Source organism: Cololabis saira, chromosome 15 (genome assembly GCF_033807715.1).
Source record: "Cololabis saira isolate AMF1-May2022 chromosome 15, fColSai1.1, whole genome shotgun sequence".
Classification (NCBI taxonomy): Eukaryota; Metazoa; Chordata; class Actinopteri; order Beloniformes; family Belonidae; genus Cololabis; species Cololabis saira.
This window is the reverse complement of record NC_084601.1, coordinates 28,398,144-28,524,628: the sequence shown is the minus strand read 5'-3', so window position 1 is coordinate 28,524,628 and position 126,485 is coordinate 28,398,144. Positions and strand designations below refer to the sequence as shown.

General features: G+C 45.8%; 3 protein-coding genes across 4 annotated transcripts in view; 2 read left to right on the top strand and 1 right to left on the bottom strand.

The window, feature by feature from the left end:
• The first annotated feature begins 7,396 nt into the window (after positions 1-7,396).
• hivep1 (HIVEP zinc finger 1) lies at positions 7,397-55,567 on the top strand. 2 transcript variants are annotated; one of them, XM_061741217.1, is made up of 10 exons: positions 7,397-7,500; positions 10,936-11,057; positions 37,421-37,474; positions 40,926-46,141; positions 47,409-47,534; positions 47,621-47,757; positions 49,475-49,650; positions 51,227-51,328; positions 52,848-53,251; positions 54,322-55,567. In XM_061741217.1, exons 2-10 carry the CDS (start codon positions 11,018-11,020, stop codon positions 55,165-55,167), a joined length of 7,101 nt encoding a protein of 2,366 aa, XP_061597201.1. In that variant the 5' UTR covers positions 7,397-7,500; positions 10,936-11,017; the 3' UTR covers positions 55,168-55,567. The 2 variants fall into 2 exon arrangements, with proteins under 2 accessions (XP_061597201.1, XP_061597202.1); XM_061741218.1 differs by lacking the exon at positions 7,397-7,500 and adding an exon at positions 10,485-10,636.
• A 6,808-nt stretch (positions 55,568-62,375) lies between these two features.
• edn1 (endothelin 1) lies at positions 62,376-68,183 on the top strand. The gene is made up of 5 exons (XM_061741584.1): positions 62,376-62,516; positions 63,037-63,199; positions 65,515-65,649; positions 66,757-66,849; positions 67,704-68,183. Exons 1-5 carry the CDS (start codon positions 62,456-62,458, stop codon positions 67,840-67,842), a joined length of 591 nt encoding a protein of 196 aa, XP_061597568.1. The 5' UTR covers positions 62,376-62,455; the 3' UTR covers positions 67,843-68,183.
• Positions 68,184-123,321: 55,138 nt separating this feature from the next.
• paqr7a (progestin and adipoQ receptor family member VII, a) overlaps positions 123,322-126,485 on the bottom strand; it is a 3,960-nt gene continuing 796 nt past the window's right edge. The window contains exon 2 of the mRNA XM_061741583.1: positions 123,322-124,404. Within this exon, the coding sequence (XP_061597567.1) occupies positions 123,322-124,374 (1,053 nt within the window). The 5' untranslated portion in view covers positions 124,375-124,404. The remainder of the gene's footprint in view (positions 124,405-126,485) is intronic.

Sequence of the window (126,485 nt, the reverse complement as noted above, 5' to 3'; positions counted from 1 at the left end):
AAGCCATCCACTGACAAAGAACTGGCTCTGGGCCAGAAGAACCGGTTCCAAGGTAGCACCAACTCTTTGCTGGACTAAAGGAAAGAACCACTTACGTAAGCAGAGGGGAGCGGAGTTATTAAGACCGACGGCAATAGCAAGACTGGGAGACGGAGACATTTACAAATCAAGGCTGGATTATGGTTCTGTGTTAAATCCACGCCGAGCGTGCGCCGCAGGTTGCGCCGCAATGAGCGCCCACGGCGTACGCCACGCCGTGCCTGACGCACTTCCCAAAAATTGTAACTACGCGTCAAGAGGTCGCAGACCCAACGCAGACCGAGAGGGCTGTGATTGGTTTGCTTGGTAGCAACACATGTCCGGTTCCGGTTCGTGAAGCAGTCGTGAACTTTCAGCGCTCTTTTCTTCGTGTGTGTGTGATTTTTTTGGTTTTGTTTTTTTGCACAATAGTTGTCCTTATCTCTTTAATTCACAGGGACCGGAAAAGTTGAAAAGTTGAACACAAAACTCAAAATCTTATACTTTAACTTAAAACTTAACTAGAACTTAAAATGTGCTTGACACAAATGAAAGTTCAATTGAAACACGTGGGAAAAACACCTAACCTTTAAAGTTATGTGTGTTATCAGGTGTAATGGCATTTTTAGGTTAGAAATAAGAAACTTTCTTGGTAAGATCCTTAGTTTTTTGAGTGAAGGCAGTGAACTTGGTCAACTGGTGTAAGTTCAGGGTTTTTAAATGCACAGCCATGAACCTACTGTATTATATAATTTAGTCTTAGTAATGTCAATTAACATCTTTTGTATATCTATATATATGGAATTTTCAGTAGAATACTTGATTACTAAAATATTCGATAGCTGCAGCCCTAGTTACAACCCGTCATGGTGTGGCAGGGGGCCAGTGTGTGTGTGTGTGTGTGTGTGTGTGTGTGTGTGTGTGTGTGTGTGTGTGTGTGTGTGTGTGTGTGTGTGTGTGTGTGTGTGTGTGTGTGTGTGGGTAAACATATGATGCCTGGGTGTGTGTGAGTGTGAGGGATCGGCGTTGCCGCGGCAACAGCCGGAGTTATGTAACACCCCACGGTGTGGAGTAAACAAAGCCCGGCGGAGACAGACGGGGGCTCGGCGGGTGAAGTCAGAGCTCCGCCCCCCTGCAGACCGGTGACCTCAGGACCAGGTACCGGTCCAGGACCGACCCGGGACTGAGAGTAGACCAACCAGCTCCATCCTGGTTCAGCTAGTTTCCATATGAGCTTGTATTCAACTGCAGCACAATAACACAGAGAAGTGGATGATGATGTTGAACTCACTACAATGGTTTTCATCCATCAGCTGAGATCAGATATGTGTGGCGACTGCACTACCGCTATTTCTACAGTATTGGAGGGAATGTGCATGACGTCACAGATGCGACTTCACAGCGGGTTTCGCCCACTGAGTGGCAGAAAGACTGAGTGGCAGAAAGACTGAGTGGCAGCGTAGACTTTCAGTTTGAGCAACTGGGAAAGAGCTGTTGTGCGATCGACTGTACTCATACGGTGCGTCCGAAATGCCATACTAAAAAGTATATACTAAAAACTATACTTAAGTTTGGCACACTTTTGAGTAAATATCCGTAGTATGCATTAATTCGGACGTACTATTAAGAGCGCACACGATGTCACCACCGCGTCGTTTCTCCCGGACCGCCATGTTGGAAATGGGCGGAGCAAACAAACCTGGCCTGGTCCTGTTATTGAGTGCGTTTACATGGGAAGTTGAATTCCTCTTTAATTCAGAATTAAAATTAAATCCGATTTAAAATGATTAAAAATTACCATGTAAACACCTAATTCCAAATGAAAATGGTCATTCCGAATTAAACTTAATTCCGAAGTAAGTGGTTGGTTTATTCCCATTTTAAATCCGAATAGAATAATTCCGTGATCATGTATACGATTGGTGCGTCCGAAATCCCGTACTAAAAAGTATATACTAAAAAGTATACTTCAGTTCGGCACACTTTTGAGTAAATATCAGTAGTGTGCATTAATTCGGACGTACTATTAAGAGTGCACACGGCACTTCCGGCCGTAGGGAGGGGAGGAGTTGTTACCACGGTAACCTGTCACAGCAGCGGTAGCAGCACCGCTCCGCTATTTCCCGTTTATCCTGGCCGAAACAAGATGACATTATATAATATTATTATATATGAATATTATAATATTAATATTATATAATAATATTATTATACTTAATATTATACTTATGACATATACGTATCACTTAGCAACCAAACGCTGCTGCATTGCATTGTGGGAAGTTTCTGCTCAGCTAGTGTCCATCAATCCACACCAAAACATTCTCTGGAATGAGTATAGATAGAGCACACTATTGAGTACGTTCTAATGTTTCGGACGCACTAAAAAATCTCACATACTCATTTTGTATACTCGGACGCAGCTATAGATTTAGCAAGAAATCGGAGTTATCATTTTACAGACTGCCGAAAAATAAGCTTAAGAGAGACAAATGGATCGCTGCAATTCGCAGAAACAACTGGATTCCAGGCACCGAAACGTGGCTTTGCGGCTCCCATTTTGTATCAGGTAATGTTGGAGTGCAGCTGCTGCTGCACATCAACCTAGACAGAGTTGCAGGACCGGATCATAAAGACGTGGAGTTCAGTGTTTTAAGTGAGAAATTATCAACAAGGGGAAAACCTCCGAGCAAACTGGCAGCTGTGGGGCACGGCGGTGGAGGGTTGATGGTACGATCAGAGCTTGGTTTCAACAGTCTCACAGTGGTTCGAGCTGCCACAGCCTCTGCGTCTACGTGGGAGGTGAAACTTCCCCCGAGCTGGTGGATTTTCTCGTCACCAAAACATCGAGGCTTCAGTGGAAACTTCAGTGGAAAAATGGAAGCCATTGCTGAACTGAATTGTGGGTAACGTGCACGGTGGAGGAAGTGTTGCTTCTGTCAGAGATGGAAACTGTTTAATGTCAGCTGATCGTACTGCGGATAAAACGCTAGAGTGAGCCAATAAAATCATGGGGGGGGGGGGGCAAAGTGAAGATGAGGAGTGACGAATTCCTCGTTTCAGCTCCAGCGGCACTACTTCCACATCTTGTTTCCGTAGCAACACTTTAAGTGAAATCGCTTCAACAGATTTTAGTAATTATTTTATAAATTATTAATAATATAGCATCATGGGTTAGCATAAATTTAAGTAAGCCGAGCAAAAACCGCTAACTGTGTTTGGCCACGGTTACATGATGTTTTTTAATTCGGAATGAATTATTCCAAATTAAATAATTCCGAATTAAACTATTTTCCTTCAAGTTTACATGGAAATAGTAATTCTTAATTGAGGTTTACATGGAAAACACGTTTGATCGGCTTTATCCAATTCCGCTTACGGTCTGGGGGTTGGGAAGGTTCTGATTGGATAGGGGGACGGACCGGAAGTTGCGTCTACCGGAAATTACCGGAAATTACGTCTACCGCAAGAAAAACAAAATTTACAACAGCTACAACTTTGAAAAGCTCACAATTTTTATGTTTCCTGCCATCCGTTCTTTTAATTATTTCCAGGTCCTCCAAGCTATTTATTAAATAAATCGTCGCTGCTCTTGACCACCGTTAACTGCGTGCTGCTATCTTGAAACTTTGTTTGGAAAACAAAGCCAGTGCGGAATTAATTTAAAGTGGAATGAGTGTAGACATGATCGCGGAATTATTCTATTCGGATTTAAAATCGGAATAAACCAGCCACTTCGGAATTAAGTTTAATTCGGAATGACCATTTTTAATTCGGAATTAGGTGTTTACATGGTAATTTTTAATCATTTTAAATCTGATTTAATTTTAATTCTGAATTAAAGAGGAATTAAACTTCCCATGTAAATGCACTCAATAACAGAACCAGGCCAGGTTTGTTTGCTCCGCCCATTTCCAACATGGCGGTCCGGGAGAAACGACGCGGTGGTGACTTTGTCCAGTTCTTCTTATACAGTCTGTGGCCCAAAAACAGCGCGGACCACGTGCGTTTTAGTGTTTGTTGCAATAAATGTGCAAATAAAAACGTATTTATTTGGATATATTTATTGTGCTTGGTAGAACTTGCACTGTAGTTTACTGTGTTCCGTGTGATGAAAACGCTTTAATCCCCCCCTCGGTCTGGGCCCCGGGTCCGTGCAGGGGGAAGCCCGGGCGGGGGGGGCGTGGCCCGGGGGGGTCCGAGCAGCCACGTGACCAAAAACAAGGAACCTCCGGGAAAACCGTCCGTCCCGAACTCTGGCTGGGTGGGGGTCCGGCAGGGGGGACCCCGCGCAGCGACGGCTCCCGCCGCTTTCACGGCCCCGCGGCAGCAGTGCCGTCAATGCAGTCAAAGCTAAGGTATGGCCAGAGCTGGGTAGAGTAGCCAAAAATTGTACTCAAGTAAAAGTACTGTTACTTCAGAATAATATGACTCAAGTAGAAGTAAAAAGTAGTCATCCAAATAATGACTTGAGTAAAAGTAAAAGAGTACTTGGTGAAAAAACTACTCAAGTAGGCTACTGAGTAACTGTTGAGTAATGTCTGATTTATTTTTTTAACACAACCACTTAAACAGACAAAAGTACAAAATAATCATCTTCAGGCAAATTAAATCAATAAAATAATAAAATAAAATAAATAAAAAATAGCTTAAATTAAAATAATCTTAAAGTAAATTATGTAGAACTTTAACTTTATTTAAAAAACCATTGAAAAGAAGGATGATTTCCTTATATTAAATTAATGAGTGGCTTGATGTTGATTTGGGTATTTATTTAATTGGTGATTTGCTTTGATTTTTTTAAGGATGAAGGTAACATGTAGACTGCACCTTTATTTTAAAAATCTTTTTTATTTTTTGAGGAATGTTTGTTATCCCCACAGATTTGTTTTACTGGCAGTCTTTCTCTTACTTTTTGCTTTTATTTCATTAATTTAATTAATCTTTTTGAGGGTAGGCAAATAATAAGCTTTGTTTCAGCCTACCTCTTTTTCGGTCTAGATGTTATTTGTTTATTTGTATACTGGAAACTTTTTTGTTATGTTTTCTTTGAACAGTGTATTCGTTTTCTTGTCAGTTTTATTCTTGGTTTTTTATTTTTATTTTTTGTGTCATGACCGAAAATAAACTAAACTAAACTAAAAAAAAATTCAAGTACTTTAATAAATAATAAAATAAATAAAATAACAGAATAAAAAAATAAATTAAGCACAAGTAGTACAAAATTTCAAGCCTTCGTACTTTTCTTTTTTAACCAGACTCCGCAGGCAAAACTAGAACAAGCCCATGAACTCATAGAAACTCTGTGTGTATTTGAGTCTGTATATGTGACAAAACGCGTACGTGGAGGGGATAAAAGAAAAGTAACAAGCTCAACGTAGCCTAATGTAGCGGAGTAAGAGGAACAGTTTCTTCTTCACAAATCTACTCAAGTAAAAGTAAAAAGTATAGTGATTCAAAACTACTCCTAAAAGTACAACATTTCCCAAAACTTACTCAAGTAAATGTAACGGAGTAAATGTAACTCGTTACTACCCACCTCTGGTTATGGTAAGGTTACGAGTCACAGAACTTAACTAGAGTATCAATCAACACGTCCAGCAAATACTCATCACAGAAGTCTGCTATGTAGCTTATCTGCGTGGTCAAGAAAATTTGAACTTTTTCAAATGCAGTCTCACTCACATCCTGCTAACGTAACTATGAACACTACACTTGTTGATCAATTCAGTCAATGGGCCTTTACGCAACACACATCCATTTTCTGCACCACGGACAGCAAGCGGCAGTTAGAGAGCAGAAATCTCGTATCTGACAAACGCAATTTAACTCATTCTGTTCACTTCATTCTCTTTGTCAGTGCAACAATATCACGTGGACATCCCAGTTTAACTTAAAACAGTTCATGTCAAAATGCAAAAAGGAGAGAGAGGGAGCAGAAAAGAGAAAGAGTAAAAAAAAGTCAAATATTTCCCTTAAACAGATTTATATGAGGGTAGGGTGATTTGATATCTTACCTTAAGATGAACTTGCATAATTAATCAATTGGTGGCTAACAGCCCCGTTAATAGCCTGACTCCCTCCGCTGCTGGGCCAACATTGGACCATCACTTGCCTTCTTTTTTTGAAAATAAAAATTGCAGCGTTGCCTGCTTCCTGTTCACTTTTCTTATAGTAACACTGCAGAGCGCTAAGAACGAGATTGACCTAGCGACCTGTCGTCAGGGACGCTGGGACATCACATTTCAAAATATGAGGGGGGGATACAAGTGTTGGGAAATATAATACCTAGTGAAATCGATCATGTTGTTCTGACTTGCATTTGTAGTTATTTTTATAGATATTAAATAATAGAATAATCAATACAAATAGACACAGAGTAATTCCATGAATTTCTTTAAAAAACAAACATTTACATTTTCCCCTGACGTCGCCAAGGTGCGGCAGCTGCCATACCTTGCCGTTAGGGTTGCCACCTTTCAGAAATAGAAATAAGGGACACCCCAATTTCAGCAGCGCAGGCGCCAAAAAAAGGGACATCCCCAAAACTTCTAAAATGCATAGAAATGTATTTATTTTATATGAAAAAACAAAATGCTCTGATTTAAAGTTTAAAGTGCTTTAATAGCATTGAACTTGAATAACTGTACAGACAGCCATACCTAAATATCCTCCTATGCTACGTACGTCCACATCAGCCCAGATGTAGAATAGCTACAGGTGAAGAATATGGTGTAAAAGTTAATTTATTTCAATAATTCAACTTAAAAGGTGAAACTAATACATGTATATTACATAGTCTCATTACAGGCAAAGCAAGACATGTTAAGCCTTTATTTGTTACAATTTTGATGATTGAATTGTTTATTGATTTCATAATATATTCAAATTTTTTGAGATTTTTTATTTGGGGTTTTCATAAACTGCGAGCCATAATCACCAAAATTATAACAAATAAAGGCTTGGAATATCTCACTTTGCATGTAGTGGGAAATAATATATTTGTTTCACCGTAAGTTGATTTTACTACAAATGAAGTTTTGCAATATATTCAAATTTTCCGACTTTGAACTGTATATTATGACATAAATAAATGAGAGCATAATATGTGTCTGTATTGGTTCAATACAGAACGCAACTTTTAATTCCCAATTACGGAACATTTCCGTATTTCAAGGGAAGGGTGGCAACCCTACTTGCCATACCTTGCCGTACCCAATTGATGCCCCGGCCGTGCAGCGACGGCTCCCGCGGCGCCGGAGCGCGTCGCTGCGCGGCCGTCGCGGGCCCCCCTGCCCCGCCGGCTCGGGGAGGGACGCCCCATGTCTGGGGGGCGGGGACGGGACCCCCGCTGACGTCAGAGGGCCTGTCTGTTTCCTGCAACAGAAAGTGAAGCGCTGCTGCCGCCGCCGCGTCCTCGGAGCGGCTCTGCTGCGGTGCTGCTGCGGTTCTGCTGCGGGACAAGAACCCAACCGGAACCCAGTGAGTACCGCCGTCCCGCCGCCCTGCAGGCTCCCGCCCAAGGACGCCGTTTCAGTGTGTGTGTGTGTGTGTGTGTGTGTGTGTGTGTGTGTGTGTGTGTGTGTGCGCCCACTGGGCGACCTCGGGGGGGAGGTGGGGTGCAGCCGGACACGGCGCTGTTTTTCTGAGTCGTGCAGAGGTAGGGAGGGGTTGGGGGGGGACGGGAGCGCGCTTTACGTGACTCAGTCGTGTTGTGATGGACGCGCCTGCGCGCTCCCGCGGGTGTTGGACGGAGGAAGCGTCCCGGAGTCGGTGAGGGGTTTTCCCTGGCCCCGCCCCCTGGCCACGCCCCCTCGCAGGGCGGTCACGTGTTGCAACAGGCACGGAGCTATGGCGAGACGGAGGGGCAGAAAATAGCTGTTTAAAGGGGACCTATTATGGCATCTAATACCTATTTTAAACAGGCCTTGAATGTCTTAAGAACAAGCTTTTGATTGTTTTTGCTAAATAAATGCTAAATTCAGCCTCTAAAGCCTGAATTATGGTTCTGCATCAAACCAACGCAGAGCACACGCCGTCACCGTGACGCCGTCGTGAACCCTTCGGACTTCTCTGTCACTCGATTTCGTTGCGGTGCAGTACCCCCCGCGACCGCTAATTCGCGATCTTTTCCTGAATGGTTTATCCGACTTTTTCCGGTCACAGTGAATCAAAGAGATAAGGATAAGGAAGTATTGTGCAAAAAAGCGAAACAAAAAAAAATCACACACACACGAAGAAAAGAGCGCTGAAAGTTCACGACTGCTTCAAACCGGAAACCGGAAATGCGTTGATCCCAAGCAAACCAATCACAGCCTTCTCGGTCTGCGTGTGGTCTGCGTCGCCTCGACGCGTAGTTACAATTTTCGGGAGGTACACGTCAGTGACGGCGTGTGGTCTGCGTCGACGCGTACCACACGGCGTCGTTTTGACGCAGAACCATAACTCAAGCTGAAGCCATGTCTTTATCTTCCCATTCTCTAACCTCATTATCTATGCGGGATTCTGAGTGGGCGGGGCTATGATAATGAGGCACTGTGCTGATTGGCTGCCTGAATGACGCGACACACGGCTACGAAAAATATGGCGGAGGCTCCGGCCGGTGGAGTTACCGTGTCCTAACTGCATGCGATGCGAGCAAGCGTCAGCGACAAAATCAATTCCATTGCTTTATTTTCTATTGGATTGTCCTAACTGGCAGCGATGCGACGCGGCCTGCACGCTGTTTTGAGCGGAACATTTGTCGGACGCCCTGGTTCTATTTTCTTCCTGTCGTTCGCGTTGAAAGCCGGTTGAAAGCGCTGTAGGAAACGGTCACGGATGAGGAACGGCTGATCCAGTTAGTTGAAATAAGAAGTTATCTCTATGATTCCTCCTCATTTCACTACAAAAACCTCAATAAAGTGGCAGCTGCTGGAGGGAGATGGACAGAGAGCTGGAAGTTTCTGACCGTTATTTTTGTGTCTTTTGTCAGGATGCTGAGCAGACGTTAATTTACCGTTAGCTTCTGTTAATGTATTCTAGCTAGTTAGCTAGTCGGACACTCGCATGCAGTTAGGTACACAGTGTTTAGTTGCGGGCGTGGTTTGCATTTTGGTTATGTAACGACGGAAGCAGAATCTGAACAGCTGGTAGAAACCACATCACACTGGATGGATCATCCGGGGGTGAGGCGAATTGCACTGAGTAGGTACTAGTGGAAAAGCGCCAATAGACAGTGGTGGAGCTAAAGCCTGATTTAGGGTTCTGCGTTAAACCAACGCAGAGCCTACGCCATTTGCCATGAACCCTTCGGACTTCTCCGTCACTCTATTTCACCGCGGTGCAATACCCCCCCAGAGCGCTAGTTGATACTTTGTTTAGTTTCCGGCTTTTCCGGTCACAGTGAATCAAAGAGATAAGGACAACTATTGTGTAAAAACCAAAACAACCCAAAAAAAAAAAATCGCACACAAGAAAAGAGCGCTGAAAGTTCACTACTGCTTCACAAACTGGAACCGGAAATGTGTTGCTACCAAGCGAACCAATCACAGTCCTCTCGGTCTGCTTTGGGTCCGCGTCGCCTTGACGTGTAGTTACATTTTTTGGGAGGTGCATGTCAGGCTACGGCGTAGGTTTAACGCAGAACCACAATTCAGGCTTTAACCTTGGGGGGGGGGGCAGAGGGGGGCCAAGGTTATTTCAGGGGGTCCACAGACTATGACAATGGATTAACAACAAAAACAACATGGTAAGCCTAGGAGGGCGGACCGGAAGCTATGTCTACCGGAAGAAAAACAAACTTAGCCGCGTAGCCGCTACAACTTTGAAAAGCTCACAATTTTTATGTTTCCTGCCATCTGTTCTTTTAATTATTTCCAGGTCCTCTAACCTATTTATTAAATAAATCGTCTCTGGTCTTGACCACCGTTTACTGCGTGCTGCCATCTTGAAACTTTGTTTGGAAAACAAGCCCAGCGCGGAATATAAGCGTCACCGTGACAGACGGGCAAGGGAACGATTAGCGCAGAAAAACCGGAATTAATTTAAAGCGGAATAAGTGTAGACATGATCACGGAATTATTCTATTCGGATTTAAAATCGGAATAAACCAGCCACTTCGGAATTCATTTTAATTCGGAATTAGGTGTTCACATGGTCATTTTCGGATTTCATTCTGAATTAAAGAGGAATTAAACTTCCCATGTAAACACACTCAAAATTAACCGTAGAAGGCAAAATAACATGCCTGAACAAGAAACTAGTAATAGTGGAGTTTTGTGACCCTCATGGCTTGCCATATCCATGCAGTTCCCATGCCGTTTGTCACGGCACCTGCCTCCATCTCCGACACCCGCCAGTGCGCGACCGTGCAGCTTTACATAATGCTGGTGGCGCTTCCCCCCGCCTGAGCGGAGCCGGCGGGTCACGTGACCGCTGGCCGGACGCAGCCCTCTCTCCCGCGGTGATTCCTCAGGTGACGGCGCTGCAGCCAGAGCCGCCGCGCGGCTGGGTGACGTCAGCGCTCCGGCGGCGCCACATGGAGACGCGCCGTCACCCAGCTCGTAGTAAGTGTTATGCAACGGCAGCGAGGGGCGACTGGAGGAGCTGCGGCGGCTGCACACCTCCCTCTGCAGTGGTGAGTTCCTCCTCTGCGGTTGTTTGTGTGCATCAGGTAGCTCCGGGGGGTCCGAGTACCACCCACCTCAGAACCTGCATGACGCCTGAATCCGGCTGATCCGTTAGCCCGTCAGTCAGAACCGGTCCGAGAGCCCGGCTCACCTCGCCAAGGTGAGGTGAGGTGAATCACAAGAGCTGGGACCGACCGTTTCCACCGATCCAGCTTGCCGAACACCGGGCTGCACCTGAATCAGCTGCTCCGTCCGGTGGGCGGAGCCTGCCTCACCTGCCTCACCTGTGTGCTTCTGCTTCTTGCAGATGCGCCCGCACCGCGGCGCCGGCGCCGACTCTCTGCACGGCTGACGACCTCCACGATGCAGCGTTGAGTCGAGGCGGGAAGATGCCGCGGACCAAGCAGAACAACCCCAGAAACCTGAAAGGTGAGCTTTGCCGGAACGCTCGCCTATGCCGCCGCCGCTGCTAGCGCCGCGCCGCCACGGGATTGGCTGGTGCGGCCGCCGCCGCCACCGCTGCCTCTACTGCTGCTGGGAACTCCAGTTGATTAGCTGGCGGGTTTATGACGAGACTCACTGAGCATGTGCAGAAGTTGGTACCGTAAATACAACCTCATATTTGAACAACAACATATTACTTTTACGCTTTTTAACAAAAATTAAGCAAAAAATACAAAAGAAACACGTGGGCAATAGTAAGTACCCCTCCGATACAAGAACTCTGATGTCTTTCCCCTTTGGCATTGTGTTACACGCTGTTATGGTGCATCACATCCTCTGGAGGCCCCGCCCACTTCAGAGACCTGGCCCCTCCCCTTTTCAGCTGTTGGATAATACAACAGGTGTGCATAATTGGAGGCGTGGCCTTTTGAGTGGCGGCTGGCGGGTCGAACCCGGAGCAGCGGCTCCATTGATTTACGCTCCGCCCACCTGCTTCAGACCTCCAGGGTCGTCGGAGGGTCTCTGGGTTCTGGTGCGACCCGGCAGCCTGGCGCCGGCAGACGTTTGCAGCTCACAGATGGAGGAAGTGAGGCGACACGCCGGGCGTGAAGGAGCAATGCTCGCCGCTGCGCGTCCTGGAAACACGTCCTGGTGCAGGGTTGCTGCTCATGAAGTCTGGGTCTGGGTCTGGTTCTGGTTCTTCTGCTAATGAGGTTTAGTTTAGTTTATTTTCACATAAAATAGAACAGTAAAAACAATGGTCAAATGAAGCATTGTGCAGGAGAGGTGGAAGCCAAAAAGGCTTATGAAAATGCCTCCCCTTTATAAAACAAACATAAACAACATTAACAATTAGGGCTGGGGATCGATTCAAATGTCAAGAATCGATTCGATTCCGATTCTTAAGATTAAGAATCGATTATCAAGATTTGATTCGATCCCGATATTGATTTGGGTTAGTGTTATTAAAACTGTTTTTTCAGCTGTTGCATGAATTATATGACTGTAGTTATGCAAAATATTAATACTAGTATCATATTGAGATTCAACAGCAAGTATTGGCAGCTAATGATGCTGTAAGGACCAATCAGCTCCCAGAATGCTGATAGAACTGCTTTCAGAAACATCATGTGGGTCAGAATTACCAAACAGATCCAGGGCAGCAAACAGAGACGGATGAAATCGGTTTTATTTTTTCCCACATTCCATTTTTATTTGTTCAATTTTCGGTCTATTTTGGTTTTTAATTTTTGAGCATTTGATTTTTAGCATTTTTTGCAAATGTAACCCCAAGACAGTATATAAAGTAATGAAATATAGACAATGTATGCAATTATAACCTAACACTTTAATGTTTTCATACCTTTAAACATATTTAAAGGCAAAAACATGGCACCAGTTATTCTCGTGTCCAACAAAACATTCCTTTTTGGGGGATAAACAAAAAAATAACCAAAAGTTGTAATGTAATGATGAAAAAAAAAAATACATAAATAAATAAAAGAAAATTAAAAAAAAAAAAATCGATCTTTAGACATGAATCGATTTTTAGGAATTATTATGAGAATCGATTTAGAATTGGGAAATCGATTTTTTTCAACACAGGCCTATTAACAATAGCAGTAAAGGTCTGGGTCTGGTTCTTCTGCTATTCAAGTTTGGTTCTGGTTCTTTTGCTCATCAGGTCTGGTTCCTGTTCTGGTTCTGGTTCTGGCCTTCTGTAACTAGAATGACCCAGATCAGTAAGCCCCGCCCCTTGGTTACTGTTGCTATCCACGTTGTTTACAGCTTTACGTGCAGTTGATTCAGATACTGGACAGGGATTGGCTGATCTGCCACTGACTCCGCCCCCTAAACCAGCTGCTGTGAACCGAGCTGTTGTTCTGCATCTCTGCCAACGTCAGAGCGAAGCTCCTCCTTCCTGCGGCGCACGGCGCTTCCTCTCTCGGCGCGGCGTTGGTGGCGTGTCGACACTCGCAGCAGCAGTTTTGTTTCCTCTTAACGCGGCGGGAAGAACCCGGGTCACTTCCTGTTTGACTTCTCCTCTCCTCTCCTGACCCGGTTCAGCGGCGCCGCTCCGAAGGCCTTCCCCGCTGCAGACAGGAAGTGCTGACCGCACGGGTCACATGGTCCGGGTCCCCCCCCCCTCTGGCTGTCACATGACGCCAAACACTGAGCGTCAGTGTTTCCTGCGGTTAAAGTCGACACGTCGTTGGCCCGTTCTCACGCTGATGATCTATAACTACCGTCCTGAACTGGTTCTGACCCGAACGGTTATTAATAACCGCAGCTTCTTCCTCTTATCTTCAGTTTGAGTGAAAATAAAGTCGTTCTCACGGACGACAACGACACGAGGTCTGAGCCGCACCTGCCGATGCTGTCAGGTCCAAAGCTGTCGGGTCCGGCACCGGTCCGTCTCACAGCCTCGTCAGTAAAGAACCAAACCAGTCCTGGAAGTAAAACTGCACATCCTGTACAGACCTGCAGTTCCTCCACTGACCACTAGGGTCTGGATCCAAATCTGGACAGATTTGACCTGAATGAATGTAAATTATTATTAATTAGCATCACACAGCTAAAAGCGTTAACTTTGATTGACAAGAAGTGGGCGTGTCCCAGTCAGCGTCCAGGCGACTCGGTTCCGCCCCCTTTAAACCGGAAGGAAACCAGAAAGTGACACGTCGGCGTGAAATTTCATGAACGTTGTTCTTTCCACCAGACTGGAGGAAGTTTGGAGTTTTAAAGTCGAAATCTCCCGACTGATCCAGTAAATGTTGTTGCTAAGCAACAACCTCCGTGACAAGAGGTGAGGAAATGTTTTTAAAAAACCCATAAACACATGAAAAAATAGGAGGATCAGCACCAAACCGTTCGGAGAGGAAATGAGAGACGGGACCAGCTTAGCTGGTCCTAGTGAGGAGTGGACTGATGTGGACTGATGTGGACTGATGTGGACTGATGTGGTCCACTTTGTTGGTCCTAATGAGGACCGGAGCAGCAGAGTTCTGGATGAGCTGCAGTTGTCTAACTGACTTTTAAGGTGGACTGTAAAGATGCTGTTACATTAATCAAGCTACTAAAGATGAATGCTGGACTAGTTTTAACCTTGATATGTTCTTAAGGTGGTAGTAGGCTGACTCTGTTTATTCAGGTCTGAGTCCATCACTACACTTAGGTTTCTGGCCTGGTGGTTTTTAGGTGTTAGATTGAAGCTCTGTGGTGACTAGGGCTGTTCGATTAATCGATTTTAAATCGTAATCGCGATTATGTAATTAGAACGATGTTAAAACGTGAAAATCGTAAAATTGATTTTTCACTTTACCTTGTCTGCACACATATTAATGATTGATACTATATTAATGATTGATGGAAATACCTCTCAATACCTGCGACAAGTGCCCCATGGGAGAGGCTCTTTAGTGTAGGAGGGGGCGTTGTAACATGCCACCGGGCATCCCTCAAGCCAGATGCCGTAGACCGGCTCGTGTTCCTTGCAAAAAACTTGCAAATGTGAATAGCAAATGTAATGACTGACATTACACACCTCTACCTCCTTCATGGGTTGCATTATTATTTAGCATGCAAAGACCCAGTTTAGTTTAATTAGAAAATGTCTTGTTTTATTTAATTGGAAATATAACTTACTGTATGTTTGCAAGTGCTGATTTGCTGATTTTTTTTTTCAGAGATAAAACTTTATATTTTATTATATTTTTTAAAACTTTTTTTCGACTTATTTTACAGAGTTTTGCACTTTATTCATTCATTTTTGGTTTAATAAGAGCAAAGTTTGCACTTAAAGCCCAATGGGGCAAATGTTCAATAAAAAAACAGCATATTTGAAATCATTTCTTTGCCTTTTGTCAATTCACAAAATAATCGTAATCGAAAATCGGATTTTGAGAGAAAAAAATTTAGATTTTATTTTTGGGCAAAATCGAACAGCCCTAGTGGTGACCTGTGATCGTTTCTCTTTGGCACCAAAGACAATTACCTCCGTTTTGTTTTTGTTTAGCTGGAGAAAGTTGTGGCACATCCAGTCATGAATCTCCTCGATGCATTTACCAACAGCCTGTACAGGGCCTCGACCTTCTGCTGACATTAATATACATCGCCGTGTCATCTGCATAGCTGTGGTAGTTTATGTTGTTTTTCTTTATAATCGGTGCCAGTGGGAGCATGTAGATGTTAAACAGAAGAGGTCCCAGGATGGAACCTTGGGGAACTCCACATGTGATTCCCATCAGATACTTCCTGTTCTCTAAGTATGTTCTGAACCAGTTTAGTCCAGGTCCAGAAAGTCTCGCCCAGTTCTCCAGTGGTTTCAGTAAAAAATGCAGCTCTGAGATCCAGTAAAACTCAGACCGACATGTTTCCACGTCTGTATTCAGACATATGTCATTAAACACGTTGGTCAGAGCGTCTCAGAGCTGTGGTTCTGTCTAAAACCTGACTGGGAGACATCAAAGTAGTTATTTTGGGTTAAAAAGGCATTTAGCCGTTGAAAAACTGCTTCTTCAATGATCTTATTTAAAAAAGGGAGATTTGAGATCCTGTAGTTGTTGGTTTGTTTTTTAGCGGTTCTGGAAACACAACTGACATTAAAGTTCACCATCAGTACCGGGTCTGACTCCAAAACCTGTCGGCAGGACGTCCAAACCGGAAGAGTGGGAGTTCAGCTGACGTCGGATGTCCTCCAGGTCTTTGCTGTTTACGGGTTGGAACTGTGTCTTGGTGTTTGAACCGGTTTTTGGTGATCCCAGTACACATGCTGGACCTGCTGCTGGTCGGATATTTGGGATTTCGTTTGTGATGGACTTGTCAAAGTCGCTGCAGGTCAGGGTGGGATGAAGTTCAGCTGCCGCGGATACGGGAGGGTTGGTTACCTGTCAACTTAGTAAATAAGGGTAAACCCCAATCCCTAACCCCCTAACCACTAACCGAGCATCGTGACTGTTGTTTGTGACGATGTCAGAGAAGTAGGACTTCCTGCATTCCTCAGTTTTAAGTTATAAGAGTAAAGTTTCTCTTTATAGACATTAGGGCTGGGTATCGATTCAAATGTCAAGAATCGATTCGATTTCGATTCTTAAGATTCAGAATCAATTATTAGGATTTGATTCGATTCAATCCGATATTGATTTGGGTTGGTGTTATTAAAACAGTTTTTTGACCTGTTGCCTAAATGATATGACTGTAAAATAACTAGTGAAATAATAGTTTTAATACTTTTAGTGACCCCTCTTGCAGCATTTTCTCCAAAGAAAAATTAATTTAGTTCAGGGGTTTTCAAAACCAGCGCTTTGTTAGCGCTGCCGCTACTCTTCGACGCCATTGTTCATTGTTTGATAGTTTCACACCACGTGCATGTGTGAATTAAATGAAGTGACTTAAGTTGGTACCGTAAATACAACCTCATATTTGAACAACAACATATTACTTTTACGCTTTTTAACAAAAATTAAGCAAAAAATACAAAAGAAACACGTGGGCAATACTAAGTACCCCCCCGATACAAGAACTCTGATGTCTTTCCCCTTTGGCATTGTGCTTAATGAAGTGAATTAAAGTGAATTAAATGACGTGACTACTGGGATTAAAGTTCACCGGGCGAAAATCTAATTCTGAAAAAATCTTTAGACATACAAATCGATTTTTAGGAATTAATATGAGAATCGATTTAGAATCGGAAAATCTGTTTTTTCAACACAGGCCTACTACACACAGACATGTTCTCCTGCAGAAACACAAACCTGTTTCCTGTAAGTGCGATGGGGTGAAGTGACGTGCATCAGGTTGGTACCACGGAGGAATGTGGCCCGGGTCCAAACTCTGCAGCCTCTTCTGCCGGCGATGCCTTCAGGGCTCATCGCTCCCTGACCGCGTGTTTCCGACCCAGCAGCCCCAGAGTTCATGGAAACGGCTGGTCCGGCTGGTCTGGTTCACTGCTTCCGGCACCAGGCACTGCCAGAAGAACCAAACCGCCGGGACGTTTAACGAGGTGGAAAGTGATAACTCTGCAGCGCGGATGTAGGAAAGGAAGTTCCCGCTCGGAAACGAAGCCGGGCTGTTGCTCTGCTGGTCACCGCCGACCCGGCGAGGCGTTACAGCGGTCCGCGTTAGCAGGTCCAAACGGTGCTTCCAAACCAATGTTGTTGTTGATCTTCCTGGTAATGATCAGCGTGGTCTCTGATCTCGGCGCTGACTGTGGGGAAATACCCCGACCCAGAATGCACCTCCAGGTCCACAGGAACCCGTTTATGTGGCAGGTCGGAGCTGCTGCACAACGCCAACCCTTTTTCACGTATTTAAACCCTCCGGTTTGTTAACGGCGTCAGATTCAGTTTTAGAGAACAGTCCTCTCACGTTAGTCACCAATAAAACGGGACTGAAATAATCTGTGATCAATACGTGATCAATACGTTGTTGTGAGGAACCTTTCTACACACTGAACGTTCAACGTTATCAGCTGAATCTGTAGATTTCGTTTTTCACAGTGGATTAATATCAACATACGCTCACGCACGTGACCTGGAAACGTATTGCGCGCCGGCGTTGGCGAGCCCGCTAGGCGTCCTGGGCGCGAGGCGATGGCGAGCAGAGTCAACGTTTGACCTTTGACGCTTGCGGCAGCCAATCAGCTTGTGGCTCTGCAGGAAGGGCTAGCCAATGAAACGATACATGTGGGCGGGGCCTTTCTGACGTACACTGTTCATTTATGTTGACGACGCGCCGCTGTGTGGGTGTCCATGGTCTCACTTTCATCATCTCATCAACGCCTCAGTAAGCCCCGCCCCCAGCAAGCCCCGGCCCCTCATTAAACCCCGCCCCTCAACACAACAGAATCAGCCAATCAGTGTTGAGTACCAGTCCCACAGGGACCACAACTCGGACATCCGTCGTTTTCACAGAAAAACACATCTGTTTTTTGAGTTAATAAAATATAAAACAAAATAAAATAAATAATAATAAATATATAATAAATATATAATAAATAAATAATAAATATATAATAAATGAATAAATAAATACAAATAAAATATAACGACATATCTGAGGTGAAATACTGATTCCAGGTGTTCTGAGAGGACAATTAAGTTTATTTTATTCTTAAATCCAAACAAAACAAAACTGCTTTGGTGACTTAACTGCTGACTTAATGGCAAAAAAATGTAAACGAAGGATTTAACTGTCCCAACGTAACCTGAGGTGAAGCGTCTCGGAGGGGTTGAAGCCTCTTGAGGAGCGTAGCCTCGTAGTTTTATTAGTTTTAACAGCCCACCCCTCCCACCGTAAACTTGGTGCACGTTAACGAGCCCGGCCCTCTGTAATGTGGCTCCCAAGGGTGTCGCTGGCTGAAGGCGCTGCACGTGAAGAGTTAACCGCCGGCTGGATTCCTGCGTGTTGTGTCACGTTCGGCAGCCAAACCAGTGTTTCCTACCGTCCCCTCAAATTACAGCTGGGGCTGCTGGGAGACTCGCACTAAGGGAACCTCTCTCCTGGGGCGGGCCAGGCCCGGTTTTAGCAACAGTAACTACAACAGACGGGCCGGGACTCGTCCGCGGATGCGGGTTTGACTCGGGGCTAACCTCGTACTCAAGTAGTTTCTGCTTTCAGCTGCAGGATTTCACTGACGTTGGAGACTGTTGCACACCGGACTCTCAAAACGCTTAATTGTGCTGCTTTCTCACGGTAATCTAAAAGGGGGGGTGTCTTCCCGACAAGTCTGCCCTCATAGACGAGACGGACCTCCCCGACACCTGGAAACATCTGGTTTCAGGGAAGCTGATTCGTCAGTTGGCTGATTCATGAGGGTGTTGGGGGGGCAGCTTGTTGACATGATGGATTATCTCAGCTGAGCACTTGCTAGGGCCGACACACACACTGACACAAACTGCACTTATATATGTATGTATGTATATACTGTATATATATATATATATATATATATATATATATATATATATATATATATATATACATATATATATATTTGTTATCAGGTCTTCACAGAGTCCAAGGTATTTCATGCAGATAAATAACTTTAATTTAAGTTCTGAATGAAAACGTTTATGAGAAACTTTTTTTTATCGTCAGTGAGCGAAAAAAAAAAATTAAAAAAAAATAATTTTCTGATCAAATATGAACAACAGACGAGTCAAAAGAACACATACCAATGTTTGATTTATGCACAGATACAAAGAGCCTACAGTTATTAAATGAATAATAATTCGTATTCTAACATGTCGGCGTTGTGGAGAAATATCCAAATGTTTGGACATCGGGGTCCAGGCCAACATTTACTATAAATCGTTGGCTTTTGTCACAACTTTGCTGTAGATATCTGTTCAATCTGTAAAGTAGCTGGGCGATATGACCTCAAATCAATATCACGATAAATCGGGCAGTTTTGCCTCTAACAATAAATGCACAATAACGCCTACAAAAAACGAATTCCTACAAATATTTAAAATCAACACAGATCCCAAAAATATATATAGTCAGAATACCACTAATGAAACAACAGGAACAAGTATCTGGATCCCACTGAAAACTGGACGCCTTGCTTGGTACAGAATGTTATAAAAGTGTGAACATTCACTACGTTGCTTTTATTTACCATCACAGTTTTGATTTAATCTGCGGAGAAAATGTTCAGAGACGAAAGCTGTTTATTTAAATATGCTTTATTTCAGCACAGATCCAAATAATTTGAGGGAAAATACGACAAAAGGAACAAAATGGAAACAAATATTTGGACACCAATGTTGAAAACCGGATGTCAGGATGTCCTGTTAGTCCGGTCCAGCCCAACATTTTACTAAATGTCACTTTTATCAAAAGATTTGGTTGCCGTTATTTTTTTTTCTCTAGATTACCTTTTAGTCTTGAAGAAAAATAATAAGAGGATTGATTCCAAACTAAAACTAATACAAATATCAGAAAGAAAAAAACAAAACAGAAACAAAGACGTCCAACGAACATCTGGATGTCCGGTTAGTCCGGTCCAGCCCAACATACTTCTAAATATAAGGTTATCAAAAGATTTGGTTGCCGTCATGGTCTTTGCTGTAAATGATTTTTTGTAAATCAGAAGATTAATTCAGATAACAGTTGTCTGATTTGTCTACGAGAAGTAAACAAAATTCTCAGATTCTCACCGACTCCAAACTAAAACCTCCAAACTAAAACCTTTACAAATATTTGTTTTATTTAAGTATGAACAAAATAATTTAAGGTAAAATATGAAAAAAACAAACAAAAGAGAAACAAATATCCGGACACCGACACAAAAACCAGACATCCAGAAACATCCAGACATCCGGGCTCAACCGTCCAACCATCCAACCGTCCAACTTCAAGGACGTGTTTTCGGAGGAACAGCAAATGTCTTGACGTTTGGTTCATTGGTGGTGCTTCAAGATAAAAGCGTCCCGTTTGGTTACTGTTATCTGTATTTACTAGTGTTGTTTTGGTTCTGTGGACGTGAGTCGATGTGCTGATCGGACGTCGGTTCCTCGTGGCGTGCCGGCGCTGCGGCCGTCGGCGCCTAACGTTGGGCAGAAAAGGTTGTGCGTAGGTGAGCGGTTCTTGGTTCTCCATTCTGCTTCTGTAGATGAAGAATGGATGGTTCATTTCCTGCCGGTGCGAACATCGCTCCCCCCGTCTACCGGAGAGACGACCCGTCTCTGGTGTCCGTAACGGTGGCGTTATCGGACTTTAGTGACACCGTCAAGCAGGTGAGTTAAAGGAGCTTGAGGCAGGATTGAGGCAGGATTTATGAAAAAAATTCGTAAACGTTTCAAGTTTTCTAGTAATAATGTCAGATGAAGCGTTCCAAACCAAAACGAATGAGCCCTCTAGTGTATCTCTCCGTTGCCTTGAACAGGCTGTGTGCTGCAAAATGTGCTGCAGTGCTGGGGCCGAGTTTCCCACGCTGTCCTGCGGATGTGACGTCACATGACGCTGCATGCCCGTTCTCCCTGTTCTCCCGGGCCGGCTTCGCTGTTGGGTGCAGTACCCCCGACGGCCGTTGTGGTGAAGGGTGGCGCTAATGAGTCTCATTTCTTAAAAGGAGCCTCATGCTCCTTTAAGGCTGGATTATGGTTCTGCGTTAAATCGACGCCGAGCGTGCACCGCAACGCATTTCCGGTTTGTGAAGCAGTAGTGAACTTTCAGCGCTCTTTTCTTCGCGTGTGTGTGATTTTTTTTTTTTTTTTTTTACAATAGTTGTCCTTATCTTTATCTTTGATTCACTGTGACCGGAAAAATCGGATAAACCATTCAGGAAAAGGACGCACCCCCCTAGTGCTCTCGGAGGGTACTGCACCGCGGCGAAATGGAGTGACAGAGAGGTCCGAAGGGTTAACGATGGCGTCACGGCAGCGGCGTGTGCTCTGCGTTGGTGTAGCGCAGAACCATAATCCAGGCTTTAAAGTGTAGCTAACGACCGGCGGCCTTCACGTGTGCGTCCACGTGCGCGCCGTCCCTCCTCAGGTGAAAACCCGGGGAGCCCCTTCCTGGAAACCCAGCCGAGAGGCGTTGACGTTGGCAGGCTGGAAAGGTGGAGTTGGACTAACGATGGGGGGGTGCGGTGGAAGAAACGACGCCATCCAACACAACCGGCCTCTATGTGTGCAGCATGTGTGCAGCTAACGAGGTGGGGGGGGGGGGGCCCGGTTTTCCGATGGCGGGGAACCGGCACCTCGAGAGGCTGGAGACTAAAATAACAGGAGAGAGAAGCTTCTGGAAAAAGAACCGGAGCGGCTCAGCAGCGCCAGCCGGAAACCCGTACGAGGGCGGCGGTGTGGGGGCGCCGGGTTTGTGCAGCTGTGCGGAGCTGGCAGCGCCGAGCCCCATGTGCAGGTTGCCACGGAAACGGAGCGGCATGAGGCCCGGCCCGCAGGTGCTGCTCCGGTTCTGCTGCTGGAACCTCCCACGGATGCTGAGAGAGAGAGACGGTGGAGGACCTGGTTCTGGTTCTGAGACCCGAGACATCTGGATATATGTTGGTCAGGTGCAGCAGGTTCCTCAAACCTCCCACTTACCACTTTTATGTGTCATTAAACTTAAATGATACTGAATCATATTAGAGTTGAGATCTCAGAAAGGCATTGCTGGTGTAGTCGGGGTTATGTTATTGTTTTTAGTTTTATTTTTATACAAACAAGTCATCTTTTGTGGAAAAAGAAACTATAAAACATGCAGCAAACCATCATATTGAATCACCTGGAACCAGCCAACCATCAATACATCCATCATCCATCCATCCATCATCAATACATCCATCATCCATCCATCCATCATCCATACATCCATCATCAATACATCCATCATCCTTCCATCATCCATCCATCCATCCATCCATCCATCCATCTATTAGTGCATCCAACCATCAATACATCCATCATCCATCCATCCATCCATCATCCATCCATCCATCCATCCATCCATCTATTAGTGCATCCAACCATCAATACATCCATCATCCATCCATCCATCCATCATCCATCCATCCATCCATCCATCTATTAGTGCATCCAACCATCAATACATCCATCCATCCATCCATCATCCATCCATCCATCCATCCATCCATCCATCTATTAGTGCATCCAACCATCAATACATCCATCCATCCATCAATACATCCATCCATCCATCCATCCATCTATTAGTGCATCCAACCATCCATCCATCCATCCATCCATCCATCAATACATCCATCAATACATCCATCCATCCATCCATCCATCAATACATCCATCAATACATCCATCCATCCATCCATCAATACATCCATCCATCCATCCATCCATCTATTAGTGCATCCAACCATCAATACATCCATCCATCCATCAATACATCAATACATCCATCCATCCATCAATACATCAATACATCCATCCATCCATCAATACATCCATCCATCCATCCATCCATCCATCCATCCATCCATCTATTAGTGCATCCAACCATCAATACATCCATCCATCCATCAATACATCCATCCATCCATCCATCCATCTATTAGTGCATCCAACCATCCATCCATCCATCCATCCATCCATCCATCCATCCATCCATCCATCCATCCATCCATCCATCCATCCATCCATCCATCCATCCATCCATCTCAACATGTTCATTATCTAGTAGAATCAGCTGGTCACGTGACCAGGCACGTTCCAGCCTCCAGACAGCAGAACAAACTCTAGTTTCTCGTCCGTCTCGATCTGGAGGAACTTTCCAACGTTGCTTCAGGTTGTAGATGTTTCCATGACCCAGCATGCACCTGGTCCCGGTGCCAGCCCGGCTTCTGGAGCAGTGATTTAATCTGCTGCTGTGGTTCGGTCGGCGTGAGGCGGCTCTGTGACGTCGGGTGGGGGGGGTGTTTAAAGGTCACCTGCTGACCTGACCTCCTGATCAGTGGGAGGGAGAAAGTAAAGGACTGGAGGAGAGCTGGAACCGTGGGGGGGCAGACGCAGCGAGGGTTAATCAGCTGCAGTGGAAATATGTGGAGGAGGAAGCTGGCAGAGCTGCATCCTCTTGCATAACTCACCGTCTTACTTTAGCTGCTGTTGCCATGGGGAGAGATGTGGGGGGGGGGGGGGGGGGATCCTGAGAGTCTCTGGGACTCCGTCCTTGTTCCAGCTGATGAGGAAAGGTTATAGGTTGTGGTTGGATGCTGTAAGTCGTAGCCACGCCCCCTGCGTGGCTCAGGTGTGCTTCAGGTTTTCTTCCTCAGTTTCCTGTTTCCACTTTGACATATCAGCTAAACCCCCCGGTCACTACCTGATGTGAGTCGCTACCCAATTTGAGTCACACATGCGCAGTCGCGTCCAACAACAGGGAATGTTATGCTATATAAGGGTATTGATGCAAAAAATATTTATATTATTTTTAGCAAAAAATATTTATATTATTTTTAGCAAGCATAGCTAAACATGATAGCCAAATTACCTTTCAAGATGTAATTACTCATAGAACGAGTAATCTTCCATTTGTCAGCTTTTCCCAAACTGGGATGGAACTTTCCGGATTCCATGTAGGCATGGAGATGATGGAAAACATTAAAGTAGCTCATTTTAATCAATAATCGGGTAATGACAACACTACTTCTCCACTGAAATGCACATGTTGGACGCGACTGCGCATGCGTGACTCAAATCGGGTAGCGGACTCACATCAAGTAGTGACACCCCCCCCAGGTCAGCCAGATGCTAACCAGGGCTAACCGGAAGATAGCTATTATAGTGTATTAGTATAATTACAGTGTTATTAATATATTATATTATGCATATTTAACTGATGTATGTATTTATGTCTAAGATGCTATCATTTATGTAATATTTTATGTACTTTATGGACCCCAGGAAGATTAGTGGTCGCCAAGGCGGCAGCTAATGGGGATCCATCCAATAAACAAAAAAAATAGCTTGATGCTAACCAGGGCTAACTCCCTCCTCCTCTTCAGAACTAACGTTAAGACTTCGTAACAAATATAACTAACGTATATACATAAAACGACGCATGCGTAGCATTAAACTGTCAAGGCGCCTGTCAATCAGACGTGTTATTAAATTATTAACGGTTCTGTTCTGTGGGGTTCAGACCTCAGAACCACCAGACCCGTGACAGGTTGTCCAGTTCTTCTTACACCTGTACGACAACTAGTGTAAGAGGAACTAGACAACCTTTTCTTGACAAACAATCGCTGCAGCTTGTGGTGATGTCACTCAGAAAGGGGGCGGAGCTACCTCAGCAGCAGGTTAGTGGTGATGTCACTCAGAAAGGGGGCGGAGCTACCTCAGCAGCAGTTTAGTGGTGATGTCACTCAGAAAGGGGGCGGAGCTACCTCAGCAGCAGTTTAGTGGTGATGTCACTCAGAAAGGGGGCGGAGCTACCTCAGCAGCAGTTTAGTGGTGATGTCACTCAAATAAGGGGCGGAGCTACCTCAGCAGCAGTTTAGTGGTGATGTCACTCAAATAAGGGGCGGAGCTACCTCAGCAGCAGTTTAGTGGTGATGTCACTCAAATAAGGGGCGGAGCTACCTCAGCAGCAGGTTAGTGGTGATGTCACTCAAATAAGGGGCGGAGCTACCTCAGCAGCAGGTTAGTGGTGATGTCACTCAAATAAGGGGCGGAGCTACCTCAGCAGCAGGTTAGTGGTGATGTCACTCAAATAAGGGGCGGAGCTACCTCAGCAGCAGGTTAGTGGTGATGTCACTCAAATAAGGGGCGGAGCTACCTCAGCAGCAGGTTAGTGCTGTTTGTTCATCAGCTCGGATCTGATCAACACATCGAGCCGGTTGATGAATATTTTTAGCCGCTGTGGATCGAGGTTGACGCCACAAGTAGGTTGTGTGTGTGTGTGTGTGTGTGTGTGTGTGTGTGTGAGTGTGAGTGTGTGTGTGTGTGTGTGAGAGAGAAAGAGAGAGAGAGAGAGATTAAAGAGCTGCTTTCAGAGCTTCATCCTGCTTTGTTTGGCTTTTTATAGCCGCAGAGCCGCCGCTGCTCGGGGAAGTCGGTGATCAGGGGAGGGTTTCCCTGATCCAGAGAGAGAAAACAAGCCCGGGGGGGGAGAGGAGGAGGAGGAGGAGAGGAGGAGGTGAAGTCAGAGAGGGAGGGGGGGAGCGGCGCTGATCCGGCGGACGGAGCGCGTGCAGAAGTGAGAAGTGAAAGCTGCAGAACAGACGCTCGGCGCTGCTCCGCGGCGCTCTGGGAGACGGCGCTTGGGGGGGTTCGTTCCTCCGTCTGGGGCGCCAGGTGTTTCCCCTGCAGCGCGTCTGGACCGTACTGGACCGGACCGGCAGGTACTGCTCAGAACTCGTCTTTGTCTCGGCTTCCTGCTCGTTGTCTCACCGCCAGGATTCACAAGTTGGTGGTGTCGGTCCGTGGGAGAACTCAGAGTTCGGTTCCCGTCCCCCCAGAACTCTGGATCAGCTCCTGGACGTGAGCTCGGATAGGAGGTCTGTGACATCACGACTCAAAAACCCGGACCGGGCTGGCCATCGTGGTTCCTTTCTTCTCCGATACCAAGAGTAGGTTCTTTGGATTGGACCTGATTTCCAGGGAACGGTACCGACAGACGTGGAGACGTCACCTCAGAGAGGTGAGGAAGGTGAGGCAGGGGGAACAGGTACCGGGTACCAGCCAAAGACCTCTTCAAACCGCTCCAGAACGGTACCAGTACCGCTCCACTTGGCGGGTGTAGATTCGACTGTTGTTGTTTTTATGGTAAAAACCTGTTGATCTGAGATGTTGTCAGCCACCTTGGTTGTTTTGAATACATAAACCCGCCCCCGACTCATTGTGATTGGCTCGGTACGTTTTGTACCGATGTGACCAGACCCGTTTCTTGGAGTTTCAGTGGCTACGGGAGTGTTTTTAGAGGTTCGGCCCGCGCTGTTTCTTCTTTCCTGAATCTGATTATTCTGTGTTTTCCGACGGTGAAGAGAGAGAGAAGATAAATGACGAGCATGTCCCTGCCTTCAGCTGTGGCTATGAACTCTGGGTAAAGACCATGATGAGATGGTGAAAACAAACAATTGGGGGGGCTGGACTCCTGGTCTCTACTGGATGGATAGATGGACGATGGATAGATGGATGGATGGATGATTGGATGGATGATGGATGGATGGATGGATGGATGGATGGATGATAGATGGATGGATGGATGGATGGATGGATGGATGGATGGATAATGGATAGATGGATGGATGGATGGATGGATGGATGGATGGATGATGGATGGATGATGGATGGATGGATGGATGGATGGATGATAGATGGATGGATGGATGGATGGATGGATGATGGATGGATGGATGGATGGATGGATGGATGGATGATAGATGGATGGATGGACGGATGATGGATGGATTGATGGATGGATGGATGGATGGATGGATGGATGGATGGATTGATGGACGGATGATGGATGGATGGATAATGGATAGATGGATGGATGATAGATGGATGGATGGATGGATGGATGGATTGATGGACGGATGATGGATGGATGGATAATGGATAGATGGATGGATGATAGATGGATGGATGAATGGATGGACGGATTATGGATGGATGGATGATGGATGGATGGATGGATGATGGATGGATGGATGGATGATGGATGGATGGACGGATGATGGATGGATGGATGGATGATGGGTGGATGATGGATGGATGGATGGATGATGGGTGATAGATGGATGGATGATGGATGGATGATGGATGGACGGATGATGGATGGATGGATGGATGATGGATGGATGATGGATGGATGGATGGATGATGGGTGGATGATGGATGATGGATGGATTGATGGATAGATGGATGGATGATGGATGGATGATGGATGATAGATGTTGGATGGATGGATGGACGGATGATGGATGGATGATGGGTGGATGATGGATGATGGATAGATGGACGGATGATGGATGGATGATGGATGGATGATAGATGGATGGATGATGGATGGATGGATGGATGATGGATGGATGGACGGATGATGGATGGATGGATGGATGATGGGTGGATGATGGATAGATGGACGGATGATGGATGGATGGATGATGGATGGATGGACGGATGATGGATGGATGATGGATGGATGATAGATGGATGGATGATGGATGTTGGATGGATGGATGGATGATGGATGGAAGGATGATGGATGGATGGATGATGGATGGATGATAGATGGATGGATGATGGATGGATGTTGGATGGATGGATGGATGATGGATGGAAGGATGTTGGATGGATGATGGATGGATGGATGATGGATAGATGGATGATGGATGGATGTTGGATGATGGATGGATGGATGGATGATGGATGGATGTTGGATGATGGATGGATGGATGTTGGATGGATGATGGATAGATGGATGATGGATGGATGTTGGATGGATGATGGATGGATGGATGATGGATGGATTGATGGATAGATGGATGGATGATGGATGGATGATGGATGATAGATGTTGGATGGATGGATGGATGGATGGATGATGGATGGATGGATGGATGGATGGATGGATGGATGGATGGATGGATGGATGAATGGATGATGGATGGATGATGGATGATGGATGATGGATGGATGGATGGATGGATGATGGATGGATGGATGGATGGATGAAACCACACACAGAAGTGTGCAGTGTGTACATAGAATTATGCCTAACTATGTGTGTGTGTGTATGTATGTATGTATGTATATATATATATATATATATATATATATATATATATATATATATATACACATACACACGTGTATAAGTGTACATGTTGTGTATTCCAGTATCTGCACTCGTGACCCCATGTATATGCTGTGTAACGTGTATAAAGTGTGTAAAGTGCAGCAGTTCAGCTGAGGCTGTTTGTTGAGGCCGTATCTCAGGAACGGCGGTTCAGATTAGCTTCAGGGTCTCCATGAAATCTGCCGACAGGAAGTTCCCGGGTCCTCGTGACTCCGGGCGCCGTCCGGCGTGAAGGTCCGTCCCCCCCGAGCAGAAACGGTTCCTGGTCCAGACCCGTGGTCACAGGACTCGGGGGGAGTTTCCACCCGATTCGTGGCGGCGGCGGGACCGGAGGAAGTTATGTCATCTTCTCTTCTTCTTCTCTTACTCTGTACCGGAGCCGCCGGAGGTTCTGATGGCGACTCGGCGTCTGGGTCCTAGAGTCCGGGGTCTGGATCGATTAATCGGTTACGTGATGGACACGTTCCTCTGAAGGGGCAGGGCCAAACGTGTGGCGGGCGGTGAGACGGCGCTGTGTCTTGTTTGGTTGCGTAACGCTTCCTGCTGCTGACGGCAGAGCGGAGCATCGTGGAGGTGGAGGAGGAGGAAGAGGAGGAGGAGGAGGAGGAGGAGGAGGTGGAGGTGGGCGGCAGCGACATCATCAGCAGCTGCGTCTCCGTTTTCCCACAATTCTCTGGTTTCAGTTGAACCGAAACAGAAAGCAGGTGGTTGTTTTCTTGGCAGCCGATCAGATTCAGGTTCTGAGCAGCTTCTGCAGGACTTCAGGCCGGTTCTTCTGGTTTTATTACGTCTTTGGTTCTTGGAACCTTTTATCATCTTTATATTTGTAAAAAAAACTAAACTAAAACGGCTCGTTCTCTTTTTTAAACATAAATCCCTTACCAGCATCCACTGCAGCAGCTACGACGCCACCAGCACCAGCTCTCTATCTGAGACGGTAAAATGATTCACAACATGTCACAGAATTATGATTTTACGATGTTCTGGAGTAAAAACTCTATAAAGAGCAGTTAAAGATCAGAAAACCGTCTCTCTGATTTAACCGTAATTAATCCTGTTTATGTGAAAGACGCCAAAGTCAAAGAAAATAATCAGAAGTTCAGTTTTTATAAGTCTGCAAACTTGTGAAGAAAAACCCCCCACAAAAACTCAAATTCTCACTTTATAAAGAACTTAAATTTGGGAGAAAAATGTGAAAGTTTTAGTTTGTAATCTTGCAGATTTGCAAAGAAAAGAGAAGTTCTGACTTTTATAAATTTGTAAGAAAAATCCGCTAGAACGTGTGGTCGCAGAGATGAAACCCAGAGAGCAGCTGCAGAAACACTCCGGGGTCTGTAGAGGCGGTCGCTGGTGTCTGCGGGCGAGCCGGGGAACGTACACAGTAATAACACAGTAATAACACAATAAAAACATTAATAACGCATTAATAACAGTAATAACACTAATAACAGTAACACCGTAATAACAGTTATAACGCATTAATAACACTAACATAGTAATAACACAATAATAATGCATTAATAACACTGTAACACAGTAATAAGATAAGCTAGTCCTTTGTTGATCCCCAGAGGGGAAATTTGGGTGCTACAGCAGCTCAAAGTCGGACAACATGAACTCGGACTAAATAAAGGATAAAGATAAATTATAAGTATGAAAAATAAAAAAATACAGTAAAAAAGCTGTACACTGAATAAATGTACTATAAACATAGTAAGTACAGTATAATAAATAGTGTGTTATACTAATATAGAATAATGGAATAGTGTGCAGTTGCAGTCTTATTATAATAACACCGTAGCACTGTAATAACGCAGTAACAACGCAGTAATAACAGTAACAACGCAGTAATAACACGGTTATAAGCTCCTTTAGAGACACAGCAGCTGCACTTTATAAATCAAGTTTCTGATCAAGTTTCTGATCACGTTAATCAGCTGAAGTGACGACAGCCGGCTGCTAAAACAAACAGGGCTGTAACTACTTACTTGTAGACCCCTCTAGTGGTCAGCGGGGGAACTGCAGGCTCCGCCGTTTACGTCACACGACTTTAATCTCTTAGTTTGGATGAAGTGTCAGAAAACAAGCCGTGGTCCTGCAGCGCTGCGGCAGAGAGGGAGTGTAAACAGAGCCGTAATGGATCCTTAATTGGACTCACGCTGGCAGCGGACGGCGAGAGGGGGGCAGGAGGGGGCAGAGCCTGGCAGCATCCCGGCTGTTGTGTAACTGGATCGATGACCTCACGTCCCCCAGGTTTCCTGACAGAAGCTCCAGATCTAATTAAGACTAACGGCCTCCCTGGAGGCCCGGCGGCGGCGTTAGCGGCGTTAGCGGCGGCTGCTGCGGCCTGATGGTCGTGGGAGGAGCCGGAGGAGCTCGTTAGGTTCCTCTGACGGTCATAAACGAGTCTCCACCGGCGAGGACCGCTGTAAGTTCCTCTGTAAAACCAAACTAACACTAAACCGTTTAAAGGGGACCTATTATAAAAAACACGTTTTTTCTTGCTTTAACATATATAAAGTGGTCTCCCCTCAGCCTGCCAACTCAGAGAAGGAGAAAAGCAACCAAATTCTGCAGTGTCTGTACAGCCGCCCGGATGAGCCGTCCAGTGTGATGTGACTTCTACGAGCCGTTTAGATTCTGCTCCCTTTCGCTACATAACGGCGGGAACGATTTACATAGGTTGGCCTCCGATGCGTGAAACCACGCCCACAACTAACTCCGCCGGCCGGAGCTTCTGCCATTTTTTCGTAGCGGTGTATCGTCTCATTCAGGCAGCCAATCAGCACAGAGCCTCATGATCATAGCCCCGCCCACTCAGAATCCCTCATAGATAATGAGGTTAGAGAATGGGAGGATAAAGACATGGCTCAGAGGCTGAATTTCTAATTTATTTAGCAAAAAAAATCAAAAGCTTGTTTTTGAGACATTCAAGGCCTGTTTAAGATAGGTATTAGATGCCATAATAGGTCCCCTTTAACTAGAGTGTCGGCTCCGGGTTCAGGTTCAGGTTCAGGTCTGGGTTCAGGGTCGTCGTTGGTCTGGGAGGAGTCATTCTTCATGGGGAGCTTTTCTGCGCTCTGATTGGTCAACGGTGGTCTGTTGTCAGAACTCGGACAGGAAGGAGAGACACGGGTCGCCAGGCGGGCCTCGGACCAGGACCTGGTCCTGATACCTGCACCTCTGGCATCAGTTTCAGGAGCCCTGTGAGGTCTGCTGAGACCTGGTCCCGGGTCTTGAGGTTCTGGATAGGGCTGCAAATAATGACTATTTTAATAGTCGACTAGTCACCGACTAATTATCCGATTAGTCGACTAATCGGATAATTAGTCTTAATTTAGTATGAGGCTGCTTTAATTATGTGGCAAATTATAATAAACACAAGAAAGATGGCACTAGAGCCCTGCTATAGCGGGACTGTTTTCTTCATCCTGCTATAGCGGGACTGTTTTCTTCATCCTGCTCCCTCCTGCATCCGCAAAACTCTGAGAATTCATGCCCGCACGGCGCACAATAATAGAGATGCATTGATTTAGTGTCTTCTCCCGTCCCGCAAGAGAAATGTCCAGACCAATCTATCTGATTTAGTGTTAACATGACCATTGTGGAGTTTGATGGATAATTGACAGTTCATAGGCACCTGACTGAAAGTTAGATGCAAATCCATCCCTGTCATCACACAAGCTTTTTCGCCTTTTGCGCAGCATCAATTATGATTGAGGTTATAGCAACGAGAGTAGCTGTGAGTGGCTAAAATAATACTAATAAATAACATGAAATAAACAAAGTTAACGAATGAAGCGAATTAATTTACAAATGAAAATAGGCTTAATATCTTATCAAGGCGAGTCCGTTTCGTTCAACACTCCGACGTGCTTTCTCTTCTAATGCATTACCGACGTGCTCCCATGAAAAGCAAGGTCGGCTTTGCAAACCTCACAAGTCATCTTTTTATTCGCCGTATCGAGGTTAAAATGCTCCCAAACTTTTGAAGTTTTATTACCTGCAGTTGCTGAGACGCTATCTTTCATGCGCGACTCTCGGCAGAGACTGTATTGAAGTGAGACGCCTCACTCCGTTGGAAAAACACGTCTGGCGACAATTGTCGACAATGGAATTCATTGTCGACAATTTTGATTATCGATTTTTGACGACAACTTGGACGAATTGTTGCAGCCCTAGTTGTGAGTTCCTGCTCTCAGCCCGGCAGCCGCCCTGTTGGCCGCTGGAGGAACTGCAGCCACATGTCAGACGCATGCTGGGAAGCTGGGCCTGATTGACCCGGTTCTGGTGTCAGAGGGCACCTGCAGGTCGTCTGGGGGGGTAATTAGCTCGGATGTCCCCGTCCTCCTGAGACACCGCCCTAATCCTCTGGAGTCAGCGACTTATTTCAGCCCTGTCACCGTGGCGCACTGCGGCTCTGAGCGGCTTAATTACCCAGCGGTCCGGTCCGGTTCAGAGAAAACTATCAGAAACTCAGTTTTTATGAGTCTGTAAACTTGTGAGGAAAAAAACAACAAAACTGAAGAATTAAAACATTTTAAATTAAAAATTTTTTTTGCAAGTTTTGGTTTGTAATCTTGCAGATTTGTAAAGAAGAAAGAATAAATTCAGACTTTTGTAAATTTGACTTCATGAACTTCATGAAAAAATTCAAACCTTGAAATTGTGACATCACAGAATCACAAACTGCAGATGTGCAAGAAAGAAACCTGTGATTTCATAAGACTAAAAAACACAGAAATGAGACTTTATCAGCTCACATGTGAGAAATAACTTCTAGATGCTTATTTAAAAAATTACAAAATAAATCAGACTTGCTTCAAAAAGTCTGGTCAGATTGGATCCAGGTTTATAAAGTCCGATTTTTTATTTTTTTTTTGCCCCAAAACAGCAAAATTCCATTAAACTTTCTAAAACTATAAAGTTCATGAGAAACAAAACTGAACAAAGAAGTCGCTGCTCAAAATGGAAATCCCAGCTGTTGAATTATGGGCAATCACTTATTACATATTTATTATTAGTTGCAGTAAAAGTACAGAATTAGCACAGATGTTCTCTGGAAGACGACGGCGGCTCAAACACTCGTTAGTTTTGCAAACATGTTGGAAGATTCTTTAAGTGATGAAACATAATGACGTTGATGAGGAAGCAGACCTTTTTTTTTTAAGATTACTTTATTGAAAATATACAAACTCTCAGAGGATAATGGACAAATATCAATTTAAATGCAATATGAAAAGAAAGGAAAATAAATTAAAAAAAATGGGGATTCTTGTAAGGAATACAAAAAACAAAAAAATAAGGTGCTCTAAGAATTAAAAGGTGCATATGAATGAACAAAATAAATTAAGCATTTAAATTCAAATAATGGAGCATAGAAAAGGAGAGGAATTATTAAATTAGAATAACAAATAATGAGCAATGTCTAGACTTATTTTACTTGCATTTTTGTTTTGTACTCTTTTGAGACATTTGAAAAAAATCTTAAAATCGTTAATAAAACCCCGTAAGGAGGGTTTACAATTTCTCCATTTGGCACAATGAATATGGTACTTACCCAGTAATAAAATTATATTAATAATATCAGAAACAGAAAATTCCAATCATCCATGAAGAAAATTATATGGCTTAATTCAAAAGGTGGAACATTATTAATTTTAAGAGATATCCAATTGTGTCTGTCTGTCCAGAAACAATGAGACAAAGGACATTCATAAAACAAATGATCCAGAGTTTTTCATCCTTTTTGCAGAAGGAACATTGATCTACCTCAAATTTAAAACTTTCTTTTAAGAAATTCTGCCACAGGATACATCTTATTCATAATTTTTAAATGTACTTCTTTGACTTTTGGCAAAATAGGCCATTTAATAAATTTGGAATGTGCTTTGTTTATATTTTGAGGAAGCAGAACTGCTGAGGGGGAAACCTCGGGTACGAAACAGGAAGTGAAGCAGCAGCTGGAGGTCAGGACTCTCTGCTGCTGCTGCTGTGGCCCCTCCCACTCCTGCTGTGGCCCCTCCCACTCCTGCTCACCTGAGTGAAACTGGACGCCTCCGGAGGGTGGGGCCCTGGAGGTGCTGGAGCCGGTTTGGGTGATGTCAGGGGGGCGGTCCGGTCCACCCGGCCCCGCCCCCCCCACCGCGGCCTGACAGGAATTCCCCTCTTCGTCACGTTATTCTGAGGAAACCGCAGGCGACGCCTCAGCTGACGGGGCGGAAACACTCGAGTGTTTACACAGCGTGTGTGTGAGTGTGTGTGCACATGTGTGTGTGTGTGTGTGTGTGTGTGTGTGGGTGTGTGTGAGAGAGTGTGTGTGTGTTTGAGCCGCCTCGCCGAGCTCGTCGGGGAAACTTTGTCCGGGCAGATCTGAGCCGAAGGGTTTGAGGTTTCCCCTCGTAGAGGCAGGAAGCAGCTCGTGGGCGTCACGGTAACCGGCGGCGACTCGGACCTGTCGGTTCTGATCCCTGGGCCCGGCAGGGCGACACGTCGACCCGAACCGAACACGGTCGACGAGGAGCGAAGGTAAACACGGAGGTCTGTTGTTGTTGTTCTTGTCTCGGGACTTCCTGGTTCCTCTGGTTGCCCGGCAACGGCTGCCAGCCCAGATACCAGAACTATAATCAGCACCGGAGGTTTATCTTTGTTTATTTCTGCTTAAACGAGGAATGAGATGAGTTTTTAAACCCCGTCAGAGGAGACTTGGACTGCCCCCCCCGGAAAGGCCACTATGCTGCAGATCTACAGACTGTATAAGAAGAACTGGACAACCTGTTGTGATGTCATCGAGAGCTACTGCTACTAATGGGCGGGGCAAACAGGCTGCTGGGACACCTTAGTTCAATTACTGCTTCCTCTAATTTAGCTTGACTTATTTCTGGACTAGTTGGTCCGGCAGGTTCCGGGTCCATCTGGGGGGGATCTGGTCCGGCGGTTAGCGCTAACCATCGGCCGTTTGATATAGCGAGCTGTCAATCAAAGTCAGGATCGATGAAGCAGAGTTCCTGTTCTGAGCATCGGCCGCTCGGCTCGCCGCAGTGCCGCTAACGGCCCACTCAGCCCCGGTAACCAGCCTCCCCCGGTAAACAGTCGCCCCCGGTAACCAGTCGCCCCCGGTAACCAGCCTCCCCCGGTAACCAGCCTCCCCCGGTAAACAGTCGCCCCCGGTAACCAGTCGCCCCCGGTAACCAGCCGCCCCCGGTAACCTGCCTCCCCCGGTAACCAGCCTCCCCCGGTAACCAGCCTCCCCCGGTAACCAGCCGCCCCCGGTAACCAGCCGCCCCCGGTAACCAGCCGCCCCCGGTAACCAGCCTCCCCCGGCTTCCTGCCGGCGGAGGCAGCGGCGCCGCTGCAGCTCAGATCAATAAGCTTCACGCTGGATTACCGGCAGGATGGAGGACGTCTCCGTCGCCGTGGCAACGCTTCACGGAGCAGCTGTTTCATGTATACTCTCAGCTGCTGAAACGGGCCGACCAACAAAGCTGGAACTGGGACTAACGGATCTGGAACCAGGTCTAGTGGATCTGGAACCGGGACTAGTGGATCTGGAACCGGGACTGACACTTATGAGACCAGGACTAAATTATCTGGAACCAGGACTTACAGACCTGGAATCTGGAATAACGGACCTGGACCTGGACCTTTCCGTCTCAGAACTCAAGTTTCCAAACTCGAGTCTCCGTCTCAGAACACGAGTCTCCGAACTCGTTTGTGATGAAGCTTAGCTAGCGTAGCTACGAGCGTCTCGCCTGTAGTTCCCGCCGTTGCCCACCAGGGGTCACAGGGAGGGGCGGAGCCTCTGGAGGGGAGGGGCCTCGAGCTCTGCGGTTCCTCTGAGCTTCGGTTCACCAAACCAGAGACGGTCTATAAACGAGACAGCCCACTACGGCTGTGTTTCCTGTATCTGTGTCACGTGGGTTTCCCCACTGCCCCTTTAGGAGACCGGAAGTAGGTCCTGAGTCTATTGAGTCCTATGGGAAAAGTGAACGTGAGCACAGATTATTACCAATTCCTTTGCCCAATAGTAACCTAAGTAAATATGGGACCCATTTTTCAAAAGCCACAAACCTTCTGAACATTCTGACACCAAAATGGCAATTTTCAGACCGACAGATTAGGAGGAAATGAACTTTGTTTGAGACCTGTCTCTGTCTGAGCAACACACTCTTGCGAGATTTGGCTCTCATTGTTTTCCCATCGGATAAAATTAAGTTTAAAACTAAAATAAAACTTGCTTCTTTGCTTAATAATACTGTTATTGTTATTATTGAAGTCTTTTTGGAAGGGAAAAAAAATATTAGACTGATCCGATGATCTTGTACTGGGTGGGCGACCCCGCCCACTTAGGAGACAGGAAGTGGATACCATTTCATACCATTGGCAGTAACGGTAATGCGCTATCTTCTGTATAGAGTATCTTTGACCAAACAACCTGTTCAGTTCGTTGGTTCGTTGGTTGGAGTTTTCTGTCCCCGTCTGTGTTTAGCAGTTTGATCTGTTTCTTTTATCGGCATCATTTTGTCATGTTGCCGTGGTAACGGGACCAGGATGACGAAAGGGAAGCAGGACATGTGTCCGTGGAGGACGGCAGGACTCGAGCGATCTGGTGTCGGGGGGATCCTCTCTGCGTGGAGGAATCCCATCATGCCGTCTGGCTGGACGCATGTAAACAGAGCCGGGGGAGGGTGGAGGGGGGGGTTACGTAACCGCGGTTACAGAGACCAGGGTGTGCCCGTAGTAACACACACACACACACAAACACACACACTCACCATGACATAATCCACCGCTGCCCCCCCTCCCACGGTCTTCCCAGAATGCCTCTGTGGATCTTGGCGTTGGAGCTGAGGTTTGACCTTTGACCTCTGGGGCCTCGCTGCGGCACAGCCAGCTTCGTTTTAATGAGTGTTGATCTCAGACGTGGAGGCAGAGGGCTCATTAAAGTCCAGTTGTGGGTGGGGGGGGCTGGACCAGAACCAGCACCAGCACCAGCACCCCCCCCCCCTCCCCTCATGGTTTCCATGGTGATTCACATCGGTTCTGAACATGTTTCTCCTCTTTTCTTGCAGATAAAATCGAGGAGGCGCAGAAAGAACTGAAGGACCCCAAAGACCCTCAGAAAGGTGAGAACCTGCTGAACCTGGACTTTCTGGTCCACTCCGGTTCCATGTGGTTCCATGTAGTCCTGTCTGGTCCAGTCTGGTCCAGTCTAATCCAGTCTGGTCTAGGGCTGGGCGATATATCGAGATTTTAATATATATCGATATATTTTCAAACGCGATATGGTACGAGACAATATCGTTTATATCGATTAAAAAAAAATAAATAAAATTATGATTTTGATATAGCTTATTTTGTGACAAATTGACTTGAATGTTTTATTTGAGATTTGCACAAATGTTTTGTTATTTGCACAACTGTCAACCTCAGTGGAAAAGTCTGCCTGTTACTGTCTACATTGTATTAATTAGACCCTCCAGAAAAACGCGGGCAAAAATCCTTGATTCCGCAGACTAAAATCCTTGATTCCGCGGGCTAAAATCCTTGATTTTGCGGGCTAAAATCCTTGATTTTGTGGGCTAAAATCATTGATTCTACGGGCTAAAATCATTGATTATGCGATTAAATGTGCGGGTTTTTTATGTGCTTTTATGCGGTGAAATTGCGGAATATGCTGGAAGTTGCGGATTCAGCGCTGAGCTCTTCCCTCTTAAATTCAGCGGGTCGTCTGATCTGAGGTCGAAGGAGAAAAAAAAAAGGAGAGCGCAGGTGGAGAGGAGAGGGGCGGTGGCCGTCTCTCTCCCTCCAGCCCGCGGCTCGGTGCTCGGGTGATTGCCGGGCGCACCGGCGCGACGAAGGGGACGAGACAGCTCCGTCACCCCACGCGTCCGCCGCCACTATCCCCCAAGTGGATGGGAGCTCCGCCTCCGCCGGCCCTCGCAGGCGCAGTGGTACGCGGTCAGCGCGGAGACCTGAGTCCCCCGGCAGCCGCGCCCCCCGCGCAACCAGGCTCTCTTTTTCCTCTCACCCCCGCGGGTGAGAGCTGCTGTTTGGGGGGTGGCGGTTTCTGCGAGGGGTGCGGAGGTCCCCGGGCAGGTCCCGCACGTCGCGACCGGGTGTCCCGACATGTCACTGACAACACTCCCCCCTTTTTCCAAACTTTATGCGAAAATGACGGCGATGATGCGGTGAAATCAAGCGAGCCCCGCATAATTCGCATATTCAGCGCGGACATAGTAAAAGTGATTTGCACCAGACATTGAAATCCACGGAAGGTCTGTAAATCCACGGACAGCCGTGAAATCCGCGAAAAATTCCGCGATCACGGAATCGCGGATTCCTGGAGGGTCTAATTAATTGCAGAGTGTATTTTAATTTAATTGTTATGCAGGAAAGGGATATTTGTTTTTTTTTTATTCAAGAAGCATTTTTATTCTATATATGCAGGCAGTTTATTTTTATTTCATTTGTTTTATACATTTTGATATTGTGCAGACCTCTGTTAATAAAGGAACCTGTGTGACATTTGGCACGAGGCTTTGTATTAAAACTGACTGTTTTTTTAAGGGTTTGCCTCAGAAAAAAATGAAGCTAACAGAGATGCTATGCTATAATGCTTTGGGGGAAACCCCAATTATGGCACAGAAAAAATATTGATATATATTGAGAATCGCCATTCAGCTAGAAAATATCCAGATATGACTTTTGGTCCATATCGCCCAGCCCTAGTCTGGTCCCCTCTAGTCCAGTCTGGTCCAGTTTGGTCCCGTATGGTCAGGACCAAACTGACCGTATCCGGGTGGTCCAGGGGGACCTGGTGCCACCGTTATTCACCGCAGCTGTGACGGTCTGGATCCGCTGCTGCTCATGAGTCCAGGTCTTGTTTCTGGACCTCTCCTAACGGAAAAATCAGACGACGTCACGGGCCTCGTGTATTTGGTTCTACAGCTCCCAGGTCTTAAACCTCGGGTTCTGGGTTTCGAGGAGGCCCGGCCTCATCATGGGCAGCACCGGCAGCAGCCAGGAAACTGTGACAGGGTTCCGGTTCTTACGCAACGCTTCCTTAAATGTACCAGCTGGGTCATTACTGCGGGGCGGCGCTGCTGGAAACTAACCGCTCTCATGAAGGAATCCGGGCCGGTTCTGGAAACGCTTGTTTTCACTAAGACTGGGCGATATGGACCAAAAGTCATATCTCAATATTTTCTAGCTGAATGACGATACTCGATATATATCGATATTTTTTCTGTGCCATAATTGGGGTTTCCCCCAAAGCATTATAGCATAGCATCTCTGTTAGCTTCATTTTTTTCTGAGGCAAACCCTTAAAAAAACAGTCAGTTTTAATACAAAGCCTCGTGTCAAATGTCACACAGGTTCCTTTATTAACAGAGATCTGCACAATATCAAAATGTATAAAACAAATGAAATAAAAATAAACTGCCTGCATATATAGAATAAAAATGCTTCTTGAATAAAATAAAACAAATATCCCTTTCCTGCATAACAATTAAATTAAAATACACTGTGCAATTAATACAATGTAGACAGTAACAGGCAGACTTTTCCACTGAGGTTGACAGCTGTGCAAATAACAAAACATTTGTGCAAATCTAATTCAAGTCAATTTGTCACAAAATAAGCTATATCAAAATCATAAAAAAAAAAAAATAAATAAAATGTTTAAATCGATATAAACGATATTGTCTCGTACCATATCGCGTTTGAAAATATATCGATATATATTCAAATCTCGATATATCGCCCAGCCCTAGTTTTCACCGTCAGCTGGTCAACAAAAACAAGAGGAGGCCCAGAGCTGGTTCTGGTCCTGGTACTGGTCCTGGAGCTGGTTCTTGAGTTGGTCCTGGTCCCGGAGCTACTTTAACACAATAACATCACTTAATTGCATCGCCTGCTTCTGGATCGGCAGTCAGGCCCGGTTCAGTTCGGTTCAGAGCTAAAGGTGTTTCCACTAGTGAGGTCGGCTCAAATGAACTCTGGGTAGAATGCTGTTCACTTGGGTTAGTGTGGACACGTCAGAACAACCGTACAGACACCTGTTTGATGAGGCGGTCTCAGTACGGGTCTGGTATAGTGACCGCGACCTTCGACCCCACTACGGATGTACCTGCAGGTCCTCTACAGACCCTAGTGGTCAGTAGAGGACCTGCAGGTCTGGATCTGGACCCTAGTGGTCTGTAGAGGACCTGCAGGTCCGGATCTGGACCCTAGTGGTCTGTAGAGGACCTGCACATGAAAGCCCTTACAGGTCTGATGATTTTCAGTTGTTTTTTATAAAACAAAAGTAGTGATTAAGAGAATAATTTTAACGGATGCAGTTTCTGACGGGTAGAGTTGTGTATCATCTGCATAGTGAATGACACACAGCTCTAGAGCATAGGAACGAAGGAATGAGGTGTTTATGTCAAAGAAAAGGAGCCCAAGTGTTGAGCCCTGGGGCACCCCAGTGGAGAGGCAGCCACGACATCTGCTCCTTGTTTTCTTGTTGAGAAGTTGTATGAAATAAGTTTTCGGCCGAATTAAAAGTGATTATTCTTTGCGTCTCCTCAGATTTCGCGGCGGCCGGTCGGCGGGCGGCTGACGTCAAAGGCCTCAAAAGGAAGAAGGTGGTTGCAGAGAACCAGCTGAAGGAGATCCGCAAGTCCCCCGTCAAGAAGTCCCTGCAGTCCAAACCCCGTAACGCCGCTCCCCCGCGCTCCCAGGAAAACCTGCCCCGCCCCCCGTCCTCCGGAAGCCCCCCCCACGACCCGTCACCGTCGCCCAGCAGCAAGGAGGAGCCCCGGCATGAACAACCAGTTGCAGCGCCCCCCGACGAGGGGCCGCGGTGTCCCGATGCTGAGGGGGTGAAGCCGGACCGGGACTCCTCCAGGCCAGCGTCGCCCCCCAACGGCGAGGAGCCTCCCGCCGAGGAGACTCCGCCCACAGACAACGCAAGCCCGGAGGGCGGCTTTAAGGAGTCGTACTACGGCGGCGCCCCGCTGGACGTCCTCCTGAAGGCCATGGAGCCTGACTTCAGCACGCTGGCGGACAGGAAGCCCCCCCTGCAGGCCGCCGCCGGGAACCCGGCTCCTCCCCCTCAGCTCGCCGGCGTCGGGCCCCAGACCGCCCACATGCAGACCTACTACATTGACAAGCAGGGCAACGTCATCCGCATCGCCGCAGCGCCGCAGGGGAGCGTTCACACGACCGCACAGGGCGCCGCCCCCCTTGCCGCGCCACACTTCATGGCGATGGCCTCCAACCCAGACAAGCAGAGTCTGCAAGTGAACTTTAAGACTGGCCCCTCGGTGCTAAGCCACGCCCCCACGCCACCGGGCTCCAAGGCCTTGCCTCAGAGCCAGCCGCCGGTCGTTCACACGTGCCAGTCGCTTGCTGCTAGCGTCCCCAGCAGCGTCCAGGTGCCGGTCACGCCGGGCGGCAACCACGTGCAGCTGACCGCCGTGGTGAACTTCGGCGTGGAGCCAGCGTCCCGGGAGAAGCCAAAGAAGCCGGGGAAGTATGTGTGCGAGTACTGCCAGCGGGCCTGCGCCAAGCCCAGCGTGCTGCTCAAGCACATCCGCTCGCACACGGGTGAGCGGCCGTATCCCTGCGTCACCTGCGGCTTCTCCTTCAAGACCAAGAGCAACCTCTACAAGCACAAGAAGTCGCACGCGCACGCCATCAAGCTAGGGCTGATGGCGCGCGAGTCTAGCGGCGGTGGTAGCTGCTCGCTGTCGCAGGAGTCCGACAAGGGCGGCGCCGGCACGCACTCGGAGGCGGAGGACAGCGGCGACAGCGACGAGGACGCCGCCGACCTGGACCCCGACTCCTCGCAGAGCCTCACGGCGGCGTCATCCGAGAGCAGCTTGCTGAGCGCGGTCGCCGCGGCGACAACGGCGCCGGAAGTGGAGCCATCGCTCAAGTCCTCCCCGGGACGCACGGCCACAGCAGCGCTCCCCAAGGTCGTGGTCTACCCCGTCAACGTGTCCCCCTTGAGGGCAGACAGCCCGCGGGTCACGGGCGCGGCGCCTGAGCAAGCCGCCGCCGCCGCCCAGCGCCAGCGGGAGATCCAGACCGCCGCCCTCCGGTCCAACATCACGGTGCTGTCGTCCCTGAGGGAGGTGGACGCCGCCGACCCATCCCTGGAGGCGTTGGCGAGCGAGGACGAGGACCAGCGCTGCCGCTCGCCGGCGTTAGGCCACGCCCAGCTACAGCGGCAGCAGGCCACCGACTCCCAGCAGCCCAAGTGCCTGCTGAGCCCACGGAGCCTCGGCAGCACCGACTCGGGCTACTTCTCCCGCTCCGAGAGCGCCGACCAGGCCATGAGCCCGCCTAGCCCCTTCGTCAAGATAACCCCGCCCACGGAGGTCGCTCCCGTGGTCGCCGCGGTGATGCACGCAGCGACCCGGCAGATGCGGCCGCCGCTGGACGCTAGCGCACGCTCGCTGGAGGAGCACATCTCCAAGCTGATCTCGGACAACGAGGCGCTGGTGGACGACAAGCAGCTGGACAGCGTGAAGCCTCGGCGGACGTCGCTGTCGCGCCGCGGCAGCATCGACTCGCCCAAGTCCTACATCTTCAAGGACTCGTTCCAGTTCGACCTGAAGCCGATGGCGCGGCGCTCCAGCTCCAGCTCCGACATCCCCAGGTCGCCGTTCACGCCCACCGACAAGTCCAAGCCCGTCCTGCTGCTGTCGGTGCCGGGCCAGTACCCGGCCATGGACTGCCTGCCCATCACCCGCAGCAACTCCATGCCCACCACGCGGGACTCCGTCCCCCCGCTCAGCCTGGCGCACCTCCCCCACCCGCTCCGAGGCTGTCAATCATTCGACGATAAAATCAGCTCGCTAAACGACGACGTCTTTGCCTCGGCGCCGTCGACTCCCGGCGCCGCCGGGTTCCACTCCCGGACGCTGGTGCGGCAGAAGGCGGTGGACGACTTCTCGACGGCGGGGGACGGGCTCCCGACGGCCCGGTCCATGGACGAGGGCATCCGCGGGCCGGGCAGTGCTGCCGCCTCAGAGCCGGTGCAGCGGACCCGGTCCTTTGAGCATGGCCAGGACCGGCTCCGGAGGCCGCAGCAGAACAAGGGCACCATGTACGAGTGCGAGACCTGCCGGAACCGGTACCGCAAGCTGGAGAACTTCGAGACGCACAAGAAGTTCTACTGCTCCGAGCTCCACGGGCCGAAGAACAAGCCGGCGGTGGTCCGGGAGCCGGAACCGGACGTGTTCCGGGGGGCGGCTGGCCTGGGCCCGGGGACGCTGGACCACCAGACCTCCATCAGGAAGAGGAGGAAGATGAAGAGTGTCGGCGACGAGGACGACCAGTCCCCGACGGACACGGCGGCGCCCTGCTCCGTCAGCTTCGAGGCGCCGCCCAAGTCTTTCTCCCAGCATGCTCTGGGGGCAGACGCCCCGCCCAAGAGCAACCCGTCCAAGCTACCTCAGCTCCAGCTCGTGGCCCGGGGGATGAGCGCTCCAGAATCCAGACTGTCCCCCATACGGGAGACCCAGACCAACAGCCCCCCCAAGGCGGACCTGCCGAGGCCGGGCGGCGGCGGCACCTCCGTCATCAGACACACCAACTCCCTCAGCCGACCCAGCTCCTTTGAGACCGAGACCCCCGACCGGGTTCCCGCCGACCCCAAGGAGAAGGACCCCCCGAGCAAAGCCGGCGCCGACGGGCCGCCGTCCGCCGACTCGGCCTTCCACGACAAACCCGCCGGCGGGGAGAAGAAGAAGGAGCGCGGCGGTGACGGCGGCACCGGGGGGAGCACCACCCCCGTCCACCAGTCCCGGCTGGTCCGGCAGAGCAACATCCAGGTCCCGGAGATCCTGGTCACCGAGGACTCGGACCGGGAGCACGAGGCACCGGCCGCCGAGGCGGCGGACAAGCAGCCCGCCGACCCGTTCAGCTGGCCCCAGCGCAGCGAGAGCCTGTCCAAGCTGCCGACGGAGAAGCTGCCCCCCAAGAAGAAGAGGATCCGGCTGGCCGGGATGGACCAGTCCTCCGCCGAGTCCAGCTTTGAGTCCAGCGTGTCGCGGAGCCTCAGCCGGGACAGCAGCCTCTCGCGCTGCTCCAGCGTCTCTGCCTCCTTCGACCGGGACGAGCCGCTGCGGGCGGAGAGTCCGTCCAGGGGCGACGGCGCCGCCAAGGCGGCGGCGGCGGAGGTGCCGGTCAACACGCTGGGCGTCCCGGGGGCGATGCGCCGCGCCGCCTCCGAGCAGATCACCTGCACGCAGCCATCCGTGGAGATCTGCGGCGACTACCGCAGCAAGTCCTTCGACTGCGGCCACGTGTCCCCCAGCAGGTCCCTGTCCAGGCCCGGCCCGGCCCCCCAGGTCCCCCCCGCGGTGTCCCTGATCGAGAGGCGGCGCGGCCCGCTGGTCCGGCAGATGTCTCTGAAGATCGGCCCGGAGAACCAGCCGCCGGTCCGGAAACCCGGCGCCCCACCGGAAAAACCCCTCGCCGCCCTCGTCAGCTCCTTTCCGCAGAACCGGTCCCAGCAGATCCACATCGCCAGCAGGCGGCCCGCGGCCCCGCCCTTCGTGCTGGCGCCGTCAGAACCGCCGACCCGGCAGGACGAGCAGGTGGTCCAGAGCATCAACCTGGGCAGCGCCGCCCTGCAGCCTCAGGTCCACGGGCTCCCGCACCCGTGGCACCAGACCTCCCGGGTCCAGCTGCTCCCCAAGCTGCAGCCGCCGCTGACCCAGATCTCGGTTCCCCCCAGCAAACGGGCCGAACCGGAGGAGAGGAAGAGCTTCGTGCCCAAATACCAGCTGCAGTGTCCGGCTCCGCGGGCCGGCCAGAACTCCTTCTCCTTCTCCTGCACCCAGGCGGCCCGGATCGCCCTGCCCATCCTGACCATCCCCATCGCCAACCCGCTCCAACCCAGCGTCCTCCAGAACCTGTTTGTGGGTCAGCAGAACTCCGAGGTGAAGACCGTCGTCCTGCAGAGGAAGGAGTCCGTTCCCGTCCCCCAGATCCTGATCACCCACGAGCAGATGCACCCTGCGCCCTCGCTTTGCGGTAAACATGGCCCGGCCAAGCCGGACCCCCCAGCTCCCCCTGCGGGGCCGGACCCGGGTCCGGGTCCCGGCGCCGCCGGGTCGCTGGCCTCGGTGACGCTCTGCCCGCAGCAGGAGCCCGCCGCCTCCAGCAAGCGCATGCTGTCGCCGGCCAACAGCCTGGACATCTACATGGAGAAGCACCAGAAGCGGGCCAAGGACGAGCACGGCGGCGCCTGCCCCCCCGACAGCCGGCCCGTCAGCTACGTCGAGGCGGCGACCCGGCAGCGCAAGCTGACGCTGGTCCGGCAGGTCTGCACCACCGAGCCGGCGGACAGCCCCCTGGAGACCGAGGCGCCGGCGCTGCCCGACGTCCGGCCCGACGCGGCGAGGGACTCGGAGGACGACGCCAAACCCATGTCGCCCGATGGCGCCGGGCTGGAGAAGGACAGAACCGAGATCCGGGACGCCGCCCCCGTGACTCGGGCCGCCTCCCCGAAGGGCGAGGACCAGCGCTGGACCCCGGCCAGGTCCCTGATCCGGCCGTCCAGCTTCCACGGCGGGCCGGCGCGGCCGACCACGGCGGTGTCGGTGGTCAGCACCCGGGACCCGCACCGCCTGTCCTTCCCCAGCCTGAAGACGGCCACCACCTTCACCTGGTGCTTCCTGATGAAGCGGCGGCCGCTGCACCTGCCGCAGGCCGACCACAAGACGTCGGCGTACGCCGCCTGGGCGGTGGCCGCCCACAACCCCAACCCGCTGGGCCTGCCCACCAAGGTTTGATTTGATGATTTTATTTCGAACATACATGATAAAAAAGCGTACAAAAAATGTGAAAAAACAGAATACAAATATATATATATATAATGTATATGTGTGTGTGTGTACAGCACTTCATATAATAATAGTATCCACCAACATGCTCGAAACGGAATAGTAACCACTTATCGACTCCTACCCCTGAATCTACATACATTCTTGCGTCTAACATTCTTACATATAACAAGACGAGTTTCAATAACTGTTCAATATAGTGATATAATACTCAGTTATATGTACCGTATTTTCTGGACTATAAGCAGCACCTGTATATAAGCCGCATCCGCTCTATTTAAAAAAAAAGATATGCAAGCCGCAAATATTTATGTTGTTAGATTAGATATTTACTACATGTACAGAACCATCATCAAATGATGTACATGTTTTTACCTAAATAGATCCTTTCCTAACAGTGTCTTTTAACACGGCAGCAACTTTGCTGATTAAAACAGGACAGAACCAAGAGAAAATAACTGGTATTTATTTATCCATTTATCTGTTTGAAATCTGCTTCCACCTACTTCTATCTGCCAAAGAAGAAGTAGCGTATTCTTCTTTGCATTTATTTTGTCTTAGTTTTTATTCTAATTCCGGTTAGAGCGGCCCGAGCGGTGGAAGAAAAATCCACAGAATAGCTGCACCTTTGTATAAGCCGCACGGTTCAAAACCTATGAAAAAAGTAGCGGCTTATAGTCCAGAAAATACGGTGTATATATATATCAATCTAGTCAAAATCAAAGCAAATCAAGGCAAACAAAAGAAAACAAAACAAACGTCCAGCATTTAGTTGTGCTACTATGTATGTATGTATGTACTAATAAAAGTAATTATAATGCATAGTATTACATTATCATTACTTTACTATAATACTACAATATAATAGAGAACAATAGACAGCAATGATATAACAATATACTTGAATAACTATATAAGAGTAGATATGCTATATATACACTGGTTCTTATATTTACCTCCAATTATATACATAAAAATTACTATAAATGTATATATCGACATATAACTAAATCAATATATATTAATAGAGATATAGATATATAAATACTGTACGTATAATACAACTCAATATATCCATATACATACCTACATATAACATATCTACTTCTTTATCTACATGTTTATTCGCATCTTTATTTTGAATAGAATGTTTCTTTGTATCTTTTTTTTAAATCGTGATATGTTTTGACTTTGTTATGTACTTTGTAAGGTGGTCATGTCGCTGTTCCAGTCCCGGCAGAGCGCCAAGAAGGTCCACTACACCTCCGCCATCAGGACCGGCGGCGCCGCCGACATCCTTTCCTACTCCGGGAAGCTGAAGGACGTCATGCCGAAGGTGAGTCACCGTGACAACCGTCGCCGCCGCCGTGGCGCTCCGGGAGTCCGGGCGGTGAACCCATCAGGTGCGTCCTCTTCCAGCAGGTGCCGGTGACCCAGAAACCCGGGTCGGCCGGGTCGGCCGAGGCCCGGAGGAAACCACAACCAGAACCTCAGAGCAGCAACGACTCGGACAAAGACGCATCAACAGAACCGCGGCGGGTCAAGATATTTGACGGCGGGTAAGTAGGAGTTTGAATGGCCTCTAAATCCTGCACACGGGCACAAATGTGATCAAATTAGAACTTTTAAGTTTATACGATAATTATAAGGTGAAAATAACTGATAGATAAAGTGTTTGAATGTTTAACAACAGAGATATGCATATATATTTATATGTATATATATATATATATATATATATATATATATGTATATAGGTATATATATATATATATATATATATATGTGTGTATGTATGTGTATATATATTTTTATATATATATATATATATATATATATACACATCAGGTTGAAATATAGACTTTTACAGGCTGGCCGTCGGATCAATACACAAATATAAATCATACAGTCATGTTTATTGGTGATCTAAATATAAATTTGTTGAATCCAAACACAAGATGTATGTATGTGTTTATGTTTGTATGTTTGTGTATATTTATGTTTGTATCTATCTATCTATGTGTGTGTGTGTGTGTGTGTGTGTGTGTGTGTGTGTGTGTGTGTGTGTGTGTGTGTGTGTGTGTGTGTGTGTGTGTGTGTGTGTGTGTGTGTGTGTGTGTGTGTGTGTGTGTGTGTGTGTGTGTGTGTGTGTGTGTGTGTGTGTGTGTGTGTGTGTGTGTGTGTGTGTGTATGTATGTATGTATGTATGTATGTATGTATGTATGAATGTATGTATGAATGGGTGTGTGTTCTAGGCCTGTGTTGAAAAAATCGATTTTCCGATTCTAAATCGATTCTCATATTAATTCCTAAAAATCGATTCATATGTCTAAAGATCGATTTTTTTTTTCCTCATTGCAACTTTTGGTATTTTTTTGTTTTGTTGGTTTTGTTTTGTTTTGTTGGACACCAGAATAACTGGTGCCATGTTTTTGCCTTTTAAATATGTTTAAAGGTATGAAAACATTAAAGTTTTCAGTTATAATTGCATAAATTGTCTATATTTCATTAGTTTATATACTGTCTTGGGGTTACATTTGCATAAAATATCTAAAGACCAAATTCTCAAAAAAATAAAAACCGAAATAGACAGAAAATGGAAAAAATTAAAACGGAATGTGGGAAAAAATAAAAACGATTTCATACGTCTCTGTTTGCTGCCCTGGATCTGTTTGATAATTCTGACCAATGATGTTTCTGAAAGCAGTTCTATCAGCATTCTGGGAGGTGATTGGTCCTTACAGCATCATTAGCTGCCAATACTTGCTGTTGAATCTCAATATAATACTAGTAGTAATATGTTGCAGAACTATCAGTCTAACAGTCTGCAGTTTTAATAACACTAACCCAAATCAATATTAGAATCGGATTGAATCAAATCGTGATAATTGATTCTGAATCTTAAGAATCGAATCGAATCGAATCGATCCTTGACATTTGAATCGATCCCCAGCCCTGGTGTGTTCCCTCAGTGGCCTGCATTCAGTTCCACTTGGTGGTACTCGTCCACTTTGTTTACGATGGTACATTTATTTTTTAGTGATTATTATTGTTCCTTTTTTATGTTATTGATTTATTTATTTCTGCTTTTTTATTTATATATTTATTTTTTGTGCTTATGTGCCAAAATAAAAGATATCAATCAATCATAAAAACCCGTCTGATCATAGCGAGTCTAAGTACGACGGCAGAGGGAGAACAGATAATAAGACCCGCTACAATCAGACAAGCCGTCCTAGCGTTAGCTTCCCTCACGTCTGCTCTCCGATCCCGCAGGTTCAAGTCCAACGAGGATTACATTTACGTGCGCGGCCGTGGCCGGGGGAAGTACATCTGCGAGGAGTGCGGCATCCGCTGCAAGAAGCCCAGCATGCTGCGCAAACACATCCGCACCCACTCGGACGTGCGGCCGTACCACTGCGTCCACTGCAGCTTCTCCTTCAAGACCAAAGGTCAGAGGCTGTTGTTGTTGTTTATCTGTGTCGTTTCATCGCCTGTGGAATCGTGCATAGGGATGCCCCGATACTGGTATTGATATTGGGGCCGATACTGCTCTCATATACTCCCAAAAATTCTCTGATACCACGCACCGATACCACTTCATTGCTGTTGTAGTTACTGATTAGTGACTCTAGGGGGAGGTGTTGAGCCGTAGTCAGCGTGGTGATGAGAAGAGAGTGATACCCATGAGTGAGACTGGCAGCGCCGTTTCAGGCAAGATCACGACAATTAATGCAGCGGGATGTCAGCAGTGTGGACATATTTCAAAATAAGGGACGATGACAGAAGCAAAGCAGACTGCAAGCTACGTGCTGCTAAGGTGTCAAGAGGACGTAAGGAGAATACGTTGTTTAATACCAGCAACTTGATAAAACATCTCAAGACGCATCATAAAGCTGAGTATACAGAGTTTGCTAATGCTACTGCAAGACCACAACAGCCAACATTAGCTCAGGTTCTGCAAAAGCCACAGACAATGGCAAGAGACAACAGGCCGTTAAAATAACGGAGGCTCTAAAGCTTGAGTTATGGTTCTGCGTCAAAACGATTGTTTTGGTTTTTTGCACAATAGTTGTCCTTATCTCTTTGATTCACTATGACCGGAAAAAGTCGGATAAACCATTCAGAAAAGGTTTAGCGGTCACGGGGGGTACTGCACCACGACAAAATGGAGTGACGGAGAAGTCCGAAGGGTTCACGACGGCGTCACCGCGATGGCGTGTGCTCTGCGTTGGTTTGACGCAGAACCATAATTCAGGCTTAACCCGTTATACAGCGCTGGATGACCAGCCACTGTCAGCTGTAGAAGATGAAGGATTTCACCATCTTCTCGACTCACTCAACAAGCCAGTTCTCTCATCATTGGGGGGGAGGGGCATCTGCTGCAAGTCTGAAATGTGAGAAACAGGAAAACGCAACGGGCTCACAAGCATTTGGAATCTGCAAGACATAAAACAAACAAACAGAAGCAGGAACTGTCGGAGACACAAACAGCAACCAGTCCAGGTCTCTAAAACTGAATCAGGAATAGGCTACTGCCATTATCTGTCCCTGAAACTGTGGGGGGGGCGGGGGAGTAGAACCAGACGATGGAAGTACAACAACGGCACGCCGGATGGCGACCTAAGAGACAATAAAGACAATAAATCCTTCAGTCCCAGAAATAAGATGTGCAGCAGACTGTTTGGTTACCTGATGGTAGCTCCACCTCTTCCTGACCAATCTGAGCGTTTATCTTCCTCGTCCAGGCGCTGAGATTACAGACTGAGAGGCTCCAGCATCTCTAAGACGGCGTGATTCACCGCTGCTTATCGAAGCCTCCCACGCGGCGCTGCAGCTCCGTCCTCGCTGTCAGCAGCCCACGATCCTTTAAAAACGTCTCCATCGGTTACTCACTCCTTCCCGACCCGCGCTGGCGCTTACGTAAACTCCTGCGATGCCGCCGCTCCGGCCCCGCCCCCTGAGACCTCGGTCCCGCCCGCCTGCTCTGGCTCCGCCCCCTGACACCTCTGGCCTCTCTGTTTGCAGGGAATCTCACCAAGCACATGAAGTCCAAGGCCCACCGGAAGAAGTGCCTGGAGATGGGGGTCCCGGAGGGCTTTGTGGAGGACCAGGACGCCGAGGACTCAGGTACGACATGTGATCGATAACTTGGTCTCATTAGAAAATCTAAAAGCAGCTTCTTCCTCCATAACTCGGAGCGCGTGGGCGGCAGCGAAGAGAGGAAGCTGCGGCATTTAATTTTAGAAAAAACGAGCGAGAGACGCTGGAGGAAGGTGCTGCAGTCGGAGTTCGTGTTTCCTCCTCTGCAGGCGATGGCATGGGGGGGTGACGAGGGGGTAATAATAATAATAATGATGCATTCTATTTGTAAGACACTCTTTATCCAAGAATCTCAGAGGGCCACAGAGCCAGTACATAGTTAAAACTAACAATAATAAGTCATAAAACTCCTTCCTGAATAGAGGGAATGCGCGACGTCACAGATGCCACTTCACAGCGGATACACAGTGTAAACTTTCATTTTGAGCACTGGAAAACATCTAAAATGGGAAAGAGCTGTTGTGCGATTGACTGTACTCATAGTTTTAGCAAGAAATCGGAGTTATCGTTTTACAGACTGCTGAAAAATAAGCTTAAAAGGAACCCTGGCTATTAAGACATGTAGGTCTTAAAAGATAAATGTTGGTATCAATTATAACAATGTGATATAAAAAACCTTGTTGATGTCTTCGATTTTATCAAATAGGTCAAATAGGCAAGAACATCTTTATTTAATTTAATGACGGCAGATCTGGCTGGGGTTTTTATTGTAGCATCGGCTATCTGCTGATTGAAACGTGTGGTCGGTTAGTCTATCTGAGTTTTATGGTGTTTTTGTAGTTCATGCTGTATGGTGCGGCACTTTTTTTTTTTTTTTTTTTTTAATTTTTTGTAGGTGCGCCGTCACCTTAATGTTTAGCTGTGTTTTGATCTGTGTTTCTGGTGCGCCGTCACCTGTTTAGCTGTGTTTTCATCTGTTTCTGGGTGTCAAACAGTGTACGGGGGCCAGCAGGAGCCACCGTCTGACGTCACTACCCAGAATGTAAACAACAATGGCGACCTACGAGTTAAATTATATTTTCAAATTTTATAAAAACGAAGACATCAACAAGGTTTTTTATATCACATTGTTATAATTGATACCAACATTTATCTTTTAAGACCTACATGTCTTAATAGCCAGGGTTCCTTTTAAGAGAGGCAAATGGATCGCTGCAATTCACAGAAACAACTGGATTCCAGGCACCAAACGTGGATTTGCGGTTCCCATTTTGTATCAGGTAAAGTTGGATTTTTGGGTAGCTAACGATAAACGGTCAAATCATAAAGTTCAGTGTCCTCATCACTTTAATTTCGCCGACAAATCCTGCCTTGAAGTAGGACCAAGCGTCAAGACTTTTGTATGCCTTCAAGCTTTGCTTCGTGTATTTCCCCGGTGTAGAAATTAAGTACATATAAATATCAGGAAACTGGATTCGTGGACAAATATTATTGTCCATGGACCACTGGTTCTTGGGGTAACTGTACGGGTCACTGTCAAGTCCAACTGACTTTAATTTAAGCCCATAATCGACTGTTTTCCCGTCTTCTCTGCCCCCCCCCCCAGGTGACCGGTCCCAGCTCAGCGCCGACCGCCAGGACTCGGACGGAGATGAGTCGGACGGCGGCGAGGACGAGGACAACGAGGACGAAGACGAGGACGAGGAGTCGTCTCCGTCCACCAACCCGTCGGTGGCGGCGAGCCCCCAGCACCTGCCCCCCCGCGACACCGGGGTCCCGCCCAGCGCGCTGCTGGCCCAGATGTCCATCAGTGCCTACCTGCCCTCCCGGGCCCGGACCCCCGACCCGGTCCCGTTCCTGGAGTCCCGCTGCGGGGCCGACCCGTACGCCTCTGACCCGGAGTCGGTGCACATGATGAGCCCCGTGTCGCCGTGCCGACAGATGTCCATCGACTACCCGGACGTCGACGCCCCCTTCAGCCCCCCCTACAGGCTAAGCCAGGTGAGCCAGGTGAGCCCCGCCCCCTTTCTGTCCCGGTCACTGAGGCCCCGTTTACACGGGGCAAAAACGGAGGCGTTTTCATGCGTTTTGGCCGTTCGTTTACACGAAAACGGAGGTCAAAGCCCCCAAAAACCATAATTTCTGAAAACTCCGGCCAAAGTGGAGATTTTCAAAAACTCAGTTTTCACGTTTGCGTCTAAACAGAGAAAACGGAGGAAAACGGAGATTTACGTCACATTATGCGACAGAAACGTCACCAGCAGCGTCATGAGTGTCAAAAGTATTCACATTCATTACTCAGGTAGAAGTATAGATACTAGAGTTTAAAAATACTCCTGTAGAAGTTGAAGTATCAACTCAAGTTTTTTACTCAAGTAAAAGTATAAAAGTACTGGTTTCAAAACTACTTAAAGTATAAAAGTAAAAGTAATGTAAGGGGGAAAAAAGCCATTAAGGACAAAAGCCATTGAAAATGAATGCATCTTAGTATAATGCAAATATATTAAAGAACCATATATGTGTACTATTGAGCATTAACATGTGTTTCAGAGAGCAGGAGATATGATGACTAGTTGCCTATAAGTATTGTAATGGTGCAAAAAGTCAAACTTCAGAGGCATGTTATCATTTATCCTAACCTTTATTGGAATGTACATCCAAGTTTAGTTGCAGGAATCTGAGGGAACGGATGTAAGAACAAAACTGGACAAGAACATCTGAAACAACCACAACCAAATTCACTCTATCCGGATGGAGCAATTTAACTGGATAGTTTTTTTTTAAAGGCCGAAATGAAATAGAGTAACAAGGCTGTTTTTAAAATGTAAGGAGTAAAAAGTACAGATAATTGCGTGAAAATGTAAGGAGTAAAAGTAAAAAGTCGTCTGAAAAATAATTACTCCAGTGAAGTATAGATAACCAAAATTTCTACTTAAGTAAGGTAACGAAGTATTTGTACTGTACTCGAATGAAAATAGTTTAATTCTGAATTATTTAATTCGGAATAATTAATTCTGAATTAAAAAACATCATGAAACCGCGGCCACTCAGCAGTAACGACTCCTCTCTCTCTCCCGCAGGACTCTTGCACGGCCGTCGCCGTGGTGAGCAGCGACCTCAGCGCGGTGGACCGCGGCACGCAGACCTCCTCCTACACGTGTGTGGTGGCCCCGCCCCCTCTAGCCCCGCCCCCGGAGACCCGCCTCTTCAGCCACCTGCCGCTGCACTCCCAGGGGCCCCGCCCCTCCTACGGCGTACTACCCGTGGGCGGCGTCCAGCTGGTGCCGGCGGGCCTCGCCACCTTCCTCACCATCCCCGCCGTGGGCGTCATCCACCGCAACAGCAGCCCGGCCCCGGCCACGCCCCCCCGGGCCCCGGAGCCCCTGAGCAGCGTGGTGCCGTGCTTCCCGCTGGGCCCCGTGGGTCCGGTCGGGCTGGAGACCTTCAACCTCATGGGCCTGGCCAACGCGGGCCTGGCGTCGGCGCCGGGCCTCACCCTCAACGCCCTGGGGCTGCAGGTCCTGGCCGCTAGCCCCGCCCCCCAGGGCGCCGGCTCCGCCCCCACCCACGTCCCGGGCCTGCAGATACTCAACATCGCGCTGCCCGCCATCATCCCCGCCCTCAGCCCCGCCCCCGGGTCTCTGGACCGGCAGGGCAGCCCCGAGGCTCCGCCTCCACCGCAGGCTCCGCCCCCGGCGCCGCCGGTCCGGGTCGCCCCCGCCCGCGGCGCCACCCCGGAGCTGACGCCCGTCAGCCGGCCGGAGGACGCCCCGGAGAGGGAGGAGTCTCCGCCGCGGAGCCACGCCCCCCCGCCGGCGGCCCCGCCCCCGGCGCTAGCGGCGCCGGCGAGGAGCTGGCAGACGGTCATCAACGCGGATAACGAGGTTTCCAGTGACGATGAGGACCGGCTGGTCATCGCCACCTGAGACTCACAACCACCGTCACACGACCAATTGGTCCTTTTCTACCTGCGGCGGCGCCGGACCGCCGGACAGCCGGCGCCGTCAGACCACCGGCGTCTCTTTGTACATGTTGTATAGACGATGTGCCTTTGTGGAGTTTCCTGGTTCGATGCTGTAAATAATCCTGACGCCGTCGGAGGCTGTTTGAGGGTTCTGGTTCTGGTTCTGGTTCTGGAGGCCACTTCTCGGTGTCGTGCTGGTTAATGTACAGTCCGCCAGGTCCCAGGCCCGTTTCTGTGTACAGATGTTGTGTTTTATTTATTATCCATGAGTCGGCGGGTTTGTGCATCACGGTAGCGTCACATGACCGTCACATGACTGTATCGATATGAACTGTATCAGTAAACATTTGTTATGAAGCTTTCAGACGTCTCACTGTCTCTGATTGGTCGGGGGTTCCAGCTGTGTAAGAAGAGCTGGACCACCACCTGTGATGTCACAGGGGGTATCGCCTAGGGGTTTATGAGAGTAAAAGGTGAAATAGTTTTTATATATATTTTTTTTATATATATAAAAATATATTTTCATATATAAAATTAATATAGAATTATATTTTTATAGTTATTTTATATATTTTTGTTATATTTTTGTATTTATTTTATATTTTTAGATAAAATAAAATATATAAATTAAATATTAAATTATATTTTTATTTTATTTTATTTATTTTATATATTTTTATATCAAAAATATATATATTTTATATAAAATAGAAATATATTTATATACAATATAAAGATACATTTTTATATAAAATAAAACATTTAAAAATAAAATATATAAAATAAATTTTTATATAAAATAAAATATATTTATATAAAATATAAAGATACATTTTTATATAACAAAAATATAAAAAATATATCTATATAAAATATAAAAATAAATTTTTATATAAAATAAAAATGTTAAAATTTTATTATGTATAAAAATATATATTTTATATATAAAATATAAAATTATATTTTTATATTTATTTTACATATTTTTATTATATTTGTTTTATAGATTTTTATATAAAATAAAAATATATCTATATAAAAACTAAAAATAAATTTTTATATAAAATAAAAATATATCTATATAAAATATAAAAATAAATTTTTATATAAAATAAAAATATAATATAAAAATATATATAAAAAATATAAAAATATATTTTGTATAAAATAAAAATAAAGCCTCAGGGTTTTACTCACCGCGGTTCTGGCCGGGACCTGGTTCTGGTGAGGACCTGGTACTGGAGGGTCAGGGAATCGTCCCCCAGGTGACTCATCCATGGCAGCAGCCTCTCAGCTGAGCCAACAGTGACCCCTACAGGCCGACGCCTGTAACTGCAGGGGCTGCAGCTTCTAACCTGCTGTCAGGGATCAGACCAGTGACATCACAGATCTGGACCAGCAGCTTCCTGCAGGAACTCAAAAACCTGCTGGTTCATTTTTGTTCAGATGTTATCATCGTCGTCGTCGTCGTCGTCGTCATCAATGCTATCAGGCACCACTACTATGGAACCAACTTCCAATCTGGGTTAAGGAGGCTGACACCACCTCCACCTTTAAAACCAAACTGAAAACCTTTCTGTTTAGTAAAGCCTATAGTTAGTGTTTAGTAATCTTCTAGCTGGTGTTGGTAAATCTCTAGGTAGTGTAAACTCTAGTGTGTTAGAGTCGCTCCTGTAGTTTCTTGTGCTGGCCCCCCCTTCTCTTCTCTTTTTTCTCTTTTGTACATGGTGCAGCATCCTCTGCCGGTGGCGAAGAGCATCTCTGAATGCAAAACACCGGAACCTGCAGCGCGGGAGTGAGAGGGGCAGAGTAACGGCCCGGGCAGGCGGGGGAGAGATTTGTCCCTCAAGACTCCTCTCCCTGGCCCTGCCCCTTCTCAACCCTTCCCCGACCCTGCACCCCAACCTGGGACTTGCTGATTGGGCCGGAGCTTCGGGAGCTGCGTGCTGGCCTGCGGTCCCCACCCCTGGTCATCCCGTTGCTGCTTCCACCTGCCTGCTGTGCTGTTGCCGTCCCTGACCCACCAGTCTGGCCCTCGGCAGGAGGGTCCCCCCTTATGAGCCTGGTCCTGCTCAAGGTTTCTTCCCTCCTAAAGGGGAGTTTTTCTTCCCACTGTTTGGCTTAAGGTTTTTCTCCCACTATGGGAGTTTTTACCTGCCATTGTTTATGTAATAACTGCTCGGGGGTTTATGTCCATGTTTTGGGTCTCTGTAAAGCGTCTAGAGACAACTCTTGTTGTATTAGACGCTATATAAATAAAATTGAATTGAATTGAATTGAATCAACATCATCATCATCATCATCACCATTACCATCATCATCATCATTAGGTGCAGCTCCAACATGGATGTTGGATCCATGTTGGATCCCGACCGGAACATAACTGAACCCAAACAGGTCCAACTGAGCTGGATGATCAGCAGGTCAGGAAACTTCTGGAGAGGAGTTTTTACCTCCATCCATCATCCATCCCTCATCCATCCATCCATCATCCATCCATCCATCTCATCCATCCATCATCCATCCATCATCCATCCATCCATCTCATCCATCCATCATCCATCCAACAAATCATCCATGCATCAATCATCCATCATCCATCCATCCTTACCGGGTCGGTGGTTCTGCTGAAGCTTGTGGTTCCACTCAGATTCTGCCGGGTCGTTTCTGAAACAGATTTTAATCACAGAAGTCGTTGATCCAGCAGACGGAGCTGCACCTCATTGGGGATTCGATGCAGGTGGAGGTGTGTTTGTTGTCGTGACGACATGAAACCACCAACGTTCCTCCAGCAGGTAAACAAACAGGTAAACGAGTCCCGTCCCTACTTGTTCTGATCAGTTCAGACTCCTGCAGCTTGTTTACGATGGATCGGAGTTCTTTATTAATCGTGTTTGAACTCGCCTCCGCTGAACCTGCACACCTCTCCTGCAGTCGAAGGGGATTGTGGGTAAAAACACAGGTAAACATCAGTGGGGACTGGGCAGTAGTCAATAGTAATTAAACGTTTAAATATTTATTTGGTTCCAAAATGTTTTTTATTTTATTTTATTTACTTCTGGAAGTAAGGGCGATCATCATCGTGACTCGTATGTTGTTTTAATCTAATGTGATTGGACAATTCATTCCCCGTCTATTTTTAGAAAATCTAACTGAACGACCAGATTTTTTAGTTTGTTTTAAATAGGTTAAATAACACTTGCTTTTGAAATATTTGTTGATCAAATATCTGAAAGAAAGGAACGTTATCTTTTCAAATAACATAATAGAGGGTTGTATTCTACGACGGAGTATTAAAGCCAAACTAAGACAAAAAAATGGAAATTACGAGAATAAAGTAATGATAATATGAGAATAAAGTCGTAAAATTACGAGAATAAAGTCATAATGTTGCGAGAATAAAGTCGTAATATCATGGGAATAAAGTCGTTTGTTTTAAATAGGTTAAATAACACTTGCTTTTGAAATATTTGTTGATCAAATATCTGACAGAAAGGAACGTTATCTTTTCAAATAACATAAATTCCAGACAGAACAATGGAAATGTTCATGTTTTTGTTCTCTCTAATGTGTAAAATAAACTTAACCCAAACCAGGAAGAAAAAAAAACTATAAAATAACAGACTTGGACTTGTTGAAATGTTAAACCCCTACTTTATGTTCGGTTTTCTTTTTCCACTGCAGCAGAACTGAACTGCTTCACTAAAACTAAAGACCAATAAGCCATTATTGTTGGATGGTTAAATTTTTCAAAATGAAAGGACCAAAATATTATTTTCTACCTTTCTTTTTTTCCCCATTGTACCAAGCTGGTAGCTAACCGTGACTTCTGTGGACTGTTACACCCCCAAGGTACATTACACCCAAAAATATATACTGTAGCACCAGCCACTACTTCATAGCGAATTGTGGTGGGATTATGTTCCCCTCACCTAAGTCTGACTGTATGCAGATGACAGTACTTTATAGATCAGTTGCATGTTGGAAAACCCTTCCAGGTGAGATTCATGACATCGAAAGAGGCTGATTTGAAACGAAGACTAAGAACGTATTTGTTGTCATCATTATATAGAGGCAACAAATAATGATTTATTAATGATTCATTGTCAATTACCTATGGGTGGATTTGTCCTTTGTCCATATTAAGGATATAAGGAATTGAAGTTTTAACAGAAATGCGTTACATTTAAAAAGAAAAAAAGAAAAAACCTTGTACGAACTTTAAAATGTAGCCATCCTAAAACTAAGAGGCGCCTTTGTTTTTTTCTTGTTTTCTTTTTATCACTAGATATGTATGACGGCCAGCTGGCCTTATAATGCCTTATCTAGTTATAAGATGTTTGGATATCTGGAAACATGTACTTTGTATGTTATATTTTATTATAAACCAGGTGTTTTGAATATTTTTTTTTCTTTTTCTATATTTTTCTATTATAGCTGGTAGACTTAGAGCACAAGAAGCTTACCAATGCTAGATATAAATATGCAGTGCGCTTTGTTGGGAAGCATGAGCAAGCCTTAAGAGCTCATTCTATGGCTGAAAACTTGCTTGGTAACAATGTCACTGAGTTTTGGAAAGAGATAAAAGCTACAAATAGGGCCAAAGCAGTATTGCCATGCTACATTGAAGGTGTATCTGGTGCAGACAATATAGCAGAGCGGTGGAGGCAGCACTATGCAGCTCTGTTTAATTGTATCAAAAGTGAGCCCTATTGTGTGCGCAAGCTAAATGAGGAAGTGATATTTTTTCACACCCAATGAGGTTTATCATGCCATAGAGCAACTAGCTGATAACAAAGCTAGTGGCAAGGATAATATCACTGCGGAGCATCTTAAGTTAGCCAGCCCCAGAGTAGCAGCACTGCTGTCCATCTGCTTCACAGGGCTGATGACACATGGTATTCTGCCAGACACCATGCTGACCGTCACATTAGTGCCCGTTATTAAGGACAAGGCAGGTAAAATATGGAGTTTGGAGAACTATAGACCCATCGCCTTAGCTAGCATTCTTTCAAAGGTGTTAGAAAAGATGCTACTAGATAGACTGAGTTCATTTACACCACAGAAAATCAATTTGGTTTTAAGCCTAAGCACAGTACAGATCTATGTATCTATGCCTTAAAAGAAGCTGTTGAATCTTACAGAAGGCAGGGCTCTACAATGTTTTTAGGGTTTATTGATGCTTCCAAGGCATTTGACAGAGTAAATCACCATAAGCCTTTTACTAAACTCATGCTTAGGGGTGTGCCTGGATGCATCATACGTATCCTGGTTTACTGGTATGACAAGCAAAGTATGCAGGTTAAATGGGGAAACAGCCTATCCTCACCCTTCAGTGTAGGCAATGGTGTACGGCAGGGGGGGCTTCTGTCTCCAGCCCTGTTCAACCTTTACATGGACAACCTGTACAAGCAGTTGGGGAAGTGTAAGACATGTTGTCTGATAGGGAACACTCTGTTAAACCATCTGATGTACGCAGATGACTTGGCCATTATGTCCCCCATCACTGTTGGGTTCCAGCAGCTGTTGGATTTATGCTCCGAGTATGGGGTTGAGTTTGATGTACAGTACAATGCAAAGAAGAGTGTTGTATTGATATGTAGGACCAAGGAGGATCAGATGCTGCACTTTCCAATGTTTTACCTGTCAGGGCAATCCCTTTGTGTATCTAACTGTACAAAATATCTTGGGCACATAATCACAGACAAGATGGAAGATGATGCTGACATGTACAGGCAGAGACGAATGTTGTATGTCCAAGCAAACATGTTAGTCAGGAAATTCCATTACTGTTCTGAAGATGTGAAAGTGAGCTTGTTTCGTGCTTTCTGCACCCCTATGTATGCAGCCCCATTATGGGTCAGCTACAAAAAGGAGACCCTGCCCAAACTTCGGGTAGCATAATGACTGTCTGAGGATACTGCTGAAAAGGCCCAGGAGTAGCAGTGCTAGTAAACTCTTCTGTGACTCAGGGCTCAGCACTTTACAGGCTCTCTTGACTCTTGAGGAACCTGATGTTTAAGTTTATGTCTCGACTTGATGAATCACAAAACCGTATTATAATGAAGCTCACAAGCCCCAGGTGCAGTTCGGTCAGATATCAATCATATCTATGGAAACATTGGTATGGGTGCCTTTTAAGACTCTCATGAATAAGAGTATGGTTTTATGTGTTTATGTAGTTGTTGTGTATTTTTTATGTCGTATGTCTTGCTATTGGGCCTAGAGCCCGTAATAAAGTTTATATATATATACCATGTGACCCCCTGGGGAGGGCTTCAAATGGGGCGTCTATTGTATGCAAAATTAGTCTGAAGAAGAGCAAAATGCGCTCGAAACGTCACGTTTGATGTGCTAAATAAATCTGCACTATGGAGCAAAAGTGTGCGATCTCCTCTCTTGTTTTTTCCTGGATCTATGCTTTGAGACCAGCACCTGTTGAGATATTGGATGTGCGCGACCTATTTTACCCTTTGTTCCTACTGTTCTTTATCCCCTAATAAAAATAATAAAATAAATAAATAGATAGATGCCGGTGTCGTGCCAAAAAGTGATTGCCTGCCAGAATCTGATTTCTTCTGATTTCTGGCCGCGGGAGCGCGCACAGCGATAGCGCTAAAACGTCAGATTTTCAGATTATGAAACTCAAGAATGAGATCAAGTCATATTTAGGCAGAAACAACTTTTCATTAACTGTATTTGGCCTTCAATCAATTTTTGGCAAGTGAAAATGCCTATTTTGTGTTTTAATGGTCCTTTAAAAGAGTTAAACGCAATCCTGTGAGCTCTAGTGTTTATATTATGAAGCTCAAGAATGAGATCAAATCATATTTAGGTAGAAAAAACCTTTCATTAATTGTATTTGGCGTTCAATCAAATTTTGGCAGGTAAAAAATCAGGGGAGAAATCAGATTCTGGCAGGCAATCACTTTTTGGGACGACAGGTGTGAGGCCGCTCCGTCTCAGCGCGCCAACACCGCCCCCTGCTGGCCGACGGCGGGAGCGCGGCCCCGTCCCCGCGGAGCGCCGCTATAGGGAGGAGGAGAGGAGGAGGAGAGGAGAGGAGGAGAGCAGGAAGACCTGGGAGGAGGAGAGGAGGAGGAGAGGAGGAGAGGAGCTGTGCTCTGCGCCTATAAAGCCCCCTGCGCGCACATGTGCGGCCAGAGTGACAGCAGAGTCCGAAACTCCAGCAGCTTCTCACCTCAGGATTATTTCTTCCTCTCTTTTCCAGACTTTCACAGAAATAAATAATGGACTTAAACTCGTGGGTTTCCGCGCTGTGGCTGCTCCTCTCCTGTTTCTGCTGCGCAGGTAACTTCCAAACTTACTTCCCTGGCGGGGTTTATTAACCCTTTTATAACTGTAATTACATTCAGGCCGCCTGCATGGATTTATTTTGATTTTATGGCTGTAGAATTGTCAAATGTGCAAAGAATGAGTGCTCCTGCCCGTTCTTTTCCCAACATAACTTCAACTTTCAATATCTGCAACACACACTTTGTACTGTATGTCACACAACTTGGATACTCTCAGTACCATAATATTACCATCGCTGGCATTTCATTTTGTATACTATTGCATTTTTTACTATTGCTCAAGTCCCTTTAGACTCAACTCACTTTAGATACAATCCATACTGCTTTTAAATGCTGCTAAATCTATTTTTGCTACTATGTATGTTTTATGTTTGTTCCCTTGTTTGATTGTGTTGTTTGACTGAATTGTTTTTATGTTTTGCATTGTCCCGTCTAAAATAAACTTAAACAGTTATTCAATATTACTCTGTGTTTCTGACTGTAATAACTGTTTAACGTGTTGCTCTCGTTTGCAGCCCTGGCCGCCCCCCCCACGCGCGCCCCCGCCACGCGCGCCCCCGCCGCCGCCAGCGCGCACCAAGCGCGTGCCCGCACCAAGCGCTGCTCGTGCGCGACCTTCCTGGACAAAGAGTGCGTTTATTTCTGCCACCTGGACATCATCTGGGTCAACACACCTGAGTGAGTCTTAGGTCGAGATCATTTCATTACTATTATCACAGAGGGCTGTATTCTGCAACGGAGTATTGAGGCCAAACTAAGACAAAAAAATGTAAATTACGAGAATAAAGGCATGATAATATGAGAATAAAGTCGTAATTTATGAGAATAAAGTTGTAAAATTACGAGAATAAAGTCATAATGTTGCGAGAATAAAGTCGTAATATTATGAGAATAAAGTCGTAATATCACAAGAATAAAGTCGTAATATTATGAGAATAAAGTCGTAATATTACGAGAATAAAGTCGTAATGTTGCGAAAATAAAGTCGTAATATTATGAGAATAAAGTCGTAATTTATGACAATAAAGTTGTAATATTACGAGAATAAAGTCGTAATGTTACGAGAATAAAATCGTAATATTACGAGAATAAAGTCGTAATATTACGAGAATAAAGTCGTAATGTTGCGAAAATAAAGTCGTAATATTATGAGAATAAATTCGTAATTTATGACAATAAAGTTGTAATATTACGAGAATAAAGTCGTAATGTTACGAGAATAAAGTCGTAATGTTACGAGAATAAAGTCGTAATATTACGAGAATAAAGTCGTAATGTTACGAGAATAAAATCGTAATATTACGAGAATAAAGTCGTAATATTACGAGAATAAAGTCGTAATTTATGAGAACAAAGTCGTAATATTACGAGAATAAAGTCGTAATGTTACGAGAATAAAGTCGTAATATTATGAGAATAAAGTCGTAATATTACGAGAATAAAGTCATAATATTACGAGAATAAAGTCATAATATCACGAGAATAAAGTCGTAATTTATGAGAACTCTAACAGGAAGAGTGTCAGGCTGGTGTAGTTGAGGACCCAGATGCAGGAGAGCGGGAGGCAGGAGTTCCAAAAAACGTTTTATTTACAAAAAGGGCAAGAACCAAAAACGCTGTAGAGCTGGATTAACAAAAAACACTAGAGCAAAAACCGAAAACTTGGCAGGACACATGGAGGAAGGAAACAGTATTGACCGACAAGGAGCAAGGGAAAGACAAGACCAGATATACACAAGGGGGTAAGGAGACACAGGTGTGAACAATCAGGGCAGATGGAAGACAGGCGGGACAGAACAGAAAACACAAACTGGGGGAAATGTCACACATTGACAAAGAGCATACACGTCTTTTGTGGAAGAGGAGCTGTCTGGTATAGTATACTATACTATAGTATAGTAGTGGTCGACTGCAAGGCTAGCGGTGGTTCCATCTGCTGCCATTCAAAGAGGTTTTGTTGTTTCTCAGGAAACAATGAGGATGATCAGAAATATTTTCCTCTTCTACAAAAAACGCAATTTCTTCCAAGTCTGTGTGGTTCCTTCTTCGAAATAGACGCAGTCGTTTGCACAATCGTTTTAAAGTCCTTATACTGATAATAATTCCATACTGATGTGCCAAAAGATTAAGTATTTCCTTATTTGTGAAACCGATACCAAAATATAGCTTCACAAGATGCTCAATATTCCTCATTTTAACACAGGGAGAAGACTGCTCTTCCTGTTAGAGTTCTCATAAATTACGAATTTATTCTTGTAATATTACGACTTTTATTCTTGTAAATTACGACTTTATTCTCGTAATATTACGACTTTATTCTCGTAATATTACGACTTTATTCTCGTAATTTTACGACTTTATTCTCATAATATTATGACTTTATTCTCATAGTTTCCAAAAAAAAAATTTCTTAGTTTGGCCCTAAAACTCTGTCGTAATATTCTGACATTTCACAGTCTTTAAGTTTGTCTACACTGGAAAAAAGCCACTCAAACTATATCAAATGGCCCATTCCCCCCCAAAGCCAAGGAAACTCATTTTAAATTGATCAATAACATTTATCCAACCGCTGATTTTTGAGACAAAGATTTCAATTTGAAGTTGACCCTTGTAGCTTTTTGCAATGAATCTGAAGGATCACGTCATCACATGTTTCTATTGTGTCCTGTCTCACAAACCTTTTGGCGTGAAATTAGAAATTGGCTATCTTTAAAAATGAATGACATTCCAAAATTAGAAATCGCTAATGCTATTTTTTATGTAAATACAATTGACAAATCAGTGTCTCTCTTGGTTAATGTCATTCTCTTACTGTCTAAATATCATATACACTGTTGTAAGTGGAGAAAAATGATCTTTCCAATGTTTTTTAAATGATTTCAAACGTTTTTTTGTCTGTATAAAAACATTTTTTTAAGTCAAATAATCTCTTGTTCATGATACCTCATCGTTGCCTTCACGGCTCACGTGGTTTAATGCTCGTGTCTCCGCAGGCGTGTGGTCTCCTACGGGCTCGGCGATGCACCGAGGACGAAGCGCGCGCTAACGGACGCCATGACAACCGGCCGCGGGCCGCGCTGCGCCTGCGTGAGCGCCGACGACCTCAGCTGCAGCAGCTTCTGCCTCAGGTGAGTCTCAGGGAGCCGTACGGTTTATACCGGGACCTTCGGTGCCTGATCGGTCCCTGATCGGTCCCTGATCGGCAATGTTGTGCTAGTTACTGAAAAATAGTACCTAGTTACCATTACTAGTTACTTAATTAAAAAGTGTCTCAGTTACTTAGACCAAAAAGTAATGCGTTACTATGAAAAGTAACTTTTTAGTTACTTAAAAAATAAATAAAATTAAATGCTCCCATTAATGCCCCTCTAGCCTTCATTTCAGCAGGTACTGTATGGATTTGCATTGTGCATCGTGTTCTGCATTCTGATTGGCTAAACAGTCTCCCCGCTTCTTCACTTCCTGTATCAATAACGTTGGTTGCTTAGCAACAAGCTGAGAACGGCCAATGAGCTTCAGCAGCAGCTCAAGAACGGGACCCTTTGATGAATCGTTCATTACAGTTCTCAGATATAATCGATGATGGCATGTCGGTTTATAAGAATCTTTTTGCCCAGAAGAAAAAAGAGCGAAAACAACGACCCATAACTATGTTCTTCTCTCGAAAAACACTCCTGCAGCCCGGGCTTTAGGAGAAAAACACGCTACAGAGTCGGGATGCAGCGGCTCAGAAGAGCAGTGAAATACGTGCGAGGCGGTGCTGATCCAGAGACACTTACAATTTGAAGCCTTCTATAATAATTGTAAAAAAAAAAAAAAGGTTGCTACTTTGTGGATTTCACTTATCACGGGTTCTCTTTTGAACCCCCAAGAAAAACCAGGGATTACTGTAATGACAATATCTCCACGTTGCGAAACTCGCCTTCTCTTGGCTCGCCATGACCGTCATGTTTTCGAAAGCACACGCACTACGTTTCCTCTGTTCTCCGTGTTGGGGAAAAAAGGTTCACTCTATCTGGCCAGAAATAACGGAGTAACGCACCCTTTGGTAATGGTAATTGCGTTACTGAATTTAAAAAGTAATGCGTTAAGAGCATTAGTTACCGCCAAAACTAACGGCGTTACTGTAACTGTTAGTCTCAACACTGCTGACTGGTGGGTCGGTGCCTGATCAGACCTTCTGGGATGATCTGGTTCAGCTGGTTGATGTATGATGTTTGTGTTTCCTCGTTCAGACAGGAAACGGCGGCAGAGGCGGAGCTTCGCTCCACAAAGAGTCGGCGTGAGCAGCGTGAACGACGGGGGCGGGGAACATCTGTGATTGACAGGTAAATACGCCCCTCTGAGACTGTAGAAGAAGACAACCCTCCTGTGATGTCATCAGTTGCTTCGTCGGCTGCAGGGACGTCGTTCTGAGGGAACAGTTAGGACACGCCCCCTTTACGTGAACCAGCTGTTTTAGCTGGCTTAAGTTAACATGGATGCTAATTATTATGATTAAATATTATGAATTACAATACTTTAATTTCATTCTGACCAAATACGTCAGAAATAACTTCTGCAGTTAGCGCTGTTAGCATGTTCAGTTAGCATTAGCTGCTCAGATCAGAACCGACCCACAACCGCACAACCACGGCACTCTGACGTGTTCTGTCACGTTTTTATTTTTTAACATCTCATAAGTCGATCCAGCGCTAAGAACCAAGTAGCTAATGATTATTATTATTATTATTATTATTATTATTATTATTATTATTATTATTATTATTATTATTATTATTATTATTATTATATACATTCAAATTACAATTCATCTGTTGTTTTATGAACTCGACCTGAACTGGAACAAAGGTTTCGCCGACACGTCGATTGAACCGTCGTTTAATAACATTTTGAGTCTCGTCGGAGGTTAAAACCGTTGTTTCTGACGCAGAACGATTGCACCAAGTTTATTAATAAAAGTATGCTAATTAAATTATATTAAAGTTTATTAATTAAATTATATTAATTAGAGTATATCAATAAAGGTATATTGAATTATATTATTAAAATTATATTAAAGTTTATTAACTACTTGATCTGACATCGATGACATCACAGGAGGTTCCCGCTCACGTTTAACCGCTACAGACGTATGAACTTCAACCCTCGCGTGTTGCTAACGCCGTCTGTGTTTTTTAAGGGTCAGGACCGGCGGCAGGAAACAGGCGTCACCCGCGGCGCCGCGGCCGGCGCTGAGGCCCCGCCTGCTGCTGCAGATGTGGAGGGCGAGGCAGCGCCACCGGTCGAGGCCGCAGCAGGACGCCGGCGCCGCCTTCTGAAGGGGGCGGTTCCCCCTCACTGGACTGCGCGGGGAAACCTCCACGCTCCAATCAGGCTCCAGTTCTCCTCTGGACCCCAAACGCAGCATTTCAAGAACTCAATCAGGGTCTCGGAGAGTCGAGCTGCAGAGACATTGCCGCTGACGCAGGAGCCTGACTCCTCCCACCCAGGAACTGACTCCTCCCACCCAGCAGTTGTCCCTATTTATTATTATTTATTTACCCTCTCCCTCCGCCAGCGTGTCTACCGACCAGATTGGTCCATCTCATGTCTGTCATTTCTGTGAAATGGTTTGTAACCGAGGTGCCGAATTCTGGCCGAACTTTAATAAATCACAACTTATTTAACACAAACTCCTCCGTTCTTCTTGTGTCAAAGGTTTTTTCCTCAGAACCAAAAAAACATTTGTGACTAAATGGAAAACACGAACCAGAAAATGCTGGGGCCTCATTTATAAAGCTTGCTTGCGCACAAAACAGGGCTTGAAAGATGCGCAAGCCACCTTCTACGCAAAGGTTGGGATTTAAAAAGAAAAAAACTAACCGAAAAATGTGCGTATCCCTACGCCAACCCTGACCCTCGCGCAGGAACAGTCTTAAGATATGGGGAACTGGCGACGCAGGCGGTGAGGTGGTGAAATGAAGCCATATTCATGTCATACTCTTAATGTCATCACATATCAGACTTATAATATAATAGGGCTGATCATGTCCCTCTGTGTTTGAAGCACAGCGTTAGTCAGGACGCTCTGGTGCTGCTGGTGCTGCAGCCGCAGTGCCGGGAACCTCCTAGTCACCCACCGCTTCCAACTGTAGAGTGACTGAGGACAGAATAAATGAGTGCCGGGCCACTCTACGGAGCCCCTAAAGGGACTCAGATTTAGTTTTATATATATAATGAGTTTTACGCGCGCGCGAAACCTTTACGCGCGCGCGAAACCTTTACGCGCGCGCGAAACCTTTACGCGCGCGTAAGCCTAAATTATGGTTCCGCGTTAAAACGACGCAGAGCCTACGCCGTATGGTACGTGGCGACGCGCACCTATGCCGTAGGCTCTGCGTTGGTGTAACGCGGAACCATAAATCAGCCTTAAAGGTTTCACGCGGGCACGTAAAACTCATTACATATATAAAAAACATCCGTGTCCTCTTGCCCTCCACCTTCAAATCACACCACTTCTTTTTTTCTGCACCATCTGTCCGTGGCACTCACGGGGTTAAGCGCAGCAACGGCGTGCTGCCACTCACTCGCTTTATTTTATACTATTTATATACTTTTTCTACTTTTACTGTGACCACCAAATAATGTAGTTTTCCTGTCCTCCACCTCATCCACAACATCTCGGTCTCAGTCTCTGTGAAATTTAGTGGCACGGTTGCCTGGCTCGACACGTCTCATTCATCCTGACGCGCAGCAGAAACAGGCTGCAGGAAGCCGCTGCGCATGCTCAGCAGGCTCATTTATATGCAAATACAGTCATGAACTACTTTGCATTGCCCATTTATGGTATGAAGTGGACGTGTAGAGGGCGGGATATGAGGCAAATTCACCTGCGCAACCTTCCAGCTGGGCTGTGATTTATAAAGCGAACATTGCGTGCAAGTGTGCATGCACAGGGTTTTATAAATCCGGATTTTTTTTGCGCCCCGCCATTTTCGGCTTTTGGGTTTACGTGCACTTTTAGTATGAATCCTACACATTCTTTTATAAATTAGGCCCCAGGGGGGCGGGGGAGGCTATGATAATGAGGCACTGTGCTGATTGGCTGCCTGAATGACGCGTACGAAACAATGGCGGAAGCTCCAGCCGGCGGAGTTAGTTGTGGGCGTGGTTTCACGCATCGGAGGCCAACCTATGTAAATCTCTCCCGTCGTTACGTAACGAAATGGAGCAGAATCTGAACGGCTCGTAGAAGCCACATCACACTGGACGGATCATCCGGGTGGCTGTACAGACACTGCAGAATGTGGTTGCTTTCTTCCTTCTTTGAGTTGGCAGGCTGAGGGGAGACCACTTTATATATGTTAAAGCAAGAGAAAACATGTTTTTCATAATAGGTCTCCTTTAACAGTGGACATATTAAAAAAGGGGGGCAGGTCTGGACTCTGAGGGTCTGGGACGGACCACCACGGTGGAAACAGGCTCTAACCGAGGAGTGCCACACAGCTCTGCACCAGAACCTCTGATTCTTCAGGTCCACAAACTCCAACTCTGCGTTTTCCCCTTAACTGATGTAAATGTCATTTTATATGCAGACGGCGCTCTGATCTATGTTTCTGACCATTGTCTTTTCAATAGAAGCTACAGGAACTAGTGTCAGGACTTTAATACCAATATTCATCGATGCTTATCAATAATATGAAACAAAGATTATGTTTGTATTATGTTCACAAAGAAAATCTTCTCAGAATCTGACAGAACAGATTGAAAACAGAGAAAATGAAACTTCCTCTGGTGATCATGAATTAATCTCAGGAAATACTGCGACTGGATTTCTGTCGTCAAGGAGACTGAAAGTAGCTGACGTACGAGTCACGTTGTCCCCTGAGTCTGGATCTGGTCCACAGTCCAGAATCAGGTTCCACCAAAGTGGACCAAAACACTTCTTATTGGATTTGCTCGGATATTTGAGCTTTTGTTGTTTATTTGGGTTATTTGGGCTCGGAAATGAGCCGTGAGGTTTCAGAGCAACGTATACGGGACAAGGGACCTGGAGCACGTAAAACCGCATTCTGGACGCGATAGGAGGATGGACTTCTTCTCCATCACAGACTAAACTCCTGCAGAAACCTGACGAAATGTTCAAAAGCAAGTCCTGTTTTTGTGATTTTTTGCTCGTCTTTTCTTTTCATTCCTTCATAATTTTATTTTCAGTTTTTCTAAACTAACAAGATACTTTTTGTTGAAGAGAAGAACTGCAGGTCTGGATCTGGACCCTAGTGGTCAGTAGAGGACCTGCAGGTCTGGATCTGCACCGGAGCTGCCCCGGAGGCCAGAGGTCACGTGACGATAAACCAGAACCAGAACACGGGTCTGGATCAGAACTCAGTCGTCTCTCTGGATCTTTGTTTTATCCCATGATGCAACCTGTTTCAACGCCGTCATCGAGGATTAATCTGATCCCAGTTTGAATGTTCGGCATTCCGCACATTCTTGTGGTGTGTATGTGTGTAGGTGTGTGTGTGTGTGTGTGTGTGTGTGTGTGTGTGTGTGTGTGTGTGTGTGTGTGTGTGTGTGTGTGAAAGAGAGCGTGTGTGTGTGTGTGTGTGTGTGTGTGTGTGTGTATGTTTGTAGGTGTGTGTCCATGTAGGTGTGTGTGTGTGTGTGTGTGTGTGTGTGTGTGTGTGTGTGTGTGTGTGTGTGTGTGTGTGTGAGAGAGAGCGTGTGTGTGTGTGTGTGTGTGTGTGTGTGTGTGTGTGTGTGTGTATGTTTGTAGGTGTGTGTCCATGTAGGTGTGTGTAGGTGTGTGTGTGTGTGTGTGTGTGTGTGTGTGTGTGTGTGTGTGTGTGTGTGTGTGTGTGTCCTGGAGCATTTTCTGAACCTGTAATGCTTTTTAGTGCTAAGGGGGCGGGGCTAGGGGGCACCTGGGGCACCTGGGGCACCTGGGGCACCTGGGGGGCAGCAGGTGAACGGTACCTGCACAGACCCCCCTCCACCACCTGACCCGGTCCAGACCCAGACCCGGTCTGCTGGGGTTCCGTGAGATGCTCCGGCCCACCTGGAACTGCTGCTTGGAAAAGCAGGGCGTGGAGCCAGACGTCAGAGTCCCCCGGCCCCCCCGGCCCCCCCCCCCGGGCCCCCCCCCGGGTTCTGGGCCGCCGGCCCTGCCCAGACCTTCCTCACACAGTCCTATTGTTCGGGTCCCGGCTGCAGGATTCCTGGCGGGTGCCGGAGATTCCTCGCCGCGTAACGATCTATTATGTTGTCGCTCTATTCATCGGGGGCCAGAGGTTCAGGTCTCAGGAGAGCCCGGGTCCGGGTCTTTGTGTTGCTGGTACCGACCCCCCACGGGGTTCTGATGCTGCCAACCCCCCACGGGGTTCTGGACTCCCTCTGAAGCCCCTAACAGCCCATAATCCTCCACAGATCAGTCATCGACTGATCTGTGGAACAGCGATTCTGACGGAGGTCTGACCTTGATCTGCAAGACCCCCATCGGGGGTCTGAGGTCCTGCAGGTCTCTTCAGGTGCAGGTTTGAGGACCTCGGTACGGCTTCCAGGTCCTGCTCAGACAGACAGTCCTGGTCCGGTCTTCCTCTCACTCTGCTGTCGGGGACTTTGGGTCAGGGGGGTCTGCAGGTCCTGGATTCTGGACCAGGGATTTGAGTCACTCTGATGTCTTTCCCTTGTGGCATTGTGTTGCCACATCAGTACCTGGGCCTCATCTTTCTCAACATCGTGTAAAGAGTCATGATTTATAATCATGTTATCACCAGAAGTGTCAAGTAACAAAGTACAAATACTTTGTTACCTTACTTAAGTAGAAATTTTGGTTATCTATACTTCACTGGAGTAATTATTTTTCAGACGACTTTTTACTTTTACTCCTTACATTTTCACGCAATTATCTGTACTTTTTACTCCTTACATTTTAAAAACAAAATTTCATTTCGGCATTTAAAAAAAAACTATCCAGTTAAATTGCTCCATCCGGATAGAGTGAATTTGGTTGTGGTTGTTTCAGATGTTCTTGTCCAGTTTTGTTCTTACATCCGTTCCCTCAGATTCCTGCAACTAAACTTGGATGTACATTCCAATAAAGGTTAGGATAAATGATAACATGCCTCTGAAGTTTGACTTTTTGCACCATTACAATACTTATAGGCAACTAGTCATCATATCTTCTGCTCTCTGAAACACATGTTAATGCTCAATAGTACACATATATGGTTCTTTAATATATTTGCATTATACTAAGATGCATTCATTTTCAATGGCTTTTGTCCTTAATGGCTTTTTTCCTCCTTACATTACTTTTACTTTTATACTTTAAGTAGTTTTGAAACCAGTACTTTTATACTAAAAAACTTGAGTTGATACTTCAACTTCTACAGGAGTATTTTTAAACTCTAGTATCTATACTTCTACCTGAGTAATGAATGTGAATACTTTTGACACCTCTGGTTATCACTCATCAAGCGTCTGATTGGCCGAGGAGGCGCGGCTTATCCACACACCTGCGTTCCTCCTCGCCGTCGGAACACGTCCATGTGAACTTCACCCTAAACCGTCTGGATGTTTGTGATGGACTGGTACCTGTCCAGGGGGCGGGGCCACCTGAGATGGGCCCTGCCAACCTGAAAAGGGCGGGTTTGCGCTGCGGCGTGGCCGGGAGAAGCCTCGTGATTCATGGGGGGGATTAAGCCGCCGCGTGGGCTGGTTTCAGTGTTTTGATCCGCGTTTCTGGCGCCGAGCCGCCAGAGAAAACACGCCACGACCGAGTGGGATTAATCAGAACACGCCCCCTCGAAACCAGCGCTCACCTGAGCATCAGTTTGTTTTGGGCTCCTTTGTGGACGTGTTTGCCTCCATCACTAGGCAGGTGGAGCTGGTAGGTAAAGCTGGCAGGTGAAGCTGGCAGGTGGAGCTGGCAGGTGGAGCTGGCAGGTGGAGCTGGCAGGTGGAGCTGGCACTCTGGCTCCAGCTCCAGGTGAACCTGGGGGTTGCGGCAGGTATCCGGTTTCCCCGGCTGTGGGATCGATGCAGTTCAGGGGAAGTTCAGAGATGTAATCCTGTTTTCCTCGGCAGGAAAATAAGGGAGCAAAAACATAAACACGGCAGGGTCCTGCTCACGCGGGTTCCGGGTACCAGAGTTTACTTTACTCCAGTTCCTGAACCCAAACAGGCTCGTCTGCTTTCAGACGGTTCCCAGTTCCCGTCCAGACGGTTCCTAGTTCCCGTCTAGAGGGTCAACAAGGACGTCGGCATTTGTCCTGCGATGAATCGGAGCAGCAAAGATATGATTCACCGAACGTTGAGTCAACGTGTAGAATCCCAGTCCTGGTCACGGATTGGTCAGTTCACCGAGCTCAGTGCAGACAAAGTGGATGGATGACTGAATGACTGAAAAACTGGATGACTGGACAACTGAACGACTGGATGACTGGATGACTGGACAACTGGATGATTGGACAACTGGGTGACTGGGTGACTAGATGACTGGATGACTGAACGACTGGATGACTGAATGACTGGATGACTGAATGACTTGAAAAGTGGGGGGGACATGCCCCCCCTGTCCCCAGTGGAAATTGCGCCATTGCGCTTCACAGCGTTTAGCGCAGCAACGACGTGCCACTCACTCGCTTTATTTTATACTATTTATATACTATTTATACTTTTACTGTGACCACCAAATGATGTGGTTTTCCTGGCCTCCACCTCATCCACAACATCTCAATCTCAGTCTCCGTGAAATTTAGTGGCACGGTGGCTCGACACGTCTCATTCATCCTGACGCCCAAACAGGCTGCAGGAAGCCGCTGCGCATGCTCAGCAGGCTCATTTATATTGCAAATACTGTCATGGAGTAGTTTGCATTGCCCATTTATGGTATGAAGTGGGCGTGTAGAGGGCAGGATATGAGGCGAATTCCCCTGCGCACCCTTCCAGCTGGACTGTGATTTATAAAGCGAACATTGCGTGCAAGTGTGCGTGCAAGTGTGCATGCAAGCGGTTTTATAAATCTGGATTTTTTTTTGCGCCCGCCATTTTCGGCTTTTGGGTTTACGTGCACTTTTAGTATGAATCCTACACACTCTTTTATAAATGAGGCCCCAGATGACTGGATGACTGAACAACTAGATGACTGGATGACCTAAAGACCAGATGACTGGATGACAGGGAAAACATTCATTTTTAACATTTAGATGAACATCTGTTCAAGCTGAGAATGAATATAAGTGGTTCTGAGACGGACCCCTGGGGGACACCACCGTTACCTTCACTGAACTGGAGATTTCCTGCATGAAATATCTAAGTCTGATTGTGACGCAAACACTTGTCTTAAACATTTTGGGAGAACGTTTTCACGCAGGTACTGAGGCGATTTGAACCTGGAGGTCCTGCTAAAAGGCCAAGCTAGAATGGCTAACTGTGATTGACAGGTGGCGGTGGGCGTGTCCCAGCCAGTCTCCAGGTCTGTTAGTGGGGGTGTGGTCTACTGGGAGCTGCAGGAAGTCAGGACATAACGAGCTACCAAGTAACGAGGTAACAAGCTCTCCAGGGCTTTTCAAGAGTCTCTCTTTGTATCCTGAATTCATGACGTTAGCGGCTTGAATGCCCCCAGATCCAATAACAAGAAGTTAAAGACCGAACATAAGAAGGAATCTCATGATGAGCTAACTTGCGGTACTGGTCCGACTGAGGCCCAGGACTCGTTCTGGTTCTGCAGGTGAAGTCTGACATCACAACTTCAGCGCTTGACCTTCATCTGTTGATTAAAGTCTCTTTTGTCTGTTGTACATTCCAGACATGCCTGCTGCTGAACTCTGGCCCTGCTCCCCGAGTCGTCTGTCAGTGGGGGGGCCCACATGCCCCCCCAACACCTGACTGCAAGACGGCCCGGCGGCCCCGGAGGCCTCTTGAGAACCGTTGAAGACTGAACAGCCATCAGAATATGTGATAGATCTCCAGCTAGTCTCCAAGTAACCTGCTAGTCTCCAGCTAACTTGCTAGTCTCTAGTTAGCCACCAACTAGCCTCTAGCTAGTTAGTCTCTAGTTAGTCTCCAGCTAGTCTCCAAGTAGTCTTCAGTTAGTCTCTAGCTAGTCTCCAGTTAGTCTTCAGCTAGTCTCTAGCTAGTCTGTAGTTAGTCTCCAGCTAGTCTCTAGTTAGTCTCCAGCTAGTCTCCAAGTAGTCTTCAGTTAGTCTCTAGCTAGTCTCCAGTTAGTCTTCAGCTAGTCTCTAGCTAGTCTGTAGTTAGTCTCCAGCTAGTCTCCAGCTAGTCTCCAAGTAGTCTTCAGTTAGTCTCTAGCTAGTCTCCAAGTAGTCTTCAGTTAGTCTCCAGTTAGTCTCCAGCTAGTCTCCAGCTAGTCTCTAGTTAGTCTCCAGTTAGTCTCCAGTTAGTCTCCATCTAGTCTCCAGTTAGTCTCCAGTTAGTCTCCAGCTAGTCTCTAGTTAGTCTCCAGCTAGTCTCCAGTAAGTATCTAGTTAGTCTCCAGTTAGTCTCCATTGAGTCTCCAGTAAGTATCTAGTTAGTAGTCTCCATTGAGTCTCCAGCTAGTCTCCAGCTAGTCTCCAGCTAGTCTGTAGTTAGTCTCCAGCTAGTCTCCAGCTAGTCTCCAGCTAGTCTCTAGTTAGTCTCCAGCTAGTCTCTAGTTAGTCTCCAGCTAGTCTCCAGCTAGTCTCCAGCTAGTCTCTAGTTAGTCTCCAGCTGGTCTCCAGCTAGTCTGTAGTTAGTCTCCAGTTAGTCTTCAGTTAGTCTCCATTGAGTCTCCAGCTAGTCTCCAGCTAGTCTCTAGTTTGTCTCCAGCTAGTCTCTAGTTAGTCTCCAGCTAGTCTCCAGCTAGTCTCCAGCTAGTCTCTAGTTAGTCTCCAGCTGGTCTCCAGCTAGTCTGTAGTTAGTCTCCAGTTAGTCTTCAGTTAGTCTCCAGCTAGTCTCCAGTGATTCTCTAGTTAGTCTCTAGTTAGTCTCCAGTTAGTCTCCAGCTAGTCTCCAGCTAGTCTCCAGTTAGTCTCCAGTTAGTCTCCAGTTAGTCTCCAGTTAGTCTCTAGTTAGTCTCCAGTTAGTCTCCATCTAGTCTCCAAGTAGTCTCCAGTTAGTCTCCAGTTAGTCTCCAGTTAGTCTCCAGTTAGTCTCCATCTAGTCTTCAGCTAGTGTCCAGCTAGTCTCCAAGTAGTCTTCAGTTAGTCTCTAGTTAGTCTCTAGTTAGTCTCCAGTTAGTCTCCAGCTAGTCTCCAGTTAGTCTCCAGTTAGTCTCTAGTTAGTCTCTAGTTAGTCTCCAGTTAGTCTCCAGCTAGTCTCCAGTTAGTCTCCAGTTAGTCTCCAGCTAGTCTCCAGTTAGTCTCCAGTTAGTCTCCAGTTAGTCTCCAGTTAGTCTATAGTTAGTCTCTAGTTAGTCTCCAGTTAGTCTCCAGCTAGTGTCCAGCTAGTCTCCAAGTAGTCTTCAGCTAATCTCCAGTTAGTCTCTAGTTAGTCTCCTGCTAGTCTCCAGCTAGTCTCCAGCTAGTCTCTAGTTAGCCTCCAACTAGTCTCTAGTTAGTCTCTAGTTAGTTTCCAATTAGTCTCCAAGTAGTCTTCAGCTAGTCTCTAGTTAGTTTCCAATTAGTCTCCTGCTAGTCTCCAGCTAGTCTCCTGCTAGTCTCCAGTTAGTCTCCAGTTAGTCTCCAGTTAGTCTCCAGTTAGTCTCCAGTTAGTCTCCATCTAGTCTCCAAGTAGTCTCCAGCTAGTCTCCAAGTAGTCTCCAGTTAGTCTCCAGTTAGTCTCCAGTTAGTCTCCATCTAGTCTTCAGCTAGTGTCCAGCTAGTCTCCAAGTAGTCTTCAGTTAGTCTCTAGTTAGTCTCTAGTTAGTCTCCAGTTAGTCTCCAGCTAGTCTCCAGTTAGTCTCCAGTTAGTCTCTAGTTAGTCTCTAGTTAGTCTCCAGTTAGTCTCCAGCTAGTCTCCAGTTAGTCTCCAGTTAGTCTCCAAGTAGTCTCCAGCTAGTCTCCAAGTAGTCTCCAGTTAGTCTCCAGTTAGTCTCCAGTTAGTCTCCATCTAGTCTTCAGCTAGTGTCCAGCTAGTCTCCAAGTAGTCTTCAGCTAGTCTCCAGTTAGTCTCTAGTTAGTCTCCTGCTAGTCTCCAGCTAGTCTCCAGCTAGTCTCTAGTTAGCCTCCAGCTAGTCTCTAGTTAGTCTCTAGTTAGTTTCCAATTAGTCTCCAATTAGTCTCTAGTTAGTCACCAGCTAGTCTCCAGTTAGTCTCTAGTTAGTCTCCTGCTAGTCTCCAGTTAGTCTCCAGCTAGTTTCTAGTTAGTCTCCAGCTAGTTTCTAGTTAGTCTCCAGCTAGTTTCCAATTAGTCTCCAATTAGTCTCTAGTTAGTCACCAGCTAGTCTCCAGTTAGTCTCTAGTTAGTCTCCTGCTAGTCTCCAGCTAATTTCTAGTTAGTCTTTAGTTAGTCTCGATTGAGTCTCCAGCTAGTCTCCAGTTAGTCTCCAGTTAGTCTCTAGTTAGTCTCCAGTTAGTCTCCAGTTAGTCTTCATCTAGTCTCCAAGTAGTCTTCAGCTAGTGTCCAGCTAGTCTCCAAGTAGTCTTCAGTTAGTCTCTAGTTAGTCTCCAGTTAGTCTCCAGTTAGTCTCTAGTTAGTCTCTAGTTAGTCTCCAGTTAGTCTCCAGCTAGTCTCCAGCTAGTTTCCAATTAGTCTCCAATTAGTCTCTAGTTAGTCACCAGCTAGTCTCCAGTTACTCTTTAGTTAGTCTCCAGCTAGTCTCCAAGTAGTCTCCAGTTAGTCTCCAGTTAGTCTCCAGTTAGTCTCCATCTAGTCTTCAGCTAGTGTCCAGCTAGTCTCCAAGTAGTCTTCAATTAGTCTCTAGTTAGTCTCTAGTTAGTCTCCAGTTAGTCTCCAGTTAGTCTCCAGCTAGTCTCCAGTTAGTCTCCAGTTAGTCTCTAGTTAGTCTCTAGTTAGTCTCCAGTTAGTCTCCAGCTAGTCTCCAGTTAGTCTCCAGTTAGTCTCCAAGTAGTCTCCAGCTAGTCTCCAAGTAGTCTCCAGTTAGTCTCCAGTTAGTCTCCATCTAGTCTTCAGCTAGTGTCCAGCTAGTCTCCAAGTAGTCTTCAGCTAGTCTCCAGTTAGTCTCTAGTTAGTCTCCTGCTAGTCTCCAGCTAGTCTCCAGCTAGTCTCCAGCTAGTCTCTAGTTAGCCTCCAGCTAGTCTCTAGTTAGTCTCTAGTTAGTTTCCAATTAGTCTCCAATTAGTCTCTAGTTAGTCACCAGCTAGTCTCCAGTTAGTCTCTAGTTAGTCTCCTGCTAGTCTCCAGTTAGTCTCCAGCTAGTTTCTAGTTAGTCTCCAGCTAGTTTCTAGTTAGTCTCCAGCTAGTTTCCAATTAGTCTCCAATTAGTCTCTAGTTAGTCACCAGCTAGTCTCCAGTTAGTCTCTAGTTAGTCTCCTGCTAGTCTCCAGCTAATTTCTAGTTAGTCTTTAGTTAGTCTCGATTGAGTCTCCAGCTAGTCTCCAGTTAGTCTCCAGTTAGTCTCTAGTTAGTCTCCAGTTAGTCTCCAGTTAGTCTTCATCTAGTCTCCAAGTAGTCTTCAGCTAGTGTCCAGCTAGTCTCCAAGTAGTCTTCAGTTAGTCTCTAGTTAGTCTCTAGTTAGTCTCCAGTTAGTCTCCAGCTAGTCTCCAGTTAGTCTCCAGTTAGTCTCTAGTTAGTCTCTAGTTAGTCTCCAGTTAGTCTCCAGCTAGTCTCCAGCTAGTTTCCAATTAGTCTCCAATTAGTCTCTAGTTAGTCACCAGCTAGTCTCCAGTTACTCTTTAGTTAGTCTCCAGCTAGTCTCCAAGTAGTCTCCAGTTAGTCTCCAGTTAGTCTCCATCTAGTCTTCAGCTAGTGTCCAGCTAGTCTCCAAGTAGTCTTCAGTTAGTCTCTAGTTAGTCTCTAGTTAGTCTCCAGTTAGTCTCCAGCTAGTCTCCAGTTAGTCTCCAGTTAGTCTCTAGTTAGTCTCTAGTTAGTCTCCAGTTAGTCTCCAGCTAGTCTCGAGTTAGTCTCCAGTTAGTCTCCAAGTAGTCTCCAGCTAGTCTCCAAGTAGTCTCCAGTTAGTCTCCAGTTAGTCTCCAGTTAGTCTCCATCTAGTCTTCAGCTAGTGTCCAGCTAGTCTCCAAGTAGTCTTCAGCTAGTCTCCAGTTAGTCTCTAGTTAGTCTCCTGCTAGTCTCCAGCTAGTCTCCAGCTAGTCTCCAGCTAGTCTCTAGTTAGCCTCCAGCTAGTCTCTAGTTAGTCTCTAGTTAGTTTCCAATTAGTCTCCAATTAGTCTCTAGTTAGTCACCAGTTAGTCTCCAGTTAGTCTCTAGTTAGTCTCCTGCTAGTCTCCAGTTAGTCTCCAGCTAGTTTCTAGTTAGTCTCCAGCTAGTTTCTAGTTAGTCTCCAGCTAGTTTCCAATTAGTCTCCAATTAGTCTCTAGTTAGTCACAAGCTAGTCTCAAGTTAGTCTCTACTTAGTCTCCTGCTAGTCTCCAGCTAATTTCTAGTTAGTCTTTAGTTAGTCTCGATTGAGTCTCCAGCTAGTCTCCAGTTAGTCTCCAGTTAGTCTCTAGTTAGTCTCCAGTTAGTCTCCAGTTAGTCTTCATCTAGTCTCCAAGTAGTCTTCAGCTAGTGTCCAGCTAGTCTCCAAGTAGTCTTCAGTTAGTCTCTAGTTAGTCTCTAGTTAGTCTCCAGTTAGTCTCCAGCTAGTCTCCAGTTAGTCTCCAGTTAGTCTCTAGTTAGTCTCTAGTTAGTCTCCAGTTAGTCTCCAGCTAGTCTCCAGCTAGTTTCCAATTAGTCTCCAATTAGTCTCTAGTTAGTCACCAGCTAGTCTCCAGTTACTCTTTAGTTAGTCTCCAGCTAGTCTCCAGTTAGTCTCTAGTTAGTCTCTAGTTAGTCTCCTGCTAGTCTCCAGTTAGTCTCCAGCTAGTTTCTAGTTAGTCTCCAGCTAGTCTCCAGCTAGTCTCTAGTTAGTCTCCAGTTAGTCTCCAGTTAGTCTCTAGTTAGTCTCCTGCTAGTCTCCAGTTAGTCTCCAGCTAGTTTCTAGTTAGTCTCCAGCTAGTCTCCAGCTAATTTCTAGTTAGTCTCCAGCTAGTCTCCAGCTAATTTCTAGTTAGTCTTTAGTTAGTCTCCATCTCGTCTCCATCTAGTCTCCATTGAGTCTCCAGCTAGTGTCCAGCTAGCATCCAGCTAGTCTTTTACAGAGCAACCTGAAATTTGTCGGCAGCAGAGATTAGGGACGAGCAGAGGAGGCGGTTCCTCTGCAGGTTCTCCAGAACCCATGGTTGCAGTCTCGCTGCACGCCAGGTTACGTAATTTCACCCTTCATTTGGATCAGTTGTTTTTACTGCGGCCCAAGCGTGAACACGAACCATGGAGCGGCCTTTAGTGATGTCATCAGTCCTATCAGAGTCATGTTCCTAAGAGCTGCTCTGCAGCGATGAGTTTAAACCCTCAAATTAGGATTTTTTTTCTTTGTTTTGTAAAAGAAGCTTGACGGCAGCTGGAAGTTGTTTTTCTGAAACTACCAGCTTCACCTTCTTTGTTTTGTTTGCGTGCTCCTTCAGAACCCACAATACACTGCCCAGCCTTCTACGGAGAGGTTTTACGCTCAGGCATGAGGGATACACCCGCGGTCGGGTCAAACTGAGGCAGCAGAGCCCGGTGCCGTCGTGGTTCGGACCGGAGTGGGTTTGCTGTGTTCACACTGACCCAGCAGAACCACACCTCCTACCCAGAGTTCATTTGGGCCGAGGTAAATAGTGCCAGTGTGAAAACCCTCCTGGGTCATTATCTCCAGATGTCACTACGGCATCACTTCTAAGCCTCTTCCCAGGGATAAGAGTGGGTTATCTGCCCTTGTTTAGCCGGGTTCTGGGCCCTATTTTAAAAACATAATTATGTATCTTGGAAAAACACAGAAATCTTTGACAGAAGCGCCACGTTTACAGCGAACAAACATCTCTCCAACACAAACACGGAAGCTCCGCCAACATCAAGCCGTCACCACCGTGACACTGTGGAGGAGCCGCGTCCCAGCAGAGCGTGAACGTTGTTTTTATTGTTATTTATGAAAGCATCAGATTCCCCAGGAAAGCAGATCCTGGGAGATAAAGACCCAGAACTGCTGCTGTGACCCACTAACCAACACTGACCAGAGCCAACAGAGCTGCTCTGTCAGAGCAACATGCCAGTGGGCGGAAACCGCCGGACAAAAACAAGTCGTAGGTGTTCATTTGGACCTCTAAGCTGCTGTTTGTCAACTGTGAGTCGGCTGAAATCACGTAAACATCCACCACCGCCGGCTAATTTCCCTGCGCGCCGGCCCATGTTCCCTGAACAGCGTCCGGCAGAAGTCCCGACGAGTTGGACTGTTTAGACGTCTGGGGGCGAGAGGTGGCGAGAGAAACACCAGACGCAGGCCGCCACGTGTTTACGCTCCGCCGCTCTCAGTTCCCAGGAGTCGGACGGCGCGCAGCGACTTTAGCGCCGGTGTCGCTCTGACCCTGCGCTGCAAAGCACGGCCTCTTCCTCGCAGCTTGGCTGCTATCTGTGTGAAACCAAACAATGATTGCGTGCACCTGCACCGAGCCGTTCCCAAACAAAAGACCACGGCGTGACAGGGAAGCCGACACATCCTCAGACACCTCTAACCCAAATAGGTAACGAGATTACCGCCGCCAGTGAACTTCTGCCTAAAGGGAGGCTTTTGTTGTATAACAACGCTGAAACTGGGTCGATGAACTTGGAAAAAAAGGGTTTTAAATTGAAATTAAAAAAATCGTTGCTTTGGTAACCAGCTCGGACCACCGGCTGACATCAAAGGTTGGCAAACAAGTTATGTGAAAGAAGTTGGTAACAAGTGTTTATTTTGGGTAAATGGGCAATACCTGGTCTATACCTGCACCTGGTCTGCACCTGGTCTGCACCTGGTATACACCTGGTCTACACCTGGTCTGCACCTGGTCTACACCTGGTCTACACCTGCACCTGGTCTGCACCTGGTCTGCACCTGCACCTGGTCTGAACCTGGTCTGCACCTGGTCTACACCTGCACCTGGTCTGAACCTGGTCTGCACCTGGTCTGCTAGTCTTGGACAAACCAGGAAGTGAAGACCAGTAGGTCCTCCTCCGACCACCGGGGGCTCCGGGACCGTTTCAGTCCAACTGACCCGTCAAATTAAAACTTTAAACCAAAAACAAACGCACTTACACCCTGGTTCAAAAAACTGTTTTGGTCTCTATAGCTATCGGTAAGCCCCGCCCCTCAAATGCACCTGAGCCAATGGCTGTTGAGTATCCATCCCACAGGGATCAGAACTTGGACCTCTGTAGCTTTCAGCTCCACAGAAAAACATTAGAAGAGTTTTGTCTGTTTTAAGCGGTAAACCTAAACTTAACTAATTACAATCGTTATGTAGAAACAGACATCGTCTCTTACAAGTCAACAGGACTGTAGGCCCCTAATAGTTGTTAGTAAAGAATTTCAGTGTTGTTTACAAAATCTGGTTCATTATATTATTTTCTCTGAGACGTCACTTCTTCAGGTAAATTCAAGAAACGCCTACCATTCAGCTCAGCTCAGCTGGGGGTTAAAAGTTAGGCCCTCCAGGTTCTCCTGAAGCTGAGAAACACAACTTCTAGTTCTGACATTAATCCCTCACAACAACAAGAACAGATATTGTTCATAACTTATACTTGATTATCAAGTCCAGAATGAAATTATCGTTTTTAAAGGTTCATAATTAACCGTCGTGGCTCTAGTAGTTAAGGCTGCAGAGATTTAAGGCTGGGCTGGGCAGGGCTGATAGATGCAGGTGGTGCAGCACCTGTGCAGGGCTGATAGATGCAGGTGGTGCAGCACCTGTGCAGGGCTGATAGATGCAGGTGGTACAGCACCTGTGCAGGGCTGATAAATGCAGGTGGTGCAGCACCTGTGCAGGGCTGATAGATGCAGGTGGTGCAGCACCTGTGCAGGGCTGATAAATGCAGGTGGTGCAGCACCTGTGCAGGGCTGATAAATGCAGGTGGTGCAGCACCTGTGCAGGGCTGATAAACGCACCTGGGCTGCAGGTGTGACCCCACCTGGCTCGTTATCGGAGGCTGCAGCTGTTGCGAGCGGGTATCTCTGCAGGTTTGTGTTTGGCTCTGCGGCGACGGGACAATCCCCGGCGCTTGTTTGGGTGCTCAACGCCGCAGAAGCACAACCGCAGTAGTAAAATCACCTGACGTCACCTTCTGTACCAAAACATGAGCCGCTCAGATAAGAATTCAAAATAAAACTTGTTCCTTGTTGCCGGTAAACACTGAGCAGCTCGTTCCATAATAACAGGGTTGTTTCCGCGAACGTAGGATACACAGTCAACAGAGACTGTCTGCTGCAGCAGCGAAATGCAACACGTCCCAGCAGACGGATAAGAGAGTCAGGGCAGCAGCACGCGGCGGTCCGGCTGTCATAACACACCGACACGGCCGCCGTTGCACCAGCAGCCGTGAGAGATGCAGCGCGAAGGTCAAACGCTAACGCTAGCATGTCCGCCAGGGGTCTCTTCCATGCATCCATCCCCAGATTTCTTGTAAATCTGTCTTAAAATGTAATAAGCAAGGCAAGGCAAGTTTATTTGTATAGCACAATTCAACACAAGGTAATTCAAGGTGCTTTACATCAATATTAAAAGCGGCAAGACACAATTAAACAGTAAAATAATAAAAAGTACAAGTTGTCAAAAAGTAAGGGCAGTAGAGTACAGCAGGTACATCTCATTCTTACAATGGCAAGAATTAAGTTTCTATACAGTCAAAATGTACAAAGACCAGGTCAAATACAGTATTACAAAAGTAATCTGTGCCGATTCGTGCGGTGAATCAGACCAATTTGACAATTCTACGTCACGATGTAAAGTATTTAATTTAGGAGTACGCTTCAGTAAACAGGAATGTTTTTAGCCCTGATTTAGGCCCCGTCCACACGTAGCCGGGTATCTGCTAAACCGAAGATATTACACCGACGCAGAGCCTATGCCGTACCCTAAGGCGTAGGGCTGCGTCGATTTAACGCGGCAGCTCCGTGGTGGGACACCTGGGGGGAGTCGGGCTCGTTACCGAGAAGGAGACGCGGCTCCCGGGGAAGCTGCGCCGCGGAGGCGGCCCGGAGGCTGGAAGACCAGATGATCTACAGGTTTGGAATGCTTATGAATGTGGTCGAAAACGCAGATCTTCGGTTCTGTGTGGAAGGTTTTTTTTTTAAAAACGATGTAATGTGGATACAAATTATTTTATAAACGGAGGGGGGAAATATTCGGTTTTAAAAATACCCGGCTACATGTGTACATAGCATTAAAAGAGCTGACTGTTTATTTGTTTGTTTGTTTATTTCGGTCATTTCCAAAATAAGAATTCAAATACAAAAGAAATGAAAGAAAAGAAAACAACAAACAACTTTTTTAAATTGCGTAATTTGTCATTTGTTTTTGTTTTTTTATTATTACATTACGGTAATTTAAATTTGATTTCTTAGGAAAAGGGGACAGATAAAATAAACTTTTTCTGTTCCCTTTCATCAAGGAAAGAGATTTGTTGTAATTATATTGAACTGTTTTGGTTTTCTTTTAATGAATGAAATAAAGAAAAAGAAAAAAGAATACTGGACCTCGGTTGGGCTGGTGGGACGGCGGCGGAAAATTTCCCTTATTTTTAAATCCAAAACTTGACAGGTCTGAGAGAATCTGTCTCCTTTCTTTGAGAAGCAACGATGGACAGACTAAGATTTGTGCTAAATCGTTATTAAAATCGACTGTTCTGAAATGCTATCAGTCGTCTTGGACGTAGATAAACAAATGACGCTGAAAACTTCACGCAGTCTGCAAAGGAATGAGCTTAAAGTATTTGCACCGTCCATATTGTCCCAACGATGTTTGATTCAGTTGTACAACCAGACCCCCCAAGAAACAGATCTGTATATTAGGAGGTCTGGAGAGAAACAGGATTCTTCTGCACAGGAAGCCGGACGAGACGGTTCTCAGACCCGGACTATTGTGCCGGATGACTGTCGGTAAGTGACCCAGAACCGGGCCCGGTCCTGAGAGCCCGGAGGAAGCCCGGGGTCCGGGACAAAAGGCTGAAAGGACCAGAGGAATGAACAGACGAGTTCAGTCAAGAGGATCTTTCCTTCGTGTGGCGGCCTGTTCAGCTGCTGCCAGACTCCTCACGCCTCTTTGAGACGTTTTAACGAGCTTTAAATCAGTTAAAACAAGGATTTCTGGAGGATTTCTACTTTGGATTCTGCCCCTTCTATAAACTTCTGTTTAAATGACAACAGAAGGCTGTTTAAGTGGGGGATAGACTTGTAGTCAAGACCGCCTAAACCCAGACCATGACACCAAGACCAGAGAGGATCAAGACCGAGACTAGTTCAGCCCAAGACCGAGTCCAAACCTAGTAATGTCCTGATCCTGCGTGATTGTAGAACATCATCCTGGTTCAGCTAGTTTCCATATGAGCTTGTTTTCAACTGCAGCACAATAACACAGAGAAGTGGATGATGATGTTGAACTCACTATAAATGTTTTCATCCATCAGCTGAGATCAGATATGTGTGGCGACTGCACTACCACTATTTCTACACTATTGGAGGATTGACTCCAGTGCTTTTAAGGATTGACACGACTACTAACTAGTCCCAAAGTATCTACCAGAATAACCAGCTTCCAACACCCCCCTCCCCCTCAGAAAAGTCATGAATAGTAAATGTTACTGATTTAAATTGGACTGAAGTTGGAGATGAAACCTGAATTTTACATATTAAAGATTGAAATTACATTATTTACCATTATAGTAATCAGATTACACTGAAGAACTGGTAATAAAAGATTCTGTCCCCTTGGTGTGCAACGGCATCTCAATTATCCGAGTCCGAGACCTGGAGACACTAAGGTTGATACATGGATTTTAGTTGGACTAAGGCAATAATTGGACTTTCTCTTGGTGTAAACGTAAACGTACCGACTGAATCACCCCAGAGAGGGCTAAAGATCATGAATTGACAAGGCCAACAGGGCCACATCATCTGCAAAAATCATACCCCTTTTCCACCAAAAAGAACCGGTTCCAAGGTAGCACCAACTCTTTGCTGGTTTAGAGGAAAGAACCGCTTTCGTAAGCGGAGGGGGTGGAGTTATTAAGACCAACGGCAACAGCAAGACTGGGAGATGGAGACGTTTTCAAATAAGAATGAATCTGGATGCAGCAAAGCATCATGGGTCTGAGGAGGAGACAACCTGTCTTTTAGAGATGTGTCCACGGAGGAGCTACGTGGACCAAGTCCTATTAGAGCAGATACCTTGTTGTTGCTGCAACTTTCACGCAAACGCAGCGACGTAACTGACGTTTGCAGTGACGTGATGACGTGGCTCCCCTTAGCACCCGAGCTGTGGAAAAACAAACCGGTTCTCAACTGGTTCCAAGTTGAACGAGTTTTGAACCTAGGATTGCCACCTTTCAGAAATAGAAATAAGGGACGCCCCGATTTCAGCAGCGCAGGAGCCAAAAAAAAGCCCCAAAACTTCTAAACTGCATGGAAATGTGTTCATTTTATATGAAAAAACAAAATGCTTTGATTTAAAGTTTAAAGTACTTTAATAGCATTGAACTTGCATGACTGTACAGACAGACAACCATACTAGCAACTGAACTAGTCTCCTAAGCTATGTATGTCCACATCAGCCCAGATGTATAATATAACGTGAAGAATATGGTGTAAAAGTTAACTTATTTCAATAATTCAACTAGAATATTATGTAAAAGTTAATTTATTTCAATAATTCAACTTAAAAGGTGAAACTAATATACTACCTAGTCTTATTACATGCAAAGCAAGATATGTTAAACCTTTATTTGTTATAATTTTGATGATGGAATTGTTTATTGATTTCATAAAATATTCTCTAATTTATTTTTTATTTGGGGTTTTCATAAACTGTGAGCCATAATCACCAAAATCATAACAAATAAAGGCTTGAAATATTTCACTTTGAATGTAGTGGGGAAATAATATATTTGTTTTCCATCTTTAGTTAAATTTACTACGAATGAAGTTTTGCAATATATTCAAATTTTCAAACCCTCACCTGTATATTATGACATCAATAAATAAGAGCATAATATATGTCCGTATTGGTTCAATACGGAACGCAACTTTTAATTCCCAATTCCCAAGCCGTACCTGGAGGTGAAGCCCGAGTCCTCCCCGCTGCAGATGCAGCAGGTCCTGTTGTCTCGCCACAAAGATTTTGCTGGCCTTAATGTTTCCTGTGTTTTATTTTGTTCATTATTGTTAAATTTAGTGTTGATGTGTGTGTGACAGACGTGTGTATGGGGCGTTAATGAAAATACGGGACAAATCGCATCCCGTATTAGTTCAATACGGGACGCAACATTTTTTCTCAAATAACGGGACGGGTGGCAACCCTATTTGAACCAGAACCAGCACTGGAACCGGTTTGGTGGAAAAGAGGTATCAGAGAGGGTATCAGTATCCTGAGGCCTGTAAAAGCGCACCGCTCTGCTCTTTGGTGGAAAAGTACGGATCAGAATCGGTGGGAAACCTTGACTGAATCCAGGTAGAAGTGGACCTGGTCCCCGCAGGACCGTAGCCGAGAGTCCTGACTCTGAACGGAGGAAGAGGGTGTTTCTGTGGTTTCAAAACTCTTTTTAACCGCCCGGGTTTCACTTTTCAAAACGTTGATGAGATCACAGGCGGATCTGGTTTCTGCAACACACTCCGCCGCGTTGATGTTATTGCTCAGCTGACGGCTGGAATCCCCATCCATCATCGTGATCCCGGGAATAAACAAGGTAGCGATGGCGACCGTATCAGATGAGACTGTAATCCTGATTCCTGTCTCTGCACAAACAAACACACCTCTGGAAAACACGTGCAGGAGCAAACATTCCTGTCGTGCCGCGATGGCAGCGGCGACCTGAACCGACTCGGCGAGCGGCGCAGCCAATGCAGCACGCGGCCCGCGTTTGAGGCGCTGAGCTTTTCTCATCCCGGTTCACTTCATCTGCTGAATAGGAGCTGATGTGTCGTTTGTTTTGGCGTAAAGTCACCTGCCGACGGTGCGGACCGTCCTGCTGTTTACTGGATACCGCCTAGCAGCGCTGCTTTTCCACGGGGGCCCGGCCCGGCCGCGCCCGCAGGCCCCGGCGCTCTTCATTCTCCCCGTGTGGGTTGGGGATTAGGCAGGCCTGGTCCTGGTCCTGGAGTGTTTGTGGGTGTTAGCGGGGAAACTTCCACTGGCCTTTGTGATGTTTCTCAGATCAACACGGCGAGTATCGATCAGAGACCTGACCTTGACCCTTTTTTCAGGGTTATTCTTGTAAAAGAGTTTAAAATCTTACTGCTGGTCTACAAAGCACTGAATGGTCTTGGACCAAAATACATGGTTGATCTGTTAGTTCCTATGAAGCTCCCAGACCCCTGAGGTTCATCTGGATCTGGTTTGTTTTTTTGATTTAGATTTTTTGATTTTTAGTTTTTATTTCGGTCCATTTGGATACAACATAGTACAACATAAAAAAGGTCCAATATTTTAAATGGCACCGAAAAGGTACAGGCTGAAGCCAAGGCTTATTATGCCTACCCTTTTATGAAACTCAACTCAGGAGGTTTTATACAAAACAAAACTAATAATTTGGATTCAAACATTAAAAAAGAATGGATATATTGGACAAGTAACAGATGTATCTAGACAAGAAGCAAAGACAAAAAAACAAAGACAAAAAAAAAAAAAAAAAAAACATACTATAAATTGCAAGGAGTGATAAATTAAGTGGTTTTTGGCAAGAGACTGTACAGCGCGGAAAGCAGATGTTATGAGTAGGGTGTGTAAAAAGAATTTAACGTACCAAGTGGCTTACAGGCACCTGGTATGATGTGGTGCTGCTTCACCACACTCCTCGGCTAAACGGCCGCGGAGAGCGGTCATGCAAACACTTGCTTCAAATTGCTACTTTCATGGTATTATTATAATATTATCATATCAACGTTTTATATTTATTTAATATTTTATTTTTGAACTTATTTTTGAATTTGGTTACAGTAGTGCATAGTTTTAGTTCATTTTCTAAATTATTCCACAGCTGGACCCCCTTTATTGATATACAGTTGCTTTTAGTATTGGTCCGTACACCCATTTTCTTAAAGATACATGACCCCCTAAGTGGATATTTGTTGATATTTGTTTGTTGTGTGTCCCAAGAACCAGAACCAAGCAAGGTGAGGCAGCGTTCAGTTATTCTGCTCCTCACCGGTGGAACAAACTTCCTGTAGACCTGAGGTCTGCTCCAACTGTAGATCCTTTAAATCAGGCCTAAAAACATTACTGTTTAATTAAATACTTATCTGCTGGACTCTACTGCCCTCACTTTTTAACAATGTGTGCTTTTTATTATTTTACCTCTTATATTATCATTTTATTTCATTTTATTTGTTATTTAAGCGTAAATACTCACGCACTGAATGCAGGTATTGTGGCATAGAATTGTCAAATTGGTCTGATTCACCGCACGAATCGGCACAGATTACTTTTGTAATACTGAATTTGACCTGGTCTTTGTACGTTTTGACCGTATAGAAACATAATTCTTGCCATTGTAAGAATGAGATGTGTACCTGCTGTTAAAAACTTGTGCTTTTTATTATTTTACCTCTTTTCTTATCATTTTATTTCATTTTATTTGTTATTTACTGTTTAATTGTGTCTTGCCGCTTTTAATGTTGATGTAAAGCACTTTGAATTACCTTGTGTTGAATTGTGCTATACAAATAAACTTGCCTTGCCTTGCCTTGCCTTGCCACATCAATCAGTTATTTGTTATTTCTGCTCTCTGTGCAGGCAGATCTCCACAAACAGTGCTATGCTATCCACATTCTTGATCTGATGCTGGTGCGTCTGGCGGCTAAACGCCCCCCCCCCCTCGCCTCCTCGCCAGGCGTGACACGTCGAGCAAATCGCTCTCATTACCGCCTGTTTGTGTTACCAGCTTTCTCCTGATTCCTGCAGGCAAACAGGATCCCGGATCAGAGGTGGCCCCCGGGGGGTCAGAGGTCAGGCCCCTGGTGGGGTGATTAAAGCCATCAAAAGGTGCGGCGGAAACAACTCCGGCCCTGACATGATGGAGCCTCTCGCTGCAAGACGTTCATGGTGTCTCTGCAGGAGGATCAAAAGCTGCTGCTGCTGATGATGATGATGATGATGATGATGATGATGATGATGATGATGATGATGATGATGATGATGATGATGATGATGTCACCCAGGCATCTCAGATATGGGGAAGGAGCGCTTTGCTGTCACGCTAATCCCGAGGCCGTTAGCCTGCAGCCCCCCCCCCCATGACAGATACTTAAACACTCCTAACTGCTCCATTAACGTCCTACAGAGGCCTCAGGTGTCGACAGACGCCCCCCACCCCCCCCCGTTTGGGAGGGTGGATGAAGGCAGAGCTTATAGGAGGAGTCGCACAGGGAGATGATGACGGATGAACGACGTAGTGATGTTCGATACCACTGATTTCCTTTCCAATACAATATAGGCCACGGTTACATTATGTTTTTTAATTCGGAATTAATTATTCCGAATTAAATAATTCCAAATTATATTATAATTAATTATATTACACACACACATACATATACACATACACATAGCCACACAGACATATACATACACGCACACACACACACACACATAGACATACACATTGGTTTGTTCACCTGCATGCTTGCTCTGTAGTTTTTGGGGTTGGTTAGTCGCGGTAGTTTAGCTCAGATTGTGATTGGATCTCGAGATAAGGGATCGGAGTTATCGTTTTAGAGACTGCCGAAAAATAAGCTTAAGAGAGACAAATGGATCGCTGCAATTGAAGGTGAGATGAAGGTGGGATGAAAGTGAGGTGAAGGTGAGGTGAAGGTGAGATGAAGGTGAGATGAAAGTGAGGTGAAGGTGAGATGAAGGTGAGATGAAGGTGAGATGAAAGTGAGGTGAAGGTGAGATGAAGGTGAGATGAAGGTGAGATGAAGGTGAGGTGAAGGTGAGGTGAAGGTGAGGTGAAGGTGAGATGAAAGTGAGATGAAGGTGAGATGAAAGTGAGATGAAGGTGAGATGAAAGTGAGATGAAGGTGAGATGAAACTGAGATGAAGGTGAGATGAAGGTGAGATGAAGGTGAGATGAAGGTAGAATGAAGGTGAGATGAAGGTGAGATGAAGGTGAGATGAAGGTGAGATGAAGGTGAGATGAGGGTGAGATGAAGGTGAGATGAAAGTGAGATGAAGGTGAGATGAAGGTGAGATGAAGGTGAGATGATAGTGAGGTGAAGGTGAGATGAAGGTGAGATGAAGGTGAGGTGAAGGTGAGATGAAGGTGAGATGAAAGTGAGGTGAAGGTGAGATGAAGGTGAGATCAAAGGTGAGATGAAGGTGAGATGAAAGTGAGGTGAAGGTGAGATGAAGGTGAGATGAAGGTGAGGTGAAAGTGAGATGAAGGTGAGATGAAGGTGAGATGAAGGTGAGATGATAGTGAGGTGAAGGTGAGATGAAGGTGAGATGAAGGTGAGGTGAAGGTGAGATGAAGGTGAGGTGAAGGTGAGATGAAGGTGAGATGAAAGTGAGGTGAAGGTGAGATGAAGGTGAGATCAAAGGTGAGATGAAGGTGAGATGAAGGTGAGATGAAGGTGAGATGAAGGTGAGGTGAAGGTGAGATGAAGGTGAGATGATAGTGAGGTGAAGGTGAGATGAAGGTGAGATGAAGGTGAGGTGAAGGTGAGATGAAGGTGAGATGAAAGTGAGGTGAAGGTGAGATGAAGGTGAGATCAAAGGTGAGATGAAGGTGAGATGAAGGTGAGACGAAGGTGAGATGGAGGTGAGATGAATGTGAGATGAAGGTGAGACGAAGGTGAGACGAAGGTGAGATGAAGGTGAGACGAAGGTGAGACGAAGGTGAGACGAAGGTGAGGCGAAGGTGAGATGAAGGTGAGAGACGAAGGTGAGATGAAGGTGAGATGAAGGTGAGATGAATGTGAGATGAAGGTGAGACGAAGGTGAGACGAAGGTGAGATGAAGGTGAGACGAAGGTGAGACGAAGGTGAGACGAAGGTGAGGCGAAGGTGAGATGAAGGTGAGAGACGAAGGTGAGATGAAGGTGAGATGAAGGTGAGATGAAGGTGGGATGAAGGTGAGACGAAGGTGAGATGAAAGTGAGGTAATAACAAATGCACCAATTCATTGTTTGTTTGTTGTGTTTTAGCACTGACTGATGGCCCTTTTTAATTTCGTTGCTATATAACAATGACTAATTAAGGTTTAATCTAAAAAAAATAAACAAAATAAAAGACATTCAAAACAAATCTGTCCAATAAGTCCAATAACGGACCTGCCTGGACTCGTTCCACAATCATCTTTAACAAGTTTCTTTCTTCGGTCTAAAAGCTTGTCTGGAACGTTTCCCCGTTTCCCTTCAGGTCTGACGGAACGCAGCGCCACGAGTCATCGTGTCGGCCGGCGGCGGCGGTCTGATGTTTGCACGAAGACCCGCCAGGAGGGTCCAGGTGGAGCAGACCAGGAATGAAACCACTAACGAATCGCACGTGACATCAGCGGCGCCGCAGACGTACTGGAAGCCTGCTGCTGGGGATTCTGGGAAAAGGAATTCCTCCGGTCCGTGTCGTGCGGCGGTGCAGTCGCCACGGTGACCCCTTGGGTCACACGCCACATACCTGAGGAGTCTGGGAACTCTCCTAGTTCCAGGAACGCAGCCCGCCACGGCGTCCGTCCACGGCGGTTCGGGCCGCCGCCAACATCTGCAGCTCGGCCGGTGGATTAGGATCAAATCATCGTCACGCCAGGCGCTTTGATCAGCCGCCGCGTTTATTATTTTTATTTTACCAGGTTAGTCCCATTGAGATCGAGGATCTCTTTTTCAAGGGAAACCTGGCCAAAAATGGCGGCTTTAAAAGTTACAGACATTACAACAAATCAACAACAACAGAAATAGAAGGACAATGCAAAATACATAACAAAACAGTGCCAGTAAATAAGTTACAATACTTAAGGACAGTGAAATGTACCAACAGAGTCATTTAAAAATGCATTTGTAAGAGCTTTAAAATCAGACAATGACACTAATGTGTTTAGCTTCAGGTCTTTAAGGAGGCTATTCAAAGCAAGTAGGGTAGAACAGCTGAAGGCTTTCTTCCCTAGATTGGTCCTTGCATTTGATATGGACAGCAGGATAGCATCATTTGATCTCAGGCTATAACTACTGAACCCGGGTCCTTGGTGCTGGCTGTAGGGGAACCCGGGTCCTTGGTGCTGGCTGTAGGGGGGACCATGACCATGACCATGACCGGAGCAGGGGCTGATGCGTCCGGGACCACCGCCGGAACAGCGGCTAGCTGGGGCTGGCGCCAACGCCGTCATCTTCTCCCCTGAGCCTGAATGCTCCTGGGCCCACCCCGAGCCAGGCGTGTTCCCCAGAAGGGAAATTCCTCCTCCTCAGGGTCCTGCCAACCAAGAATCGAGAGTTCTGCCTCCCTGTAGACGTATTGCGAGAAGTCAAAACTTTCTCCCGCTGGGTCCATGCTGGTCGGCCCGTTCTGTCAGGGATGGTTGTTTGAGGACCCAGAAGCAGGAGAGCGGGAGGCAGGAGTTCAGCAAAAACAGGATTTATTCCACAAAAAACGAGAACAAAAAACCCTGCAGAGCAGGATCAATACAAGAACCAGGATCATGAATAACAAAACTGACGACGAGAATATGGAGGGAGCAAACAGTACGGATCGACAGGGAGCAGGGGAAGACAAGACCATATATATAGAGGGGATAACGAGACACAGGTGTGAACAATCAGGGCAGATGGAAAACAGAAACTGGGGGACACTGACAGGAGGTCCAAGTGGTTTGAGACCAGAGGACCGCCGGAGTCGGACCGCCAGGTTCTGATGGTCCCGGTGTCGCGGAGCGGTTGGTGACTAGGGGTGGGACGATACGGGTAACTCACGATTCAATACTGTGGTGATATGTGGCCCACGATAATATCACGATACATGATATGTACGATATTCGATATATTGTAAGAAATTTCATCAACGATATATCACGATATATGTGACTGAAAAAGAAAAAATACCTATAAAAAGGAAAACGTCTGTAGTTGTGCATTTATTCAATGCCAAAACTTCATAAAATGTACAAAGAAAGTGCATTTGTATAGAGCCTCACTGCCTCCTAGGCTTGTAAATGTAAACACTGTACAGCTGGTTAAAGTGCATGAACATTAATAACATGTTTTATATAAACCAGGACAGAGCACTGCTTTGTTTCTAACACTGAAAAGTCAGTAAGCAACTTAATTTTGCATAGTACCTCACTGTCTCCTAGGCTTGTAAATGTAAACACTGTACAGCTGGACAAATTAAAGTGCATGAACAATAGTGCGGTTTCAACCGCGTAAATCCATTATGTGTTGTAATAAAATATCGATATTTGCCGCCAGTTTATCGATAATTTATTGCGAAACAGAGCGCAACAATATATTTGCAATATCGATTTTTTTTCCCACCACTATTGGTGACCTCGAACATTTCTGAGCGCTGGGATCATTGTTTGTTTTGGGTCGGGATATCCGACCCGGCTCGCTGCCCCACCTGGAAGCACTTCTGCAGGGTCAAAGGTCAACGCTGTTGAACCTGAGTGACAACATGGAACCGTCTAATGAGAGAAATGTGAGCAGGAACAAAGGAAGGAGCCTCCTTTTGTCGACCCGGAGACGGAGACGCCTCCCTGGTTTTTATTTGCTCGGATGAATCGATGTTGCACTAGAACCAGAACGTCGGACCAGCGCCGATGTCCCAGAACCGTTTGACGTGTTTTACTATCAGTTAAGAGAAGTGTAGCACAAACGGTCCTTGTTCAGCAGGTTTTCAACAACTCTTAGACTCCAAGACCAGCAAAGAGTTGGTGCTACCTTGGAACCGGAGCCAGTTCTTTGTCAGTGGCAACAGAAATCCCGGTTCCAAACTCAGCACTGGCCCAGAACCAGAACCAGAACCAGCCTGGAACCGGTTTGGTGGAATATGGGTATGTGGAGTCCTTGTTCACGGCTTTAGCCGGCTCTGGTGGTCGGTGGAGGAACTGCAGACGTTGCCGGTTCAAGGAGTCTCTCGGTTTCCTGCAGACTGCTGAGGTTAAATTCAGAAGGCTCACAGAAATGCTTTGTTAAAGATGCAAGAAACCCGGCGTGTTGTTCCTGGTGACGAGCCGTGAATCCTGGAACCTTAAACCAGGAACCAAAACCAAAGTGGTTCTGCCTGGTGAGTTTAGGAAGTTCTTATATTTAATGTTTAAAAAGGTGATTATAAACATATAAATATCAATATATAACTTACATTTCTCTGGGGTTGTTTGTTTATGTCCTTGTTTAGTTTATACAATGTGTTTCTTTTACACTTTAGTTTATAGTTTCTAACTTTTAACTTATAGTTTATAACTTATGGTTTAAAGTTTATTATGGTTATGGTTATGGTTATGAGCGGTTCTTTCCTCTAGTCCAGCAAAGAGTTGGTGCTACCCTGGAACCGGTTCTTCTGGACCCGGAGCCAGTTCTTTGTCAGTGGAAACAGAAAGCAGCCCTGGAACCAGCCCCTTCATGCCCAAACCATGATACTGATTGATTCACTGTCCTTATGATATTGGTTTTTTAAAGGCTGCTGCTGATATGATTCTGGTCCCATGTGGGTCCATTCAGCAAGACCGGCTCGGAGGGGGAAAAAATAAAACATCAAATAAAATATAAATACATATTAAAATATAAATAATATCAATAAAATATAAATAATAATATAATATAAATACAATATAAACAAAATATAAATAATATAATATATATATAAATAAAATATAAATAATATAATATAAATAAAATAAATATAATTGAAATGCATATAAAATATAAATTATAAGATGAATAATAATATAAATAAATATAAATGAAATATAAATATATATATAAATAATAATATAATATAAATAAAATATGAATAATAATATAATATAAATACATATAAATAAAATATTAATAATATGAATAATGATATAAATAGGATATAAATAAATAATATAAAATAAATAAAATATACATAAATATAAATAATATAAAATAAATAAATATACATAAAAATATAATGTAAATAAATATAAATATAAATAAGACAGTTTTCTTTCCAAACCAGCTCATAACATAACAACATGTGACAACAACAACAATGACGTCTGTTTTTATTGCATCCAAACACGAAGCCCATCACACGAGACCCAGATAAAGGTGTGTTTACAGTTTACGCCGAGCTACGCCGGGAACGGTCAGGACGCTTTCTGCAGCTCGTTAGCCATAATCATCGGCACCTCTGACCCACTTGCAGGCCCGGCCCGATTGGACGAAGGCCGCTGGAGCATCTCCCCCAGTATTTAGTCTAAGCTGCCGGCGCTGCTCATAACATCCACGGGGGGCTGGCCGCTGGCGGGCCTCGGCTTATCGAGGCGTGCCAGACATTCCCGCCGCGGCTCAGAGCCGTGCACCGACAACAACAATGTGAACTCACCTTCTCCAGATTCCAAACACGGGATGGTTTCCTGTTTTGTACTCGGCCCTTTGAAAGAGGAGACCGCCCCCCCACCACCACCACACCTCCACCGCTCGGTTCTGAAGGAGGGAAAGTCTGGAGAGGAAAGCTGGAAAGCAGCAAGTACTTTTCCAACGAGCAGCTTTTGTTCCTTATCTCCCCCCCAACAACGCTACCTGTTCCACAAACACGCAGCCGCTTCCTGTTGTTGCCTCCAGCTCGCCGCGCTGCGGCAGGACACGCCGTCTGCAGCCGGCAGGCGCGTCTGCAAACACCTCCGAACCCCGAACCGACCCCCCCGTGACCTCTGACCCCAATCATGTACATTAATGTACATTAAGGACAGAATTAGTGAAAGAAGAATCAAACTAAATGAAACCAGCGTCAACAAGGGAATTAGTGACCCTAGAAAAGATGTAAAGTAAAGTTTCCATGGTTACGTGTTGAACTAAAGTGTCCTGTAATGGACTGTTTAAAGGTTAAATTTAAGAAGAAAACTCCGGCACACCTTCTTCTCACCGTACTCATGTTTATTAGCTAATAAACACAAGTTTTCTTTTTAAATTTCGCTGCAGCTTTCCTCCGACGCACCTTTCTGCAAACAGTTTTCTACTGTTTAAAGGTTTGAAGTAGAAAACTTTTGCACACTGGATTTGCAGAAAGGTGCGTCAGAGGAAAGCTGCAGCCAAATATAAAAAGAAAACTCCCGCACACCTTCTTCTCAACGTGCACTCGTTTATTAGGCCAACGTTTCGGTCATAGACCTTTTTCAAGGCATCAAAAGATGACCGAAACGTTGGCCTAATAAACGAGTGCACGGTGAGAAGAAGGTGTGCAGGAGTTTTCTTTTTATATTTGACTGGTTAAAGGTTAAAAGTCCCTCTGCTGGTTGGTATCATGGTGTCCACCAGACTGGACCTGGACCAGAGACACCAGAGGAGACCAGAACCTTCTAGACCAGGGGTGTCAAACTCATTTTGCTTGGCGGGCCGGATTTGACGGATTTTTTTTCTCGCGGGCCGCACGCTCAAAATAACAAAAACGGTGCGAAAATATTTTTTCTAATTCTTTTTTTTTTTACTATTGTTATCTAAACCAATATCAGTTTAGTTAATTTTAAAGGAAATATGCACTTTGTTTACACTCTAATTATGATAAACAGAAACAAGTATGTTTTTTTATATTTCGCTTTTTTATAGGAAATTTAATTGAAAGCAAAATCTTTCTTATTACATCCGAAAGTGTTTCTTTGTGATTTAGAGATTTTTCCAGTACAATTAAGTGTATTTATTTTTAAAAATTGGCGCGGATATAGTTTTACTTTGTCATTATCCTCGTATTCAAAACGCAAATTCTCAGAATAAATATCTTCTATCATCTTTTTTAGCAGTGATATTTTTCCTACGAAAATATATAATAGTAGTCAGTTAATAAAAATAAACGACCGTCTACAAAGAAATAAAATTGGCAAATGCATTCTAGAAAACTAAAACAATTTCTAAAACTGCTCTCTTTTCTTTTTAGTAAATTAACATTTAGTTTTTTTGCGTTGGAAACTTCTTGCGGGCTGCATGAAAATCTCTCTCGGGCCGCATGCGGCCCATGGGCCGCACATTTGACACCCCTGTTCTAGACCAACATGATGTAGACCAGAAGAAGTGTCAAAGCAGCTGGATGTTACCATGGCAACAGTTGGATGTTTAGGCTACACAGGACTGGAGACAACCTCCCTGGACATGGACAAAAGAGAACAACTGAGGATAAACTGAAGAGACGATGATACGAATGGAAACCAGAGAGACCAGAACAACTTCCAAAGACATTCAAGGTGGAGTCCAAGGTCCAGGTCCATCAGAGTCAGATCATCCATCACTGATGGAACCAAGGTGGACCACCGAGGAGACTCCACTGCGTTTATGGGTTTGTTGTTTCTCAAAAACTGTTGTCAAGTGTATAAGTGTGTAACTATGAGATGGTTGAAACCACCCCCCCGCCCCCCCTTGATATAATATATGGATCCAGAAGGTGGGACCTCTATCAGATGGAGCACATTACATAACTATTAAAGGGGACCTATTTTAAACAGGCCTTGAATGTCTTAAAAACAAGCTTTTGATTGTTTTTGCTAAATAAATTAGAAATTCAGCCTCTAAACCATGTCTTTATCTTCCCATTCTCTAACCTCATTCTCTATGAGGGATTCTGAGTGGGCGGGGAGGTTATGATAATGAGGCTCTGTGCTGATTGGCTGCCTGAATGACGCGTAGCAGGGGAGGGCACAAAGCGTCGCTCTGGGCAGAAGAGCAGCCGGCTGCGTACACTATTAAACCGTGTCCTAACTGCATGCGATGCGAGCGAGCGTCAGCGACAAAATCAATTCCATTGCTCTATCTTCTATTGGACTGTCCTAACTGGCCGCGAGCGACGTAGCACTGCGCCGAGCCGTTTTGAGCTGAACATTTGTCAGACGCCCTGCTTCTATTTTCTTCCTGCTGCTCCCGTTGAAAGCCGGTTGAAAGCGCTGTAGGAAACAGTCATGGATGAGGAACGGCTGATCCAGTTAGTTGAAATGAGAAGTTATCTCTATGATTCCTCCTCATTTCACTACAAAAACCTCAATAAAGTGGCAGCTGCTGGAGGGAGATGGACAGGGAGCTGGACGTTTCGGACCGTTATTTTTGTGTGTTTTGTCAGGATGCTGAGCAGACGTTAATTTACCATTAGCTTCTGTTAATGTACTCTAGCTACTGTTAAACCGTTGAGGGAGGGTAGTTAGCAAGTTCAGCACAATAATATGGCCTGTTAGAGTTGAACAACAATTAATAACAGAACTGCATATTAACGGTTTCAGTGTGGACAGAGAGCGTCCGATGTCACGCAGTGGGACGCTCGCAGGCAGTTAGGACACGGTGGGTGTGGTTTCACGCATCGGAGGCCAACCTATGTAAATCGCATTTTGGTTACGTAACGACGGGAGCAGAATCTGAACGGCTCGTAGAAGCCACATCACACTGGATGGCTCATCCGGGTGGCTGTACAGACACTGCAGAATTTGGTTGCTTTCCTCCTTCTCTGAGTTGGCAGACTGAGGGGAGACCACTTTATATATGTTAAAGCAAGAAAAAACCTGTTTTTCATAATAGGACCCCTTTAATTGCAAGTCCTGCTGGTTCCTCATTATTCATCTGTATGTGTGCTTGTATGTATGAATGTTTGAATGTGTATTTTTAATTTACCGGTAATATATGTAATGTACTAATTTGGGAGTAGATGATTGTTTTTGTTGTGTTTCTGTTTGATCCTCATTTGCTTGTAACTTTAATTTGGATATAATTGTCATCTACAGCTGGATCAAGAAAAGCGTATATACTGAATTGTGCTGAAAATCTAATAAAAAATAAAAAAAACTGTTGTCAATAAAGGATGTTCCAGTGTGTTTCCGTGGAGCTGAAACGTACAGACGTCTGGGTCGTGGTCCCTGTGGAACTGATACTCAACAGTGATTGGTTATCTGTGTGTGAGGGGCGGGGCTAGCCGACAGGTGGTTTGCTGGGGAAATGTCTTCAGGTACCAGGGAAAACGAGATCCAGCTGCCGCTTTTATTTAGTACCTAATCAGCGCGCCTCCACTTGCCTCGTGCTCGTTTGTTTCTAGATCCCAGATCAGAAGTAGGAGGTTGGAGCGAAGCTGCTGTGACTTATTTGATTGTGTGATCTAAACAAAGAAGACAACAACACTAAATATGTAGAACCTGGAGGAGATGATAGATGTGCTGATGGGTCTGTGGTTTGTGTTCGATATCAAGTTAAAAAATGAGAGTGAAAGAAGCTTCAAGCGGCAACGCTTTTTTTTTGTTAGTTTGTCTCGGCGCTGCTGAAAAGTCAGCTGGAGCCGCGAGCGGCTATGAAGAGACAGAGCTCCTGGTGGATCTGGTCGTTCCTTATCGCCCGTCTAGATCCCTTTTTAATTCTCTCCTCAGCCACCAGGTTTATGAACATCTGCATCTCAGAGTTGGATCACCAAACAGGTGTGCGCTGCCATTGCCTGTTGAATAAAATCGCTGCGAGCCGCTCTCGCGCTGATTCCCGCTTCCTGATTCAAACGTCTGACTCCAACCCCCCCGACCAATCGGTGGCCTGTAGTGTGATGACGTCAGATACAGCTGACTCGGCACGCTCAGAACCTCGGCAGAATAGATACAGAAAAAGTATCTACTCAGCACGCCTCCACCCACCTCGAACCCTAGTCGAGAAGCGCAAAACCGGGGTAAGGGGAGTCGAGTCGCGCTGAGTAGGTACTAGTGTAAAAGCGCCATTTGAGCGGTACCGTAGGTCGGTTCTGACGCCAAATTGTGGGTCATGTGTGAGTCATTGCTCAAGAGCCCCCCCCCCCATCCCTGCTGTGATTGGTCCGGTACGTTCTGTACCGATGAGCTGAGCGAAAAAATATCAAAAATAGTGGATTTAGAAGTCCTGGAGGATCCCCGGGTGACCTCACAGAGGGTTTGTCCGGTTTTGAGTCTTTGCATATCCAGCTCAGCAGGAAACTCGGTTGTGTAAAACAACTGCATTCGAGGTATTTGCCCTGTTCCAGTAACAGAGCAGAGAACAAGGGTCCGATACTGGAATCCCTGCTGGACATAAACAGGGATGGGGGGGTAGAGGATGTGCAGGGCTTTTATTACTAAAGCTGATTGTTCTCAGAGTCCAAACAGCACACACTCGAGCCACAGCGGCCTGGCATTGTAATAACAAACAATCCTGGTTTTGAGCCGCTGAGGTTTCCAGCGTCGCACTGCCGAGGCGGCGGCGGGAGCGAGGCTGGCGGTGGCGGCCAAACAAGCTCGCCGGGGGACGGCAATAACAGGAACCTGAGCGCGGCCCCTGCAGCGCTGCAGATAAGAGCCGCGCTGAATGAGGGCCCGCCGGGGGCCGTCTCAGCCGCCGTGACGCACCCAGACCAGTCCGTGTCAGACCGAGCCGCCGCCGACGGTGAGGAGGCGGAGCCGGCTCACTAATTACCCGTAATTTTCTCCTGTGATGTCACGGAAAGCGCTGGAATGTTGCTGATTCACCTCTCTCATCTCGGCACAACTCGGAAGTCCTCGCCAGATCTGGACCAGGACCCGGGACTCCCGGTCCAGGTCCCGGTCCCGGGTCCTCGGATGTAAATGTTATGAAAACAGAGCCGGTATCGGTAAAGTTTGCGAAAACTCCATTAACAGGCGAGAATAATCTACTTTTGACAATAACTATTTAGTCTACAACTCTACATAAATGATTCCCATGACGTGAGTCATGTGACTAATGTCAACTTTAGATCGGAAAAACAAGCTAGCTAGCTGTTTAAGAAAATAAAATTCATTGTGAAATTGGCTTGGCTATTTCATATTTAACGCTAGTTAGACCTGATGGATAAATTTGCGACAATAACGAAGCCTAAAGCTGGAGATTGTAACGTTACAGCTCGGCCTAACATTACTCCTTCCACGTCTGACGAGGCCAAAGTCTCATCAACCATAAACACGTGTAGGCTAATAACTCAATCAGGAATTAGTTAATAAAGTGATATAAGCAGAATAAAACACATTCAAAAGTTATTTTAAACCAGGCTTAAAACTTCAATTTTCTTTGGCTTTTAGTGTGTGACAACTTAGTTCCCCACATCTGTGTGAAGTGATTGTGCACTGTATGTGTACTGTTATGTTTTTTATTACTATTTTATTGATCATTTTAGTATGTTAGTTATTTTATTGTTTCTACACTGTGTACTGTGTTTTTCTTTTGGTATTGTTTTATTTTCTTGTATGCTGTACAGCACTTTGGTCGACCTCGGTCATTTTTAAATGTGCTTTATAAATAAAATTGACATTGACATTGACATTGAAACATTAAAAAAGAAATTGAAAAAATAAGAATTACAAGCGGGGGTCCCTGCTCTGTTTTTCTCTCATCCAAGGGTCCCTGTGCTAAAAAAGGTTGAAGACCCCTGTCGTAGAGGAATAAAAACCAGACTAAAATGGAGATTACAATATAAAAACTCTGGTAAAATGTGTCTTCAGTTTTGTTGATTAAAACGAGACGAAATGTTCTAACAAAGATCCTTAATGTCCATGTTTTCAGTAGTTTCCTCTGGTTTAGTTCTGCTGCTGGGTGACGTCACGTCCTTAATCCCAGTCGCGGCCCGCGGGGAATCAGATCCAGAAGATGCAGCTGCAGAGTTAGAGGCTGATGCCGTTAACGCAGAGCTCTAGGTTCACGTCAATTAAAAACAAAGTTACATAGAGAAACGCGGGGATCTGCTCTGGGGCTGGAGAAGAAGAAGAGACCATCTTTGGATCCCCTTTCCTACATAGACGTGAAAAAGAAAACCCAATGTGTCGTCAGAAAAGAAAAAGACGGGGAGAAATGCAGAAAAATAAATATGTTGTAAACTCAAATTAGAGTCTTCTGTATCTGGAATGAATGTATTCTTGAGTCTATAAGGTAACAATAATATAATAATAAGATAACCTTGTTTGAATTGTAAAATGGGTTTGGCTAAATACAATCTTTGACTAAAACTAGACTAAAATGGTCCTGGACAATTCTGACTAAAATAAGACTAAAATGCTCAGACTTTTAGTCGACTGAAATGAAATGAAATGAAATGAAATGAACGTGACTAAAACTGAACTTAAATGATAGCTTGACCCAAAGACAAGACTAGACTAAAACTAGAATTGAAACAGGCTGACGAAAACATTACTAGGTATCGATTTTATCATCGGTGAGGAGCAAAGCTCCTGTTATGTCATCTAATAAAGAATAAAGCATTTATTTCTGTTTAGTGAAACACAAGCAGGACATTGTGGGCGTGGCCCTGGCAGATGCACAAGGTTTATCTGCCGATCGCGAGGGTTTGCAGGTAAACGCCAATTAGCTCGTCGTTTTGCTCTGGATCTGAGATCTGAGGTGAATGCAGACAAGACGGCGGAGCCAGCAGAAGGTTGTGGAACAGGTTCAAAGCGACCTGTAATTGCTCCCCGGATAATTTTCCCTCCGAGCGGTTTGTGTTCCTCCTCCAGGTTAGACTCCGCGTTCCTGACGAGGCTTCAAACGTTTCATACCGGGATTCTGTTTGTGTGAAAACATGGAAGTCATGCAACTTGGCAGCGTCTCGGACTGACAGCTGGCGACGTTCAGCAGCCTTCCTGAACACGCAGCCGGGTCAGGAGAACCGGGTCAGGACTGCCGGGTCAGGACCGCTGGTTCAGGACCAACAGGTCAGGACCATTCAACTGGGTACAGGAACCGCAGGTCTGCATCCAAACCCTGTTGGTCAGTAGAGGAACTGCAGGTCTGGATCCGGACCCTAGTGGTCGGTAGAGAAATGCGACAGCTACAGTTAAAAAAAACAAACTGTAGTTACAATAAATCCAGATAAAAATTCAACCAATACAACGGGGCGGCAGTAGCTCAGTTGAGCGGGTCGTCCAATGATCGGAAGGTCGGCGGTTCGAATCCCACTCTGTCCCAGTTGCTGTCGTAGTGTCCTTGGGCAAGATACCTTACCCACCTTGCCTCGTGTGAATGTGTTTGAATGTGTATGAATGTTGGTGGTGGTCGGAGGGGCCGTTAGGTGTGATATGGCAGTCTGCCACAGGGCAGCTGTGGCTACAAAACGTAGCTACCACCACCGGTGAGAATGTGTATGAATGAATAATGGTCTCTGTAAAGCGCTCTGGGAGGGTCTTGGGTCTTGAAGGGTGCTATATAAATCCAAGTCATCATCATCATCATCATCAATATGACAAAGAAGTTAAAGCGATCACATTTCCAGATTTATCATGATTAAAAGAAACAAGCTAACTCTTTACGAACACTAGGGACGGTCAAAGTCCCGAGAGTTTAGTGCTCCAGAAGCTGGAATGCTGCTTGGCTTCGCTAAAGCCCAGGGGCCTCATTTAAAATGGAGTGCGTAGGATTCATACTAAAAGTGCACGTACGCCCAAAAGCCGAAAATGGCGGGCGCAAAAAAAAATCCGGATCTATAAAACCGCGTGCACGCAGACTTCCACGCAATGTTCCCTTTATGAATCACAGTCCACCTGGAAAGCTGCGCAGCTGACTCCGCCCCATATCCCGCCCTCAACACGCCCATAAATCCATATGGATGAGCCTACTGAGCATGCGCAGTGGCTTCCTGCAGCCTGTTAGGGATGAATCCGGATGAATGCGCCAGAATGAATGAACGTGTCGAGCCACCGTGCCACTGAATTTCGCTGAGATCTGAGATCTAGAAGTTGTGGATGATGTGGAGAGAGGACAGTGAAACGACATTATTTGGTGGTCACAGTAAAAGTAGGAAAAGTATATAAATAGTATAAAATAAAGCGAGTGAGTGGCAGCACGTCGTTGCTGCCCGTTAGTGCCACGATCGCACGACGCAATTTCCACTGGGGGCAGGGGGGACATGCCCCCCCCCCACTTTTCAAAATGATGTATTTGTCCCCCCCACTTTTTACAGTTTAAAAACTAACGGTAGGCTCAGCAAATCATCAAGACACTCGGGACGGCGGCCCGTCATTTCACCACCTCACAGCCAGTTCCCCGTGTCTTAAGTAAATTCTTACGGGAGGGTCAGGGTTGCCGTAAAGATACGCAGATTTTTCGGTTAGTTTTTTCTTTTTAGATCCGAGGCTTTGCGTAGAAGGTGGCTTCCGCAACTTTCAGGCGCTTTTTCTGCGCAAGCAAGCTTTATAGATGAGGCCCCAGGACACACCAACCCGACGTCGCCCGCTGTCGGCCGACTGCTGTGTCGCCTCGCGTCGCCTGTGTCGGGCTGGGTCGGGCTCAAAAAGAAGCACTAGACACACCGCAAAGACGACACCCAACGGCAACTAGCACGTACGTTCTGCGCAGGCCTGAGAGGTAATTCCCCTCCATACCAGCAGGCAGCAGTAGTCTGTATTCACTCAAAAACAAGGGAAAACCGGAAGCTCTGGGAAGCCGTAAACAAAACAAATAGGCTTCATATTCACACCACATTTCCACACCACTCTCGCTACCACAATGCGTAAGAATAAAGAATCGGCACTGGCGTTGTCAGCCCTCGGCCTTCAGCTTGTGGAAGAAGAAAAGAGCTTTGCTTTCTTAGCTTTGCTTTCTTAGCTTAGCTTTGCTTTTGTCACTTCCGTTTCTTCGCTAGCTGAACAGCCAATCACAGAGTGAGCTGTTTGACCGACAGCCAACGCCGATTCGACATGTCGAATCGGCTGAAAAGCTGCCGACGGGCGGCCGACCTGTGGCGATGTGCAGGACACACCGGGGAAACTAGCCCGACAGACGCGCACCGACGCTCATCGTCGGCCCGACGGCCGAAAGTCGGCTTGGTGTGTCAGGGCCTTAAGGGCACCGGTACAACCCCAGACCACCAGACCCCCCCAGGAGGTGGTCATAACACGGCGCCCATCTCTTCCAGAGAAGAAAATAAACCAGAGTGTCATCTGCGTATGAAATTACGTGGTATTAATAACCATCAGATGATGCTGAGAGGGACCACGTAGAACTAAGAGGCCGAGGTCCTCGTACAGAACCCTGTGGTACCGATGTTTCTACTGCATGATGGTCCGTCTCTCTGATGAACCGTGAAGCATGTTGGGTTTATTTTGTCAAAGTGAATGTAAGATGAGAGATCACTTCCTGTCTCCAGAGCTGAAACTAAAGGAGGACTTTATTGTGACATGTAGCGATGAGTCACGCTGAAAGACTCCAACGTTTACTCGAGTGTTGAGAAATGTGAATATGTCACATGTGGGACTTCCAAGCATTCCTGTGTTGCTGTGTGTTTAGCGTCGGTCGCGTAGGGGTCGGGCAGATAACAGCCTCGACGCCCCGACTGACAGGGACGGATCCGGGACGCCATCTGATACGCGCCGCCCGAATGGCGTGAAAGATCCTCGCCTTGATCAGATGCAGGACGAGTCACCGACACCCTTATTGTCCCATCAGGGGGGGGGCAGCTTCGTTCGACCTTCAGACGTGACATCATGGAGTCAGAAGTCAGTCTTCTAGTCCAGGTATAAGAGAGCTGGCGGCTCGGCCCGCATCACCTGTTCCAGGCCTGATGTCATGGACCTCCATCATACCAGAGATCTGCTCATCCTTATCCCACCAGGTCATGAGTGTTGACACAACGTCTGCTTCTACACCCACATCTTTTAATAAAAATAAATAAGAAACAATAACATGCCATTAAAAAGTCAGCCTCAGACAATAAAAGAGGGGGATGAAAGAATCCTCCGAGCTGATAAATATTTAGAGGGGCTGTGTTAGGGAACTGATAGAACTGAAACTGGCAGCGTGCCGACGTGTCGACGCTTCGTGACCAACAAAAAACCCACAAAGGTCACCGAAAGAACGCAAAGCTGACAAACACGATGTTGATTGTCCTGTGATGAAGATATAACCAATCAATCAATCAATAACTTTATTTGTCCCCAATGGGGCAATTAATCTTGCAGCAATATGTAGACATATACACATAGTAAAAAAAGGACAACGACTTTAAATCTAAAAATCTAAAAATACAAGCCCCACAACAGCTACCTTTTCCTCATGGAATTGAGAAGTGAGATGGCAGAAGGTACAAAAGAATGTTTATATCTGTTAGTTTTGAGAAGTGGAAGTCTGAGCAATGTACCCGATGGGAGAAAGTGAAACTCTTGGTGTAGAGGATGGGAACAGTCTGATAGGATAGTTTTTGCTTTCCTATACGCGTTTGTTACGCAGGTCCTGTAGAGTCACCTGAGCAGAGACAATTATTTTGCTACAGACATTAACCACCTTGGTAAGAACAGTTTTCTGCTTTACCCTTAGTGATGAAAACCAACGAATGAAAGAAAAAGTTAATACAGACTCAATGAAAGAGCGATAAAACATGGACATCAAGGATCAATCAACATGAAATTTGGACAGTTTTCTAAGACAGTACAGACGCTAAGGCGTCTTAAAGGGTTAAAAGTCCCTCTGCTGGTTGGTACCACGGTGTCCACCCCCCTGGACCTGGACCAGAGACACCAGAGGAGACCAGAACCTTCTAGACCAGCATGATGGAGACCAGAAGACCGTCTCAAAGCAGCTACGTGTTACCATGACAACAGTTGGATGTTTAGGCTCCACAGGACTGGAGACAACCTCCCTGGACGTGGACACGAGAGGACAAAAGAGAAGAGAAGAGAGACGGATGGAAACTAAAGAGACCAGAACTACTACCAAAGAGGGTGGACTCCAAGGTCCATCAGAGTCAGATCATCCATCACTGATGAAACCAGGGACGACTCCACCGTTGGAACCAAGTGGACCACTGAGGAAGATTCCACTGATGAAGGCCATCAGAAAAAATTCCTCTTGACAGATGAGACACAACTGGATATTTTAGACCGGTCCCATCATTTCTATTTTAAGTCCTTCAGAGAGAAGAAGACTGGATCTGCTGTGGAACCTGGAGGAGGCTCGGTTCTGTACTGGACCTGCTTTGCTGCATCTGGTACCGGCGGTCCTGAATCTGTGGAGGTTCAATGAAACCTCAAGACCATCAATATGTTCTGGAGACAAACGTTCTGTCCAGAGTCAGAAAGCCGGGTCCCAGGTCCTCCAAACGGATCATGACCCAGAACACACAACTAGGACCAGCTGGAGAAATTTGTCCATGAGGACCAGAACACCTGTCCACAGGTGGACAAGTCTCACTCCTCATGGGATTGAAGCGATCAATAAAAAGGTTTGAAACTAAACATAAAGTTTACGTCCGTCGTCTTTGTGCAGGACGTTTCCTCGTCATCACTTTTATTGTTATTATTATTATTACTATTATCATTGTTATGAAGAGATTCTGCTGAACCACAATTCAAAAGCAAAGTCTGATTTTTCTTCATTTCATGGATGGTACCAGGGGCCGGTTCTCGGATCAGAACTTCAGGGGAGCTGAGATACGTTTCACTGTTTTGTTAATGTTTTGTACATTTTAACACAATTTTAAACAAAAGAAAAGCACATTTTGAAATGTAAATCTAAGAAAAATTATTTAAATGCTGAGTCACAGTAAAAGAGGATTGTAACCATGAAAGAAATATATATTCCACCAATTAACAGCCCGGGCATTTTAATTACCATCATCATCTTTAAAAGAACCAGTTATTCTCTGCCTTTATTGCTACACAGAGACGTTATCGTGAGGACAGTTACAGTCCAACATGTTTTTAGTAATAAGTACTGTAAGGTTTAAGATGAACACATCTGTACATACAAACATAAACCGTCTGTATCGGTATCTAAATAATCGGTAGCCGAGGCGTTTATATATTTTACAACTCCAAGCTTAAACGTAGCGTCATACTTTTTACTGTTCTTCTCTCGTACTTTCAGGTTTATGTCAATGTGATAAATTAAAGTGTGAATTATATGTTTTTCTTTCGCACCTTCAGTTTCTGTCTGTTTTCTTACCTGATTCTTCCTGAGCCTCCTCTCCTCCTCTTCCATCTCTCCATCTTTGCACTGACAATCAAACACAAATATATTGTATTCATTACATACATATTAAAAATAATAATGAATGAAGATAGATAGATAGATAGATAGATAGATAGATAGATAGATAGATAGATAGATAGATAGATAGATAGATAGATAGATAGATGCATGAGCCCCAAAGTGGAGCCTTGAGGTACCCCATGAAGAGAGGGTTGCTGCAGAAGAGGAGAAAAAAGAAGAACTGATCCAAAACTTTAATTTTGATGGTAAAAGATTTGTTTGAGGGACGTTTCTGTGTCGTGTGATTTCAAACTTTGTGTTTATCATCTAAAGATGTTGGGAGCTGGTTATTAAACGCAGGGTTGTCCTCTGCTTCGGACAGAAACGGTTGTTTAGACATCGATCCGTCGTTGTTAACGGGGCATGAAAGACCTCTGGACAGACGCTAGCGCTGCAGCGAGACCCGCGGGGCATCCCACCAGGCCGGGCTCGGTGTTGTCCGGCTGCCGTGGCAACGAGGGGAGAGCGAGCGGGCTGCCTGGGCAGGAAGTGCCGCGAGGACAACAGGATGTGCCCTGGCTCCGCCGCCGGGGGTCGAAGAATTCCAGGAAGTTATTGTACTTTGTGGAATTGGCTGAGGAATGCAAGATGTCTGCTTTTTATTATTTTCTCCGCTGTTTTTCTTCTCGCCCCCCCCCCCAATGATCCGAGCCGTATCACGAGGTGACGTAACGGGCTTTGAAGGTTAGCCGCCGTGTTTGATACTTGTGCTGCACGACCTCCTGCTGGCGCACCGAGGACCAGGTTCCAGGTCGATTCCAGGTACAGATGCACCGAGCGATCGGTAACCGATCAGTATCGGTTTTGATCGGCGGGCCGATCCGATGACGTTTAGAACAACAAACCGCCGCCGGCACTGCGTTCCCACATCTCAGACCGAGGTGTCCCGAGGGGGCGAAAAGGACAACAAATTTGCAGTTTGCAAAGGAAATACCCCAAGGAGGAATGTTACAAAAGAATTTTAACACAACATCTGAAAAATCTGATAAGACATTTGAACGTTTTTCACACAAAGGAGTATATTGAGCAGCCAAAGTTGGCTGCCGCCAAGGCAGAGAAAGAAAAGGAGCCACCCCGCTAACTGAGCTGAACGTAAAGGAGACCTATAAACGACAGCAAGAAAAATAAAGAAATACATCGTAAGGTGATGGATTCATAAGCCTTGGTCATCAGTATTTTCTGTTGTAAAAGACATCGGGTTTGGCCGCGTCGTTAGCTGCTTGGATCCGCGCTACCTGCTGCTGTTTCGTAAATATTTCACTGATGAATGTCCGCCGGAGTTTTACCAGAATATATACAGTCACATCCAAACCCTCACGCAGGACGGCAGTCGTGTCAGACGGCTTCACGAGTCATTTGGATTTCTACTGTGAAGAGTTTTGCTTCACTCACAAGAGTTTCCTCACACGCGGCAGTTGCTATGGCTAAAGCTTTAGCAAACCTTAATAATTCATAATTAATTTTTATTTTAAGATTTATTTCCTCTTTCCACAGGAAAACTAAGGTTTATGGTTTACAACTTGTATCAACTCTAAGAGAGTGACATGTCTGCTGTTGTCTGTGTTGCTGCACATGTTGTACATACTGTAATTATTGCCACAGGAAGCTTAAGCTAGAAAGCTACACTTATCCTTTGTAAACTGAGTCTTAGTCTTCTCTAAGAGTCTCTAGAGGGTGAAATATTGCACATAAGCCTGCAATAAAACAGACAATTCATGATACTTTCTCATCTCCTAATTTTGATACCTAATAATACAATGTCAGTGTTGTACATGAGACAACAATATTGACGTATTTATGGATTTCACGCTGTGATCGGTGATCGGCAGATACTGATTTTGGAGATCGGTTATCAGTGATCGGCCTTCAAAATCCTGATCGGTGCATCTCTAGTTCCAGGTTGGTTCTACGACGTCAGTCAGCATCCCAGCGAGTCACCTTTGGCGACTCTGATGAAGGCAAAAGTAATCGCCGGAACATCACATTTGTTTTTCGTACCCGACGCTCCCTCCAACTGATTTCTATCCGCAGAGCGTCTGCAGGTTAAATTTAAGACTTAATACCATTTTTTAAACTAAATTTAAGACCAAAAAGACAAGTCACTCAGAAATCCAGGGCCGAGGTCTAGGTTGCCAGATCTGACAGGTTCCAGACCAAACTTGACGTAAAACCCGTCGAAATGATGAAAAACCAGCCCAAATCATACATTCTCTATGTTAAAACTGTAAATTATCAAATGTGTAATAAATTTCAAATCATAAGCAAATGAAGCCCAAAAAAAATGTCAGGCTCCAAACAAAGACTACAATTAAATTGAGCAGATTAAAGGAAATATAATATCAGTGAGTTTAGTGCGTACGTTTCTACTTTTCTCTCCCATAATGGAAACTTTTTTGTTAATAATTTCTCCTAAATATTTTGTAAAAACCAGGAAAAGCAGCCCAAATTTTATCAACCCACCCAATTGGGCTGAAACTTGCCCAACCTGGCAACACAGATTTAGACCCTACGCAGGAGATTCTCCTCAAAACGATGAAATAAACTCTTTAATGATTACTGGATAAAGCAGCCCAAATCTTATAAACCCACCCAGTCCTGTATTTTTCAGCCCAATTGGGCTGAAACCCGCCCAACCTGGCAACCCAGACCAAGGCTGGTAACCAGGTTTATTTCTCCTCAAAACTATTTCATAAACTTTCCCTTTTCAAAGTGTAAGAAAACTTTTTAGTGATGACCGGATACATTCTCTCTAATATTAAGATTCAAAAATTAAGACCCTTGGATTGAGATTTAAGACAAATTAAGACATTTAAAGGCCTTATTTTAGCCTGACGTTGGTGACACACTCCGGGTTTTTGATCTGGTCCTCGCTGACACTAATCGCCCCTCGCCGCGTTCCGGAGGCCTCCGCTGTGACAGGCCGTCTCCCCGACGCGTGGATGGAGCTGTTGTGCTGGGGGTCAGAGGTCAGCGGGGGTCGCAGGTTAACACCACCGCTAGCTCTGCAACAACAAACACCAACCCGCAGCGGGAGCTTTGAAAGCTCTGACTGCAGGCTCCATAAATCCCATCAGGCCTTGGGCGGCGCGGCGGCCGCCGTCTGTCGGGACGGCGAGAGGACGGAGAGGGGGGGGCGGGCCGAGCCGCAGATCCCCCTCCGGATCAGGTGTTTGCCGGGCGATGAAAGCTGCGTTCCGCCTGCGGCGTCAGGACGTGTGTCTGCGTGGCAGAGGTTAACAGGTTTGACCCCGGGCCCCCCACGGCCCCCCCGCCGCCAGGGGCCCTGACGACAGACGAACGCAGAGAACACCTCTAACTTCCTGTCCAACATGTCGGTGACAGAGACGGTAAACACGGGGGGGGGGGGGTCCCGGGATGAGGGACTCCTCTGGAACGTGGGGGGTGGGGGGGGGGGGGTGTCCAGGTCTGGACTGACCCGGTTCAGTCGACGCCACAGCAGCGAGAATATGGGCAGAAATATGTGCCACTAGAAACTGAATTTGAATAATTTATATTTGAATTTGAATTGCTCAACTTGAGTAATTGCATTAAAAAACTTTGGATCTGCACTCGATTGCTCTTCCTCCGGAAGACCCGGATGTCTGGCACAGTAAAATTGAAATTGAATTGCAAGAACTGAATTTGAATTGTGAGAACTGAATGTAGATTCAGTTTTTCAATGCAATGATTCAAATTAAACAATACAAATTCAAATTATGTGATTCAGATTCATTTTTTTAATGCAATTATTCAAGTTGAGCAATTCAAATTCAAATATAAATTATTCAAATTCAGTTTCTAGTGGCACATATTTCTGCCCATACGAGAACAGGTCCTGGTCTTGTCTCGGACTCGGATCATTGAGATGCCGTTACCAAGGTGACAGAATCTGGTATCAACAGTTCTTCCTCTTGTTAATGTACAGTTTTGTAAACTATTTGTATTTTGCATCTGATTGAATGTTTTGGTGCATCTGCTTGTGTCTGTATTTAATTACAGTTTTGTGTTTATAACGGCCTTGTTTGAATAAATATATGGATAATATTTGCATATTGTTGTGTGTGATTAAGCATCAGGTCCAGTTCAGTGATGCTGATATACGGTGTAATCTGATTACTATATTGGTAAATAATGTAATTTAAATCTTTAATATTTAAAATTCAGGTTTCATCTCCAAATTCAGTCCAATTTAAATCAGTAACATTTACTATTCATTCCTTTTCTGAGGTGGAGGGGGGTGTTGGAGGCTGGTTATTCTGTTAGTATTCGTGTCAATCCTTAAAAGCACTGGAGTCAATCCTCCAATAGTGTAGAAATAGCGGTAGTGCAGTCGCCACACATATCTGATCTCAGCTGATGGATGAAAACATTTATAGTGAGTTCAACATCATCATCCACTTCTCTGTGTTATTGTGCTGCAGTTGAATACAAGCTCATATGGAAACTAGCTGAACCAGGATGGAGCTGATGTTCTACAATCACGCAGGATCAGGAAATAACTAGGATTGGCTAGGAACAGCAGGTATTTTCTGGCCTTAGAAGTTGCCACCATTTTTGTTTCAAAGACACAATCAGACGTTTTGGAAACCGTCAGCAGCCCAGAACAACATCTGCGGCAACAGGGGCTTCAACCTTTTTTAGCCCAGGGACCCCTTGGAGGAGAGAAAAACAGAGCAGGGACCCCCACTTTAAGTCCGGCTTATAATAACTTTTGAATGTGTTTTATTCTGCTTATAACACCTTATTAACAAATTCCTGACTGGGTTATTAACCTACACGTGTTTACGGTTGATGAAACTTTGGCCTCGTCAGACGTGGAAGGAGTAACGTTAGGCCGAGCTGTAACGTTACAATCTCCAGCTTTAGGCTTTGTTTTCAAATTTATCCATCAGGTCAAACTAGAGTTAAATATGAAATAGCCAATTCAATTTCGCAACAAATTTTCTTTTCTTAAACAGCTAGCTAGCTCGTTTTTCCGCTCTAAAGTTGACATGAGTCACATGACTCACGCCATGGGAATCATTTATTTAGAGTTGTAGACTAAATAGTTATTGTCCAAAGTAGATTATTATCGCCTGTTAATGGAGTTTTCTCCATCATAAAAAAATTTAATAATATATAGGCTATATATATATATATATATATATATATATATATATATATAAAATATATCATATTTTTTTTTAACTTACAAATTATTTTGGTTAAAATTGCTTTTATTTCTTTTTAAGTTGGAGGACCCCCGGTTGAAGACCCTGTGCGGCAACATCTGAAGAATACTGGTCAACAGCTTTTCCTGTGATACTTTTGAAGATGAAAAGGATTGTTAAGGTCCAGGAGTGACCAGAACCCGGTTCGACCAGACGCGGGGCGGCCGGTGTTCTGCCAATTTCTGCTGCTTTGCCGAAAAAATGCTACCTAATGGTTTTCTACCTTTTGTAGAGCTACCATTTTACTGTGTTTTACTCCCTAGCCCACTTCCTTTCCCCCCAAGTGGTCCTTGTCTCTTGCCAGGCCGTCATTGTAAATAAGAATGTTCTTGATTACCTGCCTGGCTAAATAAAGGCGAATGACTGAATGAATATCAAATAAAGCGATAGAATTGGTTTTTGTTTTTCTCTTTATCGTATAATGTTCACAAAGTGTAATGCAATTCATGTCATGGGTAGTGTATTTTGAAGGATCAAATACTCAACATCCCATATTATCCATTTTACATGGTGCAAGAAATGATGGACGTGCCGATCAAACTATGAAAATCGACTGTGCGCATGCACAGAACAATTAAGTAGCATTTCTCAGCAGGTAGCAAGGATTGGCAGAACACCTGACCACAGCTGCTGCAGCTGCTGCAGAGAAAGAAACACAGTTGGAAAAACAAGTTAGATAAAGCCTGGGTCCGTGACGTCACGCCAGAGGCGCTCACGCGTGTCTCTGCTGCCCTCTGCTGGCGGAACCCGCAACTACAGACGCAGGAACACACCCGGGTTTCATCCCCACAACCTGAGACCCGACCTCCGTCTGGATCCGGGGGGTTTACCACCGGCCAGCATCTCCTCTTCCTCCAACATCCCATAAACATCGGGGAGCTGAGACCAGCCCAGGAGCCGGTTTATGGACTTTAACCGGGTTACGTGAGACAGACAGGGCCCGGTTTCCACAATCTAGTGTTAACATTTAGGTATAGGTATATATAATAATAGGTTATTGATTTATTTATGTATTTAGGTATTTATTTATTTATTTATTTAGGTATTTATTTATTTATTTAGGCATTTATGTATTTAATTATTTATTTATTTAGGCATTTATGTATTTAGGTATTTATTAATGTATGTATTTATTGATTTATTTATGTATTTATTGATTTATTTCTTTAGGTATTTATTATTTAGGTATTTCTTTAGGTATTTATTATTTAGGTATTTATTTAAGTATTTATTTATTTAAGTATTTATTTATCTATTGATTAAGTTTTTAATTTTTTTTTAATGATTTTTAATGGTGATTATGTTTTAATGTCTATGTGGGGGGGTATGTGTGTGCTGTGTGGGTATTAAAGTGAGGATGTGTGTTAAAATGACCAGAAATGTGTTTTTAACCATGAGTGTGTGTTTTTCTATGTTAATTGTTGATTTTTTTTTATGTAAAGCACTTAGTCGTGTATGAAAAGTGCTATAAAAAAAGTTTGGTTTGATTGGTCGGTAGCACGTCTCCGCCCAACCTGTAATCATGAGCGACCTTAAAGGTAGAGTGGATCCTATCAAATAACACCTTTATAAATGAATGATTAATGACTCAAAACATGAATGTAAATAGGATGACAGTAAATTAAATCATAAATTCAACCTAACAGGGCTGGGGATCGATTCAAATGTCAAGTATCGATTCGATTCCGATTCTTAAGATTCAGAATCGATAATCAAGATTTGATTCGATTCGATTTCCGATATCGATCTGGGTTAGTGTTATTAAAACGTTTTTTTGAACTGTTGCATGAATTTTATGACTGTAGTTATGTAACATATTAATACTAGTATTATATTGAGATTCAACAGCAAGTATTGGCAGCTAATGATGCTGTAAGGACCAATCAGCTCCCAGAATGCTGATAGAACTACTTTCAGAAACATTGTGGGGCAGAATTACCAAACAGATCCAGGGCAGCAAACTTCGGTCTATTTCGGTTTTGGAATTTTTGAGAATTTGGTTTTTAGCATTTTATGCAAATGTAACCCCAAGTATATAAAGTAATGAAATATAGACAATTTATGCAATTATAACTGAAAACTTTAATGTTTTACCTTTAAACATATTTAAAGGCAAAAACATGGCACCAGTTATTCTCGTGTCCAACAAAACATTCCTTTTTTGGGCATAAACAAAAAAATACCCAAAATTGTAATGTAATGATGAAAAGAAAAAATCGATCTTTAGACATACAAATCGATTTTTAGGAGAATCGATATAGAAACGGAAAATCCTTTTTTTTCAACAGGCCTACAACCAATGTAACTTTACCTTTAAAGTACTTCACAAACATAAATGTCATCTTACAATATTATGGATCTTAAGCCTGATGGGTTCATACTTTAGTCCACAAAGTCATTTATGGAAGGTTTCTGATCAGGTATGCACGGTTTTCATTGACAGAGTGTGAATCTTAACCCCCCCCCCGACCGGCCTGTCCAGAGCTGCTGGACGGCTGCTGTCCTCCAGACACGGGCACTGAAGGCTGAAATCATGCCTCAGGGCTTGTTTTGGGTGTAAACTGTTTAAAAGCTGAGCTTTCACTCATCTCACCCCCTCATCCTCATTATTCTCTTCTGGTTCCTCTGGATTCAGCATTGATTTCTGGGAAAGGCACCAGAGACTCGTAAAATACTTATTCAGTAGCAGAGAGGGTACAAATATATAGTATATATCGGCATCACTTTACTGATATATTCATTAAATGTTTATTTCTGCAGCATTTTTCTAATCAAATAGAAAAGCAGACTAAAGCATGTAAAATAATAATAATATCAAAAAAGGTGTTTTTGTCCTGTAAATAAGTGAAGCTGCTGGGTTCTGAATCAGTTCTGAACCAGTTCTGATACCTGACGGGGGCTCGTCACTGTGGTCGGGACAAGAGGAGACGACTCGCGTCTGAGTTGAGCAACAAAGATGAAATTAGAGTCAAATACTACGGAGAGATTGTTCTGGTCTGGGGATGAGCTCAGAGTTGGACTACGGAGACTTTCACCCAGGATCTGACGTTAGACCAGCGGTGAGGTCAGTGGGGCCGCTGGGGGCCGCGGGTGTTGTTGCACAGTGGAGCGTCATCAGCAAAGGAAATGATGAACAGATTATGATTTTAAAGAGAGGGAATGCGCATGACGTCACAGATGCGACTTCACGGCGAGTTTCGCCCACTGAGTGGCAGAAAGACTGAGTGGCAGAAAGACTGAGTGGCAGCATAAACTTTCAGTTTGAGCAACTGGAAAACATCTAAAATGGGAAAGAGCTGTTGTGCGATCGACTGTACTCATAGATTTAGCAAGAAATCAGAGTTATCGTTTTACAGACTGCTGAAAAATAAGCTTAAGAGAGACAAATGGATCACTGCAATTCACAGAAACAACTGGATTCCAGGCACCGAAACGTGGATTTGCGGTTCCCATTTTGTATAAGGTAATGTTGGATTTTTGGGTAGCTAACGTTAAACGGTCGAATCATAAAGTTTGGTGTCCTCATCACTTTAATTGCACCCACAAATCCTGCCTTGAAGTAGGACCAAGCGTCAAGACTTTTGTAAGCCTTCAAGCTTTGCTTCGTGTATTTCCCCGGCGTAGAAATTAAGTACATATAAATATCAGGAAACTGGATTCGTGGTCAAATATTATTGTCCATGGACCACTGGTTCTTGGGGTAACTGTACGGGTCACTGTCCAGTCCAACTGATGCTAATTTAAGACCATAATCGGCTGTTATCCCGTCTTCTCCACTAGTTGCAGCTGTTTTTGCTGATGTTTTCCACTCAGTGCGAGTAAGGGGTCGTGGTCCAGTGTGGAAGTGAAATGTATTGAGCAGACCCTCTGTAAACTTGCCCACAGGCAGCATGTAAATAAAAAACAGAAGAAAATAATATTTTACAATTTATGTTATTAAACCACGGTCTGTGTGATCGAAGAAAGAATCAACATGCTTCTTGTGTATTTTGCTCCGTTTAATGGAAAGATCAACACATTTATTATCTACATTAATCTAAATTTATTGATTCATTTTTAGAGACCTGTGGACTGGTTGCTGTTTGTGTCTCTGCCTGTTTCTGTTTCTGTTTGTTTGTTTTCTCTCTTGCAGATTCCAAAGGCTTGTGTGCCTGTTATGTGAGTTTTAAATATCAAGTATCAAATATCAGTCAGGAATGAAACTGATTGATTAAATTAAATTAAATTAAATTCAGTTATTTAGATACAAAACCAGACCAAAACCAGCTCAGTGCGTACAGATTTATTTAGTTCACTTGTAACATCAACTTCCTGTTTCTGTTAGAAAAAAGGCACGAGTAAACGTCGTTAATCACGACTACAGTAACACGTCTGATACATTCCTGGGGGGACGAGAGTCCACCGGACCTTAGAAACCAGCATCATGGAGATAAAGTGGAAAACAGTTCACAGTTCTTCCTTAAAGGTTTAAAACTCATGAGAAACCAGACCAGCAGACCTGCAGAACAGCAGACCTGCAGAACAGCAGACCTGCAGACCTGCAGACCTGCAGACCTGAAGTTCACGTTCTGGAGGTTTTAGTCTAAAAACAGCGAAGCTGAGAACACAAACACATTGTTTTAAGCTGGTCCTGAACCCTGAGGGCACCGGGGTGAAACCTGCAGGTCAGAACGACGTTTATCTTTTTATCTTCAACTTTTCATCGTGTTTAATTTCAAAAAGAAAAAAAATGTTTTAAACGTCTTTAAAAAGTGCCAAAAGTTAGTTGCTGGTGCTGATGCATGTGTGTTAATACAGTTGTTCTACGTAGAAACTAACTGAGATGCTGGTCGTCTCCGTCACATACGAGTTAGATAAAATTCAATAAAAACAGAAAGCTCTGATTTGCAGATCTCACAAACTTCCATCCTCACGTCTAGCGACGGCGACGCGCCTCAGAGACGCTGGAAGCTGAGCAGCAGAACCGGAGAACCAAACATGTGGAGGAACGCAATGAGATGCAAGAACGGCACCTCCGCCGACCTCCATTGACCTCTAATGACTTCTAATGACCTCCACTGACCTCCATCTGACCTCCAGGTTAAAACGTCTGACTTTAGAGCAGAAAAAAAACATATTTACAGTCTGTTCCAAAACACTATTTTGGCCTCAATCATTAGATTTCACCTCCATGACGACTCTGGGGGTGAATGTTTCTGTACCAAACCAGGAGAGTTTAAATAAAACATGAAATATATTTCTAATATGATTGATTGACAGCTGGCTCAGCCAATGGCGAGCCGTCATCACGTCCTCGGCTAAAGGAGCCAGGACCAGGCGGTTCTGGATCAGGCGGTTCTGGTTCCGGATGTTCAACGTTCATTTAATCACCACTAAAGTTAATTGACTAAAGTCTTCAGGTAAAGACGGAGGAACCAACTCCTTTAAAATAAATGTAATATAAACTCTCTGTCTAAGGGTGCTTTCAGACCTGTGGTCCGTTTGTTTTGTTCCGATTCAGGGGCTAAATCCAGAGCCGCCTGGGAGATTTGCGAGGCCCTGTGCGAAATGGCTGGGGGGGGGCCCGAAATTTTTGGGTTTTTCGGGTCGGATCGGGTGTCTATATGCGCAATTTTAACTCTCCAATTAGCAAAATACTGGATACCTTCTCCTGCCTCATCGTCATCTGGGCTTGCCTTGACGCGGGGCCCCCACGGCTGCTTGAGACTGCTTCAGAGCAGCTTGTGTCTGCGCTTGGTCTGATCAGTTGTATTGAACAACAGACACGCGCATCATTGCACATATATTTATTGATATGCACAGACTAGTACACATTTAGGTCTGTAATGGAACGTGACTGTTGATATTTATAAGGGGAAAAAGGAAAAAAAAACGAAAAAAAAAATTTTTGGAAAAAAAAAAAAAATTGAAAAAAAAAAACAAAAAAAAAAAAACGGCCCATAGCGCGAGGCCCCCTGGGGCGCGAGGCCCCGTGCGGTTGCACGGTTCGCACACCCCTTGCGGCGGCCCTGGCTAAATCGATACAGTTGTTTCGTTTTTCGTTTGTGGGGTTTGTGTTCACAAGGCAACCGTCTGTGGCAGTTCAAAGCTGTTAACAAATGCCATGCGCGAACCAACTGTTCTGTCATTGGTCAGAAATGAACGCGGAAGCAGTTTCCCCTTCTGTACCCCGGGAAAAACAGCAATGGTTATAGCCCCTTTCACATAGGGGGCGCAGACGGCCGCCGGCAATCCCATTCATGCATGTGCTGCCGGCACATGAGCGGACTGCTCTCCTGCTGAGCTCGGCGGCGGGCTAGAGGCCCCCTGCCGCGGCATTTGCGCTGCGCAAACCCTGCCCGAATTGAACATTTTTTAATTTCACCGTGCCGCGTTGGGACAACATCTCAGCACGTCCAATAGGAGAGAAGGTGGTGGGGGCTGCACCGACTCTTCTCCTTGCGCCGTGGTAGCACATACACAATGAATGGAGTTATGTTGGTTGCTGTGTCGATTATGTTCTCACTACAAATAAAAAAAACGAACCGCTCCAAGTCTGAAATGGAAGCGAGCCGAGACCATCTCTCCTAGGCGATCTCGGCTCGCTTGTTTTGTGCCACATCTGAGCACGATTGCTGTGTTCACATATACCAAACAAACCAATCTTTAGGGGGAAACGCTCCCTGTTTCGGAACAACTGCTCCAAACAGGACAGGTGTGAAAGCCCCCTAAGTTAAACCAGTTGGTCTCAGCGCCGCCCCCTGGTGGACCAGCCACTTAAAACACACGTCTGCTGCACTGCTGCAGCCAGAACCAGGTCCAGGTCCAGACCTAGTGCTGGGCGGTATGACCAAAAATTTATATCACGGTATTTTTCAAAATTATATCGGTTTCACGGTATATCACTGTATTTTTTTTTTCATGCACAACTGGGTGTTAACCACATTTTCTAATGATTTGGAAAGGAATTGCTGCAGTAAATTGGCTTAGAATGGCCTATTTTACTGTCATGAGGAGGAAATATTGCAGAAAAACATTAATGTCCACACTAGTATAAATACAGGTTTGCATGGCTTCACAAAATGATGCCGTTTACAATGAGGTGGCGGCACTTATGATTCTAATGAAGTGAGAGAATCAGTCAGACAACACTTAAAGACTTTAAGTGTTGTCTGACTTGACTTTTCTCCCGCACTTCTAGTGTTACCTGTAGACGTGGTGGACGCAGATCTCAGCTTCATGCATTCTTGATATTCTATCACATGTTTGCGGCTGAGGTGGTGGAGCAAGTTGCTAGTGTTGCCTCCCGCGGCTACAACTTTAGCTTTACAACACTTGCAGATGATTGTTGTTTGTTGAACGTCGTCTTTTTTAAAGCCAAAGAATTTCCACACAGCCGACACAGCTCCTCTTTTCGGAACAAGTTCCTGTGTCATGATCTGGAACAGTTGTGGGACCTTCGTTTTCAGCCATCTTCACCCACATATGTCCGCTGTAAACAATGCAACTGCTAAATAGTGATGCACCGAAAATTTGTGGCCGAAACCGAAACCCAAAATAATTATAAACACTTGGCCGAATACCGAACAATACCGAACATAGTTCTTCGCAGTTTTTCATTTATTTCCCCAATTTTTTCACCATTGCATAAATCAAATAAATTTGATTTAGGCATGCTTTTCAAAGAAAAAAATCTTTTACAAATTACAAGGTAGAAAATATTTATTGAAGATAAAAAACTGAACATTTTTTAATTTCCCAGCATTATGTTGTTTTGGTTCCACCTCCTGGTGAATGTTAGGTAAAATTCTTATGTGGTTATTTTTTGGTTGGCCAACGATTTATGTTTGTGGTGCGCAACAGTTACGGGAGCGGCCAGTCTATTTCCTTATATTACAACGCCGTTATTAATTGTTCGTTTTTTTCCCCACTTATTCCACCGAACACCGAAAGTGTTTTTTTTGCCATTTTCGGCTGAACAATTTCGGTTACCGAACAATCGGTGCATCACTACTGCTAAACAGTCTCCTCACAAACAGTGTCCAGCGGCGCTACGTTCCACCGCGCGGCGCAGCGGAACATAGCGCCGCGCGGCGTTCCCAACGCTGTGTACGCTACTGTACTCACCGGTATTACGGTATATGAAAAATTCATATCATAAGAAAAATAAACACCGGTATTCGGTATGAACCGGTATACCGCCCAGCACTATCCAGACCAGGTCCCAGATCCAGACCAGGTCCAGGTCCAGCGGGGGAGTGAAATGTGCAAATCAGAACCTTCTGTCGTCATGACAACCAGCATCCCAACTCCGTCAGAACTGGAGCACTAATCTGCTACGCTACAGCGTCGATGCTCCGCCCCCCCACCTGGAGGCTCCGCCCCCTCCCCCAGCCCCCTCTACCTGTCCTTATCCCCCCCACCCTTCTCCCCCAGCAACCGCCTCACCCTCCCCAGCATCACCGCGGCGATCAGCCCGCAGCCGGCCAGCGTGGCGGCGTACAGCCCCACATAGCGCGCGGCGTCGCCGCGGCGGTGCAGCGGGGCGTAGAGCGGGCGGCGGCCCAGGTAGTCCAGGCGCGCCGCCTCCACCTGGCACCAGGTGCAGCAGGACAGCAGCACGTGGAACAGCTGGTGGCTCTGGCCCAGGAAGTCCACACGGCCCGGCAGCCGCCGCTCCAGCAGCGGCACCGTGAAGAAGAAGGCGCTGCCCAGGAAGAAGGCCACCTGGCCGCCGTGGAAGGCCACGCCCGCGTCGTCGGGCTGCCAGGCTAGCAGCCTCGCCGCCAGCGGCCCGCTAGCCCACACGTAGGACATCGCCGACGGCGCCACCTGGCACAGCTTGCGGATGCGCGGCGGGCGGCGGTGGCTGCAGAGCTTCCCGTAGCAGCAGCCCAGGCAGGACAGGCAGCTGAAGGCGGCGGCGGCCGGCATGAAAGCCCCGCCCTCCTGCGCGGCGTAGTACCAGTGCGCCAGGGCGCTAGCGTACTGGTACTGGGCCACGCCCACGTAGTCCAGGAAGAAGAAGGCGTAGTGCAGCAGCTCCGACTTGCCGCCCAGCAGGTGCGCCGCTGCGCTGCACGCCGAGTACGCCAGCGCCGATGTGAGCAGCACCAGCAGCGGCCAGGTGTGGGCGTCACCGGCGAAGTCCACGCTGGTGGCGAGGTGGCGCAACCGCAGCAGGAAGGCCAGGAAGGCAAGCAGGTGCGTCCAGGTGTTGACCGTCTCGTTGTGGCGCCGGAACAGCGACAGGAAGTAGTAGCGCCAGCTGCGGCCCAGCGGCCGGTAGCCCGTGCTAACATAGCGCTCGCGGAAGTAGGGCGGCACCTCGCCGTCGGGCACCGTGCCGGGCATGGAGGGCGGCGCCGCCGGGGCTAGCAACTGCGGCAGCTGCCGGATCTGCTGCAGGCTGATGAAGACGCGGCCGAGCCGCTCCATCACGATGGTCGCCATGGCGCCGCAGCAGTGCACGCTGGGAGGAGGCTGCGGGGGAGGAGCACAGGTCAAAACCCACAAAACGGATCAACAGATCAACAACAGTTTGGCGAGGTTTCAAACCCGTCACCATCGGCGTCTAACGGACGCGGCGACCCCCCCCGCCGAGGTCAGGGAACCAGGAAGTGAGGCGGGCGAGGAAAAGTGGGCGTGGTCACCGCTGAGTCGATGAAGCTTTCCCATGATGCTCAGCCTGACCAGAATTCCTCTGGTTGACATTAACTTCCCCCGGTACAGAATGTACCGAGCCAATCAGAGCAGTGAAATGAATGCATTTTTACACATATTTTTTAATTTAATGTATTTTTTTAATTCCTTCTGATGTACAATACAGAAAATGTATTTCTTTGAATTAATTAAATTAATTAAAATTTTTCTAGAAAGTTTTCGTCTAATTTATGGACTGAAAAATACTTATGTTTACATAATGCGTGGCCACGCATTGATTATCTCGTGGCCACGAGTTATTAATGCGTGGCCACGAGTTATCAATGCGTGGCCACGCATTATTTTATTTTTTTCAAATGTCACCAGAGGGGCTCCGTACAAAACACAGTTTAAACATCATGACCAAAGCCGTTACGACCCGACCTGCAGCTTCACCGGGACCAACGGCTCTGATGGTTGGTGTTGATACAGGGACCAACCTTGTTAAAGAGCATCAAACTCACTTTTATCTACGCGGAAATAACGCAAAAATATAAAGAAGGCTTCCCAAAGTGTGATCCATGGTGAAATAGGAAACTGAAGATGTCCAGCTATATATAGATATGTGTAGGCTATATACACTGTTGAAGCCCCGCCCACTGCAGCCGTCGACAGACTATAGTGTGAATCTACCAAGCAGCGCAATGGAATCAGGAGATTTTTGACACTTTCAGTGCATACCTGCCAACACTCCCGATTTATGCGGGAGTCTCCCGATTTTCAACCATTTCTTCCGCCCTGCTCCAGATTTGTAATTTCTCCCGCTTATCTCCCGATTTTAAAGTGAAATGAGTCAATGGTGTTTAATGTGTCGTGGTACCTGACAACCTGGCAACCCAACCCAAAAGCACCCGCCCTACGTGCCTTGCGTGCTATACGTCACTGCCTACGTCCAAGCTACGTATCCGCCCCATCGAGCGCTGAGCCGTACGTCAACGTCGCCGCCATATTGGATGTGGCAAGACTGTGCTGTAAACTAATACAAGTAAATGGACTTATTTTAATAAAGCGCCTTTCTACAAAGACATTTACGTTTTACGTCTCATTTATTCATTCACACACGCACTAATATACTTGGGAAACAGTTAGGCACCAAATATAATATATTTAATTTTCTCAGATGGCAAAAATAAGAACTTTATTGATCCCACATAGGAGTAATTCATGTTATATCAGTTATAGAGAACCAGGTAGTGCCGAAAAACAATATATATCCCCCCTCACAAAAATAAGAAAAATAGAGAAACATATTTTCTCATCAGCAAAGCATATTTTACATAAACATATTTTAAATTTTTCAAGTTACAAAATAACATATTTGAACCATTTTTCAGATTTTTTCAGTTATTTTATTGTTTGGAAAATGGTTCAAATATGTTATTTTGTTATTTGAAAATTTGAAAATGTGTTTTGTTTGAGAAAATGCTTTGAAAGAAATCTGAGGGAAGAGTTGGTGGAGTATCAAGTCGTAGCAAGCAAGGATCTCCCACAGGAAGAGAGAGTTGAAGGTTCTGGGTTCTTCTAGGGAAAGAGGAGAGCTTTACAAATCTGGCATCACTGATGAAGGCAATACTATGCATCCCTCACAGCAATGCAGCTCAGAGAGCTCATTCAGCATGGTGGAAAAGATCCTCACAGAAAACACAATGAGTATGGATAATTCTACTCTTTGCACACTCCTTTCTTGCAAGATAAACCATACCAGCCCTGGCCACATGTATGATCCCTCCAAGAAAGTGATTGAAGCTGCAAAGTCTGACACCTACAATTACAACAGGTCCTTGGGTGACAAAGGGAACCTGGAAAATTCTACAAATATTGTATTTAATTGTTATTAATACTTAACTTATTTGGCTCCAAGA

Bases quoted from the DNA above. Each gene is read 5' to 3' on its own strand.
- hivep1 (XM_061741217.1), top strand. From the start codon at position 11,018: ATGCCGCGGACCAAGCAGAACAACCCCAGAAACCTGAAAG. The intron at 37,475-40,925 runs GTGAGAACCTGC...GCGTCTCCTCAG, and splicing joins CCCCAAAGACCCTCAGAAAG to ATTTCGCGGCGGCCGGTCGG. The intron at 46,142-47,408 runs GTTTGATTTGAT...GTACTTTGTAAG, and splicing joins CGCTGGGCCTGCCCACCAAG to GTGGTCATGTCGCTGTTCCA.
- edn1 (XM_061741584.1), top strand. From the start codon at position 62,456: ATGGACTTAAACTCGTGGGTTTCCGCGCTGTGGCTGCTCCTCTCCTGT. The intron at 62,517-63,036 runs GTAACTTCCAAA...TCTCGTTTGCAG, and splicing joins CTCCTGTTTCTGCTGCGCAG to CCCTGGCCGCCCCCCCCACG. The intron at 65,650-66,756 runs GTGAGTCTCAGG...TTCCTCGTTCAG, and splicing joins TGCAGCAGCTTCTGCCTCAG to ACAGGAAACGGCGGCAGAGG.